Genomic DNA, 144,179 nt, shown 5'->3' with positions numbered 1-144,179 from the left:
ATCAGGAATTTGTAATGTTTATGCTTGGTGTACTGGAAGATGAAGGTATAGATATTGAAAGCCTTTTTGGCCTTTTTTATAAATGGCAACATGATCACTAACATAGACACTGAAAGAGTCATATATTTGACTTTACCTGACTGTGAATCAGTGTCTTTTAACAATCTAATTAGAGGAGCCAGTCAAAACATGGAGTGCAGCCAATGTAAATCAGAAATGTCATCAACATTGTTTATACAAAGATATGGACAGTATATAATTTTAATGCTGCAACGTTGTAGAGCTGATGGAAGAAAATTGGAAACTTTAATTAAAAATGTTGTAGCTGGGCAAGTTTCAATATCAGGAAGAACTTTTGTAGCTATTGGAATTATTTTTCATGATGGACCTTCTACAACATCTGGACATTACACTGTTTATTTAAAATGTCTGAAAGGTTGGATACATTGTAATGATAGTCAATTAGTTTTTAAGCAACGTTTGCCTAAAGAGGTACCAAATTCTTACCTATTTTTAAAGCCAAAAGTTTAAGTTCAAAATTTGCCCTTTTTAGAATTACTGCTGTTACGGTACATTAGTCTGGTGTTGTAGAGTATTTTGTAAGTGAGGGTGAGGAGGTTGAAGGTGACCCTCTTGTTGATATTGAGGCAGTGTACATGTAGTAGGTGGTGACTGATAGGGCTGCAGCAGGGAACATTGATAATCAGTCAGGTGGTGGTCTTTTGGATTTGTTGTAGTTGTTGTGGGTGTTTGGCTGGAATTCATGTGTAGAGTGTTTTGCCACAGTGTAGTCTGCTGCTGATGAGGGACTGTGTTACTGTTCTTCTTCTTTTGGTAAGGATTCACTTGTAAATGTGGCGGAGCATGTGGAGGGTTATGGCACTATGAGGAGATGGTGTAGACTTGCCTACACATGGAGAAGGAGGTGTTTAGGATGAATCCTAGGTTGTGGATATGGTTGGTAGGTTTTGGTAGTGTCCACAGTGTAGTGAGATAGCAGGTGTCTTCCGAGGCTGAGGGGCTGGGTTGAGGATGAGTACTTTCATTTTGTGCGTTTTCATGTTTAGAGAGCTGCTCTTTATGTAGTTGGTGATGTCCTTCATTGTGTCGTGGAGGTTGCTTTTGGTGGTATGTGGATTCTTGGTGAGGAAGAGGATGAGCTTGGTGTCATCGATGTAGGAGATGATGTTGAGGTTGTGATGGCAGGTCACTTGTGTGAGGGTGGCCATGTAGATGTTGAATAGCGTCGGGCTGCGGGATGAGCACTGTGAGACGGAGCAAATGGTGTCGGTGGTTTCGGATCAGAAGGCTGGGAGGCAAACGCTCAGGATTACTATTGAACAATTAGCAAACTAAGAATTTGACGCATACTATTTGGCTGTGTGGAATAGTATGTGAAACCACACAGGGCTTGTTGTTATATATTTTGTCAGCATATATTTGTAAGTAATATTATTTACAGTGTATGAAAATTAATCATAATGTTTTGTTATGTTATGATTGTTTGAGATGTGTCATATTTACGTAAGAAATTGCTCTTGGAGAAAAACATTTAAGATATGTTTTATTTCTATTTTTTAGATTGCTATTGAGAATGTTGAATGTTTTTTTTAAGATAATCTTATTGATTGTCTTTTTTTTTGCCCGCTGGTATATCATGAGTACTATTGAACTCACTGTTTCTAGTGAAATTCAATATTTTCTGAGAACAGCAAAAAAGGCAAATGTAATACTTTACAAATTATTTTGTGTTGTAAAAGATATATTGTAACTGTATTTTTTTGTGTCTTCCACAGATGGTAATTTTATAATATATAATTTCTTTATTATTTAATATGCTTGAGGTAAGTACAAGTAAGTGCTAAAATGGTCGATGGAGTGTGCTTCAAATGAGCTCAAGTAACAATACATGGACGAGAAGGTAAGTGTGAAAAGATGGTTTGTATCTTTTAAGGATATTTCAAAAAATTATATACTGGGTGTACGTGTCAGAACCCCTCATCAATCAGTGGATCTGATAATGACTTATCTAAACCCTAGCTGCTGCAGGAGAGATGAAGAATCCGCAAGGAAACATACTTGGAGTGCTTTAGTGGAACAGAGGAATTCTAAGATGGCCACCTCGAGGAAAGACACAGTGGTGGTCTAGTCATTTAGCACACACCTGTGGGGTATCCTTGGTGAGGTGTGCGCTCCCTAACGAGTGCGCACTTCACCTACGACGTTCCTGAGTTCAGTCCCGTTTTCAATTGCTCAATAGATATTCCTGAAGAGAAAGCACAAATATTTCTGAGAGAGTTAAAGAAGGTTCCCGGTTAAACTTACCTTAGTTATCGTGCCCGCAACTAGAATTCAGTTTCCGAGTTGGAAGAAGCCCGTACATTGCACAGTGGTTGATTTTCCTGTCGCGGCTCCTTCAGGGCAGACGGACTCAGTAGTGTTCAGCACCTGAAGAACAGAGAGAATAAGAAACCATACAAGAAACCTAAGTGATACCTTATAGTTGAGAAAGGTATATTCGTGGAAAATAATCGTATGACAAGTTACTGAGTGACTAAACTTACCTGACAGTATAGAGAATATTGAATATATTCACTCGATGTATTTTCTGTAACCTAAAACGAGAAACGATAAAATTCGTGATGAGCAAGGTCTTAAGGGAAAAGAACACATTAAGTAGGGAATACTAGAAACACTGTTGAATTAAGAAGGAACGTTAGTAAAAAACATAAGATATTCAAGGATTGACAGAATAGATAGCAAGCAACAGCATAAAGAAAGGCTAGTAGAAGAACACAAGGAAATTAAATAATATACAAATTAGACAATAAACTGAGAGGCCTAGGTTAATGAATGTTACGTAATTATAGGTCATAAGCAGTGAGAAAAATAAAGAATGGCAAGCTACAAGGTTGCAGATAAATACTAGAGGAGAGGCTAGTTCGAAAGTTGAAGAGGAAGGTAATTAGTAGGGTTAGACTAAGTTATAGATGAGGAATAGAGATAGAGTAAAGACATGAAGTATTCAAAAAGTAGTGTGATAATGATGTCTAAATATACACATATACACAGGGTTATTCTGGACAATGAATAGTATCTTTTGCATTTTACTAAAACACATTTATTATTTTGGAATGGGTAAGGTGAATAGATATATTCTACGTTTTTTAGTAGTGTATTTTAGTATAATAGCCTGAGTCGTTTCCTATAGTCATAAGGAGTGACTGGTTTCGAAATTTAAGAAAAGCTAAGAATAGGATATTCTTATTAGTAATTATATTTATATAGCTTTGCAAAGGAGTAAAACTCTAGTAATGAAATATTATTAGATAATAGTATTTATATATAGTATTTTTTGTAGGCCAAAATAGGTGAAAATGGTAGTTTTGTTTTATATCTTATGAAAAGTGATAACATTAACTGTTTATATTTTTATAGAAGGAGCAAGAACATAAAGGAAAAATTATGGAAAGAGAACAGGCTCATACTGAGGAGATTTTGGATATTATCTTGAGTATAATTGAAGAATTAATCGTATCTGTCACAGGCAGTGAGAGTGAAGAAGGGGAAATTAGGGCTGGAGAAATGAGGTGTGATTTCGAAGACGAAAGCTTTGATGGAGATTTTCTGGAAGTATTAAATTATGTTGAAATTTTAGAAAAAATTAATTCAGAAACTGCTAACGAGGCAATTTATCTGATTGACATATCTGATGAACTTGTGTTGGAATGTCTGTTCAATTATGAGATGTTACAAAAATGCATTTATTGTTTAAAAATAATAAAGGTTTGAGCACTATCTACTAATGTATTTATTGTACTAAAAGTAAAGCACTTATAGATTCAGTTATATATTCTTTAAGATTGGTTTAGTAAACCGGAGTCTTGGCTCTTTATATAAGGAGCAAAAAAGGACCAGATGTAGGGTACTTTGTCTATCCCTGAAATTACAAGGACAAGGGGGCAGCCTCTCACACCAACCCCCTTGTTTCGGGAATGCAAACAAAAAATGAAGAATCTCCAGCCTAAACCTTGTTAGTAGGAATCGCCATTGCACATTAAGGGTAAATGTTAGATAAAACTGAGGTTGGGGTTTACAGGCATAGGCAATAGCATTGTCAGTAACATTAACTACGGACGGTGGGTTCAGTGATTTCCAATAGTTAGCTTTTATGTCCACCTTATAATTTCCCTCGATTTTTTCCGGATTGTCAAAATAGGAGCCAAGTCCAATCTTATTCAACATATTACAAACATAAGACAACCAGGGAATCTGTTTTGAGTTTTCTAAAGCCATGCAATCAGTAATAATGTCTTTAGTAAGTTGCAGGGCTTCGGATTGCCAAATTTTACCCCATAACAGTAGGGGGGCACAGCGAATTGTATCAGAAACACTGACCATACCAATTTCTTTGTGGCAGAAGGTATTTGAGGAGCTTTTAGGAACTGATAGGACCCTTTTTATAAAGTTATTTTCCACCACCTGTATCACGGATGGCATTTCAGTCCCCCACACCCCTGCCCCATAAGTGGCTACTGATAAACATTTAGAAGTGTAAAGGGTTCTGAGGTGCATAATATGCTTTTGCCACAGTTTGCTACAGAAGCGAAAAATACCCTCTATCGCCCTTGTCATGTTCTGGGCTCGAACCTTCATGACCGGCGTCCAACTTAGTTTGCTATCAAACAAGTTACCAAGGTAATTAAAATTTCCTACTTTCCCAATTATGCGATTGTTTACCACGAACTTCCTAATAGTTGACCCTTTTGGGCCACACGACATTACAAAATATTTCTCAAAGTTCACCTTTAAGTCAAGATCAAGCATGAATGTATTAAAAGCATCTAGACACACTTGCATGCTATTTCCTGTCAATGTCATTAGGACAGTATCGTCTGCATAAGAAAGCATGGGAATGCTTTTACCATTGATTTTTGGGAAGTCACAACCCTGGTTTAGTAGGTACTGTTCTAATCCATTTGTGTAAACCAAGAAGAGAAAAGGCGCCAGGATGCATCCTTGACGCACGCCTTCAGTTGAAAGTATTGTTTCGTTAATTCCACTCCAGAACCAAATCTAATGGACACAGTTGTTACTGCATGTAACCTGCGTAGCAATGTGACTAAAGGTTCCTCAAAGCCCATATCATCCATCATCCGCCACAACTTATGCCTGCAAACAGTGTCAAAAGCACTCGTCAAGTCCATGAACGCAAGATGTATGGTGGAATTTTTTGCCTTCATGTACTTGCCTAAAATTAGTGCCAAATTAAGGCACTGCTCGTTTGTCCCCTTTCCACGTCTAAAACCATACTAAGAGTCAACTATGAGACCTATAGAATCTGCCCAGCTTTCTAATCTCGCCAAGATTACCCTACCCAGAATTTTACATGAGGCATCTATTAAGGAGATCGGGCGGTAGCAACGTGGATCAGACCTATTACCCTTTTTAAAAATCGGCACTAAAGTTGCCTCCTTCCATGTGCCAGGGATACGCCCAACCACAACAGCCTTGAAAACATTCAATAAAATGGGTGCCCACAGACTGACATTGGACTTAAAAAGATCCAGGGGGACAGTATCTGGGCCTGGGGCTTTTAGCAATGCTCCTTTCCCTAGGGCTTCCTCAATCTCAGTCAGTGTAAATGAAGAGCTGGGGGTCAAAGCCGAGGGAAGTGCCACCAGATCCCCTGCCCCTTCAGTACTTGCCGTTATTGAGATCGAATTGGGGTTAAAAATCTTAGTAAAATGTTGAACCCATTGATCAGCGGTAACCTGCATAACTATAGATTCTTTATTATTGCTCTTAAAGAGGGGACGATTTATGACCTCCCAAAAGAGCCTACTATCTTTTAGTTCTGCAGCCTTTTCAAGATCATCCCAGGCACTGACCTTTAAGTCCTGCTTTCTTTTTGTAATAGTATCCCTATAAGCCTTTCTACTAGTCCTTACAAGCTCGTTATTTCTTGGTTGTTGACACAGAGCTAGTTTTAACGATCGGTGTGTAGCAGAACACACAGAGTCAAACCATCTGAAGGCCTTTTGGCCTCCCTTCCCCTTGGGTTTTCTTAAGTGCTTCGCTACTTGGCCACACAACTTCTCAAAGCTTTCAATAACCTGATGGGGGTTAGATCCTGGGGCTAGACATGATTCCATTTCCGTTTCACAGTTTACAACAATATCGTCCTCCAGTCTTGTCACGTTTACCTTCCCCCATTTCAATGTGACGCCCTGATTCTTATTATACTTGATCGGCTGTTCCCAAACCCTCGGTAATTCTTTTGTTGGCACCCACAAAAACAGCATTAAAGGGTTATGATCACTTGCCGGGTTCGCCACCACCTCCAACTTATCAACATACTTGAAAAAGGTGCTGGATACCAGAACGAAATCAATTGTACTCATCACCCCCCTCGTACCCTGAAAGGTTGGTATATGGAGGGTATCTGAGGCAGACCAGGGGTCTACTACACGCAGATCATTCATGATAATAATATTATTCAAGGCATCCCCCTGGGGTGTATGTCTAAAGTGGGTCAGAGGCTGGGCATTCGAATCCTCTAGTCCACACACATTCGAACCTCCAAAGCTGCACAGCGTACAATTAAAATCGCCAAACCAAATGAGAGACGATGAAGGGTGCCTGCTGCGTGCTTTACCCAATGCATCCTCCAAACTTTGGATTATCGAGGTGTCATGTCCATTAAAGATGTTATAATACCAATTGATTAATAGCACTGGTTCTGGGAAGAGATGTTCTAATAACAGCACTTGGTACCAGTTTGTCTCCACCAGTTTCGAGGTTTTAAGCTCCTGTAATTTTGTTGATAATGCTGTCATTATTCCACCTTTTGCCCTCCCCGATGTAGATGGAACAGCCGAAACAGCAAATGATTGAAAACCCTCGATGTCGCAAGTGGTCCTAGACCACGTCTCCTGTAAGCACAGGATTCCATGAGGTTCCACAAAGTCTAACCATGCCTCATCTTCCAATCTGCTTGCTATTCCGGAAATGTTCCAAGATAATAAGGATAATAATGATAATGATGGCCCTTGCATTCCATTGTCGCTTCCCAAGGCATCTCTTGTAGTGGAGGTGTTTTGTTCAGGCAGTAATGACATATTCCTCTCATAACCCATGGAAATGTTTCCCACAGGCGTAACTGAGTCCCTGGCTGCGGGGGTCCAGTCTCCACATTATCGCATTCAAGAGTCACCAGCACTAATTCATCATCGGTGCATGTCCCTAAGTCTTTATTCTTTTCCACATTCAGGGTGGTAGGTGCAATGCCTTCATTCCCGGATGGTAGTCAGTCTACCCCATCCATACCCATTAAAGGGTCAAAGCGATTCCTCAATGGGATATTATTGTTGTTATTTGGGAACCAGCCTAGATAATCTGCGCCCTGGAGCCTTGGTCTTCGTGGGTTGTAAGGGACTTGTGTGAAGTTGCCCATACTTGTTGGCCCCATGAAGCGGACTGTCTCATGCCAAGGGGTACGATAGTTTTGCGAGCCTTGATTCATGTTCAGGTTGTGTGCCCAATCCATGTGATGTTTACCATTTGTGCTATAACCTCGATGATAGGGGTTTTGGTTTGGGGTAGTCTGATAGAGGTTGGGATAAAAGTATTCAAGACCCACACACTGAATGTCACCCACCCTACCAAACCTCGCCTTACTGCAAATGATATCCTTAACCCAGTTGTCTCTGAAGTTAATCAGGATGCAATCACCCTCCAGATCTTTTTTACTAGGCCCAACCCAGGGGACCCTCCGCACACTTAGAATTTTCGTAACAGTGTCCTCAGTTAGAGGCCTATTGGTGTTTAGCCAGAATTTTGTTTTATTTAAAAGGTCCTTGTTTTTCTCGTATTTATTCTCTGGGATTAATGGAACACCTGTCAGGATTGCTGTATACGGGGCAGAATCCGGGGGTATATTTACATAAATCTGTTTGCCTTGTAAGGGGGTTTTGCTAGGGACCAGAAGTTTACTCGCTGGATTTTCTTTCCCTTCGATGTTAGGCAGGGTCGGGGCAGCTGTGTTAACCGGTGTAGTCACCGCAAAAGAGTTGCTAGACTTAGGGCCCGCTGTAGTCACCTGCTTGATTTTGATTAAAGGTGCTGGTACTATACAAGGGATGATACCGTTAGGATCTGTGGGTATTACAGATTTAAATTGCTGTGGATGTATCTGATTGTTCTTAGGGCCCTTTTCCCCTAAACTGGTATTATTACTATTAGTGCGACCACCAGTAGCAACGGGTTGTTTGTTATTTTCTACCAAACTCTCCAATAAAGCGGTGTTCTTAGATGTTAAAAACTCCAATTGATCTAATTTTAGATTTATAATTTGAGTTTTTTCCATCAAGGGATTCAGCAGGCTTTTTGTAAGCTTCTCAAAACTGGCCATGAGATCCTTATCTTCATTATGGGATGGTTTTTTCCCTAAATTTGAAAAGCTTTTTTCCATATTCGATAGCTGGGATCCTACCTGTGATAATCTTTCTTCAAAGGGGTTTAAAAGCTTTTTAAGAGTATCCCATACCACAGACAGAAATTCAACATCTTTCCCATTTATGACGCAGAACGGTGTCTCACTAGTTTCATTCTCTATTACGAGATTATTGTTATCGTGAGTTATCGTCAACGAATCTACGTCAACTTCTGGTTTCAAATCAGAAGGCTGTGTGTTAGTCATTGGGAGCGGGGATGGTAGCTTGGTAGATAGCTGAGACTTCGCAATCTTTACTTTTTTCCTAGCGTACGATGTTAGGTTATTATGCTTCCTTTTAGTATATGGCCCTTGCTGTTTAGAGTCAGAAGTTCCCCCAAACTGCTCTATAGATTTTATTTTTAGCGCCATCACCGGGAAACCTCTATTATGCTCCTCCATTTCCCCTATTGACCCAACCATAGACGTTTTTAAAGAAGAATTAGAGGATACTAATGGTGAATCCTCCTTCAGTATGGATATATTAGGTACTGGTGGCTGGGGAGTATCTGCCATTGTTTCAATCAGGGTAGGAGGCGGGCCAATTAAACGATCAGGAGTCTTTGCGAAGGCTAAGGAACCTAGTGAGGATCTTTTAGCTGCAGCTAACTCCTGTAAGAGCCTCCTTGCAGCATCCAGTTCAATGGAAACTCGACGTTGCATTTTAAGAATCTCTGTGTCTATGGCTGAATGAGTCCTAGTAATAAAATCGTCTAGGGTACCATTTTTCAATTTGGATTTAGCAGCCCTCTCTTTATACTCACGGGATGACATAGTGAATGGTCACAAGGGAGTCCAAGGGTTAGGACCTAGAGGGATGGCCCAGTCCAGTCCACTCAGACCTCGAACGGCCTCAAACGGCCCGCTCTTTGCCCGGTCTTCGCCCCGGTCGCTCCCGCGCAGCGGAAGTTCCGCCCTATGAAAGAGGGCAGGGCAGGGTGCGTGGCCGGCAGGGAGAGCGGCCACAGGTGTTACACGCAGGGACTCCTGGTCAATGGAGTCCCTGCTAGGCTGCTCGCAGCCCTGCCGGTGCACGGGGGGTTGATTGGTCTTCTACTTCCCTCCCGCAGAGACTCCTGGCGCAGCGGGACCCGCGCAGCGGGTCCGGCAAGGTTCAGAGTCCTCCCCTCAGCTCAGGACAGATTGGCGACGACAGGCAGCGATTCCTTGATCCTCCAGGCAGGCAAGCAGCAAACAGGAAGGTTTCCCGCAGTTGGCAGACACAGAGCTGCTTTTACGCTGACGGGGGGCGTGGCCGGCAGGGAGAGCGGCCACAGGTGTTACACGCAGGGACTCCTGGTCAATGGAGTCCCTGCTAGGCTGCTCGCAGCCCTGCCGGTGCACGGGGGGTTGATTGGTCTTCTACTTCCCTCCCGCAGAGACTCCTGGCGCAGCGGGACCCGCGCAGCGGGTCCGGCAAGGTTCAGAGTCCTCCCCTCAGCTCAGGACAGATTGGCGACGACAGGCAGCGATTCCTTGATCCTCCAGGCAGGCAAGCAGCAAACAGGAAGGTTTCCCGCAGTTGGCAGACACAGAGCTGCTTTTACGCTGACGGGGGGCGTGGCCGGCAGGGAGAGCGGCCACAGGTGTTACACGCAGGGACTCCTGGTCAATGGAGTCCCTGCTAGGCTGCTCGCAGCCCTGCCGGTGCACGGGGGGTTGATTGGTCTTCTACTTCCCTCCCGCAGAGACTCCTGGCGCAGCGGGACCCGCGCAGCGGGTCCGGCAAGGTTCAGAGTCCTCCCCTCAGCTCAGGACAGATTGGCGACGACAGGCAGCGATTCCTTGATCCTCCAGGCAGGCAAGCAGCAAACAGGAAGGTTTCCCGCAGTTGGCAGACACAGAGCTGCTTTTACGCTGACGGGGGGCGTGGCCGGCAGGGAGAGCGGCCACAGGTGTTACACGCAGGGACTCCTGGTCAATGGAGTCCCTGCTAGGCTGCTCGCAGCCCTGCCGGTGCACGGGGGGTTGATTGGTCTTCTACTTCCCTCCCGCAGAGACTCCTGGCGCAGCGGGACCCGCGCAGCGGGTCCGGCAAGGTTCAGAGTCCTCCCCTCAGCTCAGGACAGATTGGCGACGACAGGCAGCGATTCCTTGATCCTCCAGGCAGGCAAGCAGCAAACAGGAAGGTTTCCCGCAGTTGGCAGACACAGAGCAGCTTTTACGCTGACGGGGGGCGTGGCCGGAGGGAGAGCGGCCACAGGTGTTACACGCAGGGACTCCTGGTCAATGGAGTCCCTGCTAGGCTGCTCGCAGCCCTGCCGGTGCACGGGGGGTTGATTGGTCTTCTACTTCCCTCCCGCAGAGACTCCTGGCGCAGCGGGACCCGCGCAGCGGGTCCGGCAAGGTTCAGAGTCCTCCCCTCAGCTCAGGACAGATTGGCGACGACAGGCAGCGATTCCTTGATCCTCCAGGCAGGCAAGCAGCAAACAGGAAGGTTGTAGAAATCATTTCAGTGAATTCTAATTTCTTCATTCTTAGTCTCACCTTGAGCCCCTACACTGCCTGAACACCACTGCATGGGAAAGAACCTTTACAACGCAACTTTTACAACCTAACATCCATTATATAGCATGCCTTACAACGCAACCATTACAACGCATGCCACTACAACGCATATCATTACAATGCATATCAATATAATGCAGTTATTACAACGCATATCATTACAATGCATACCATTACCATCCAACACTTACCATACTAATGGTAATGAAATTTCCTCAATTGTATTACACAGCATGGAGACTATTTTGGAATTCAAAGGCCTGGCACACATGCTGCTTTGAAGTTTCTAGCACTAAATATCCTAAGGCCTAATACACTCCATGACTATATGTTTTGCCATATTTTAAAACACACATCTAAGCATATTTTTTTGCCACATTTTTTTAAATGAACTCTAACACACTGTGATCTTAGACACGTGACCGTATGCCTTGGAATTCCATAAAATGATTACTACAGTAAAGGAGAGTCTTGCTGAGAGTGCTATTTCACATTTTAGGACAGTGCAGTGGGGTTGTATGACATTACAACACATACTTTTACAACGCACACCTTTACAACTTATTTTTTACAACGCAACATCCATTATATTCTGAAACAGCACTCCCAGCAAGACTCTCTTTCACTGTAGTAATTATTTTACTGAACTGCAAGGCATACTGTCATGTGTCTAACATCACAGTGTGAGTCAGTATTCATTTCTGAAAAATGTGGCAGAATAACTTGCTTAGTTGATGTCTTTAAAAATATGGGAATACATGTACTCATGAAATTGATACAACTAGTTTTGTATTATCTATTAGTAAAAATAATAAACTGAAGTGTTTATATTTTTCTGCTAGGTACAGCAACATTATAAAATATATTAGGGATCAAAATCAGAAGAACATTGAAGTCACTTTTGAAATTTCTAACACTCTGATAGAGGACTTAAATGTACCTTTTGTGGACAGCAGCAATGAAGAACAACCTATTGGTGCAGGAGATATAACCTGTGATTTTTTGGATGAAAGTTTGGACAATGAATTCATGGATGCATTAGATGATGTTGAGTTTAATGTGTCAAGTTCAGAAGTAGATGAAGATGTTACTGAAATTCCTGATGACATCATGCTAGATGTTCTATTACAATATGAAATGTCACAAGAATAAATTTATGATTAAAAATAAAAATGATTTGAGAGAGTCTTCTTGTACAATTGTTATTTTTGAACTAGTACCCAAGTTATTGTGATATAAACTGAGTCTTACAGCATAGTTTTTATTTCCAGGTGTATATTGTTTGACGTTTAGCAAAGTCTGTGTCATTGCTGATTTCCTATTGTACAGAGGTATTCAAGAGAATGTCTGTTGGTATGCACTGTGCAAAAAATAAGATTATTTGTGATCTTAGACACATGACAGAATGCCTTGCAGTTCAGTAAAATGATTACTACAGTGAAAGAGAGTCTTGCTGGGAGTGCTGTTTCAGGTTTTAGGACAGTGCAGTCGTGTTCATGCAGTGTAGAGGGTCAAGGTGAAACTGAGAATGTAGAAATGAGAATTCACTGAAATGATTACTACACGCTACAGACACAGTTGCTATGCAATTTCAACAGCACACCCAGGATTTTTATGACACAGCATGGAGACTATTTCATTATTCAGAGGTCTGGCACACATGCTGCTTTGGACTTTGTTGCAGTAATTGTCCTAAGGCCTGACTCATTCCATGACTACATGTATTGCCATAATTTAAAAATACATCAACTAAGCAAAATATTCTGCCACATGTTTCTGAAATAAAGTCTAACTCACACGGTGATCTTAGACACATGATAGTATGCCTTCTAATTCAGTAAAATGATTACTACATTGAAAGAAAGTCTTGGTGGGAGTGCTGTTTCAGATTTTAAGACAGTGCAGTTATGTTCAGGCACTATAAGGGGTCAAAGTGAGACAGAGAATGTAGAAATGAGAATTCACTAAAATGATTACTACATGCTACAGAGACATTTGCTATGCAATTTCTACAGCACACCCAGGTTCTTTATTACACAGCATGGAGACTATTTGGGAATTCAGAGGCCTGACACACATGCTGCTTTGGACTTTATAGCACTAAGTGTCCTAAGGAATGACGCACTCCATGACTACATGTATTCCCATAATTTAAAAACACATCAACTAAGCAAATTATTCTGCCACATGTTTCTGAAATAAATTCTGACTCAAACTGTGATCTTAGACACATGACAGTATGCCTTGCAACTTAGTAAAATGATTACTACAGTGAAAAAGGGTTTTTGTAGGTAGTGCTGTTTCAGGGTTTAGGGCAGTGCAGTGGTGTTCAGGCATTGTTCTAAACTCAGAATTATCAGTCCCACCTTGAATCTCTACAGTGTCTGAACACCACTGCACTGTCCTAAACCCTGAAATACCATCCCCAGCAAAACCTGCTAAACTCTTTCAACACTACTGCACTGCTGTAAACCCTGAAAAATAATTTTCACCAAACGCACCTATAATGTTCAAACACTATTGCACTATCCTAAACCCTGAAACAGCACTCCCTGCATGATCTCCTACACTGTCCAAACTCTGCTGCTGTGCCTTAAAATTACTTATGGAGTGAAGCAGACTCAACAACATATAGTGCTTCTAATTGCTATGTAGTATGCTAGTAGTGGTCTACAATTGTAAATAAAATAATTAAATATGTTTTTTTTCCTTTACAACAGATTTTAATTATCTACAGAAAGAAAAAAGAAAATGCCGTCTAAAAATGAGAGAAGAAAAAATTATAAACAGTCTTACATTTCCAAGAAAAAAAAGTACAAGATTTATCTAAAGAGCAATGTCTGGAAAAAACAAAGAAAGCTCCTGGCAAGTCAACAAAGGATTTTATAAGGAAAATAACACAATTTAAAAAAACTGTGGACAATCAGAAAAAAAACTGTAACAACAAAAAAAAGCCAAAAAAAAAGAAAAATGATGGAAAAATAAGTGGGAAAGTTAGACGAAAAAATCAGTTTGTTGAGATTCGGAAGCGAATGTTTTATAACAGAGTTGTTGGAAATTTATTTAAAAATTTAAAGAATTGTAAAAGAAAAACAGCTTTTTATAAGAAGAAAAAACATATCCAGTCAATTGTGGACAAAGCTTTTCAATTAAAAAAAAAACTGTTTGTTTTAGTAATCAGTAGGATTCGAACATTAGATAAGCCAATCAATGTTATGAAGGTCAAAAGTACGTGGAAAAGACTAATTAATAGAACAAATTTTTGTAATGTTTTTTCTGGAGAATGGAAACATAGTTCAAGTTGCGAGCCGTTTTTTAATGAAGAGAGTTACTTTCAGAGTAATGATGTGTTGCATGCAGTTGACACCAGTGGTCACGCTTACGAGGTGAAGAATGGTAGCCCGATCGAAAAAGAGAAAATTGTCCCTAGAAATGAGGAAGAGGTGTTAGCTGATGAAGTTTTCGGGAGACGTCCTAAGGCTCCAGTGTACACTTGGAATTGTAGTAGTATTTGTAGTGTACGACAGGATTCAATTGATTTTTTTCGCATTTTTTTACGTAAGTATACTAAGAAAAGTGTTAAACAGAAGATTAAGATGTTGCAAGAATTTGACCCCTGCAGAGTCAGAAAAAAACGGGTTTGCAAGGTCATTCTTTGGCTTGTCTTTCTAAAAAAGTATGTCAGAGTGTTTTTCACCATTTTAGGATGTTAGCAGTGCATCATACTGAAGTGAGGTAATTAGTGAGAAGGTTGTATTATGCAAAAAGTCAAGCACCTAAGCTAAAACAGTTAAACAGTGCTCTTGTGCATGGATCTTTGTTAGATGTGATCAACATTTGTGAAGAAATTGAGGTTAGTTACTTTGGTCCTGAAGAAGAAAGTGCAGAAACAGATACATTAATAGAAGGAAATGTGGAAGAAAATGTACAGAATTTTAGTACAGAAAATTTTGAGCAAAAAAGGTTTAAGGTCATTTCAGATGAAAAGCCAAACTTTTCTTGTATTCGTTGTAGACGAATTCATTATAAAAATCAGACCAGGTTAGTTGATCTATATTTAAAAAGTGAAAAGGAGAATAATAACAAGTGGATGGAATTTGCAACTTATTTGTTGGTAGAGAATTGTTTTGATTTGGGTTCTGAACAACATATTGGTAAATACTGTTATAATAAATTAGATGAGAATAAGATGCCTGCTAGAGCTGTTCATAATAATCTTGAGTTGGTAAATATTCCTTCTGAACTGATGGATTTAAATACTTATGAGTCTATTCTCATTCAATGTGTGCATCCATTTCAGGCTATTGTTCGCATGGAGCCTAAGACAGGGAAATTGCCTCCTTCAGATTTACAGAGAGGATTAAAGGGAAGAGTTGTATATTTGCCTGTAAATTTAAAGAAAAATATTGAAACAATTGGTGTAGAAAATGTGGAAGAGGAACCTCTAGTTATTCTTGTTAATGGCGTTCCTACGAAGAGTAAGAAAATCTGGCAAGAATTAGTGGATGTTAGGAAAGTGAAAAAGGCAACGTTGTATTTTGTAAAAAATAATCAATACTATAAAAATGTGTATGTAGGAGAAGAGGAAACAACTCTAGAAGAGGAGAGTGATTTGCCAACTGCACAAATTGAAAAAGTGGATGTGTCCAGAACTGAAGAAATTTATGAACATTATAGTGTGCATCCACTTCACTCTAAAGAAGTTATGGGAAATACTATTGAGTTATTTCAAATGAAAGAAGCGAAAGGAAGTCCCATTAGTGTAGGGGAAGAAAGCTTGGAAGCTCGTTGCTTTGCTCAGTTATTTCCAACAGGCAATGGTGGGCGATATGATGAACGACCTGTGCAGATTCCTGCATCTGAATACCGGACTTCAAGATTATATGCCGAAGATCCAAGTTTTCGCCAATGTATTCCATATTTGTTTCATCTTCTGTTTGAGAGTGACTTGGCTTGACTTTCTTATGCAGTGAACCATATACTAAAAAGTGGAGTACATTTGCAAAATGTTTCGGCAAAGGACTTTATGGATAAAGTCCAACAGAAAGATACTGTTTTGGAATCTCACCTAATTAATCTCATGGCATGTCAGCGTGGTACTAATGAGTATTGGTACCATCGTCATGGGGAATTGAAATGTATGCTAAGAAACTTAGGAACTCCTACATGGTTCCTTACTCTAAGCTGTGCAGAGTATGCTTGGGAAGATTTACTTCAATTTCTTCGAGAGGCAAATGCTAACATAGAAAATATAGAATACAAGACACCTGGAGAACTGTGCTCTTTGGATCCAGTTAATGTATGCAGGTATTTCAATCATAGATTTGAAGCTATGATGTCTTTTATCACAAACAAAAAAGATCCTCCTCTTGGAGAGGTTCTGGGTTTCTTTTGGAGAAAGGAGTATCAAGCAAGAGGTGCTCCTCACATACATATGCTGCTATGGATCAAAGATGCCCCAAAATTTGGAACTGATTCAGATGACACAGTGATGAGTTTTATTGAACAATATTCTACATGTGCTGTACCCAGAAGTACAGTAGAAAAGAATTTAAGACATCAAGTCTTACGGTTTCAAACCCATTGTTGTGGAAAATACTGTCGTCGAAAGTACAAATCTAAGGATACATTTCCACGTCCAGTATTATCAAAAGGAAGAGTGAACAACTTTATGTCATCTTTGCGACATACTGTCACAAGAAAATCACCGAAAAATATTTACAACTTAAAAAGAAATGAAGAGTCAAAATACATAAATGACTATAACCCAGTCATTTTGTCCATGTGGAATGCTAACATGGATATTCAATATGTTGCAGACAACTCGATTGCTGTGGCTCGATATGTAACGTCTTCCATTACTAAATCTGAAAAGACGGAACTAAAGGAAATGTGGAAAGAAATTTCTCATGAAAAGAGCCTAAGTAAGAAATTGTACAGCTACAGTTTGAAGATGTTGTCTCATCGAGAAATCGGAGCATATGAATGTTCAGATCGTTTATCATCTGCAAGTCTATACTCCAAATCTAGAACAATCATTTGGGTGAGTTTAGGTCTTGCAAGAACACGAAACCGAGTTTTGAAATCTGTACAAGAAATTGAGTATTTATTAGAGAGAGAACCAGACAGTACAGATATTTTGAAGACAAATATGTTGGATAAGTACTATCCAAATAGAAGTAAACATCTTGAGAACGTTTGTCTCTATGAAGTACTGCAAAGCTATACTTTTAAGAATAATATTACAGAAGATATCAATAAAGGAGTATATGCTGTGATTGGATCTGAAGGATGTTTAGTGAAACAAAGAAAAGGACATTTGATTAATCATCGAAAACTGAGTTGCAAAACTGCTGACAAAAGTGAATTTTACTATTTAGCTCTTTTGCAACTCTTTAAGCCATGGCCAACAGAACTGGAACTACTTGGAGATTTTGGCAGTTATGAAGATTCATTCAACGCAACCAAAAATACTATAGAATGTCCTGTTTTTACTAATTATCTGAAAATGTTGAACGACGAAATGCAGCAAGAAGCTACAATTGCAGCAGAGTTTGCTAGAGACAGTTCTCAAGACAGTCAAAGTTCTCCTTCGTTGAGTCAGGATCCACTAGGAGAACCAATTATTCAAAATGAAGCAGCGACTGCCATGGATGAGGTGGAAACAGCAATGCAACAAGCTCAAGAGGATGTAATAAACTTAGAAGAATTGGAAAAATAACTAAATGTTGAGCAAAAACAAATATACGATCAAGTGACTGAACAGATTGAGCATGGTTTATATCATGAGAAAAAAGAGTGCTCATGTACGTCATTTAAACCTGTCCGACTGTACGTGAGTGGAAAAGCAGGAACTGGAAAAAGTTTTCTAATTAAAGCAATTGCAACTTATTTACAGAAAATAACTGTGTCGTCACTCTCTTGTGTTGTTACTGCTCCAACTGGGTTGGCAGCACATAACATTAAAGGGATTACTTTACATTGTTTATTGATGCTGCCAGTAGAGCATGAAAATAAATTAGAATACCACAAGCTATCTGGAGAAGCTTGTTGTGAAGTTTCTAGAGTCTTGAAAAAAATGAAAATTCTCATTATTGATGAGGTAAGCATGGTATCAAATTTAATGCTTGCCTTTGTGCATTTAAGAATGCAACAAATCCTTAAAACAGGGTATGATGTGTTATTTGGAGGCAAACACGTCATAGTTTTTGGAGCTCTACTACAACTAACTCCTGTGAAAGGACAGCCAGTATTTAAAACAGTTACACGTGAAGACACCAGAAAGTGCCTAGGAAGCCTTTGAAATGTAAATATTTGGTCAAATTTCGAATATTCAGAACTCATTACAAATATGCAACAGGCAAAGGATACTGATTATAAAAGTATTCTTGAATATATAAGAATTGGAAAAGTGAGTGAACACGGCAAAGAAACTTTACAGGCACGATTACTTACACATTTGTTTCCAGCCGAAAAAATACTCTCCCAGAGAAGCAAACTCTGAAAGAATGTTCAATATTCAATGAAAAAATGCTAAAGTTAGAAAATCAAGAAATTATAAAACTGGAAGCTATTGATAGAATAGAGCTTGAAGGAGCTACTATTATTTTGTCTGAAAAGTTGAAGTCAAAATTGGATTCTTCGGAAAATCAATATCTAAAACTGCTGGTTTAGAAAAGAATCTATATGCATGTATAAATTGTCGGATAATTTTATGACGTAATTTGCATGTGGAAAGAGGTTTAGTAAATGGAGCAATGGGTAATGTTGTTGATTTTGTGAATTATCCAAATAGAAATGACATTGAATTTTTGAAAATCAAATTTGATGAAATTGAAGAAGTACAACAATTGAGTCGTTGTTCAGCTCGATGTTTGCTTGTAAAAGATTTATATGTCCGCCGAAAACAGTTTCCTGTTTGTTTGGCATATGCGGTGACTATTCATCAATCTCAAGGTTTAAGTGTAGATAGTGCTTTGGTGAATATTGGAAGTACTGTGTTTAAAGAGGGTATGGCATATGCTGCTTTATCTGGAGTCAGAACTTTATCGGGATTATACCTGATTGATTTTGATGACACAAAGATTAGTGTAGATGTAAATTGTGTAAGAGAGTATAATAAGTTAAGAAGAGAACATGCTCCCAATTTACCTCAATATCCAGTATTTGAAAAGCGTGTGGTAAGTCGAACAAGAAGATATGAGAAAACTTGTAGCAAGGTTGCAGAGAAAAGAAAAAAACAAGATGAACCAGTGATAGTAAGCAAAAAAAAAAAGGATTCTATTGAAGAGGTTGTTGGTTTTCAGTTTGAAAATAGTTCTGGTGTCAACTGCTATGCTACTGTAGTAGTTAATGTTGTTTTTTTTTCTTGAAACTTTACTACAGCAAATTGTTGAAAATCGGGACAAAAGATTTTGTGGTTTGTTGAATTCTGTATTTGAAAAATGTAATAGTGATAACACTAAAATAGAAAGTGTTTCTGATATTCAAAATGTTTTAGACATATGTTCTGGTTTAAATCAATTTTCACAGAATATTCAGCAAGATTGTCAGGAATTTCTAATGTATATGCTTGTTGTATTGCAAGATGAAGGTATAGAAATTGAAAATATTTTTGGCCTTTCTTATAAATGCAGACATGACTGTGACAATTGTTCGTTTTCAAGTAGTACTGAAATCGACACTGAAAGATTTATATATATAACGATGCAGACCTGATGGAAGAAAACTGACAACTTTAATTAAAAAAATTGTGGCTTCTCAACTATCAATATCAGGAAAAACATTTGTAACTGTAGCAATTATTTTCCATGATGGTCCTTCTACAACATCAGGACATTACACAGCTTATTTAAAATGTACGAAAGGCTGGACTCATTGTAATGATACTCAATTGATTTTTAAACAACGTTGCCTTATGACTTACCAAATTCTTACCTAGTGTTTTTACAACCCAAATTTTAGGGAAAATAATTGGCCTGGGAAAATTACTGCTGTTAAGAAAGGGTAGTCTGGTGTTGAAAAGTACTTTGAGAGTGAGGGTGATGAGGTTTTAAAAAATTCTTGTAGTTGACGTAGAGGTAGTGTAAGTGTATCAGATAGTGGGTGATGTGGCTAGCACAGGAGATTTTGATCATCAGTGAGGCAGAGGTGTTTTAGATTTGTTGTAGTTCTTGGAGATGTTGATGACATTTTGTATTCCCTTGTAGAGGTTTCTTTTAATGGTATACAGCTCCTTGGTAAGATAAAGGATGAGCATAGTGTCATCGGCATACCAGATGATGTTGAGATTCTGATAGCATGCTAGTTGTTTAAGGTTCTATGTACATGATAAATAGCATCGGGTGGAAGTATAACCATTGTTAGATGGTACAAAAGATGTTGGTGCTTTTGATTCAGAAGGTTGGGAAACGGACGCTTAAGAATACTATTAAGTAACTTCCAAACTGAGGATTTCACACATACTATTTGACCATGAGGAATGATATGTGAAACAAAAAATGACTATTTCGGGTAAATGTTGTTAGCATATGTTTGTATATAACTTTATTTAGAGTGTATAAGAAAGAAGTAATAATGTTTTGTTACTTTGTGATTGTTGATAATATCCTTTACTTACGTAAAAAATTGCTGTTCGAAAAGGACATTTAAGATATGTTTTTTTCTAATTCTTATATTCTTAATGAAAATGTTGAATGGGTTTTTTAAAGACAATCTTATTGATTGTCTTTTTTTTTGCCCGCTGTTATATGATGAGTACTATTGAACTCACTGTTTTCAGTGAAATTCAATTTATTCTGAGAACAGCAAAATAAATAGAAAATGTATTGTGCATATTATTTTGTATTGCGAAATATATATTATAACTTAATTTTTTCTTCTCTTCCATCCGTCTCGAAGTCTCTTCCTCTGTGTCAGTCACTTTAACTGACTTACTCCCTCACAGTCCCTCACTCTCCCTCTGTTTGTCTCTCTCACTGTCTCCCTCTCTCTCCACCAGTCTTCGTTTTGTTTCCTCTCTCTATCTATAAATCCTTCTCTCCCACTTATTCCTTTTTCCTTTTTCTTAATATGCTTCTTTTTCCAACACTCCCCTTCCCTCATCCTTATATCCCTTCCCTCACTGTCACTGCCCTTCACTCAATCTCAGTCCTCTTCACCCACTTCATGTTCTCCTCTCTCTGCATCACTCCCATTCCCTTTCTCCTGCTCCCATTCCCTCACTCCCCTTCACTATCTTTCGCTCACTTTATCCGTCAATACCCTTCCCTAATTCCCCTTTCCTCATTCCCTTTTGCTAACTCTCATTCCTTTACTCTCTCACTCCCCTTCACTCCATTTCTCTCTCCCTGTCTCCCTCTGTCTCACTCAGTCTAACCACTTCACTCCCTGTCAGTTACTCACTCTCCCTCTCTCTCTCTCTCACCCGTCCTTTCTTTCCCTTTCTGTTTCCTTCATTCCTACTTTCTTTTGTATTATGAAATATATATTATAATTCTTGTCTTCCACAGATACTATATATGTAAAAGAAAAATTCAATTAACTTGTCATTATTTATAAGGTAAGTATAACAGACAAAAAATACTTTTTCATCACTCTCTTACTTCTCTTTCTCTCTTTCCCATTCTTTAATCTCTGTCTTACTACCCTTCCTTTACTCATCTTACTTACCTTCCCTCATTCTCATTACTCCACTTCATTCACCTTTACAGTCCTTCTCTATCTACCAGTACTCTTTCTTCACCCTCACTCACGTTATCCAACTACCTCTTTCCCCTCTCTGTCCCTCACTTTTCTTTCCTATCTTCCTCTATCACTAACTTTGTCTTGCTCTATCCCTCAGTCTCTTCTCACTCCCCCCTTACTCTCTTTCCTTCACATCATCCCTCACTCACCTTCACTCACTCCACTTCTCTCACTCCCTCAGTCCCTTTCGCTCACTCCCCTTCCTTTATTCTCTACCTCATACCCCTTTCCTTCATCCGTCTCTAAGTCTCTTTCTCTGTCTTAGTCAGTATAACTGATTTACTCCTTCACATTTCATCACTCTCGCTCTGTTTGTCTCTCTCACTGTCTCCCTCTCTCTCCACCACTCTTCTTTTTCTTTCCTCTCTCTTTCCATAAATCCTTCTCTCTCACTTACTCCTTTTTCCTTTCTCTTAATATGCTTCCTTTTCCAACACTCCCCTTCCCTCACCCTTATATCCTTTCTCTCACTGTCACTGCCCTTCACTCAATCTGAGTCCTCTTCCCCCACTTTATGTTCTCCTCTCTGTGCATCAGTCCCATTCCCTTTCTCCTGCTCCCATTCCCTCACTCCCCCTCACTCTCTTTCACTCACTCCATCCGTCAATACCTTTCCCTTATTCCCCCTTCCTCATTCACTTTTGCTAACTCTCATTCCTTTAGTCTCTCACTCCCCTTCACTCCAGTTCTCTCTCCCTCTGTCTCGGCCAGTCTAACCACTTTACTCCCTGTCAGTTACTCGTTCTCTCTCTATTTTTCTCCCACTCTCTCCCTCTCTCTCTCTCCCTCACCCTTCCTACCTTTCCCTTTCTGTTTCCTACACTCCTACTTCCTTTTGTATTATGAAATATATATTATACCTCAATTTTTTCTTGTCTTCCACAGATACTATATTTATAAAAAAAATGTACTATTAACTTGTCATTATTTATAAGGTAAATATAACACCTCTCTCTTTCCATAAATCTTTCTCTCTCACTCACTACTTTTTCCTCTCTCTTAATATGGTTCTTTTCCCCTCCCTGTCACTGCCCTTCACTCAATCTCACTCCTCTTCTCCTACTTCATATTCTCATCGCTGTGCATCACTCCTATTCTCTTTCACCTGCTTCTATTCTCTCACTACCCCTTACTCTCTCTGCCTCACTCAGTCAGTCATAATATCTTTATTCGACTTATTTAAAAGCCATACAAAGAGGGGAAAAAGTTAAAAACATTTCATACAAGGTTTTTTTCCTTTTTCTTAGAAAACGGTAAATACAGACAGGCAATTAAAAAGTATTACAGACGGTTAAAAAAGTATTACATTCAAAAATGAGTATAAATAGTAAAACATTTGCTTTAAGGCGAATCTAGGCAGGCAGCTTTCACCCTTGAAGCGGCTACCAGAAAATTAGCAATACAAAAAGTAATGTGGGGATTGGGCAGTAATTGTAAAAAGAGCAGTGCCGGTCTCACTTGAGTGAAGCCAGCCTCTTTAAGAATGGGCAACAAGTATTTTTTCCTTGGCTCTAAATACAACCCACAAAACATGACAAAATGCATTGTATCTTGTACAGAGAACTGGTCGCAGCTACAGGGCGAGGCTAGTTCCGGCTTCTGCCAACTTTTAAAAGAGCCTAAATGAAAATGTAACAAATTAAATCTAAACTTAGTTAAAAGGAACCTATGGAAGGGAATTGTAACAAAACCAAGGTAAGGTGCAAGTGAAAATGAGTTAACAAGTAGGCAATGTTCCCTCACTGACGGTTTCGCCAGTTCACATTCTTCACGGCATGCTTCCTTCCTTCCCATAAAGGACTTTTTTACAAAATCGATGTCATGTACCTTGATGTTCTCGGGGGAGGAAAAAAGCTCCGGACGTCCCAGATCTGAGAATGCCTTAGCCAGATAGGCCAACCAGGGGATCTTATTAGATTTGTCCAGAGACAGAACGTCAGACATGATCTTATGATTTAATGGGAGTTCTTCATTCATCCACGTTTTTAACCAAAAGATCAGAGGGGCCATGCTCAGCATGTCAGACAAGAAATGTAGGCCCACTTCTTTATGGATGGAGTAGGTTGGGGTCGACTGTGGCACAGAAAGCAAGGTTCTGATGAATCTATTCTCTGCTCTCTGGATTGGTTCCAAGTTTACAAACCCCCACAATGCGGAACCATATAGCGCAATGGCCACAGATTTACTCTTATAGATTTTTAACAGAGCTTCCATAGGCCTAGCCCCTAGCCTACCAGCAAAGCCCTCTCTGCCTCACTCCATCCGTCAATCCTCTTCCCTTACTTCACTTTCCTCATCCTCTCTTCTTCTGTCTCACTCAGTCTAATCGCCTCACTCCTTCTCACTCACTTGCTCTCCTTCTCTTTCTCTCTCACTCTCTCTCTCTCTCTCCCTCACCTTTACTGTCTTTCTATTTCTGTTCCCTTCACTCCTACTTCATCAAGCTAGATAAGGGACTGTGGTTGGACACTGAGCTGAGGCTTGGAGCTCTTCACCTCTCCTAGAGTGCACCTTGCACGATGACACCAAGCTGGGAGCAGTAATATATATATATATATATATATATATATATATATATATATATATATATATATATATCTTCTTTCCGTATATACATGGATTGCTCCAAACACGGACACGGACAACAAATCTTTCCACGTGATGAGTGCTATCATAGAGATAAAAAAATCCTTTGTACAGGTTTATAAAGCATTTTATCACCAAGTACTGACATTTTCAATAATCTTAGTTGCAAGACTATTAATGCATCTAAAATCGATGTAATTGAATTAAAACAGTATATAATTCATACTGTGCAGAAATTGCCAATTGTTCTCCGTTAATAAAGAGAATTGAGTTTTTGCTGTCTAAATAACATTTGATATATTATTTATTATCAAACAACAACATTGCTGTCCAATAATGAGGTTACATCCAATGGAATTACCTGGCAATCCTATAAGTATGTATACCTTTCTATGTAAAATGTCTATGTCTACCGTTGGTTATGTGTTTGCTATGGAAGTGAGTAGTGAATAGATAAAACTGTGTGCGATCGATACTGTTTACATAACACCATTCTGTACAGGTTATTTTTTGTTGAACAGAGAATGGTGACAATCTCATTTTGTTTCTTGTAAGGGGGGTCATGTTGACAATTATCCAAATGATGTAAACATTGATTCAATAGATTGCATTGCGGTGTCAATACCTGAATGAATCATGGCTGTGGTAGATGAGCTTATTGGTATCCTATTCGAAGTGTATCTGTGCAAAACATCTCAAGTGCAAATATATAAATATTTAAATAAATAAATAGGTATATATACATATATATATTACCTACTGGCGGTCGCCAATAGGTATATATAGTTAGGATTTTTTTGAATAGGGATTTCTGAAAATTCTATGTTGAATAACTTTGGCGTTGATGGACGGAATTGGCTGAAATTTTCAGGAAAATGGCACATTTTGTTTCTGAGCGTCCCCTGAAAGTTTGGGGGGGTTTAGTCAAGCGGGGGCCGAGAAAAAAGGGGGGTCCCAAAACGTGTTTTTAACATTGAGTTTTCCATAGGGCGGTTGGACTCACTTTTAACTCGAACGGCTGAATGGATTTCCACAAAACTTGGCAAAATAGTAGGGACTGGTAGCCCGATATGCCTTTGCTATGTCCCATATATATGCTCCAGTGGTTTTTACGAAAATTAACTTTGAAAAATATATATTGGGCAACATTGGGCTATATATATGTTAGAGCCCACATGTAGCCCAATGTAGCCCAATGTAGCCCAATGTAGCCCAAAGATGGCCACCAGAGACAAAAAACAACAAATGTAGCCCAAATATCAGCCAGATGTAGCCCAACTATAGCCCAGTGACAGAATGTCCCAGAGTGTTCTAAAGAACAACTAGAGCGCTAACAGTCTTACTTATGACAAAAGTATGGCACACCTGAAGTCATCTTGATTGGAATAAAGTGTTAACACTTAAAACATTTAATTTGCAAAGGAACAAAATGAGGGGGTTCATTTTGCCATAGAAATTATGATTAGTGCTGAAGAAAGAAAAATTAGGGCACATTTTGAGTGACTTCACAAATCCTCTTATATTTCATTAAAAAAATTCTGATATGCAGTCTCCCAAGATGGTCACCAGAGACAAAAGAGCCCAAATGCAGCCCAAATATCAGCCAGATGTAGCCTAACTATAGCCCAATGACAGAATGTCCCAGAGTGTTCTAAAGAACAACTAGAACGCTAACAGTCTTACTTATGACAAAAGTATGGCACACCTGAAGTCATCTTGATTGGAATAAAGTGGTAACACTTAATACATTTAATTTGAAAAGGAACAAAATGAGGGGTTTCATTTTGCCATAGAAATGTTATATATATATATATATATATATATATATATATATATATATATATATATATTACCTACTGGCGGTCGCCAGTAGGTATATATAGTTAGGATTTTTTTGAATAGGGATTTCTGAAAATTCTAAGTTGAATAACTTTGGCGTTGATGGACGGAATTGGCTGAAATGTTCAGGAAAATGGCACATTTTGTTTCTGAGCGTCCCCTGAAAGTTTGGGGGGGTTTCGTCAAGCGGGGGCCGAGAAAAAAGGGGGGTCACAAAACATGTTTTTAACATTGAGTTTTCCATAGGGCGGTTGGACTCACTTTTAGCTCGAACGGCTGAATGGATTTCTATGAAACTTGGCAAAATTGTAGAGACTGTTTGCTCGATGTGCCTTTGCTAGGTCTCAAGATATGTGCTCCAGTGGATTTTGAGAAATTAACGTTCAAAATAATATATATATCTGTGACAGCGTCCCGGTAAGCGCCCCGGTTCGCGTACCAGACGCGTAACGGAACTTCGCGAGGAGAAGCGGATTGGCTCTCCAGTGACTGTCAACATTCTAAACAGTCCGGAGCGGCCGCCATCTTGTCTCTCGTAGGATCGAGAGACAAGAGGTGGAAATAAACGAAGGGGGAAATGAATGAAAGGGAGCAAGGTAGACCCCTCCTGACCCCCTAGGATTGATGTGGGGGCTATTAAATGGCCCCGCGGGGCAAAAAAATAAAATAATTTGTTTTTTAGATTTTTCGCGGTGGAAGCGCTACCTGGTACGCGAACCGGGTAGCTCACCGGTAGCGCAACGGGAGTCCGCCATCTTGTGTTTCGGACGAATTTAGTCACAAGATGGAGGATAAACAATGTTGGGAATGGGTATAAGGGGGCACGGGAGACATATCCTGACCCCCTAGGTTTTCTGAGGGTGGCTGAGGAGGCCCATATATGTAAAAAAAACAACCTTTTTTTTTCAAATTTTCGCACGGTTAGCGCCCGGTCCACGCACCGGGTAGCGTTCCGGAAAGCGTAACAAGGGGAAAACCAAGGGAAATAGTAAAATAATATTTTAGAGTGCTTTGAGGTAGGGTAGCTCTGAATAGAGCTGTTGTGTTGTGTGGGTGATGTAAGTACCAACATGTAGGTACCAATGAAGAGTCTAAAATTCAATGTACACCGTCTCCTCTGTAGATATTTTGTATGTTCTAATATGGGTTATTTAAATGTAAATGTGTGGAAAAGTACTTCATGCTTTAAAGCAATTGTATTATTGAACTGATTGTTCTTTCCTCTTAGTCCTCCTCTTTGGTTTTTTTCCCCCACACTCTTCTTCAGCATGATAGTTGATAAATTTGTTCCCTCAAAAAATTATATACATAAACAAATTATATTAAATACATATAAAATATATTTTTCCTTCAAAAGAAGAATACATTTTACAGCTTTTGATATTTGCTATTAAAAAACCATTGAAATTCACTGAAAAAACCATAGGTTATAGACCATATATAGTTAGGAATTAGCATTTACAAAACCTTATTTTACTCACACAAAACCATTGAAATTCGCATATATAGTTAGTTGCACTAACTATATATCGCGCACCCGCAATCCACTGCTGATCATGTCACATATTACATCATTCATGACATGGTCAGTGACATCACTGATGACATCACTGATGACATCTCAAATGACATCACTGATGACATCACTGATGACAACATCCAGTGACTGTATGTTTCTGTAAAGTTAAAATATGTCTTACATATTGAAGAATGAGTGGATGTATAAGTGTCTGGATGAAGGATTTAGTAGGTGCATGACTGACTGTATGAGTGACTGATTAAATGTGTCTCACTGAGTGCATGGGTTAGTGATTAAACTGTCTTAATTTGTGCATCATTATGTCTGTTGTTCTGTTGGAATCGTGCATCTCCCTAAAGCGATGCGCCACAGGATATGTGTTATCTTGGTTGGTGATGGCGCGTAAATGCTGTAACACCCGCTTGTGGCTTTCAATTTTGTGCTGCCTATGTACTGGAGGCCACAAGGGCATACCAGCACATAGACAGCATATTCTGTCTTGCATGTCATAAGCTTATGAATCATATATTCTTTGCTGCTAAATGGTGTCTTGTATGTATTTGTATTGATACTATGTAGATATGCCTTGCAGGTTTTACATTTAAAAAATCCTTTATTTGTTTGAAAACCAGCTAGTACCGCCAATAATTTCCAGGCTGGTGTTAACCACTGCATATCTCATGGATGGAGCTTTGCTGTACGTGATGGACACCCTCTGCGGTAGCAGGTGTCCTATCACAGAGTCATTAAGATCTAGTGGCCAGTTTTGTTGGATAATTTTACGCAATCTGTTCTATTGTTTGCTGTATCTCATGATCATCCTAAATCCATTGGCCCCCTGATCTTTTTCTACCCTCTTGGCTCCCATAGTTTCTTGTGAATTTAGAGCTTTGTCACTGAGTAGATCCTCCCAGCATCGATTTTGAGATAGCTTTATTTATAACATGTTTAGAAAAACCTCTTTCTTGAAATCTTATGCTACTATTTCCCTGAGCTATTTTTAGATCATTCTCATTGCTGCAAATGTGCCTAAGGCGTAACATCTCACCATTAGGTATACTGTTTATGAGATGTTTGGGATGCGAACAACTCGCATGTAAAGTAGAGTTTCCTGACGTTTCTTTTCTGTATAGACGGGTTTCTATTTTGATGTCCATGACATAGACTTGAGTGTCTAGAAAATTAACTGATACTTTACTGATGGTTGTTGTGAAGTGTAGAATAACTTCATTCTGGTTTATAGCCTTAACAAACTCTCCCGCTTTGTCCTGTGTACCTTGCCACACAACAAACAAATCATCAATATAGCGAAGCCATATTTTATTATTGTTGCTGATGTACTGGCTATGATCATCCATGAGGAACAGCTCCTTCCAACAGCCCATGTGAGTAGCTGGGAGAGAAGCTGGGCCCCATGACTAGACCTCTAGTTTGCTGGTGTAGCAGGTTATTAAACATAAAATTGTTATTGTTCAAACAGAATTCCAACATTTCCATTAACATATTGTTATGATCATTGTGTTGGAAAGGTTTTTGTGCCAGATAATGTTTTACTGCTTTGATTCTATCACAGTGTCTGATACTGGTGTATAAAGATTTTATATCTAATGCAAACTACAGATATTTTTTGTGCCATTCAACATCTTTAATCTTTCTTAGGAAATTACTGGTATCTAGTACGTACAACGGTAGTGCTTTGACATAGTCTTGAAGGAAAAACTCCACAAATTTAGAAGTGTGTTCTAGTGGTCCTTCCCAGCCCGATATTATTAGTCGACCTGGAGTCTTTTTGGGTCCTTGTGTATTTTAGGAATAAAATACAAGGATGGATTCACTGGATTATCTTTTTTCAGAAACTTATATTCCTCTGTGGTGATAAGGTCTTTTATCTTCCATGTCTATAATTTGTTGTAGTATTCTTTGTATACAGCTTTCAGGTTGGATGCATTGTTGCGTATGTAGCATGATCTATCATTAAACAGCTCAAAAGCTTCTTTTTTTAAATCTTCTTGAGGCCATATGACTATGTTGCCTCCCTTCTCACTATTGCTTATGACTAAACTCTTGTCTTCCTTTAATCTTTTGATTCAGTTACTATATTGTTGGTTTTGTTTGTTGAATTTTCTCTGTGTCATTTGTGTGTTCTTGTTTAGTTTTTTCATTTTTTGCCGTGATTGTCTCATGGAAGATGTCGATGGAGTCACGGGGGTAAAGGGATTAAAAGTGGAGACAGGTTTAAACGGTGTCGGTTGTAACAGTACATCTCCGCTTTTTTCCTTTGGGTTGGAATTCTCCCTATTACTGTTGAATGTCCCTTCCTTCTGATGTCTCTTATCTCTCCCATCCCCTAGCTCATCCATCTCTCTGAGGAGAGGTAAGTAATGTTGGGTTACATTTGAAAAATTTGGTAGGTCTGTATTTATTAGTCTTTCTTGGTTATCTTGAGTCTTGGCCAGTATATGATATTTCTCAAGTTTTAATTTCCTGACACTCTTATATAAGTCTAACCTCATGGTTGCATTGTCAAAGTCTGCTCCAGGGAAGTATAACAGTCCCAGGCTAATTATGTTTTCTTCTTGTTTCGATATTTGTATATTCGATAAATTGACAATGGTGTTGTTGGTTGAATTTCTTCTGTCGGTAGCCTCTTTCTCTTTTTTGCTAAAATTGGGTGCGCCGCCTCTTTGCTTTGCACCTTTACCTCTGCTTGAAGTTGCTGTTTGTTCGCCATTGTTCCTCTGTGGTCTTGGTCCTAGATTCTGTCTCCTTTTGTAGCATAAAAAATTCAATTGCTCTCCTGGTGATGGTTTTTGTCATTGTCTTTCCACCCCTGGATCCCTCATGTCAGACTCTGATTTGCTGCCTCCTGTGGAACTTAAATCTCACTGGGATGTTTCAGTTGTTAATTTCCTATTTTAAGTGTTGTTTTGATCCTTCTGCCATTCTGAATTTGGAAACCCTTAATGCATCTTATTTTTTGGAGAAGGTAAATGTTTGCCCTAGCTCACAATCATTACGGTCCCTTTCAAATTGAAGGGTTTTCCTTTCCTTGATTTTATCCTCTTCTTTCTTGAGTCAAAGCATTCTTTTATTCCTTAATTTAGTTTTTTCATCTCCTTGGTCTATTTTTTTTAATTCTTCATTAATTTCATTGATTTTAAAACCAGTCTTTTAGAGGAATCGAGATTGCACTCCACCCATTCATGCATAAATTCAGGATTGGGATTTTCATAACTTGGGTCAGTGAGAACTCTTACGCCCCTTGGTATTCTGCCTACATCAATGTATTTTTGTAAGGATCGCAACTCCCACCACTTGCTCTACTCACTCTTCATTTTTTTTCCAATAATTAAAATTTTTCTTTTACGAAATTGGTATTACTCATGCTGTCTTTTTTTCTCCTTTTCTTTGACACTTGACGATACTGGGAGGTTATCCGAAAACATATTCATTGCTACTGCCTCCCTGTCCCGTACCATGTCGGCCCACATTGTGCAATATTTGTTAATACTTGTTGTTGGCGTAGGTTATGTCTGTTTCAACACAGATAACACTGTTTGTTTTGCACACATCTTCTTCCCAGAATACCCGATATTCCTACCTGGGTTGCTTCTGGTTTCACCGCGTCCTCCGACTCAGCGTCCGCAGAACTTCACCCGGTACCGGCATGCACTCAGGCTCTGGGGGGGTCAAACGCTGTGGATCCTCCTCAGATCCAAGTGCTACCAGGTTAAACTGGAACTGTCGTTTCACCTTGAGCATTGTCCAATTTGGAAAGGGGGTCATGTGAATGACTGAGTGAAACTGTGTCAGCCAAAAATATAACTTCTTTTCGTATACCCATGGATTGCTCCAAACACGGACATGGACCACAAATCTTTGCGCTGAATTTCTTTATCGCTCAGTCGCCATAACGTTTTGGCTCGTCCAAGCCTTGATCACAAGACATGTCAGGATCTGTTTTGGAAACAATTTTAAAGTGACAAGTGCATTCTACCCTTCCAAGTGATTAGTGCTATCATAGACATAGAAAAATCCTTTGTACAACTTTATAAAGTTTTTTATCACCAAGTACTGACATTTTAAATAATCCTATTTGTAATACTGTTAATGCATCTAAAGTCGATGTAATTGAATTAAAACAATATATAATTCATATTGTGCAAACATTTCTAATTGTTCTCCTTTAATAAAGATAATTGAGTTTTTGCCGTCTAAATAACATTTGATATATTATTTGTTATCAAACAACAAAATCGCTGTCCAATAATGCAGCACATACGAGTGAAATGCCAGCCTAACTATAACGTCCTGAAAACAGTGTTTTTTTTGTGAATTTCTATGTTTTTTTAGATGCTAATTCCTATCTATAACGTCCTGAAACCTCTGTATTTTTCAGTGAATTTCTAAGATTTTTTAAATGCTAATTTCTAACTATGCCTACATAGGTAAGACATGTGCAGAACGAGGAAGAAAAATGCAGAAAGAAGCAAGAGAAGTGCAGAAAGAGGCAAGAGAGGTACAGAAAGAAGAAGACGAAAGGTACAGAGAGAAGTAAGAGAAATGCAGAAAGAGTTAACAGAGTTGCAGAAAGAGGCCTTCTTTGACTATACCTCACAAGAGACTCATACAAAGTAGCCTAATCACTAATCCTTCTCCCAAGATGTCTTAACCCTAATTTTTCTCTTGAAGGCCCACTATTAATCAACTGCTCAGAATGTTAGGCCAACCAATTATAAAACAGCAATCTTAAGCATGTCATGTCACTGTTGTAAATCTGACCAAGTTTTTGAAGGTATGCATGCGTGTCTCTGCTTTACCTAGTCCATGTCACATAAAAATAAACATACAAATACTTGATTACCTGTCTTTCAAACAGCATACTCTGTAAATGTCTGTACAAAAAGTTGTATGTATTTCTTTCCGCTCATCATACAGGGCACATGGGTATTCAATAGTGTATTTGAGGGCCTCTGTAACACCTATATATATAAGACATGCCCACCTGTGCAACTGAATGACAGAGCAGAACTGAGAACATTTAACCACCTATAGGAGAAGCTACCCACTTTGTAAGCTGCCATGTTCAGATGCATAACACATGTGAGAATACATATTCAAGTAGACATATACCTCAGTCACAAGAGCACACAGACCTTCAAACTTGACAGTTTGCACTTCCCATTTGAGTACAGAAAAAGGTGAGAGAAGTACAGAAAGAAGCAGGAAAAGTGCATAAAAAACAAGGGAGGTGTGGATAGATTGACAAATGTGCAGAAAGAGGCCAGAGAAATGCAGAAAGAGGCAAGAGTGGTGTAGAAAGAGGTAATACGAGTGAAAAAAGAGGCAACAGGGGTGCAGTAAGACGCAAGAAAGGTGCAACCTAATTTCCCCTGTTCTAGCTGATGGAGTAAAACTGCACAGCCATCCTCGATTATTGTGAATGTTCTCCTGTAGTATGAGGTACAAAACACCAAAACTCGAAAGAGGCAAAAAGTGGATTTTCTTTACTTAGTTTATTGTAACGTTATTTGAAGCACGGAATGTGGACCCTTCTTGCCACCTTCATTTAACCAAGTTGTTCCATCACCACTATCCATGTTTTGGGTGTGGTAGAGACTAAAAGTAAGCGCGGATGACTAGCAACACAAAACATTGGCACCAAGGTAACCCATGTATGCAGACATTCTTGCCCTGAGGTTAGTCACATCTTATATGGGATATCACCAGAGCTTTTCTAGGCTTAGTTTGCTTATGTTGACCCTTCCATGAGCAAGCATGATGCAGGCCCTTAGCCTATGCTCTATACATCGATGGTGTATCTTCTTGAAAGTCTGCTTTATTGTACTTTTTTAACCAAGTTTGAGAACAATAAATACCAGGTTAAATTGCATATTATTTTATGTAGGAATAGACAGAAGCATACAATGTAACTAGCCATCTTCAAACCTCAGATAACAAAGTTCCGTAGTTTCTCGTCTATTTTCAGTTTCCTCTTTGTTCTCTCTGGTCATGGTGTTTTTTTGTTATTGATCAAGGAATCATAACATTTTCCCCAATATACAATAAAAAAGCAAACTGTGTTTCTTAATTTAAAGTATATTCCTTCCATTCTGGCGTGTTTTGTTCATTTGTTTGTCCAACCATTGATGGTTGCAAAGCTGTCTCCATTTCATTTACACATGGTCGATATATTTCGTTCTATGACAACATTTTAAACCCTCAACTTGACTGGAGATCCCTGTACCTTGAGATTAGGTGTTTCATTGAAAAAAGTTAGCTTTTATCCATTAATATTGGTGGGCTAAGCATGAATGATAGTTTGACTGTATCTTTTTTGAACATTTGCAAAACGTGCTTATGATTGCCTTTTTATTAGCACAGTGTTACGAAAGACACTGAATGCAAATTGAATATGAATCCTTTAATGATATTGAGGAGCTGCAGGCAGCATGACCACTGCTCTTAGTAGTAAGAAGTAACTGACCTATCTTGAAAACATACATTCTAAATGACATACGATAATTCTAAATGACATGTAGCAATTCCAAGACACAGATCACGTTACCTAGATACTAATAAAGAATGAGAACACAACACACAGGCCCAATATATATCTGTGGTAGACAAATTTAGATTTTTCAGTTTTGAGGACAATCGATGAAGTCTGTAGCATGTATTATGTTGCATCAGTCTGATATGGAGGTTATCAGAGAATTTGTGATATATGATTAGTATGTGCCCTATTCTGAAGGTGTAATTTGAGAATCAAGAGGCCTGTTCATGAGCTGGTTTGCATCACTCATTCACCATGTAACGTGGTGCAAGAGTGATGCAAACTGTACATACGATTTATGAAGCCACTCAAGGCCACTTTGCGTGGCCCTGAATGGTTCCATAAATCTGGAGTAAAGCAATGCTGCACAAATTCTTGTATTGCCTTACTCTCCCTGAGAAGGCATTCTGTGGGCATAGGGTTTGGTTTCCCATGCAATTACACCAATATATTGAGTACGATCAGTAGTCCGCCTTGGCTCCCACCGCATAATGTTTATTTCATTTGTGGATCTCAAGCTTATGTTTGGCTTCCTAGTGTCGTAATTTGGCAGCAACTGAATTAGCATTTAGCTCAGCTACACAAACTTTTCATCGTTAACTTGACCAAATGAGCGGGGGGCCATTTTGTATTCCTTGGCTTCCATTTTGTATGAACATGCGGCCTCGTGGTCAGCGTGCCCTTTCGTCCTTCCTCCATGCCAATGACCATTTACCTTGCCCAGCAACAGGCTATTTTTAGCCCTGGTCAAGCCCACGCATGCGTACTCGAACATTTGGATTAATGAGCGGTCACCTCTCAGGAATGTTCTCCAAACTGACCAGTGGTACTAAACTCCTCCCACATGTTGGCTGTGTTCCAAAAATGCCCTTATATGTACCTAAAACTGTGAAAAGAGTATACCGCCTACCTTTTTATTACTGTTAAAATTGTATAAAAGAGGTCGCACATCGATGTTCGGTGTGATACTTCTTGCATTGCCGAAGGGTGCTGTAGGAATGTACCACCACCCCATGGGGTCCTAATAAACTTGTCTTTTGCATTTTCCAGTTTCCGTGCCAACTTCTTTTCTATGGTGTTCGAGAGTTTTTGCAGAGTATGTAGACCTGACGAAACCCAATACCACAAATTGGCGACCACGAAGGGACTCATCGGCGACTCGGATGCCCGAAGGAGAGGTCGCGACGAAGGCTTGGAAACTCGCCATGGACGCGTACGCTGCCACTGAGTGACCCGAGTCTTGGCATCCATGGTGTTGTTTCCTTTCCTTCTGACTCGACCTTCCAGGTGGCGCCGGTCCTCGACTGAGATCCTGATCGGTTGGGTTGTCGTGCAGCGCCTGTTTGGCTGATTTGATTGCGGAACTTGGCAGTTGGAACCTGGACGCTTGAGAATATTTGGTAAGCTTGTGATTGGTAAGGTAGTCTACTGACACTTACTGTGGCTTTTTGAATTTGTTTGAGTTAGCTAACGTTTGGACCTATGATTTGAGTTATATGTGGAGTGCACCTCACATAGACAGGCATGTAGAGATATTTCTCTGACTTTGTATTTGTTTGAATGGCACACCGTGTGTAAACATATTTAAGTGCCATTTTATGTAATATCGCGTTTTCGTGATATTTTGACATGCCTGTTCTAAGCACACTTCGAGGAATGTGCTGTTTTGGAAATGGTACCAGTTATCGATTAAATGAATCTCAGCCGGCTCCCCCAGAGGGGACACCTAATGGTGAAATGTACATAAAATTTGGCCTCCCTCCCATTATGTATAGTACATTATGGCACAAATACACAAAAACTGATCGTGAATTGCAATGGCCACTACATTGTCGTGTATTTCTATAGGTTCTGAATCGATCCCCCTATTCCTGACCCTATTCTGGTTAAACTACCTAGCTAGTTAACTAACAGTCAGCCCATGAGGCAAGAAAACCCCCATGATGCAGATACCGTTATCTGACGCAGTCACACTACGGCACAGGAACGTGTTATCTGATTAGGTCATAACGCTTGAGATCTAATTAGACAAGCGACATTCCTCCAGCCCCTGATAAGGCATACGACGTTCTCATAACAAATCAAACCTATGACAACCTGGATAATCCGTGCGGCCATTGTTTTGATTTCACAGAGAACTTTAGTAAAGAATGTGCTAACGAGCAAGTCGTATGACATCTTTATTGACGTACCTATGTCCATCCTTACGTCAATCCCGGCACCTTTAAGGTATAAATATTGCCGACCTTGCCCTATGCAAACACACGCGTGGTGACAAGACGGAGCAGCCATACTTGCCGAAGCCGAGAGCAGAAGCAGACCCCGCAGGCAGCAGCCCCGCCTTCCTGACGCGCTGAGAGACGCGCTGCTATCTCAAGCCGAGAGACCCAGCACCGGCGCTTCTGGGCAGCCCTCGCAGGCAGCCTGGAATATCGAGAGCAGAGAAAGAGATACCATTCCTCATTCATCCTAAATTCCAGGTACAGAACTGAATAACCCCTCACAGAGAATTCTTTAGTTATTCACTTGGCAAAAACAAACTTAACTTAAACTGTAACTTTCTATTCCCGCCCACGCATTAGACTTAGGTCAGGTACACGGGGTAGGCGTATTTAGAAACACCAGTTGAGTACGTTTAGTCAAATGTATATGTGTATGTAAATATATTTTAATCATTTTAAACATCATATGGCTCAGAAACCATATCAATGTTTTTACAGTATTATTTTATACTATTGCTTCTAATGTATGCACTTTACTTAACAATAAGTATTGCAATAATATCGATCCATTTCTCTTGTACGAGAAAAGAGACTGATCAATAAATAACATCTTTTATTGAACATGCCCGTCTCTTCCTTTTCTCTACATTCTTATGAGACTAAGAATGCACGTACTGACTGAGTAAAATAATTGCCTTGTGCTCACACGACACTTGAGATTGACTCTTGATTAGGGGAGAGCAAAGTTGTCATGTTCTATGGTTGTCAGAAACTAAATCCCTTCTTGTCTAATCAGGGGAGTTAATCCTTCCTTGAACATTCGAGAAAGTTTCTAGCGAACTCTGAGCTTAGCTGGCAAACCCAAAAATTAAGTCTAGTATCGACAGTAGTAGACCTAGTTAACGTCTGGCCTAGGCCTTTACTGCTGTAGGTACTATTCCAATGCGCAGAGCCTATTGGGAAGATAGGAGCTACACTACATGGCGCCCAACGCGTTTGGAAAGGGCGATAAAACTAACGTAAGACATTTAGAGTAACTCAGTCGTGCTTTCTCACTCAGACCCCTTTTCCCAAATACTCCAAAGACGTCTGGAGTGGGTGAAAGGTTATTATATCCTCCAAAACCTCGCAGGAGGGAACTCCTATGTATGGTTTTTGGTCTAGTCAACGTTGAAGGATAAAACAGTTCCAGAATATTGTGCATCTAATCTCTGATTCCATAAGAAACCTGATCTGCAAACAAAAATAATACCATCCTGTCAGTAAAATGGGAGACAGTGATGGAGAAAGAGAGGCAATTAGATTAGCTACTGAAATAGCAGATGCTGATGCTACCATGCAAGCAGCAGACGCGGATATAATACTCATTCCGGTAATTAAAAGGAGATCTATAACCTTAAAACTTATAGAAAATGGACTGACACCTAGAGGTGGCACAGTCATATTCGTAATTGAGGCACACGAATATCGGCAGACAGAGGTATACTATACATGGATACATTTTCCAGCAGCAAATGCTGTAACAAAGTACTTCCACTATTACAAAGTAGAGGAACCTCCTGAAACGTACACTCCTTTCGAGGAGGTGGAAGTACCACTCAAATTCCAAGAGCATTTGCTCTTATTTGATGGCGCCCTAAAACATAATAATCACATTACAAGGCTCGGTCCTTTAGGAAGACCAGGAGCAACGTGGCCGGTCTTAGCCGGATACACACCACATCCAGACATCGAAAGAATGCCTGCAGCAGAGCTGTTAATACAGCTAAAACAACTACTAAAAATTCATAGACAATTAGTTCAGTATGTAATGCGGACTTCAACAATTCAGCCAGCGATTAAACTTCCACAGCTGACCCCTCACCAGGGGAACACAAATAAAATTACACCACAGAACATCCAATCCTGCCTAGGTAAAGTTCCAGCTAAACGGGAACAGATACCATTCTGGTTGGCACAGAAAATTACCCAAATAGAGGCGGTGTTTCCTGACACCACCCCGCTGGAAAAACACAGGATTCTGACTATATGTCTCCCAATGGGAATCGCACCACACATTGAGGACTGTGACACTTGGGGTACAGTCTTTGCTTCCATCTACACAAAAACGCACGGTGTTCCATCCATTTCGGTAATACCAGATGTGCTAAAACAAATTCAAGATGAATACGGTCCAGAACCTGCTTTAACTCTTGGTATGAAATTACTGAAAGACTTCAAGCAGGTCTCGGCTATATTATTAGCCAACATAAAAGGTGAAGCAGCAAACGTGGCGATCCGCCAGAGGTTAAAAGAGACAGATATAGCAGACCAACCAGCTGAAATTGCCAGAATCATAGAAAAATCCTATGAAGAACTAGGCAGAGATAGTCTAGGTGGAATACCAGTAAAACCGCAACTGACTACAAGTCCAGAAAAAATATTTTTTAATAATAATAATTCACCAAAAAAGAACTGGGATGGAAACAAACAATCCAATCCTAAAGAAAAGAAATTCCAGTCCAGAGGAAGGTCTCCGAGGCGAAGAGAGAAATCTCCAAACCAAAGACAGAGGTCACCGCAGAGTGACCCCTCTGGGAATAGATATAACCTTAGAAATAGGGATAATATAAAAAAGCCTGATAGATATCAAGACATTGATACACGTCCCTCTCAATCTTTTCAGAATTCCTCGCAGAAATCGGAAAGAAGAGGACGATCAGAAGAGCACGCCAAGTCCAAAGACAAGGAACCTGCTCAGCTAAAAAAGAAATCACAATTTCCAAAAAAGAAGGTAGCCAGTATCAAGGTAGTTAAAAATGCCGAGAATACTGAGGACACAACTGAAAAACGGAGAGTGGGCTCAGACAATGCTAGACAGCGCAGCAGAGGTGAGCATAGCTCGCAAAGTCCTTATGAATCATCTGGAGACAGTGGACACGAATGAATACCTTCAAGTGGAAACTGCAGATACCAGAGTTAGCAAGCCCCACAAAATATACGAGATAACATTACGTATAGAGGGAGATAAGACTAGGAAAATTAGGGGACTATTTTGGGATAACCTCTCCAAAGGCTATGACATCCTTCTAGCTGAAAAAGACTGGCCACCAGAGTTTGTCAGGGAGTGCCCTCATGGCGAAGAAGTAATTATGCCTGCCTTCTCGAATCAAATACCGATTCATAAAAAATATACACTTGCTAGAAAGTGGGCAGTGGCCTTAGCACCTGCTTTATATAAAAATCATGTAGGATGGGATGAGGATTCTCCTCCTCACAAAGTCCAGTTAAAATCACAACCAACTGCACAAAGGCAGTACCCAATTAAGCAAGAAGCTAAAAAACAAGTAAATGAAATAGTAGATCAGCTAGAATACCAGGGGGTGATTGAAACTTGCACCTCACAAATGAACAATCCTTTGTTTCCGGTCGCCAAACCAGACAACTCATATCGTCTAGTTTTGGATTACCGACACCTTAACACATGTTGCAAAACCTTTGCAGTGCAAAACTCACACAGTGCTGCACTAATGAATAACATAGTGCGCAAAAAATACAAAACAACCTTGGACATCTCCAATGGATTCTTTTGTCAAAACATAGCACCAGAGAGCAGATATTTAACAGCTTTCTCAGTAAATGGCACTCAAAAACAATTCTGTCGGTTAGCCCAGGGGTACAAGAACAGCCCGGGGGTATTCTCAGCGAGAGTAACAGAATTACTACAACTATATGATGATGAAGCATTATCTTATGTCGATGACATTTACTTAACAGATGATGACTTGGAGACTCACTTGAAAAGAGTGAACACCATAATACTTGGTTTCGCTGCAGAGGGTTACAAATTCAACTTCAAAAAGTCCAGAATTGCCCATCTGACGGTCCTATTCTTAGGATATGAGTTATCAAGTGAAGGTAAAAGCCTGGCAGACAATTTCCTAGAGAAATGTGCCGTTATCCAAGCTCCTAAAACACTAAAAAACCTACAGTCAATTCTAGGCTTCCTAAATTTCGGAAGAACATATATTGCAAATTACGCAGAAAGGGTCAAACCCCTTTATGATCTAATTAAACCAGACTTTAAAAGATCCAGTTGGACTCAAGCACACACAGAAATTTTGAGATCCTTACAAACAGACATGCTAATTAAAACAAAATTAGAAACCCGTGATAATACACGCAACCTTGTGATCCGAGTCATCCCAGGGAGATGCGGATTCACATACCTAACCTCTAATGAGGGAGAAAAGGTACCAATTGCATTCAAATCACATTTGTACACAAAAGCTGAACAGAGATTCAACAACAAAGGAAAAATTGTTCAAGCAGTTCAAACCGCAATAGCTAGAGAAAAAGACATAGCTGACGGTAGACATATCACAGTCAGAACAGCTGAATCAGCCTTTGAGGCATTAACAACACCGTGTAATTTACCAACAACAACATTGGATCCAGAATGGTTACAATGGGTAAATTCAATCACAACGGACAAAGTATAATACTTCTTTGATCCAGAACTAGAAGAATTAAAAAATCTAAAATATGAAAAAACGTATCCTCTGCCAATCGACATTCTGCCTCTACGACATTACGCCTGTGTAATATATACAGACGGACATGCTCAACCCTCAGTTTGGGGAGAACATGCATACAATCCCACATGTGAGATTACAAAAGAAGTGTGGCGCGGAGGTAAACTAAGACCTCTATTAACAAAGACACACTCAGTAGAAACCAATTCAGAACAACAAACTGAAATATTAGCTTTGAAAATGGCGCTAGATAATGCGGATCGCGAATTACCGACACTTATAGTGTCAGATTCATATTACTGCGTCAAAGCATATAACAAGGATTTGCAGACATGGATTCAGAACGGTTACAAAGATGACACAGATGCACCAATAAAGCAGAGACTGCTCTGGGAACAAGTAGCTCTTTTGAAAAAAGAACTACCAAAGACTCACGTGACACACTCACTGAGTCACCAGCGTGATGGCGTTCACGTTGTAGGGAATTCATTGGCTGAAACAGCCGCAGCGGCAGCCAGTAAACCGGCTCCCGTAGATCGAAAAAAGCGTACATTAAAATACATTGACGGCGAAACATTGCTGGCGGTGAAAACGTCATCAAAAGGCGACTGCTCAGCGTTACCGATCAATTATCCACTCAATTATACATACATAATCGATGCAAACTCCGTCCCTTTTGCTCGAATCCCTGGAGTGGGGGATAGAGTGATTCCAAACATGGACAGGAGAAACTTGTTAATCGCAGACGCACACATGGGCGAGGGTCACAGACACCTTAAATTAAAAGATTCTCTGGAAGAATTACAATCACGGTACTGGTGGCCAGGCATGAGCCTGCACTACACCATGTTTGTAAAAAACTGCCCAAACTGCAACAGAGATCGCAGTGGGGAGAGAAGCAGTTTAATACCTCGTCGTATCAAGGCAGATAATATTACCAACAAAAAGAATGGCTTGCGATTAACATATACAGGCTAGTTTCCACTTATAATGTAGATCACCAGCACTTGGCTGACGTCCGGACTATTATACAAGATTTGCGAGTCTAAATGGCATATACGCTAAGAGCATGCTACGTTCGACCATTTTTTTTTTTTCTCACTCAGGCAATCCAGCCTGGGGGGGGAAAGAATGGCCAAATGAGCACAGCCCAGCGGGAATCTTCTCACTTCCTTCCTGAGGGTATGGGACGGTGTAAAGAAAAAACCAAGGCAGAAAGCAATCTATAATAGAAAGGATATTAGGTTCGGGAGCTGGGTGGGTCAAACATCTAATAAGTGTCCAACGTAGTCTAAATAACTTGCCAAGAAATTCTCTGAAGGGATTCAGTCCGTACGAATTATTATTCGGAACTAGGATGTTGATCTCTGACCTTGATAGTCAGACTTCAGTGGTAATAGAAAAAACCTTTGATGTCAAAGACCGTTTGGCTATTTTGCAGGACTTAAACAAAACAAGAAAAGACCTGAGCAACATACAGTTGAAACAACAGCCAACAACCACTGAAGAATCACCACCTGTCCCAGCAAGACCTGTCTGGATTCCAAAAGTCGGGGATCTAGTCAGGGAGAAGATCGCGGTAAAGAAGGAATTTGGGCCTTCTTACAGAAAAGCAGTTCCTGTCTTGTCTGTCAACGGGACAAGATCAGTTGTACTACCGCCACTTGCTGGAAAAAAGGAGAACCGAGTTGTATCCATCGACCTGGTAAAACCACAACATGTGGCCGATAACAAACAGTAGGCCAAGTGGACTCCCAATAAGTAGCAGAACACCAAGGTTTGCTACCAGTACAGAGGTCCTATCAAAGAGGCTCATCACATTCGAAACGCCTACAGAAGAACAACAAGGACTATGCAACAATGCAATAGAACTAAGACCTCTGAAAACCCAAATAAAGACATTTAGCAGAGAGACACCAATCTATACTGAAGTACCAAGTGAAAATGCAAAAAACAAAAATCCTGAACCAATTGGAACAATTGATAGAACTGCATCTGGTTACTTCATCAACTTCGATGATTCCTCTGACGGCTTCAGTGAACAAAAGACACAGCAATCATCAAAATCCTTTAAAGACAAAGCAAAGGAACTTTTGAAACAACTAAAAGAAAGATATCTGATTTCTCCATGGATTGAATTTTGGGTGGGTTTTGGTGCATTTATCCTCATACTTTGGCTCATCATGGTATTTACCTTGGGACGCTTCATTGAGGGAAAATATGCTAAAATGGACACAGCAAGTCAGAACATCAACTTGGTCCTCAAACCACACACATCTTCACACGTCAAGAAACGAGAACTTTCTTCAGAACTTTCTTCAGCCAACTTCACAGCAATTCCAATACCTGGTGGGGTAGCCTGGGACAACACTGACTATGAAATTTATGGTCCGGTCGAGATCCTGAAATATCCACACCAAATCAAGATCTCCTTGAGTGATTTTGCAAAACCAAACTCATTTGCTGATGATTGGGACTTTGAAAGTATAAATAATATGATGTCTGACTTAGTAATGTCTGCTAAATTTACAAAACATGATTATTTGCAGGGCTCTACAAATTATGATAGTATGTATTGCTATAACCATTATGGTAACCATTTCTTGCATAAATCTGCACAACCTAGAAATGTTTTAAATTATAATCAATGGGAACATTGTGCTACACCTCCAAAAGGGAGCTCTAGAACCGTTTATGACAAATATTCATATTTTTCAGGTTTTAACATAACTAATGCTGAAACATTTTATTACAAATTGTCAAACAAGACAGGGATGAAAACCATGATAACCAACACAAAATTGATTTATTCTGATTCGTTCTTTGAAAAAATGAATACTTTTGGATTTGATTATTGGGACAAAAATGTTGATTTGAAAAGTGTTTGGGGTACAAAAGAATGGCAAGTACAGGGTTAGAAGCTTTGTTTAGAGCCTGCATGATCCCAGAACAAATGATATTTTTAAATGAGACTGTTCAACAAACCACCTGTCTTGGCTTAGCCAAAATCAAAGATTTAAATAACCTGTCTATTCCAAAGCCAACAATGTTTAGCAATAGCTCTGAAACAGATGAAGAAATAGACATAAACCATATACTTAACCAAAACAGAACACATCCTGATTGGAAACAATGGTTGATCTGGCCCACAGATACAAATAACTGTCAAGATAGATTCCTGAATAAAACACAGGGTTTCAAAATGACCAGGCCAGACCCTAGATATCCCCAAAGACATCACCCAGGGATAATAACAACCTACAGTGTGGGCAAATTATGCCTTCAATGGCTACAAACTTCCACACTGCCTGAAATTAAGCAACACCTAACTTTACTTACTGATGGTGCTGACTTGCGTGATTTCATACTGGGACCACGCAAACAGCGTCATAAGCGTTTCATAGCAGCCTCTGTATATGCAGCATACAATGAGGCCTGGAAGGTTACTCAAATTGAGACAGCAGAGAGAATACGTGAAATTGATCGTATTAATTTGGAAAAATCACTTTCTGTAGTGGACAATGGGTTAATGACTCTGTCCTCCAGAATTTTTTCATTGGACAGCATTGTGTCTTCAGCAATCGATATATTATCGCAAGACTTACTGTTATTACAACATGGACAGTCACAATTGCGTTCTATTGTACAGCTTGGCTGGACGTTACAAAATCTGCGTTCAGGCTACGTGCCTTGGCGTTTAATCAACACAACGTCACTATTCCAAATCTTTAACCTTACTGATAGACAAATCGGTATGGCGCAGAAGGGTGCTGATTATACAATCTTGAGCATTGAAAAACTAGAAAGATTACCAATGACAATGTCAGAACGACCTGTCAGTGAATGGATAATCCACGGAATCATAAATATTCCAATCTCAACCTTCAGGTTTCAATACTGCCAAAAATATATACAGGCTGGCATGTACGAGAAATTGGGAAAGGGGTACCTTAAAACAACTTGGAACCTGCCCTATTCACATGCATGTGTCAGTAATAAAGGACAGAAAGTGTTTCTTAGTGGCAACAATTGTGCTATGTCACTAAGCGGCACACTTCAGTGTAACGGTAATAGTTTGCACGGAGCCTGTGAAGGGAATTCATACAACCTTTCATGTCACCAGCAAGGCGCACCTGCAACTGAAATAGAACCATTCTTTCAAAGACTCTATAATGGGAGTTACATTCTTATTGTAGACCGCAGATGTTGTAGTCTTATGCCCGGGACTCCTTATCTCGTCACTACGACGGCGAAGGTCAAGTGCTGTGGACGTTCTTTGTTCCCCAGCTCCTTTCCAGACAGGGAGGCAAGGGCATGGCCCGGTTTGAAAATTACTTCTATTCGAATAGATACTTTAAGCAGAATGAAAACAGTGCTTCTTCAGACGCCTACAAGGCTCACGTCATCTAAAGAAACGTATGATCTACAAGTCGCAAGGACGACTGCAGAGATACATACATTATTATCAACTAATTCCCCCGTACATTTCGCGGAAATCCTGAGCGAAATCTTAAATATTTCTGATACCACTGGGGTCTCAAAGGTATTTAAGACAGTATTTTCGATGGCATTAACACCATTCAAAGCCATACTGGGTATTTTTCCAGATTTCGTCCATTCGATTTTTGGCGGACTTCCCCTGATCCTAGGACTAATTGCAGGAATCCTATTCCTAGTCCTTATTTTCCGTTATGGCAACCCATGTCACAGATCAAACTCTCGCGACAATGGAAGATACGATCCTAGCCATTGGATACCGGGACCGGATATCAAAAATCCTGGGACTCTCCCGGCTTAGAGACCTAAACATGACTTGGTTTCTATCATTTCGACCAATGTGGCAAAGGTGTGTTTTACCTGTACTAAGGTGTCTGCTATGCGGAGAAGAATGCGTGTTAGACACCTGTCTGACGCTACAATCGGATGCGCCGGTGGATGCAGATACACTGTTGGTTCCTACCAAGGTTCACGCACTGTGCTGCCCTCAAAGGCTGCCAATTCTGATGACGGCATTACTGGAATCTTCACCACTGCGATTGAAGAGTAGTGAAGTTCAAGATGAAAGCAGCATCGAACAGGTACGACCTTCTGTCAGCAATGTAAATCAGAATGTCAATGGAGACAATCATGCGCACGAATGCATGGTTACCCCTATTTCCGACTTAGAGGAACTTTCCCATGAAGCTGTTGACAGTTTTTTCGAAAGCCTGAATGATATGATGTTCTCTCCGGAACAGAAATAGAGACTTTTGAGTAAACTCGCACACGGCGTTCCCTGAATTCGGCCTTCAACTTTAAAAATAAAGTCACATGAACAATTACAATCCAGTTCACGGACAGCAACCTTTTTCAGCAAGCCCTTAAAATATTTTTCTATATATTTTTTCCCCGGGACACTGATCTTCTGCTTAAAGTAAGAAACTATTCCTAGAGAACTAAGATTTCTATTTTTAGATACTTTATATAGACTTTAGCTGCCCGCTGGTATGTTCACAAAATATATTATGTGATGAAATGGTTTCGACTTTTCTTTCTGTATAGCCATATTAAGAGCCATTTCATGTGTATTTCTCATATACCAACAAGCAATAATGCATAAAATGCGTGCTTACTTTTGCATTTAATTCATAGCTTAAGTGCATACAATATATGACTGCAATTTTTCAGTATATTTGAAAATTTAAAAATGCATTTATGTATTTTGGGGTGGTAAGGTATACACTATACTCTATAGTATGTTGTACTATGTTATACTATGCATAGATTAGTAGATATGACCATAGTTAGCGTGGAGTGGGTGTCGTGTATTTCTATAGGTTCTGAATCGATCCCCCTATTCCTGACCCTATTCTGGTTAAACTACCTAGCTAGTTAACTAACAGTCAGCCCATGAGGCAAGAAAACCCCCATGATGCAGATACCGTTATCTGACGCAGTCACACTACGGCACAGGAACGTGTTATCTGATTAGGTCATAACGCTTGAGATCTAATTAGACAAGCGACATTCCTCCAGCCCCTGATAAGGCATACGACGTTCTCATAACAAATCAAACCTATGACAACCTGGATAATCCGTGCGGCCATTGTTTTGATTTCACAGAGAACTTTAGTAAAGAATGTGCTAACGAGCAAGTCGTATGACATCTTTATTGACGTACCTATGTCCATCCTTACGTCAATCCCGGCACCTTTAAGGTATAAATATTGCCGACCTTGCCCTATGCAAACACACGCGTGGTGACAAGACGGAGCAGCCATACTTGCCGAAGCCGAGAGCAGAAGCAGACCCCGCAGGCAGCAGCCCCGCCTTCCTGACGCGCTGAGAGACGCGCTGCTATCTCAAGCCGAGAGACCCAGCACCGGCGCTTCTGGGCAGCCCTCGCAGGCAGCCTGGAATATCGAGAGCAGAGAAAGAGATACCATTCCTCATTCATCCTAAATTCCAGGTACAGAACTGAATAACCCCTCACAGAGAATTCTTTAGTTATTCACTTGGCAAAAACAAACTTAACTTAAACTGTAACTTTCTATTCCCGCCCACGCATTAGACTTAGGTCAGGTACACGGGGTAGGCGTATTTAGAAACACCAGTTGAGTACGTTTAGTCAAATGTATATGTGTATGTAAATATATTTTAATCATTTTAAACATCATATGGCTCAGAAACCATATCAATGTTTTTACAGTATTATTTTATACTATTGCTTCTAATGTATGCACTTTACTTAACAATAAGTATTGCAATAATATCGATCCATTTCTCTTGTACGAGAAAAGAGACTGATCAATAAATAACATCTTTTATTGAACACGCCCGTCTCTTCCTTTTCTCTACATTCTGATGAGACTAAGAATGCACGTACTGACTGAGTAAAATAATTGCCTTGTGCTCACACGACTCTTGAGATTGACTCTTGATTAGGGGAGAGCAAAGTTGTCATGTTCTATGGTTGTCAGAAACTAAATCCCTTCTTGTCTAATCAGGGGAGTTAATCCTTCCTTGAACATTCGAGAAAGTTTCTAGCGAACTCTGAGCTTAGCTGGCAAACCCAAAAATTAAGTCTAGTATCGACAGTAGTAGACCTAGTTAACGTCTGGCCTAGGCCTTTACTGCTGTAGGTACTATTCCAATGCGCAGAGCCTATTGGGAAGATAGGAGCTACACTACAACATGGGTCGTTTGATCTGCAAAAGGTTCAGTATGTGGAGCAGTGTTTGTTTCAGCGCAGGTCTAGACAGGATATGTTTGATTGTGTGCGTATGTGGGAGAAAGCGGTGCGTGAACGAATGAAGCGTGAACAAGCCTTGGCGGACAAAGAGCAGCGAAAGGCTGCTCGTGATAAAGCTTTACAGTTGCAGGAAAAAGAATTGCAGGAAAAGAAAGAGAAGGAGATTCGAGAACGTAATTTGCAGGTTAATGGTCAGTTTCCTATTCGACGTCCTCTTTATCCTGTCCTTACTAACGAATCAGATGATTTTTCATTATTAGACCGTTGCCCGCCTCCGTATGTTCCGCCTACGGCCCCGGATGAGGACTCGAGCGAGGAAGATCAGGATAATCAGCGTACCAGGTTAACTGCGGAGCGAACCACGGAATTACGCTCGGTTGCTCGTAAACTTAATACAAATTCTATAACTGTTTCAGAGGTTAATGGTCTTATGAGTACGTGGTCTGATAAGGAACGATTGTATTTTCTAGATCATTTTGCAGATGAAGTTGTTGAATGGTTTAGGAAGCATTCTCCTGAGTTGGAACCTAAAGTTATATCAGTTGGTCGTGAGAATTTCCGTAAAGGTCTTTTTATTCTTGCAGATGTGGATGAGTTTTTCCAGCGTTTGGTTCAACTACGGGATGAGGTGACACGACTGCGAGCGGCGAAAAAGGCATCGGGTTCGCCAGCATCTGGATCAACTGAAGTATCCAACGAGTGCCCTATCTTTGACACAGATAAGAGCGCTGCAGTTAATGTTATGCCTATGCGAGAAGCTGCGCCTTTGTATGTCCCTCCTAAAGGGCAAGGCACAGATGACGATAAGAGGTCTAAAGATGCGAAGGGTTATTTTGTGTATAATTGGGTTTATACGCCATGGAATAAAACGGACGTTATGGTGCTTAAGAATGCTTTACCTAACCCCCGTAAAAACCCAGCAGCTTTTTATGAAGGTGTGGAAGGTGCTATTTCTTCGTGTGTCATGACATTAGTCGATATTGACCTTTTCTTTGGGTTGATATTGCCTCCCGATATGTGGAGGGCGATTCGTAAGTTTGATGATCCAGCGATTCTAGGTGCCAATTGGAAGGAATTAGTCCGAGCTGATTTAGATAGAGAACCTGCATGCAAGCCATGTCAATTGATTTTAGATCTTCCGGCGGCTATTTTGAATAAATTGAAAACGCTTGTTCCTCCTAAGAAAATTGACTGGACGATGCTGGCATCTTGCAAACAGAAGCCGGATGAATCGGTCTCTGATTTCTTTTCACGTTTTGAGGAAGCGTTCCATGATTACAGTGGGCAATCATTAACAGAGGATACGGGCAGGCATTTGTTCGTTGATAAGTACGTGGCTAATCTCCTACCGGAGATTGCAAAACGTTTAAAAACTAGTGAAAGTTCATGGACCACAGCGACCCCTGCTTCTTTATTAACTATGGCTCAGTATTACGAACGGCAGGAATTGGAGGCTAAAGAAAGTAGTGATAAGAAAGCGAAGGATTTAAAGACGAAGGTGATGTTGGCTCAGGTTTATGCGACACAGTCGAGAGGGAACGATAGGGGTAGACGAGGATCGTGTGGTACCTCTTCTACTCGTACTGATATTTCTGAGGATCAGTGTGCATACTGTAAACAGTTTGGACATTGGGCTTTGGATTGTCCGGTGCTTCGTGAACAGCGTACTCAGCGTGGACGAGGGAGTGGAAGGTCACGGAATAGTTATGCAGGACCGAGAGGTGGAGCGAATGATCGTGGTAGGGTTGAGGCAAGGGGTCGTGGTCAGACTGATTATAATACTTTTGATCGACGGAATCAGTATCAGATAGCTGAAGGAGAGTTTACCGAGTCTCAGGATAATAATTATGCATAGGATTGCGTAGGATGGGGTGTGGAATCGGTTGAAGTACCAGTCGATCAAAGGGGTCCATATATATCAGCACATGTTTTGGGTTCTACTGATCAGTTTCTGGTCGATACAGGAGCTACTCGTAGCGCTCTGTCCAAACGCTTGGTTCCAAGGGCTCCCCTGTCTGGCGAAACAATTACTTCAATAGGGTTCGATGGAGCACCTTCACTTAGCCCATTGTCTCAACCCCTTATATTTCACATTGACAAATTTACTGCCCCTTGTCCGTTTTTGTTATCTCCAAACACACCAGATAATATTGTGGGACTTGATATGCTAAAACATTTTCGAGCAACCATACGTTGTGCCCCTGAAGGGGTGCGGGTTATCTTGAATGAGAACTACCCAGAGGTTGAGAGATCGTGCCTCATGCAGGAGGCCGATGCGTTAGCTTCTCTCCCAAGTACTTTATGGGCCACTTCTGATACTGATGTGGGTCAAATGACTATTCCTCCTGTGCGTATTACTGTGAAGGAGGGAGTGTCTTTGCCCCGTGTACCTCAATACAAGATCTCCAGAGAAGGTGAAGTGGCTTTGACACATATTGTCAATGACTTGATTATGGCAGGGGTGGTGGAGGAAGTTCCCTATAATGTTTGCAACAGCCCGATTCTTCCGATCCTAAAGAAAGACACAGACACTAAGATTTATCGTTTCATTATTGATTTGAGGGAAATTAATAAGATAGTTGTACCGCAGTATCCGGTGGTGTCTGATATTACCACCTTACTCACTTTGATTCCACCCACAGCCACTACCTTCACAGTAATCGACTTGAAAAATGCTTTCTTTTCGATTCCCATTCATCCTGATAGTCGATATTTGTTCGGCTTCACATTAAATAACAAATCATATAGATTTTGTCGAGTTCCTCAAGGTTACACAGAAAGCCCTAGTATTTACAGTCAGGCTTTGAAAAGACAGCTTGATTCTTTCAATTTACGGTCTGGGGTGGTTCTTATTCAATATGTCGATGACATTTTGCTTGCCGCAGACACACAGGAACAATGTGAGGAGAGTACTCTCTCCCTCCTTTCTTTTCTTGCTTAACATAATCACAAGGTCTCACGGAAGAAGTTGCAATATTGTGGACCAAAGGTGACCTACCTCGGTCATCTTTTGTCTAAGGAGGGACGTGCATTGACATCAGACCGAATTCAAGCAATTTTAGATACGCCAATCCCTTGCACTCAGAAAGATATTCGTGCTTTCATAGGTTTGACGTCCATTTGTAGGCAATGGATACTAGGATTTTCGCACATTGTAAAACCCTTGTTAGCGTTGTTGTCCAAAGCTACACCAATTCCCCTTGAATGGACAGATGAATGTCAGAATGCTTTTGAGCAATTGAGACAAGCTCTTTGCTCTGCACCAGTGTTAGGTACACCAGATTATACAAAGCTCTTTACATTGTATGTACACGAGAAGGATGGGTGCGCATTGTCAGTCTTAGTGCAAACACACGGAGATAAACAGAGACCTTGCGCATACTTTTCAGCAGTACTCGATCCTGTGGCTCGAGGATTGCCTGGATGTTTTTGAGCAGTTGCAGCAACAGCAGTAGCTATACGACAGAGTGAGGGAATAGTTCTGTCACACAAATTGTTGGTGTTAGTTCCCCATGCGGTAGATGCTTTACTGAATCAAACGAAAACACAGCATCTAACTAGCGCCCGTTTAACAGGATACGAGCTAACACTGTTGGCGCCACACATTACACTGAAGAGGTGCACCACTTTGAACCCTGCTACTTTATTGCCCTATCCTGTTGCTGAGACCCAGAAGGAAGAACATCATGATTGTGTTTTTCTGACCGAAGAACAAACAAAGGGTCGTATTGATTTACAGGATACGCCACTTCCAGATGTAGATGGGGAACTGTGGGTTGATGGATCATGTTTAAAGTTGCCAGATGGTACGACTTCTGCATCCTATGCGATCACGACACTTAAGACAGTGGTAGAAACAGCACGAATACCGCAAAAATCGGCCCAAGCAGCTGAATTGATAGCCTTAACGAAAGCATGCGAGTTAAGTGCTGGATTATGTGTGAATATCTACACTGATAGCCGTTACGCTTTTGGAGTAGTGCACGATTTTGGCCTACTCTGGAAGGAACGAGGGTTTCTGACCTCGCATGGAGTACACATCATGCATGGAGAGCTGGTACGTGACCTCCTGAATGCACTGTTATGTCCAAAAAAGGTAGCGATAATCAAATGTAGTGCACATAAGAAGGTGACAGACAAAATAGGACAAGGAAACGCTTTTGCAGATCGCATAGCAAGAGAGATTGCCATGTTACAAAACACCTCTCCTATGTATGTGGTGAGATCACAAGCTGAGCGATGGCATGATGCTGGAGAGGAAATTTTAGACATACAAAAATCAGCATCTGAAGCAGAACTTGCGACCTGGGCAACAAAGGGAGTGTTGGATGATGAGGGTTGCTGGCGTAGCAAAGACATGGAGAGATGGAAATTGCCTGCCGCTTACTTGCAAGCAATGGTTCAAATGACACATGGGCTGGCACATGTTGGAGCTCTTGCAATTGCTAAATTGCTTACTCAAGTTTGGGAGCATCCTGAGATTGCTAGCACAGCTAAGAGAGTAGTGCAGACCTGTCTGATATGCCTATAGTACAATCCTGCTAAAGGGACTTATACTCCTAAAGGAGGGTTTGTTCCACCTACTGCACCATTCGAAGTACTGCAAATGGATTACATCCAGCTTGAGCGTTGTAATAACCTTAAATATGTCCTAGTGGTGGTGTGCTCCTTCAGCAAATGGGTTGAAGCTTACCCCACGAAGGATAATACAGCATTGACAACAGCTAAGGTGTTACTCAAAGAGTACTTCCCACGCTATGGTGTTTGCAAATTTTTGTGGAATGACAATGGTCCTCATTTTGTTGGGAAAGTAGTGGAGCATGTCCTGAAAGGATTGGGAATTAAACAGAGGTTCCACGCTGTATTCCACCCGCAGTCAGCAGGTCTAGTAGAACGGTATAATGCGACTCTGAAGCTGAAGCTAGCAAAGATCGTGGCATCCATGTCTTTGAAATGGCCGGACGCTTTGCCTTTGGCATTACTGTCTATTAGATCAGTGCCACATTCCCGATCTGGCCTCACACCCTATGAAGTGGTGTTCGGAAGGCCCATGAATATTTGGGGAGTTCCAAAGCCTCGTTTGATAGATGATGTGCCTTGTATAATGATGAACGATTATTTGGCACGATTAACAAATGATTTACTTTCTATTCATCAACAGGTTCGAGAAGCGCTCCCCGACAATTCCATTGGAGAGGCTCACGATCTTCGTCCTGGGGACCGCGTGATGGTCCGCGTGTTTGAGCGAGCCAGCAGTTTGGAGCCGAGGTGGCGTGGCCCTGAACAGGTATGGCTGGCAACTCGGACGGCTGTGCGAGTCACAAACAAGAAGCGGTGGATACATTCAACTCACTGCCGTCGTGTTTCTCCGGATCTGGTGAATCCTTCGGTGCTGTCTGATTATCGAGACATCTTGGATGCAGAGAAGAGCCCAGCTGTTACGCCTCACGAGTCGGAGGAAGCCTTCCCGGACCACGCAGTTTCTGGTGGAGTGAAGTATAATCTACGGCTAAGGAAATAGAGTTTTTTTTTCATTTTTTCAAGACTGGTTGAGTTACCGTTCTGAGGTTTGTGAAAACGGAAGGCGAGAATATCAAGGGGGGGGGGATCAGTTCTGGTTAGTGTAGCGACACCCGTCTTGAATCTCAGAGAAGAAACCAGCGGCTACCTCGGATCTTAGCACTCAATTTTTATTTTTTAGTTTGGTTTTTGAAACTTTGTTCTTTGTACTATGGCACCTACGACAACGAGAAGCAGAAGAATTCTGGGTGCAGTTCTTTTCCTTACGACTATAGTGGTGATAGCAGTAATAGCTTGGACTATAGAACGATTGCTTCCTGCTCGAGAATATTTACTGCCTACCACTCCAATTCCATCTGAACATTTCCATTTTACTCTGCCTTATCATGAAGAGAGACATAGACAGACTTACTTGAATAATAGCTTCATACAAATTCTGCATCATACCCACAACATGACGAACACTTCGAACTGCTGGGTATGTGGAATGTTGCCTGGACATCAAAAGAAAGGAGGAACTCCACTCATTCCTCTTCCGTTCTCACATAATGGTTCTTGTAATGCTTGGTACACTCTTCTTTTTACCCTAAGATGGCCAACAAAAGGTGGACTACTTTTTCGATTAAACAAAGTATGTTACCATGATAGAGATGGTTATCCACAAGCAGAAGGGACTAAATTTGAGTGGGAAGAATATCAACCGGACAATGTATCTACACCTCGTATTTTCACTAATCAAAGACTTATAAATATGTCCAGTTTACATGTGATTATAGTTATTGATACTAAGGCTGATATTTGTGTAAGAAACAAAGGAACAATTCCAGTAGGGAGAAGTGAATGTAATACTACTCTCACATTGGATACATCGAGGGGTATTGCGTTTGTAGCCTCACAAAATACTTATTTTATCTGTGGTAATAAAGGATATCATCGTCTTCCCCTTGGATGGTTAGGAACTTGCTATATATCTTTTGTACTACCCCCTGTATTTATTGCTCCGCCTATGTATCATAATGATTTTGTACTGTATCAGGATTTTATATTAAATAGGGTTAAGAGAACAATAGAGATTGAAAATGTGGACCAAACTGACACCTCCTTACAACAATATGTAGATTTTAATTTAGGCCTGTTCTCCTTTGTTGGTGCTGCCTTAAACAGCAGGAAAATAAGACGGCTAACACGTGTTGTGGAAGCTGTTGCTAATGAAACTGCCTCTGCTTTGGGGAACTTAACTGAGGAGCTCCAAATTACCAGAATTGTAACGCTTCAGAACCGAATGGTTCTTGATGTAGTATTGGCTGATCGTAGGGGTGCATGCCGCATTATCGGAAGTAGTTGTTGTGTTTACGTTCCAGACAATTCGCCTTCTGTGTACGATGCCATTTCCAAATTACACAAAATTGCTGCTGAAATTCACCCTGAAAATGATACATGGACCTTTTCAAATTGGTTCTGGACTTTGCTTAGTACCTGGGGTTGGAAATTACTGACTATTATATGTATGATTATTGGAATACTATTTTTCCTTTGTCTATGTATCCAGTGTGGCCCTACCCTATGCTCTGTATTTATTACGGCTTGTATCCCATCCAGACGAGCTATTGCCAAAAATGAGCAAATGAGTAATATAGAAGTGATGAAGATAATGATGATCAATATTGATGACGAACATCCTGACTGCTTCCATTATGAGGTAGCTTCAGCTAAATGCTAAAAGGGCCGTCTGTCATAATTTGGCAGCAACTGAATAAGCATTTAGCTCAGCTACACGAACTTTTCATCGTTAACTTGACCAAATGAGCGGGGGCCATTTTGTATTCCTTGGCTTCCATTTTGTATGAACATGTGGCCTCGTGGTCAGCGTGCCCTTTCGTCCTTCCTCCATGCCAATGACCATTTACCTTGCCCAGCAACAGGCTATTTTTAGCCCTGGTCAAGCCCACGCATGCGTACTCGAACATTTGGATTAATGAGCGGTCACCTCTCAGGAATGTTCTCCAAACTGACCAGTGGTACTAAACTCCTCCCACATGTTTGCTGTGTTCCAAAAATGCCCTTATATGTACCTAAAACTGTGAAAAGAGTATACCGCCTACCTTTTAATTACTGTTAAAATTGTATAAAAGAGGTCGCACACCGATGTTCGGTGTGATACTTCTTGCATTGCCGAAGGGTGCTGTAGGAATGTACCACCACCCCATGGGGTCGTAATAAACTTGTCTTTTGCATTTTCCAGTTTCCGTGCCAACTTCTATTCTATGGTGTTCGAGAGTTTTTGCAGAGTATGTAGACCTGACGAAACCCAATACCACACTAGGGAATGGCCAGGTACATGTTACCTCTCTTTCCTTCTTCCCCCAGTGTATATAGCACCGTCCAATTACCATAAGCACCATCGATTACAGTGTAGGAGTGAACACCTGCCTCTAGTTAGAAGGGTTATTAACACAGAAGATATAGATCAGACCGATACCACATTGCAACAGTTTACAGATGCCATGAAGGGTATCATACCATTTTGGGGCCCCATGTCAAACAGTCTCAACATTCGTCACCTCATGCGAGTTGTAGAGGGGGTCATTAATCCAACCGCTGGAATTATGACAAATATTGCAGCTGAGCTGCAGGCTATGAGACTCGTTGCTTTACAAAACCGGATGGTGTCAGAGGTCATCCTTGCTGATTGGGGAGGGGTCTGTTGCGTCATTGGCAGTAGCTGCTGCGTATACATCCCAGACCACACTCCTAATGCACACTCTGCCATTCAGAAATTACACAGACTTGCATCTGACATCCACCAAGAGAATGGTACTTGGTCTCTCTCTGAATGGTTCTGGGGTCTGTTTAGGTCCTGGAGTTGGCAGATTCTCATTTTCCTAGCTGTAGTTGCTGGCATAATTTTCACCTATTGCCTGTGCATATATTGTCTCCCTGCTTGCTGTGCGCCTAAACAGTAGGTTTTATTATCTGACAATAAGACAACAGCCATGATGATGCAGGGTATACAAGATCCCATGTCAATAGATGAAGGTATACTTGAGTATTGATAACGCATGCATTACCTTGCAATTGGTAATCCTTTTGTTATGTAGGGAGTTATTTTCTCTAGATAGTAGCAAAATGTGTTAGCGAATGCTAAAAGGAGGATCTGTTGGACTGGAAAAATGCGTTTGCCAAATTCCCCATGCACTGTATGATTAAAGTTAGCATTCGCTGCACCATTTGTGTATTTAGCCGCCATTTTGGGCGGTGATCAAAAATACCTTCTGTCTCACTTTGTATCTGCCTCACCGAAAAGCAACTGCCGATGTGTCCTCTGCATGTGTATTTCTTCAAGGTTGAGCTTTGCTGTGCTAATGAATAGACTGTTCATATTATTGCATACCTTTCTGTCTAGACAGGCCTGCTGCCAGAGCTTAGAGCTGTGAGGGCAGGTAGAGTAACCTTGAATGCAAATAATGTGTACCCAGTCCCAGGATTGTAACTCATCTTTATGTATCTCTTTTGTTCACCAGCTACCAGACTGGAAAATGCCTGTCTGGTCATGTCTTTAGGGGTAATGGAAATGTACTTTATGTCTTACCATGTTGTCTGAGGTCAGTTCCTCTGCAGAAATCAAAGGAGGCTGGTCAGACCGGACTCCCCTCAAGTGTACTTCTAATAAATATTGTTGGCTTGTATTCTCTACTGTCTGACTGACTCTTCATTTGTGAGGAAGGCTGAGTGGTGGTCACGAGTGACCCGGGTGGCCCTAACTGGGTCACTTCCTTCATTTATGACAAGTGAGATATAATTATATTTTCAATTTGGATCTCATGGTTAAGACTGGCAATTCAGTTTCAATACATTGTTAGACATTAGCAAGGACAATAAGGTTAGCACCGACTGTCAGATCTTTGGCTTTTCCAATGCTTGTTTTTTACGGTTTATGCAAAACTGTACTGTTGGGCAAGCAACTTGACCCTTACCAATCTAAAACAATTTTTTGACTAAAAGCTTAAATACATGCATTGCCATATTATTCCCCTATCAGTCAATCATAAAATCTTTGGAACAGATTTACAAGCCCCTTGCGTCATTTTTGCACCGATGTTGCGTCACTTTTTGTGATGCAGCAGCAGCGTGAAAATGCGGCCCATTTACAGCGTGACACATCTAGGGAGATGTGTCACGTTGTAAAGCCCTGCATTACATTATACCTGTCTCAAGTATAATGTACGCAGGCTGGGCATTCAAATGCAAAAAAGCCTTGTAAAAGATTTCACTGCGCCACTTCTAGGAGGCCACTGTGTCAAAACCTTTGTCTGCTTGAAGCAGGCGTAAGAAGCGATGCAGCACAATTAGGATAGGCCTCAACATGCATTGCTGGAGTTGAGTTGTGCTTGAGACACGACTCCAGCAATGTGTGATTGTTGCGCCAACAGATGCGTCAGAATTTATGACCCATCTGTCATTCCTTGCCCAATGGTGTGCCGTATTGTAAATACGGTGCATCCATGGTGGAGTAAGGGTTTCTCAGGGTGGCGCAGGGAAAGTGACCTATCTCTTCAGATGTGTCACTTTCTTGTATATATGCCCCAGAATTTGTTTGACAAAAACAACCAAAAAAGAACACAATACATATAATATAAAATCTCTCAATAGTACTCTTACACAGAAAATACATCTCAGATAAAAACCCATAACAATAAAATGCAGAGCAAGGAAGTATTCCCAATCACAGAAGGGAGGTTTCTTTGTGTGTGGATGTGCAGAAGGACAATTTCTGAAGAGGGCTGACTCATGACCCCATGCTGCTGGGTAGTAGGTGGAAAAAAATGTCTCATTAACATACCAATTGATGAAATTTCGCTGAAAGCCCCCACAAGTATGTATTACATATAACTGTATTCAAATCAAAAGATATAATCTAACACCAGACCTAGAAATTAGTGTGAAAGGTAAAGAGCATGCAAACTTTGTAAAGCAAGACTGAAAATGGCGGTTGCTTTATAGTTTAGTAATGCTAATCACTAAAATCTTCTGATGCTGGTAAATGTGATCCATCTCTAGTAATTAATTGAAAAACGTATTAAAAAACATATTTTAAAAAGATAGAAACAAATTGGCTAACATAGATATCATGTTAGGTGCATGATTGAATAAATACAGGGTGAGGTTGTACACTGAGAACAACGATAATATACACGAATGTAGAGATTCTTTCCTATGTAATCGCTAGACAATAAATGCTTTCCTCTGTTAGCATCAAAAATCCCAGGACAATTGAGATTTTGTTTTTTCATGGTGTGTCTGTCTTCTTTAACCGCCTGTAAAAACTAAACACAACAAAGTGAAAATATCTTCAATTCACAGGTCTTTCAAATCTCCGGTGACCTGTCGTTCATCCCAGCTGGTCTGCCTGCAGAAGTAAGTGCAGTTCTGCAATATTGATTTTATTTGACTATATAAAATGTCATCAGGGAACATATCAGTATTTCTCTGCAAGTTAGTTTATTCCTTTGAGCTAAAAATTGTTTCTTGACAAAAGTATTGCAAGGAGCAATCATAATAAATCGCTTTCAAAATGCGTACTTCACCAGAAAACGTGTGCATAATATCCACACAGTTTGGATTAAGAATGCTATTTGCTAATATGGCCTTTTGACAGTTATGCTATTTTTCAGGTATTTTAGCAATTTTGTTTACACTCACAGTACACGAAGAGTAATACTTTTAAGAAATCTACAACAACATATATCGGGGGTAGAAGAAACAAGACAATGGATAAAAAGGTTTTAGGGTCAAAACGACAAGTATAAGGCGAACTCTGACTCTTAGCTGATACATATATTTTATATAAAGCAGGCTCTATTTGAGGATATTTTTCAAATGGGTTTTCAGTAATTACTTTCGCTGTCCAAAAATGTATGTACGCAGCTAGCATATTTCCTTTTATGTCTACCTAGATACAATATTCAAAGTTTAGAACTTGGTTGCACTAAATAAAACGTTGAAATGTGACTTTATACATTTTTTTAACCAACCTTGACAAAACTGTTTCTTTTTATTTCCCGTGTGGTTTTCACTGTAACTGCCACTTGGCCTTGTGGAACATTTATATTTCATGCGAAAAACTGCTGCTATTCAACAAAAACAACGTGCCAAAAGGAAATCGTGTATCTACTTGAAAGTGTTCGCTTAATGTGTGAGATTCAGTCCAACCTGTGAGAATAAAATGCTCCTGGTTCAAAAATCGATTATCGTGCAAATCCCTTCAGGGGCCAATCGTGTCTGTCTTAATGTTTTTATCCATTTACCAGTCTTCTCTTAAAAGGACAATAGGTGATACTCACCTTAAGTTCCTTTTATACTTAGAATAAATAACTTTATTTTAGGTTCTAAGCCATGAAAGTTGCATGCGATGCCAATTTATCTCATATTATGTTTTAGTATTTTTTTCTCTCATGAAATTCTGTGTTTTTTTGTTTTTTAAACCATAAGGGAAGTCATTTTAAGGCATCCACCGACAGACAATATTGCAGTTTTATGGTAACACACGTGAATATTTTGAAACCTACTATATTAGCAGAGAATCGGGCTACACAATGCACAATGCATTTTTTTAACATAGTGTACCCATATCTTTATATCTCTGCTGTCTTTCAAGTTGTTGAATTTACAGGCAGGTCGGAATACTCCACTGTGTAAATAAAGCACCATAAGAAATCCTGTTCAGCATTGCCCCAGCATGACCAGCACAGGGGCTAGGTTTCATGATGCTCCACGCTGCAAAGCAAGGGCTGAAAGCAATTGGTGGTATGATTGAACTTATCTCAGAGCAGTGGTAAATGTCATTTCAGTCCATCTTTTTTTTTGTTCTGTATGAAATTAAACGCATGAACATGCTTTAATAGCCTGATCAGTGACGTGCAGGAAAAAATAGGCTGAAGTACTATTCTTCGGTCGCAGAGCACAGTGACGGGAGTGCTAATCCATCACAGCGTAAAAGTGATCATGTTAATATTAACGAGGCAGGATTTTGTTAGGGAATCCAACCTAAAGAGCTGCAAATGGAAGGGTGCAGGCCCTTAGTGTAAGCAGATCTCGATTCCTATATCCACATTTATAGACATTAGAGTCTCCGAGGCATGTGTACAAGCTCCTATCACCGCGGGAACGTCACTTTTAGCCTTGCCTTATGTACAAGGCAGAATTAAGCCACTTAAAGTGGCTTAACGCTGCCTTGTACATAAGGCACCCTTTCACGCACGGTCGGTGGTGGGAGTAGATGCTGGGCGGTGACATGGAAAGGGGGTGGGGCAGGGTGGGCGGTAGTAATATATGGATTACGGAGGATTACAGGTAAGTAAACATATAAATAAATAAAACAAATTTTGTTGCGCGCACTGCATCCCCAAATGCGATGCAGTGCACACAATGAAATTCATTTTACTTATTTATATGTTTACTTACCTGTAATTCTCTGTAATCCATGGAGCACTACCCCCCACCCTGCCCCTCCCACTCCCCAATTCACCGCGCGGCAGCTACTCCCACCACCGACCGCTACTGCGTTCACGCTATGTTTAGCGTGAAAGGGGCGTGCAGTGGGTGTTGTGGTGGGCTTTCCACCGCAACACCCATTGTTTTGATGCTGCCCCCTATGTACAAGGTTGGCGTACATAGGAGGCAGCGCCAAATTTAAGACCAGGAAAATCCTGGTCTCAAGTTGGTGAAACGAGGAGAAATGCATTATTTCTTCACATTTTTGCGTTTTCCATGTGTGCTGTATTTGTACAGCACACATGGAAAAAGCAAAATGCCATGGTTTGTTAGTGTACAGGAATGTGTACCTTCCTGTACATAAACAAACCTATTAAAAAAATCCCATTTTGTAACTTTATGTGTGCTGCATGAAGCAGCACACATGAAAGTTACAAAATGGCATTTTAGGATTGATTGTTTATGTGCAGGAAGGGACACCTTCCAACACATAACCACACATAACCACATAACCAATCCTCCCCTGCACACAGACACCCTTGCACTCTGGTGCAAGGGTGCCTGTGGTAGGTCTAAGTTGTTAAACTTAGCGCCATCGCAGGGGGAAATGCAAGACTGCACCAAATTCTTGTAAATATGGTGCAGTCTTGCTTTTCCGAAGTGGCGGAGCGTGTAGTTTAAGCCCAGGAGGCTGAGGACACTTCATTTCTGCATATCCCCCTCGTCCCTTAAATATTCAGGCGCTGCAGTACAAAAAAAAGAAATCTAGCAAAATACAATGGACAATTGAGGTGTGGATGGAGTACGTAGCAGACCCTTGAAACAGTTTCTTCAGGACATAAACTGACATAAACTGACATTCGTAAAGTGGAAGATATCTGTCATCTACTGCTTCCACTCTGCGAATTCAAATATTTGTTTAGTGTAAAGGACAGAATATCCACTCACCTACAATCTGCAAAGTTGAAATGTGTGTTTTATGAGTCACAAAAACATGGGTGCCTTCTACTCTACCTTTTGTATATTGTGAACCAGGTTCACGTTTGTGACTTGAACGCTTTGCAATCACAAAAAGCTGTAAGTCACTAGAGCCATTAGCCCGCTGCAATTGATCCAAACTTTCCTTTGTCATTTATTTTCACTTGCGTCCTTCCTTCCTCTATCATTTCACCAGCCTCAATTAACCTATCAAATATAATTAACATTTTACATGAAATGATTGATGTGTGCCTCCTATTTCCTAATGTCTCCAACACCGTTTAAGGGCGGTGTCCTCAAATCTCAAACCTCAATTCTGGAAAACCGTTTAGAATCGATTAAACGTGGAATTGTCCGTAAATTCAGGTGATTCATGGTTCAAGAGCACGTCGGTCAATCCGAACTGCGGAAAAGGAAACAACATATTTGGCAAAAGCCATGATGTGTAATTATTGAACAGTCTATCAAAAGTGAATAATAGCTCATTCCAGTTTGATGTATTGAATGACAAAGAAGTGTGACTTCCCAGAAATAGGCTAGTGCTTAGCCGCTCCTTTGCATTACTTTAGGGAAACTTTCCAGGACAAAACAAGGGGAAACTAAATACCAACACAACGCTTTGCTCTTTAACCTTCCAGCACAAAGCTATGTTTGACATCGCACACACTATTGCACACTGGTGAATTGGTATGTGCATTGGAACAAGGTAGCCTACAGTCTACCAGCTCTGGGGGAGAAAGGCTCAGCACTATATCTTATTCCATATGGTGCTCTTCATATGCACTCTGTTCACGCAGAGTAGTATCTTTGGTTGTTGCACTGCGTTGTATGAAAACTTAGGGGCATATTTACAATAAGTGGCGCATCCCTGCATATCAGCAGGGATGCGCTACTTATTGTGCGCCATGCCTCCGCCACCATGGATGTGCTGCATTTACAATGCGGCGCACCATGGGGTAAAAGTGACGCATTATTGGAGTTTCGTCGCAGGCGCAACGCAGCTCCAGCAATGCCCTGGGGGGCCCTATCTTGTTAATGCTGCGTCAATCCTTACACCTGCTTCAAGCAGGCGCATGGTTTTGACGCAGCATGGGCCCCAAAGTGACTGGGAGAAATCTTGCAGATTTCACTCAGCCACTTTTAGAAGGCGTTCCTGCGCCGGAACGCCCCTCCCTGCGCAGGAACGCCTCCTTCTGGCGTAGGGCTTTACAACGTGACGCATCTCCCAGATGCGTCACATTGTAAATACCCCGCACCATGATGCATCTTTTGCGCCGCCGCTGCGTCACAAAAGTGACGCAACGGCTGCGTAAAAGACGCGCAAGGGGCTTGTACATCTGCCCCTTAATGTATCTGCTCCAAGATGTCATCGGTGTTGGTTTTAAAGGTGGTAAAGCACGATTAAAAAGAACCAGCAAACTCAGAATTATTTTCTGTAACATACAATAACATACGATAACATAACAAATATTGTTAATATTTGTATAATCATATAAAAGTATGCATTTACGTACTTTTAGGACTATTTACTGTGAATGTTTTGCAGCTCTCAGATAATCAAGACTTCTGACCTACAACCATCCCACAAAACTAAAGAATGAAAAAAGTACATCTTACAGCCATTTCTAAAAATACAATGCATTTTCCACGTTTGTTTTGCTGGCGATGTGTAAAGATTTTTTTTTACTAGCAATGTTTTAGAAAGTTGCCGAAGTTTCCCCTCCACAATATTCATGAAATTTCCAAGTTTATCTTCAACCAAGCTTTTTTCCCATTCACAAGCTAATTTGCACCATGTAAGAAGACTATGTTGACTCTAGTCAAACGAAGCCGGTCAGGGAGATGTATGCAGAATTTGGCTATGTAAGTATTGCTAAGCTTTTCTACTGACACTAGCAGGTGTTTAAAGATTTTCCCCACAGAAATTAAGATATTGCATTAATATTCTAACCACAATGGCATTGCGCTGGAAAAATCACTAATACTTCGTTCTAAAATTGATGCAAATCCAACTTTTGTTACGAACTTCTGTATTTGCCTAGATCAAGATTCTTAGTTGTTGTAAAATGCTCCTACTGCAAGTGCTTGCCCTAAATTCGAAGTCTGTTTTCAAACCACAATTGCATTGCGCTGGAAAAATCACTATTACCTCGTTCTAAAATTGACACTTGTCCAACTTTTGGTACGAATTTCTAGATTTGCCTAGATCAAGTTTCTTAGTTGTTGTAAAATGCTCCTACTGCAAGTGCTTGCAGTAGGAGCAAATTCCACATCTTGAGAGGATTTGGAATGATGCTGTAAATGTGTATTCACTAATTACACTAATCCTGCAGATAATAACAGGATGTTTGCAATTCATTAATGTGTAATATTCAGAGTGACATCTAAACATTAGTAAATCTGTTCTAAAGCTTGTAATATGAATTGATTTCCAATTGGTATAGACATTCTTTTGCACACCCTTTAGTTATGTTATGTTAAGGTCTCTTTTATAGCGCACGGCTACCCCGGGGGGTGTCCCGGCGCTTTGGCAAAGAGAACTGAGGCGAAGAACACAACACAGCGGCTCACGGAGGTCTAAAGAGAAAATCATACTGAAAAGAGCCACGTTTTCAGCTCCTTTCTGAAAGAGAGGAGGCTGTTTGACTTTCTTAAGGAGACAGGTAACTCATTCCAGCAGCGCGGAACCAAGTATCGGAAGGAACGCTCTCCGATCTGGGCAAGTTTAACCGAGGGAACCACGGCTTTGGCCAACAAGGCCGACCGAAGAGTCCTCCTCGGAACATAAAAAGCCAGGCGCTTCCCCATATACTTGGGACCAATCGAATGGAGGGCCTTAAAAGCCAGGGTCAAAACCTTAAAGGTGATTCTTTTAGCAATAGGCAACCAATGCAGTCTGTTTAGTAATTCCGAGGCTTTTGCCCTGCGTGGGAGACCAAAAATGGCTCTTGCAGCCGAGTTCTGCACAATCTGCAAGCGGGCCAACAGGTATTTAGGCAGCCCGAGATACAGGGTTTTCGCATAGTCCAGTCGCGAGCCAATTAGAGACTGCACGATGATTTGTTTGTGTTGCAGAGACAGCAAAGGAAGAAATTTCCGGAGCATTTTCAAAATGCCAAAGCATTTCCCGGACAGACCGATGATTTGGGGTCCCAAAGAGAGGCCGTCATCATATTGCACACCAAGGTTTTTGACCTTCACAGAGGCCACATCCGGCGGAAACATGTCCTGGGGCCACCAGGTCTTCCAACTGGGATCCGGGGGACATCCGAAAAAAAGCAACTCAGACTTGAAAAAGGAGCTGGGTGTCATCAGCATAGGATATGATCCGGGCACCAAAGGACTCCGCTACCGCCGCCAGAGGGGCCATATAGATATTGAAAAGGGTGGGGCTCAGGATAGACCCCTGAGGAACCCCCACCTCTAGCGGCGGCATTTCCGCGGAGAACGGTGGTGCCCAGACTACTTGTCAACGGCCGGTCAAGAAGGATTTAAATCAGTTCCACACCGTCCCACGAACGCCGATCTCCCAGAGTCTAGAAAGGAGACCGACATGGGGGACGGTGTCAAACGCCGCCGACAAGTCCAGCAAAACCAAAATGGCCGCCCCCCCCAGATCAAGCGTCTCTCTGATGGCATCAGTGATCTCGAGCAGAGCTGTCTCCGTGCTATAATTAGCACGGAAGCCCGATTGAGAATCATGTAAGATGTTATTGCTCTCTATAAAGTTGGAAATAGAGAACTGTACATGTTTCTCGATCACCTTTGCCGGAGCAGGGAGAAGGGAGATCGGCCTGTAGTTAGCGTGGACAAGAGGATCCAAAGTGGGCTTTTTGAGTAGCGGCAAGATCAGAGCATGTTTGCAAGCCGAAGGAACTTCGCCCGTAGTCAGGGAAAGATTAAGCAGCGATTAAGCAAGCTGTTAATTGCAGGCGCTACTTTTCCTAGACATTTCGCTGGGCAAGGATCCAACGGCGAGCCAGATTGAAGCCGGGAGAGAAGGTCAAGGGATGAAGTGACAGATAGGGAAGGGAAGTCCGAGAGGACTGTACTCCTCTCTTCAGATGGCGAGTGGAGGATGGCCTGTTGACTAGCAGATAAATCGGGGCCGGCGCCAGAAAAGGTGTCCTGAATGGACTTAATTTTATTTATAAAAAAGTCCCCAAGCTGGCTGATCCAGACTTCGGAATGAGAGTGGGAGGGCGAACTCGAGGAGGGGCAAATGAACTCCTTTACTATCCTAAAGAGTTCTTTGCTCCTATTTTCCGCCTCGTCGATTCTGCGCTCCAAGTAAACTTTTTTTCCCTCGGAGATATACTTATGATAGCTCCTAATCGCATCCCGATATTTAGATTTGTCATCCGGGTCATACTTGCGCCGCCACGTTCTCACAGCTTTCTTGCAATCCTGGCGCATTTTCCCAAGAAAAGGGGTAAACCATGGGGCTGAGACATGTCTGGCCACAGATTTAACTGGTTATCATAAGGCAAGTTCTATGTGGGGAAAACGTAGACACAAGGGGTGGGGTGCACTCAAAATCCTTAAAAAAAAATCAATCCATAAAACAACTGATGCAATAGTTTCCACTTTACAGATACATTTTTAGACATTAAGCATACAATAAAATACATTACTGGCCAGCGCAAAATCAATTAAGTTACTGGCCAAGTTGGATGCAGAAGTAAATATGTCACCATTAGATTGGTGAACCCACCAAATACCTATTTTAGAAGATAGGTTTTCACTTACAATGCACGTTGCTTTTGATTTTTTGATGTTGTTCTTTAAACCCATGGATTTCATGTAATCAACAGAGCGATTTGCTAGAAGCTAGAGTATGTGCCCTGTTTTGGCATCCAGAAGTGGGATCACCCTCTGGAAATGTTTTCAGGTAAATCATGATAAGTCTTCTACAACTCACATTCTAAATGATTAATGTAAGGTTTAAAGAATATGTATGCTAAGATGAAATGATTTCTTAGAGAATGCCATTCGAAAGCTAAACAGTAAACGTCCCTCAAGGGCCAAACCTATGACTGCTTAAATATTTTAACCAGCGAGTGTAATAAGCATATTAGCATGATCAAGGGGCATATGTATCATCCTTTTTTTTTGTCGCAAACGCTGCAATTCGCAAAAAAGCAGCGTTTGCGACAAAAAAACAAAAATGTGCTGTATGATGAAAATCGCATCGCAAAATTAAGGAATCACAAAATTTGCGATTCCTTAATTTTGCGTCAGCATTTAAGGAATCACAAATTGCGATTCCTTAAATGCTATGTATGAAGAACCCAAGTTGTGCCGTTTCTCATTAAGAAATCGCAAATGTGGTAATTTGAGATTTCTTTCACAAACGCACTTTTTTGCATTTGTAAAGGTGCCATGTGCCGCACATACATGTCCTAAGGGCATGTATGTGCGCCATATGCGCACACATGTTAATTTCAGGGGTGCATCAAAGTGTCCTTATGACACTCTTGCACCCTTGAAATTATTCTCAATTTGCGATTCTCAATTTGCGAATTGCAAATTGAGAATAACTACCCATTCATTCCTATGGGCCTCGTGGCCCATAGAAATGAATGGGAAAGTATTCCTTAATTGCGATTCGCAATTTGCTAATCGCAATTAAGGAATATTAAGAAATCGCTAAAAAATTGCGATTTTTTACATAATCACTATTTGCAATTCCCAAATAGCGATTTCTAAAACATCGCTATTTGAGAATCGCAAAGAGGGATTTTCATACATATGCCCCTAAGTGTTGATGATAGATACATAAAGACAAAAACATATAGATACCTACTTTAAAAATGTGTACTCTGAGGCGATAAACTAAAGGAGCAATAATAGGTCTTTGTAACCAAGTGTCACAACCTTTGTAGGCTCACATTCTATATAGCGAGCGCAATTCCACCTTTTCCCCTTATAGGTTAACTTGACTTCTTTATAGCTACTACAAGGCAGTGAAGAAGAGTTAGAGATGATAGCGAAAGAGAGAGAACCCTCTTGCCAGCAGGGTGGAGAGTAGAAGATCTGGATGGAACTCATAGGACTACAGGAGGCTGCACCACACATACAAGAACCAGTTGTTGGCAAAAACACAGAGGAAGATGAGATAGATATTTCATCAGATTAAAAGGGATCAGATACAATAATAAGGATACAAGAAGTAAAGGCCTACCCAGTGACCTGAGGAGTTTCACTGTAGATATCCTCCCGGCAAACTTGAAAAATTGTTCTCACAATCAGAAGAGCAAGAGAAACCTGCCCAGTGGCATTCTCCCTAGTTCACTGTTGTGACACAAAAAGGCAACTGGGCAACATAGTTAAAAGGAAAGACAAATGGCAGAAGATGGGTAGGGTCCAGAAAGAATACTAGTTTCTGGTTCTGCCTGGGTATCCAAAGATATTGCAAATACACGCCTCACTCGCTTTATGGTGACATGTTTCATCATTGGCGCCTATCCAGTCCTTGGTAGAATGGTCCCACCAGGGCTGACTCAACCAAAAAGATGGGAGTTCTTAGATAAATTCTTGCTGGATAAGCAGGAATCCAGGTTGGAATAAAGAATCTAAAAATATCTCTTAGGTAAATCCAAATAATTATTTTATTGGCAGGGTACTTGGGGTACAGGTTATAAATGTATACTGAAAACATAGCTGGACGACATGTAGAATGATGGCTAGGGTACAACATGATACATAGAGTCCTCCTTAAGTTGTATTTCTAACAGGGAAAAAATATGTATGTCTTAGGAGGCCAAGAGGAATTTGGGTCTATACTTCCTATGGTACATTGTGTCACATCATGAATTCAACATGGCAGACCACAAGAGAGGATATTTCCAATGAGTACAATTTTGTCCCCACTAAGCTAAAATATAATGTCATCCTTGACACCCAAGGAAGGTACTGTTTCTTGAAACTGACCCTTGACTTTCTCTCCAGACAATAACTGATTAGCGCAGACAATATTCTGGAAGACTTATACACTCATAAACTGGACAGTGGACCAATTTAGCTGCAATAAGCACCACTCTCAGAAAATAAACCAATAATTAACCAAACAGATAATTTCATATTGAGTCAAATCAAATTAAATCAAATCAAATCAAGCTTTATTCGATCAAATACATATAATCTTAAAAGCAGACATCAAATTCTTAAAAATAAATAAGTCACAGTATAAAGGTACAGGTCGAAAAAGGATGATAAAACAATGCATTTTAAAATATTTATACAAATAAATTTAAAAGGAGAAAAAACCCATCAGGGTTCAAAAGACACTTTTCCTCAGCCACACAGCTTTCTTCAGGAAACTAGAAACCCTCAAAGCCACTAATGCATTCTCTAGGTATTGCAGTCGCACGAGAGCTGGAGGGCATTGCCTTAGGCCAAAGAATCTTAAAATGGGAAGTATCCAAAATGTCCTTAGTTCAATAAAAAACTTACAAAACAAAAGTAAGTGGATGATAGACTGTTCCGATGTGAAGTCACACAAACACTGAGGGAGTTCTCTTGACTAATCATTCATTAACGGAATAGCAAAATTCTATGGACTATTCCTAGACGAAATCTTGTTAATAACATTCTATCATGGCCTTTAGGAACAAAATTTAGTTATGGTTCCATGGCAAAGGTTGTAAGCCTTAGCTGATGATAAATGACTGTTGGTTTGGGGACTTCAACCGCCAATATAGCAGATCCCAGTATATCCAAACAGTCTTTCTTCAGAGATTTCCTTGATATTTGGGTCATTATATTCGGGTTTAAATAATACTCAGGATGACCAAGGTCTTTAACAAACTGAAATATATACCTGAGCCAAGGAATTTTCAATGCTCCATCTATCTTCATGCAATCATGCAGGATGTCACGATTTAATTGGGTCTGTTCGCTAACCCAAATTCTGTGCCAGAGAATTATGGGCTCAAGTTTAATAAGATCTGTACTATACGAAAGGCCCAACTCCTCATGGCAAACAAAAGAAGGCGTACCAGGTGGAAGATGAGGGATGAAAATGCCCCAGACCCCAGGCCCATATACCGCAGCAGAAATACACTGTGCCTTGTATATATGTATAAGTTCATTGGGGGGCTTCCTCCCTAATCTCTTAGTAAAGGTAGCCAAGGCACTGGTAGACCCATTAAAAGACAATTTTTTTGGGGCGATTGCTTGGGTCCAAGTATCGTTATAACTGAAAAGGACACCAAGATATGAGAAGGTCCTTGTGGTAGCTAGCTTACTTCCTTTCTAAAAATATGTCTCGACCAGTGGTGCTCCGGGACCCAGAAACACAGTTCATTGTGAAGTTATCGGAGAGATTTATTTTTAATCCCAGGTCTCCCATAAAAAAAGCACTAAATCTGGTCAGGGCTTTTTGTAGACCATTACCTGTTCACGCCATAAGAACCCTACCGTCGGCATAAAGGAGAGCAGGAATTCCTCTCCCACCAACTTGCGGAAAATCCGAGCCACCCTTAAGAAGTGCGTCAGCCATACCATTTATATATAAATTAAAAAGAAAAGGGGCCAACACACAGCCCTGGCGGACCCCTCTTCTGACAGGAAATCCCGAAGTACATTGCCCCTTTACCCCACTAGCTGAAGCTCTCTCATAGAAGCGATGCAGGAAAGCGATTGAGTCCATATTGAAGAAATAGATGTGATTCTTTAGATGCTTATTATTTTGCTTTACAATTAAGCCAAAGCCGACGCATTTCGTTCTGCAATTCAGAACTTCTTCAGGGATGTAAAGTTAAAACATATATAAACATATTTAAAAATACATGTAAAGCTTACATATACAGTACAAAACAAATCATTAAAAAACTAACCTTGGGCAGTGAACTACGCTCAGGTTGCGGAGTTTGCGACTTCGCACTTCGCAGTGAATGCGAAGTTGTAGAATACTTCGCAATCTACAGTGTAGCGTAGTTGTTTTCTTCCTCACGCGCTCAATAGCGTTCTCGCATGTGCAGTAACAACTTACCGTGGTTCTGTGTTCACCTTCTCGATTTTCTCTCCCGGTCGCGTGCGCCACGAGGTTTGGAATCCGGCCACACAATCCTGCGAGACTGTGCGAACGCGATCACGTCATTTGGATGCGCGATCACGTCATTAGGACGCGTGATCTTCTTTCCGGCGCAGTGTTGGTAAGATCGTGTTTCCGAACATGCAGAAACTACAATCTGGCACAGAATATCTCTAGAGCATGATAAAACCTTCTCGAAAATTATCATTTTGCTCAGAAAAAACCCTCAGATTGTGGTTTGGCTGTAGTCTTTTGTGCAAGGAGCCCTCTTTTTTTCTACTCTTTTTTTCAAGAGTAGGGAAGTTCCCCTGAGTCTCCAACTTCCTCTTCCTGTCCAGCAGGCTCCTCCCAGTGCTTTGTCCATGTGCTGTTCACTTTCATTTGGTTTTGGACCTGGAAGGATCACGTTTTGTGTATGTCTGCAGCATCATATCATTGGATTGGATTTATTGAGGACTTTTGGATTTGAAATTTTATTTTACAAGTAAGTTGGAGAATTGATGTAGATGTTTGTTTGATTTAGGCTTTTTTTTTACCTACAGTTTTCTGGGATTTTCAATCCTTGTTAAACATTATTGTTGAGGGAGGCCTGTACTTTCATGAGGGGCCAAGCTCTATTTCTTTGAAATTTCATCCAGTAGGCCCAGAGGTACCTATGGGTCCAACTATGTTTCTGTGGTGTCTGTTGAATTTCAAGTTTTTAAACATCATGGATGGCATTGGATTCAATTGCAAACTGTGTTTTTTGGAGTGGAATTTCAGTTTTTGTGTGTGTGCTAATTAAATATTGGCTTTTCAGCCAATAGGTAACCTAGGAGTTCATATAGTTAGTGTAGGCCTTCTTGAGTTCACTGTATGTACTTTCTGTGGGTGGCCATGTGGTGGTGGCCATTTTGTGGGACCACCCACTGTGCGTTTGCCATAGGCCACCAAGCTTGTGGCCTACTCTGCCAGTAGGTCCAGAGGTACTACTCGAGTTATCATGGGTGCATAAAAGTTAATCAACTGTTTTTGTGGTGTTTGTTTAATCTGTAACATCATGTATGGCATGGATGGCTTTGGATTGATTAGCAAAATGTGGTTTTTGGGGTGGAATTTCAGGTTTTGGGTGTGTTTTGAATAATATGGCTTTTTCTGCCAGTAGGTAACCCTAGGAATTCAGTTTGCATTGTTTTGGTAACTTTGCACAGTGCGACAACCCGACCTTACAGCTTTTGTCTTCTTCGCGCGCTCAATCTGCGTGCTCGCGCACGCGATAATGACTTTTTGTACAGTTTGCGCTGCTGAACGCAATGAATTTGCAATCTCGCAAGCAATATGTCTCGAGTTGCATAAAACCTTCTCGAAAATGATGACTTTGTTCATTTTGCTAAAAAAACTCCTCAGGTTGTCATTTGGTTGTAGTTTTTGGAGCATGGAGTCACTTTTCTGTTCATTTCTTTTTTTTAAAAGAGGAAGGAAGTTCCCCAGAGACCTCAACTTCCTGTTCCTGTTCTTTGTATGTACTTTGTTGTTTGAGGGTGGGCTAACCATGTGGTGGCGGCCATTTTGTGTGGCATTCCACTGTGCTTTTGCCATTGGCCTCCAAACTTGTGGCCTATTCTGTCAGTAGGCCTAGAGTCCCAGAGGTAGTCATCGGGGGTGCTTGATGTAGCTGTTTCTATGTTGTCTGTTGAATTTAACATCATTTAGGGCATGGATGGCATTGTATTGAATTCCCAAATGTGGTGTTTGGAGGTGTGTTAATAAATGTCTTTGTTGTATGTGTTGTTGTGTAACTTTCCAACCTTTTTAGCCATGGGGATAATCTTTTTTGCATTAAGTTGTGATGTGCAACAGGCATCCTCTTTTGTATGGCTATTTAGGGATATAGGCCTGCTTGAGTTTATTGTTTTCTGGGCTTTACCCATGTGCCTGTGATGAGTGACCATGTGGCTGGGGGCCGTGGTGGTGGTGGTAGTAGTAGTGTGCTGTTTTCTTTTTGCCACATAGGCCTGTGTGTCTTTCCATTGTTCCTGTTGGCTTATTGTTGTCATCCCCATTGCTATCTGCTGCAGGTCACTGATGCTGCTGCATCCATCTGACTTGATGCACAAAATTAAAGATAAACAAGTTCCATTTCCACTGCATTTGTATTTTAGTTCTTTGCTATTCTTACTCTTACTGAGTGTACTAACATTACTAGTAATTAAAATTAAAGCTCAACAAATTCCACATTTGACTGATGTTCTTCTGTCTTCTTTTGTTGCGTATGAATTTAGGACCCTAGTGTAATTTTCCCGATGTATGCCCAAATATAGGTATAAATCACCCTATCCTTATATAGGCATAGAAATCATAACCATATTTAGACTTAGCCTATGCAGTCCAAATACGGCATGGCTACTTCCACTAGTTCTGAAAATCCACAACGATTTCTTGGAAAAACCCGCCTTCAGCAGTCAGGGACTTCCACTCGCTTGAATATTGATTTATCCAAGAACTCATGGAGTTTTCAAAGAACTGAGTCTTTGATGACGTTATTATGTCCAACCTTACGTCAAACTAGGCACCTTCAAGGTATAATTATGCCCACACTTGCCCAGGCAAACACACGGTGGTTAGGAGCAGTTCGACTATCTACCTCCACGACACAGCTCGCCGAAGCAAGTGCCGAAGGAAGCCGACCCTCCTGCAGATGCACTGAGAGAGACGCTGTCTTATCTCTTGCCGAGAAATCCAGCTCCAGTGTTTCCAAGCTACCCTTGCGGGTTGTTGGGAAATCGAGTCCTGAGAGAGAGATTCCAGACCTCCTTCATTCTAAAGCCAAGGTACGGACCTGATTAGACCCTTAGAGAATTCTTGGATATGTTCTTGGCAAAAGAATACTGAAACTAAGCTACACCTCACTTACTTCTTGCCTTGTACTAGACCTAGGTTAGGTACACTGGGGTAGGCGTATTTTAGAAGCACCAGTTGAGTACTTTTTAGTCTTTATTTATTAATGTATGTATTATATATATTTTATGGCTTAGAAACCATATCATGCTTTTACAGTATTATTTTATAATTCTCTTCATACTGTACGCATTGTACTTTACAACCAGTATTACGATTGTAGCAGTTCATTTCCTCTGCATGAGCAAGAATACTGTTCAATAAATACTTTTACTGAAAACGACCGTCTCTCTATTTCTCTGCACTTCTGGTGAAATGAAGCATGCACGATTGACTGAGTGAAATAACTATCTATTGTTTCTGTGACTCTAGAGATACATTTCTTATTCTTGGGAAACAAAGTTGTCATGTTTATGCGCTTGTCAGAAACTAATCCCTTCTTGTTCATTCGAGAAAGTTTCTTGTGACCTCTGAGCTAGCTGGCATTCACAATTAAGTCTAATATATTCGATAGAGACCTAGTAGACCTCAGCCCTATGTAAATTCTATAGTATATATTATTCCAATGTGCAGAGCCTATTGGAATATAGGAACTACACTACATGGCGCACAACGTTTGGTAAGGCCATAATTTAATGCTAGATACTAGAGTAACTCAGTGGTGCTTTTCACACCGACCCCTTTTTCCTGTAAAATACTCCAATAGACGTCTGGAGTGGATAAAAGGATATAATATCCGCCATAACCGAGTAGGACGAAAATCCTATGTATACATTTTTGGTTTATTCAACGTTGAAGAATACAGTGTTCCGAAAATATTGTACACCTTATCTTTGTATCCTTGGAACTTGCTCTGCAAACTTTCAGTCAACAAAATGTCAGAGAATGACGACGAAAGGGAGAGAGCTGCAGCAGCAGCTCAGGCAGTCTTAGATGACACAAGTCTCCAACAAAATGACCCGGACGCTATACTCATCCCGGTAAATATAAGGAAAACAATCACTATAAAGCTTATAAATAATGGAGTATCATCAAGAGGTGGTAAAGTAATCTTTGTTATAGAGGCACATGAATATCGGCAGACAGAGGTATTCTATTAATGGATTCTGTTCCCTGCAGCAAATCCAGTAACTCACGAGTTCCACTACTACAAAGTAGAGGAACCTCCAGCAGAATACGTTCCTTTCGAGGACGTTGAAATTCCACTAACTTACCAAGAGCATTAGCTCTGGTTTAAAGGTGCCCTAAAACATCAAAATCACATTACCAGGCTCGTTTCACTAGGTAGACCAGTAGCTACATGGCCGGTATTAGCCAGCTATACACCACATCCTGACATTGAAAGAATGACAGGTCCAGAACTGTTAGCTCAACTAAAACAGTTAATTAAAATACATAGACAATTGGTTCAATATGTCATGTAGACTTTAACAGTCCAACCTGCTATAAAGATTCCACAGCACAATCCTCATCAGGGGAACACAAACAAAATTACACCACATACTATACAATCAGTCATTAGTAAATTGCCCGTAAAAAGGGAACAAACTCCGTTCTGGTTAGCTAAAAAATACTAAAATAGAGGCAGTATTTCCCGATAGTACACCTCATGAGAAACACAGGATTCTGACAATCTGTTTACCAATGGGGATTGCACCATACGTAGAGGATTGCGACACTTGGGGTACAGTCTTTGCTTCAATCTACACAAAAACACATGGTGTTCCGTCTATGGCGGTAATATCAGACATCCTAACACAGATTCAAAATGAATACGGACCAGACCTGCCTTAAATCTTGGTATGAAGTTACTAAAAGATTTCAAACAGGTCTCGGCTATACTATTAGCTAACATCAAAGGTGAAGCAGCATCCGTGGCAATCTGCCAAAAACTAAAAGAAACTGACATAACAGAGCAACCATATGAACTTGCAAGAATTATTGAAAAATCCTATGAAGAACTAGGAAGAGATAGTTTGGGGGGGAACCAGTAAAACCCGAATTAACAGAAAAGCCTGAAATGGTTTTTATTAAAAATAATCTCACTACTCCTAAAAAAAAGTGGGAAAATAGCAAACAGACGCTTCCTAATGAGAAGCGCTCCCAGTCCAGAAGTAGGTCTCCTCAAAAGGAGCCCTCTGAAAAGAGGTATAACCTCAGAAATAGGGATAATTTGAGAAAACCTGATAGATGTCAAGATATTGATACACGTTCCTCTCGTACATTTCAGACTTCCTCGCAGAAATCCGAAAGAAGAGGACGATCAGAACAAAAGGAAGAACGCGTAAATTCCAAAGATGATCAGCACGTTCAGAAAAAAAAGAAAACCTAATTCACCAAAAAGAAGGTAGCAAGTCTAAAAATCAGACATGCCGAGGATCTTGAGGACACAACTCAAGAACGGGGAGTGGGCCCAGACAATGCTGGACAGTGCAGCGGAAATTACCATAGCTCGCAGGATCCTGAAGGATCATATGGAGACAGTGGACTTGAAGGAATGCATTCAGGTAGAAACAGCCGACACCAGGGTTAGTGTACCCCATAAGTTATATGGAGTAATGCTCCGGATGGAGGGGGACATACCCAGGACAATAAAAGCGCTCTTTTGGGAGAACCTCTCTAAGGGTTATAACATTCTTCTAGCTGAAAAAGACTGGTCACCTGAATTTGTCAGGGAGTGCCCACATGGTGAAGAGATAATTATGCCAGCCTTCTCTAATTACATCCCAATTCATAAAAAATTCACCTATGTCAGAAAATGAGCTGTAGCCCAGGCTCCAGCATTATACAAAAATCACGTAGGATGGGATGAGGACTCTCCTCATCATAAAATCCAGTTAAAAAATCAACCTACTGCACAGAGGCAGTATCCAGTTAAGCAAGAAGCTAAAAAACAGTTCAGGGAGATCAACTTGAATACCAAGGGGTGATTGAAACATGCACCTCATCTATGAACAATCCTTTGTGTCCTGTCTCCAAACCAGACAATTCATATTGTCAACTTTTGGACTACAGACACCTAAACTTTTGTTGCAAAACTTTTGCAGTACAAAATGCACACAGTGCAGCACTGATGAATAACATTGTGGGGAAAAAATATAAAACCACATTAGATATTTCTAACGGTTTCTTCTGTCAAAACATTGCACCAGAAAGCAGGAACTTGACGGCTTTCTAGTCAGTCAGTCAAGTCAAGCAAGCTTTATTGGACGATTGTCATAAAAGCTTATTCCACATATAAAATACATGCATAAAATGAATAAAACCAAGTTAAAATTCCAGATTATAAAATTCATAAAATACATACAATACAAGCAATTTATTACCAATACAGGTATGGACGATACTATTGCACAATGGTAGCAAAAATACTTGGCCTACATAGATCCGATTATTCTTTCAACAATCGGCTTCTAATTGACCATGCCCATCCTAAAAATTTCGCCACCGCTATATACACAGTCGTGGTTGGGCAGGTACGAATAATCCTAATTGCAACTAATCCACTACTAGTGCCCAATAGCCTACACATCGGGCGTAGCCTCTTCCGGCAAGGCGCCGCGTACACTGGGCACTCAAACAGGAGGTGGCCAATGGTTTCAGGAATACCCAGAAAAGTTGGACAAACAACCTTACCCCCACTAGTCCACCTATTAGAAAACGCCCTTACTGGTAAGCTTCCTACTCTTAATTGGAAGTAGAGCTTGCGGTCAAGGGGCTTCGTGATGGTATCCCAAAATTCCTCAAGTTTAGGCCGCTCTTTAATTTCCAAGAACAAACCAGTGAGAGAGTGGGAAAGAGTGCCACTAAAGGCTTTTAAGGCCACATGGTTCCAGTACAAGTTCTTGAGTACCTTCTTTAGTGGGAACCTGACATTTGATGGATCTTCCCACAGTTCTCCTAGGCATAAATCAAAAAGAACACTCTGAATATGTCCTAGTCACTTGATTTTCCGGTAACCGTCACTTTTAATTACATCCATCAACCCCCTGGTGTACGTATCCAGTTCAGGCGTAGTCCAAATCCGCCTCCAATATAAAATTGGGCGCAAGGATGCAATGATGCAATTAGAGCTATTGGCGATAGGCCCAGATCATGAAATAGGGGGCTCTGCGGGGTGCTCTGGGGTAGTTTTAATAATTTCCTGAGAAATTAATTTTCTGAAGCTGATATCCCCCTTAAATTCTCATTTCCCCACAATTCTACACCATACAAAGTGGAACTAACTACTTTGCCATTATAAACCGATAGCACTGGAGTTATCGGCTTAGTCAAAGACCTGGAGTGTTCTAGGCTCAAAGCTCCGGAGAGCTGGCGATGCTTCAAGGAAGCCAGCTCAGTCTGCTGCCTCCAGGATAAATCCTGTTGGATGCAGACACCCAGGTAGCTAAATGCCTGTACCTTCTCCAGAGGACCATTGCTCATTCGTATAATACCCGTATATGTGTTAGGTGCATTAAAAGACATGTACTTTGATTTAAGAACATTAACCTCCAGACCGCGGGCAACGAAGAAATCTTCAAAAATTAACAAAGCCTTCTGCAACCCGCTCGGGGTTTTTGATACTACAAGACAATCGTCGGCAAACATTAAAATAGGGATTTTGGATCCTGCGAGGATAGGTGCATCAACATTGGAATCAATTAAAATTTTTGCAACATCATTTATATACAGAGAAAATAGTGTTGGCGCCAGGACGCAACCTTGGCGAACACCTGTTTCTACTGGGAACTGGGGTGTGACATTGCCAGGGCTGCCCCACCTAATCTGAGCAAAATTCTCCTTGTCGAGCTTTTTGATTAATGACAAAATGTCCCCTGGCATATCCATATCATTAAGCACTTTCCACAGAGTTGGGCGCGGGACCAGATCAAATGCTGCTCTTAAATCTATGAATGCAGCATATAGGCTGCCACGTCCAATTAACACAGTCTTCCAGTATAGCATTGCAAAATGCAAAACCTGGCCGACCGTGCTAATGGTAGTTCTAAAACCAGCCTGCAAGTGAGACAAAATGCTATGGTCCCGTTCCCAGGCCTGAACCTTATTTAAAATCAGCCTACCAATGATTTTCTTGGTGGTATCGATCAAGCTGATAGGACGATAGTTTCCAGGCTGGGATTTATCCCCTTTCTTATAAACTGGGATAATTTCGTCCCCCTTCCATGAATGGGGAGGGGGCGCTCCCCTAGCAACCGCGTTTGCCAAGAGTAGTATTTAGGGGCCCCCGGAGGCTTTGTCTTGTAAAAATAAGTCCGCTGGAATCCCGTCAATTCCTGGCGCTCTACCAGGAACAACGGCATCTAAAGCCAGCCGAACATCCCCCAAAGTGAAGGGATCTTCCAAAAAGGGGATAGAGGGCGCCTCCATGGATGGGTCTTGGTCGTCACTTGACGCAAACTGTGGTTTAAAATGGGATACCCATTTATTCTGCGGGACCCAGTTCTGCGGCTTACCAGAACTACCATCCGCACCCCATTTGTAGACATTCCAGAACTTTCTCTGGTCTTTGTGGCGTCCTGCTTCTATCAGGTCCAGCCACCTCTGTTAGTCCCATAAACGCTTGGATTTAAAGACGGCAGATTTATACGCCGCCCTTGCAATGCGCGTATTCACACTTGAGCCACTTTTGATGGCTCTACCCAAATTCAAGCGTGCCTGCCTACATTCCCCTGAGTACCAGCGTGGCGGGTGGGGAATACAAGTGCCACTTTGCTTACATGGCTTAACAAATAAAGTTCTCAGTTCCTCAAAAAAAACTTCATGAATCCTGGTTCCACTTTTTATGTTGTCAATAGGACAATCCTCGCACAGTAAGCCCTTCAAGTCATTTCTTGCTTGGGCAAGCTTGCTAGCTATAAAATCAATATTCCCTTGAATGGCTGAGACTTTAGACCAGCGAATGTGTCGCATGTCATTAGAAATGACAATGTCCACTGGGGAATTGGTATCCACCTCCCTTCCCTGGGGGTCTGGTGTTTTCCAATATGTGATTTTTGCCGATAGGGGATTATGATCGCTCTCTACTCTGTCAACAATCTTCATGTCCTGAAGGTGTCTCCACAAACCCAAGCTAACTAGGATGTAGTCTATTCTGCTCTGCCGGGGACCGCTCTTAAATGTATTAGCCCCATGCTAGTCCCCTACTGTTCTACCATTGGCAGATCTAACACCTTTATATAGACAGAGTGAGTTAAGCTGTAATGCTATTTGCGTCCACCTTGTGATGGGGACAAGGTCCAGTTTGGGAACCCTCCATTCCCTATCTTCTTCATCTGTTAAGTTCCAATTGTCATTCAAGAGAGGTTCGAAAGTTACGTTAAAATCTCCACCTATAATTATGTTAGCGTGGAGAAGATTATTTTCTAACTGATCTTCCAGAAGTGTTAAGATTTCCAAGCTCTTCCCCCCGGTGCTTCTGGCATATACATTATATATATAAATGGGCTCTCGATTTACAAACTCTATTTTAAGGGACTGGAGATCCCTGTGGTTAGTGGATATAGTTTTTACCTTTACAGCAAGATCCTGCTTGATCCAGATTGTCAGGCCACCTGATGGTCGACCTTTCCCTGTCTTTTCGGCTGAAATACTATAATTTAAATACTCCGGGAAATACAACTGTTCTAAGGACCAAGTTTCCTAGAATAAACATATTTCGTGCTGCCTGATAAAAGAAGTCCATTCCGGGGAGTCCATTTTGGATCTCAGGCCAGCAATATTCCATGAGAGAACTGATCCAATTTTGCTAGTAAGTGAGGTGCATTCTACAGCTTGTAGTTCCTCCTGGGTACCGTCTGGTACACTATTCTGTGAGGGCAATAGCCTTGGGATGGATAGAATTACGTTGGTGGTGGGGCCCATGGGGCTAGTTGTTCCATGATCAAGGACCTCATCACTACACACTTCCCTAGATGTTACTTGGACTATCTGAGATTGTAGTCAGTCATTATTATCCAATCCAGAATAGGCCATATCTAAGCTCTTCACAGGGTTTTCTCTAATTAACAACCTATTCCGATGGGGAGTTGATCTTATTTGAATACTTGAATTATCCGGGGAGCAGGTTCTAAATTCCAAGGCCAGCAGATCTTGTGCTATTCTTGGATTTTTTAGAAGCAGCTCGATACAATCGCATGGGTCACCTGGTGTTGTGAACCTTACTGCTTTAAGGATATCCTCCCTGATGACAGACCTGCACCCCCTAACGTGCCAAATCCAATGGATTGCTTTATTTGTTAGGGAGTCAGGTGACTCATAACCTCGACCTATAGGTGCTTTGAGAATGTTCACCATATACACTGCCTGCGGTTTACTTTGAAGACTGTTTCGGTGAGGGACATGTGTGTTAGAGGGGACAGATCTAATGTCTTGCCGGCTACTAGCAGTTTTCATCTCATCCGGTCTAGATCTAGCTACAGGCATACCCACTTGTTTCAGAGATGCTCCTTCAGATGTAATTACAGGAGTTATCGCCTTTGCATCAGCGTTGGCTCTGGGTTGGGGTACCCCCCTTTCTTTCCTCACTATCTGGATGAATGTCATTCGAGTGGTTGGGGGAAACGTCGCTGGGGCGGGTGGCACAGGTACTTTCCCTTTGCTTCCTACCGAAATTGGGGTCATTGGGCCTGGCAAATTTGATTTTTATAGAATTTGATATACAATGCCCTGAGTTACTCCTTAAGTCATTAACTGTGGTAATCAAAAAATCGATTTTAACTTGTAATGACTCAACCAACCCACACAATTGCTTTATGGTTTCCCACGGGGAATTATCTCTTAGTTCTGGAGACCTAATAGCGTCCTGGGTTCCAGACAATGGGAACGGACTATCAGCAGGGGGTGGAATATGCGTGATGCCTTCAAGCCTCGGTTCTAGATGGCAATTCTCCATTTGGGCAAGGACAGAGAACCTATTATTACTAAGTAGGGGTGCTAGGTCATCAGGATTTAGATTAGATGCTAGGGGAGGGTCAGTCTGATCAATACTTAGTTCTCTCCCTTTGGGTGACACAATGTTTGGTCCTGCCCCCGCAGCTGGTTAGCTTAGAAACATATCCGGGATGACCACTACCCCCTTCTCCTGCCTTTTGCCCGTGTTATTACCCAAATTTACAATACCATCCTGGGTTTGCTCAGCGGGTTTATAAGCTTCAGTCAATATATCCCCACAGTCACGCACCAGTTCATCTATTCGGTCCATAACACAGTTTGCTCCTGCGTGCGGCAAACGCTTGCTAGATGACTTTGCTTTAGATTTTCTAGCCTTTTTCCCAGCCTTAGACACCACCACTACGATTTCGCTAGAATCCTCTGTAGTTTTGCGTTTTCCCATACTTTCATCTGAATAATCCAAACAGATAACTGTCAATAGTCTCACAATGTACCTTGATACCGAATGGAAGGGGGGTGGCCCAGCCCTGCCCCCTCCTGTCCCGGACTGTCACAGACTGTCCCGCCCGCCCAGGACACTCCCGTGCGTGACTCGCGGGGCGAGTGGTGCTCCCCCTGCTTTAAGTGCCACCGGGCGCGTTGGTGGCGTGGGCGGAATGCGCGGCCCCCAAGGCTGCTGGGAAATTTAGTCTACTGGCGGTGATGACTGCCATTCCCCTCACGGCGTGACCGGACCTTCTCTCGCCACGATACAGGTAGGACCTGCCGTTGCCCTCACGGCTTGTGTCCCGGTCTCTTGTGCTGACCCCCGGGGCTCCAGGCACTTCCCCTGCTTTAAGCACCTCCGGGCGCATTGGTGGCGTGGGCGGAATGCGCGGCCCCCAAGGCTGCTGGGAAATGTAGTCTACTGGCGGTGATGACTGCCGTTCCCCTAACGGTGTGACAGGACCTTCTCTCGCCACAATACAGGTAGGAACTGCCGTTGCCCTCACGGCTTGTGTCCCGGTCTCTTGTGCTGACCCCCGGGGCTCCAGGTGCTCCCTCTGCTTTAAGCACCTCCGGCGCGTTGGTGGCGTGGGTGGAATGCGCGGCCCCCAAGGCTGCTGGGAAATGTAGTCTACTGGCGGTGATGACTGCCGTTCCCCTCACAGCGTAACCGCACCTTCTCTCGCCACGATACAAGTAGGAACTGCCATTGCCCTCACGGCTTGTGTCCCGGTCTCTTGTGCTGACCCCTTTCTCAATTATGGGGACACAGCAACAATTTTGCCGTCTCCCCCAGGGATTCAAGAATAGTCCAGGGTTATTTTCAGCCAGAGTAACAGAGTTGCTACAAACGTATGATGATGAGGCATTATCTTATGTCGACAACATCTATCTTACAGACAATGATTTGGACGTGCACTTGAAAAGAGTAAACACCATAATACTTAGGTTTGCTTCTGAAGGGTACAAATTCAATTTTAAGAAATTACGAATTGCCCACCTCAACGTCCTATTCTTAGTCTACGAGTAATCAAGTGAAGGCAAAAGCCTGACAGCCAAGTTGCTAGAGAAATGTGCACTGCTCCAACCTCCAAAAATGCTGAAAAACTTACAGTCAATTCTAGGTTTCCTGAATTTTGGAAGAACGTATGTTCTAAATTACGCAGAAAGGGTTAAACCTCTCTACGAACTAATAAAACCTGATTTCAAATCAACTAATTGGACTCAAAAACATACAGAAATTTTGCGTTCAGTGCAAACAGACATGTTAGCAAAAAACACAGTTACAGACACGCGACAACGTGCGCAACCTTGTGATTTGAATCATCCCAGTGAGATCCGGATTCACATACCTAACCTTTAATGAAGGTGAAAAGGTACCAATAGCATACAAATCACACTTGTACAAACAAGATGAAATGAAATTCACTTCTACAGAAAAGATTCTGACAGCGGTTCACGCAGCAGTAGCAAAAGAAAGAGCTCTCGCACAGGGTAAACCCATAATGATCGTTACACCTGTACCTGCCTTAGAGGCAGTAACAAAAGCGAGCATTCCAAATGCTAAGGCTTTACATCCGAGATGGATACAATGGGTTAATTCTCTTGCTGCAACAGACGTTGAATACGTTTTTGACCCCTACTTAAAGACACAAGAATTTCTACAGTACGAACACGAATGTTCTGCCAACCGAGATTCTGCCTCTAGAACATTACGGATGTATAATCTATACAAACGGATCAGCCCAGCCTGCAATTGGGGGTAAACAAGCTTATAGTGCTGCGTGCGTGATTATTAAAGGTCGCTGGCGCGAAGCTAAATTTAGACCAATGGTCACTAAAACTGAATCACTCGGAGACTGTACAGCTCAGCGAGCTGAACTACAGGCTTTCAAGATGGCGCTTGAAAATACCGATCGCGAATTCCCCACACTCATAGTGTGCAATTCGTATTACTGCGTCCAGTCTTCCAATGAATATCTGCAGAACTGGGCTCAAACGGTTTCGAAGACGCAAAAGGTGGCACAATTAAGCATAAACTGCGTTGGGAACAAGTAGTTCTATTACAGAAAGAACTACAAAAGACTCACATGATCCATACACTGAGTCATCAGCGTGATGGCGCTCACGTTGCAGGGACTTCATTGGCAGATGATGCCGCGAAGGCAGCTGTGCAAACGGCTTCCGTAACTGCAATCACTCGTTCAAAAATAGACGGTGAAACAATGCTAGCGGTAAATGCCTCAATGAAAGGCAGCTATGCAGCGTTACCTCTAAATTATTCACTTGGATATACATACATAATTGATGCAAACTCCGTTCCTTATGCTCGAATCCCTGGAGTGGGGGATAGAGTAATTCCAAACAGGAACCGGAGAGGTGCTTTGGTTCATGAAGCACATATGGGAAAGGGTCTGACACATCAGGAGATCTTAAAATCTGTAATAGAATTAGAAGAGATGTACTGATGGCCGGGAATGAGCGTCCAAGTTTACGAATTCGGAATTAATTGCGATGTCTGTTACAGAGATCATAGCTTTGACAACTATCAGATACCTGAATACAGTGTAGCCAGCCAAGTTCAGACACTATTGTTAGACAGCATTAGACTATCTACGCGCAAACGTCACAATGGACGAATGCGGTCCCAAAACTATTAGGACAAGATTCATTTGGATGTGGCCTCAGCGCTCGGCTTGCGCCTGAACTGTTATAAAACATTTGCGAGTCTTTATCGGCACATACGCAATCGGCACCCTGCACTCTGATCAGGTTCCTGCCTTTAGCTCTAGAGCTTACAAGGATGCCATGGCTAGTTTGGGTGTTGCATTGCGGTACTCAAGTCCATTCCATCCTGAGGGAAATACGGTAGTGGAGAGAAAAAAACGGGCCATAAAGCAATCTATAACAGCTAGGGTATTAGGTTAGGGTGACGGATGGGCCAAACATCTAATAAGTGTTCAACATAGTCTTAATAATCTGCCAAGAAATTCTCTGGGTGGAATAACTCCATATGAATTACTATTTGGTACTAGAATGATCATCCAGGATCTTGATCATCAAACTTCAGTGGTGGAACAAAAACCCTTTGATATCAAAAACGGTTTGGTTGTTTTACAGGACTTAAATGAAACAAGAAGTCTGAGCAACATAACACAGAAGCCAGCGACCACTGAAGAGAAACCACGCGCCACAGCAAGGCCGGTCTGGATTCCAAAGATTGGGGATCCAGTCATAGAAAAGATCCTGGATAAGAAGGAATTTGGGCCTTCTTACAAAAATCCAGTACCTGTGCTAGCAATCCATGGATCAAGAACAGTGTTGCTGCTGCCCCTTGCTAGAAGAAAGGAGAACAGGTCCGTATCCATCGACCTGGTAAAACCACATCATGTGGCCGATAATAAGTAGTAGGCCCAGTGGACTCCCGAGATGTAGCAGACGACCAAATCGTGCTACACTACAAGAGGTTCAAACTGAAATACTTATCACCTTTGATAAACCTGCAGTAAGAAAAGAAGAACTATGCTACAAAGCAATGGAACTTGTGCCTCTTGAGACCCAAACAGTTTGTCAGGAAAATCCTGTCTACAATGATATAGCCTCTGACTATACAAATATGACAAAGGAAGAAGCAGCTCCAACGATTCCAAACACTCCTGATGCAATTCCAGCAATTGACAGAACTGCCTCTGGCTATTTCATCAACTTTGATACATTTTCTGAGGATCCCAGTGAACCTGAAACTACGCCAGCTAATAAACCTTTCAAAGAAAAAATAACAGAACTCTTACATCAACTTGAAAAAACATACCTGGTTTCACGATGGGTTGAATTTTGCATTGTGTTAGGTGTACTTTTTCTCCTACTTTGGCTCATTCTTATTTTAAGTTTTGGAAAGATGATAGATGGAAAATACAGTACAATAGACACAGCAAGTAGGAACATCAACTTGCTCCCAAAACCTCATAAATCATCTCATCGTGAGCGAAGAGACCTGTCATTAGTGAACATCACAGCCTTTTCTATACCTGGTGGTATAGCATGAGACTCAACTGATTATGACATTTATGGCCTGGTGGAACTGTTGAAGATTCCACACCAATTTAAGGTTTCTTTGAGTGACTTTGTCTCACCCAGCACGTTTTCTGATGATTGGGACTTTGAAACTGTTAATAACATGATGACAGATTTAGAAATGTCAGCTAAATTCACAAAACATGAATACTTAGAAGGTTCATCAGATTATGAACTTCTCAGGCTTTAATGTCACAAATCCAGAAACCTTTTATTTAAAAAATGTGAATAAGACAGGAATGAAAAACATGCTGACCAATACTAACACATTTATTCTGCAAACTTTTATGCTCAGCTGTCTACATTAGGTTTTAACTTTTGGAAAGACAACATTGAGACAAAAACTGTCTGGGGCACCAAAGACTGGCAGATGCAAGGTTTAGAAGCCTTATTCAGAGCCTGCATTATTCCAGAACAAATAATGTTTTTAAATGACACTGTTTAACAAACATCTTGTCTTGGCTTGGCTAAGATAAAAGATTTAAACATACCGTCTATACCTAAGCCCACAACTGACAGTAATAGCACTGCAGATGAGGCGGTAGACGTAAAACAGATTTTGCAACAGAACAGAACTAATCCTGATCCCACCCATTTGAATCATTTCTCTTTGACTTTCACTGAAGAACCATCTCTTTTCTGAAGCTCCTGTGTTTTAGAAGACAACTTTAATATGGCTGCACGTCAGGAAGAAGATACTTCTGAACACTCTTCAGAAGAAGAATTTCTGGCTGAGGATGTACAGCCAAAAAGAAAAGAAGCTTTAATCCGGAAATGTAGAAAAGAAGGTGAATGCTGCCAAGGTCACCTGCAAGGTGTGTGGGACCACACTTTCTAAAGGAGATGCGACCAAAAAATATTCATTTGGAACCGCCAGCATGGTTTGACACGTGAAGACTCTTCATCCTCGCAATTATACGAGAGCTTCATGTTAAAAGCTGCGGGATGACCCTCCACCAGCTGTCGCCAGCACTTCATCATCACCATCCAGTTCACATCCGGACATCAGTCCCGATTTTGGAGACCTGATGATTCTTTGTAAATTTTGTAAAGAAACATTGTGCTATGGGGAATTATCAATTAATTTGAGTTGCAGGCGCAAACAGGAGCACCATTGCTCCCTGCCGTTCATTTTTTTTTATTTGTTTGTTTCCATTGGAGACCTTGTTGTTTGCACAGTTTCTTTTTTCCTTTAAAAAAACAACTAAAAAAATTAAAAACTGTTAAAAAAATACCAAAAAAGTTAAAAACTACAAAAATGACCAAAGAAAAGTTATTTCAAGAACTAACTTCACTGGTCAAAAAAAGAGCTACATTAGTATAATATTGTGTAAAAGTTTTTTTGAATGAATGTGTAGTGCATAAATGAATGAAAGAATACATTAGTAGTGTATGATGAATGTGAAAGTGCAGAACTATATGGAAGTGCTACGGCATAAGTCTATAAGGTGTTTACTTACAGTATACTGTAGTACTTCCGAAGCATTTGAATGTAACATATGTACATAAATATGTTACAAGTCTATGCTACCCTTTGCACTGCTGGTGAAACTGCCTGGGTGAATTTGTAAGTTTTAGGGGCAGATTTACAATCCCCTTGCATTTCTTTTACGCCGCTGTTGCGTCACTTTTGTGACGCAGCGGCGGTGCAAAAGATGCGCCATGGTGTGGGGCATTTACAACGTGACGCATCTGGGGGATGCGTCACATTGTACAGCCCTGCGCCAGAAGGAGGCGTTTGTGCGCAGGGGGGGGCGTCCTGGCGCAGGAACGCCTCCTAAAAGTGGCTGAGTGAAATCTACAAGATTTCACTCAGTCACTTTTGGGCCCATGCTGCGTCAAAACCCTGCGCCTGCTTGAAGCAGGTTTAAGGGTTGACACAGCATTATGAGCATAGAGCCCCCAGAGCATTGCTGGAGCTGCGTTGCGCCTTTACGGCACAGATGCGTCACGCATCTGTGCCGTTTTTGCCCCAAGGTTGCGCCGCATTGTAAATGTGGCGCATCCATGGTGGCGGTGGCATGGTGCACAATAACTAACATATCCCTGGGGATGTGCCAGTTATTGTAAATCTGCCCCTTAGTGTTTTAATGCAGTGAATGGATTACTACACACTGATAAGTGAATCACTACAACAGTGCAACAGCAGTGACAGAGTGCTTGGTGAAAGTGTAAGGATACAGACTGGGGAATGGAAGGTGTGAAACACAAGTGATCAGGTGGATACAAGACTGCATGCATAGTGCATAGAGGTTTGAAGCAGTGCATGTCCTAAGGTGTACTTTCCTGCATCAGTACTTGCATACTGAGTGAATGATTACAGTTCTGCAAGGAGAGTGGCTGAGTGAATTTATAAGTGCTTCACTTTTAGCACAGTGAATGGATAAGCAGATACTGCTGAAAGGGTCGCTACAATACTGAAACAGCAGTGATAGAGATTTTGGTGGAAGTGGAAGGATACAGACTGGGGAATTGAAGGTATAAAAGACAAGTGTGGAGGTGGATAGAAGACTACATGCATAGTGTATGGGAGTTTGAAGCAGTAGTTCTTGCCCTAAGGCTCCTTTGCTGCATGAGTACTTGGGTACTGACTGAATGATTACAGTTCTGCAAGGAGAGTGCCTGACTGAATTTATAACTGCTTCACTTTTAGCACAGTGCATAGATAAGAACATACTGCTGAATGGCTCACAATACTGAAACAGCAGTAGCAGACTGCTTGGTGGAAGTGGAAGGATACAGACTGGGGAATTGTAGGTATAAAAGCCAAGTTTGCAGGTGCATAGAAGACTGCATGCATAGTGCATAGAGGTTTGAAGCAGTGCATGTCCTAAGGCGTACTTTCCTGCAGCAGTACTTGCGTACTGAGTGAATGATTTCAGTTCTGCAAGGAGAGTCCCTGATTGAATTTATAAATGCTTCACTTTTAGCACAGTGAAAGCACATACTGCTGAAAGGGTCTCTACACTACTGAAACAGCAGTGACAGAGTGTTTGGTGGAAGTGTAAGGATACAGAATGGGGAATTGAAAGTATAAAAGACAGGTTTGCAGGTGCATAGAAGACTACATGCATAGTGTATAGGGGTTTGAAGCAGTCCATGCCCTAAGGCCTACTTTGCTGCATGAGTACTTGGGTACTGACTGAATGATTACAGTTCTGCAAGGAGAGTACCTGACTGAATTTATAACTGCTTCAGTTTTATCACAGTGCACAGATATGCACAGACTGCGGAATGGCTCACTACAATACTGAAACAGCGGTGACAGAGTGTTTGGTGGAAGGATACAGACTGGGGAATTGGAGGTATAAAAGACAAGTTTGCAGGTACACAAAAGACTGCTTGCATAGTGTATAGGGGTTTGAAGCAGTCCATGCCCTAAGACCTACTTTGCTGCATGAGTACTTGGGTACTGACTGAATAAGTACAGTTCTGCAAGGAGAGTGCCTGGCTGAATTTATACCTGCTTCAGTTTTAGCACAGTGCATAGATAAGCACACACTGCTGAATGGCTCACTACAATACTGAAACAGCAGTGACAGAGTGTTTGGTGGAAGTGTATGGATACTGACTTGGGAATTGAAGGTATAAAAGACAAGTTTGCAGGTGCATAGAAGACTGCATGCATAGTGTATAGGGGTTTGAAGCAGTCCATGCCCTAAGGCCTACTTTGTTGCATGAGTATTTCGGTACTGCCTGAATGATTACAGTTCTGCAAGGAGAGTGCCTCACTGAATTTAAAACTACTTCAGTTTTACCACAATGCATAGATAAGCCCATACTGCTGAATGGCTCACTACAATACTGAAACAGCAGTGACAGAGTGTTTGGTGGAAGTGTAAGGATACAGACTAGGAAATTGAAGGTATAAAAGACAAGTTTGCCGGTGCATAGAAGGCTGCATACATAGTGTATAGGGGTTTGAAGCAGTCCATGCCCTAAGGTCTACTTTACTGTATGGGTACTTGGGTACTGAGTGAATGATTACAGTTCTGCAAGGAGAGTGCCGGACTGAATGTATAAGTGCTTCAATTTTAGCACAGTGAATAGATAAGCACATACTGCTGAATGGCTCACTACAATACTGAAGCAGCAGTGACAGAGTGTTGGTGGAAGCGGAAGGATACAGTCTGGGGCATTGATGGTATAAAAGACAAGTTTGCAGGTGCATAGAAGACTACATGCATAGTTTATAGGGGTTTGAAGCAGTCCATGCCCTAAGGCCTACTTTGCTTTATGAGTACTTGGGTACTGACTGAATGATTGCAGTTCTGCAAGGAGAGTGCCTCACTGAATTTATAACTGATTCAGTTTTACCACAGTGCATAGATAAGCACATACTGCTGAATGGCTCACTACAATACTGAAACAGCAGTGACAGAGTGTTTGGTGGAAGTGTAAGGATACAGACTGGGGAATTGAAGGTATAAAAAACAAGTTTGCAGGTGCATAGAAGACTGCATGCATAGTGTATAGGGATTTGAAGCAGTCCATGCCCTAAGGCCTACTTTGCTGCATGAGTACTTGGGTACTGACTGAATGATTACAGATCTGCAAGGAGAGTACCTGACTGAATTTATAACTGCTTCAGTTTTAGCACAGTGCATAGATAAGCACATACTGCTGATTGGCTCACTACATTACTGAAACAGCAGTGACAGAGTGTTTTTGGTGGTAGTGGAAGGATACAGACTGGGGAATTGAAGGTATAAAAGACAAGTTTGCAGGTGCATGGAATACTGCATGCATAGTTTAAAGGGGTGTGAAGTAGTCCATACCCTAAGGTCTACTTTGCTGCATGAGTACTTGGGTACTGACTGAATGATCACAGTTCTACAAGGAGAGTGCCTGGCTGAATTTATAAGTGTTTCACTTTTAGCACAGTTAAATGATAACCATATACTGCTGAAAAGGTCACTACAATACTGAAACAGCAGTGACAGAGTGTTTGGTGGAAGCGTAAGGATACAGACTGGGGAATTGAAGGTAAAAAAGACAAGTTTGCAGGTGCATAGAAGACTGCATGCATAGTGTATAGGGGTTTGAAGCAGTCCATGCCCTAAGGTCTATTTTGCTGCATGAGTACTTGAGTACTGACTGAATGATTACAGTCCCGCAAGGAGAGTGCCTGACTGAATTTATAACTGCGTCATTATTAGCATTGTGCATAGATAAGCACATACTGCTGAATGGCTCACTACAATATGGAAACAGCAGTGACCGAGTGTTTGGTAGACGTTTAAGGATACAGGCTGGGGAATTGAAGGTATAAAAGACAAGGTTGCAGGTGCATAGAATACTGCATGCATAGTGTATAGGGGTTTGAAGCAGTCCATGCCCTAAGGCCTACTTTGCAGCATGAGTTCTTGGGTACTGACTGAATGATTACAGTTCTACAAGGAGAGTGCCAGACTGACTTTATAAGTGCTTCACTTTTAGCACAGTGAATGGATAACCACAAACTGCTGAAAGGGTCACTACAATACTGAAACAGCAGTGACAGAGTGTTTGGTGGAAGTGTAAGGATACAGACTGGGGAATTGAAGGTATAAAAGACAAGTGTGCAGGTGCACAGAAGACTGCATGCATAGTGTATAGGGGTTTGAAGCAGTCCATGCCCTAAGGTCTACTTTGCTGTATGAGTACTTGGGTACTGAGTGCCTGACTGAATTTATAACTGCGTCAGTGTTAGCATAGTGCATAGATAAGCACATACTGCTGAATGGCTCACTACAATACTGAAACAGCAGTGACAGAGTGTTTGGTGGAAGTTTAAGGATACAGGCTGTGGAATTGAAGGTATAAAAGACAAGGTTGCAGGTGCATAGAAGACTGCAAGCATGGTGTATATGGGTTTGAAGCAGTCCATGCCCTAAGGCCTACTTTGCTGCATTAGTACTTGGGTACTGACTGAATGATTACAGTTCTGCAAGGAGAGTGCCTGACTGAATTTATAACTGCATCATTTTTAACAGTGAATAGATAAGCCCATACTGCTGAATGGCTCACTACAATACTGAAACAGCAGTGACAGAGTGTTTGGTGGAAGTGTAAGTATACAGAGTGCCTAACTGAATTTATAAGTGGTTTAGTTTTAGCACAATGAATGGATAAGCACTAACCCTGGGCGTAGTGGGCGTAGTGGGGCTCCGCGGAGCTACGCGGAGAGGGCGAGAAGCTACGCCCACTCCCGCACTCCGCGTAGCCCCACTACGCACCACCCTCCCGCTCTCCCCACATACATTATTTAAGCAATTACCCTGATTAAAACAATATTAAAGCACTTACCTTGTCCGGGGCTCGTCCGGGGCTCCCTCTTGAATAGCGTCCTTTTCCTGGATACCAATGCGCATGTGCGGCCGCCCGCGCATGCGCATTGGTATCCAGGACGCTATTCAAAGAGGGAGCCCCGGACGAGCCCCGGACAAGGTAAGTGCTTTAAAATGGTTTTAATCAGGGTAATTGCTTAAATAATGTATCTAGGGGAGGGCGGGAGGGAGACGGGTGGCGGCCGACTCGGCTACGCACACGGAGTGGGCGTAGTGTTGCCGGCTACGCTGTCGTAGAAGGCAACACTACGCCTACTCCGTGGGCGTAGCCGAATCGGGCGCCCAGGGTTAATAAGCACATAATACTAAATGGGTTACTACAATAGTGCAACAGCGGTCACAGTGTGTTTGGTGGAAGTGTAAAGAGACAGACTGGTGAATTGAAGGTATAAAAAACAAGTGTGCAAGTACATACAAGAGTGCATGCATAGTGCAAAGGAGTTTGAAGCAGTCCATACCGTAAGGCCTAGTATATATCTAACTACTTCATTTTGCTATACAACTCTAACTCATTTGGCAAATACATAAGCAATTTGCTGCACTATTTGCACCAACATTAGATCAAAATAGTGACACAATACAACCACAAATAGGCACAAGGTGCTTGTACATCTGCCCAGAGAGTTTACAGCAGTGTATGTATAGTGAGTAGGGAATTGTAAATTTGAAACACAAGTCTGATTATAGACAAGCAACACTATAAATTACTCTTGAAGGGCTAACATGGCTGCACACATTCCAGAAATATAAATACTGCATTTTCCTGTACAACCATGAGTCATTTTGCAAATACAAAAGCAATAATTAGTTTCTGATTCTATCAAAACTTGAAAATAAGGATAGATTTTTAAGCACTTATGTGTCTGCAAACACAAAACATACAAAAATGCTTCGCTCAGAATAATTCCTAAATGCACACAGACACACAGTGTGATTCTAGACAAAAAATATTAGACCTTGCATTTTATCAAAACACATTTACTAGTCTAGAAACGGTAAAGTGACTAAACACATTCTATATATATATATATATATATGACTGCTGCATTTTACTATACAATCCTGATTCATTTTGCAAATACATAAGCAATAAACTGCATTATTGACGTAAACAATACATCAAAAAAGTGACATAATAGAACAACGAAGAGGCACAAGGGGCTTGTAAATCTGCCCACAGTGCATGCAGCAGTGTATATATGCTGACTGGGAAATTGTAGATTTGAAACACAAGTCTGATTCTAGACAAGCAACACTATAAATGACTCTTGAAGGGCTAATATGACTGCACACATTCCAGAAATATAAATACTGCATTTGACTGTACAACCATGAGTCATTTTGCAAATACAAAAGCAATAACTAGTTTCCAATTCTACCAAAACTTGAAAAAAGGGTAGATTTTTAAGCACTTATGTGTCTGCAAACACACAACATACAAAAATGCTTCACTCAGAATAATTCGTAAATGTACACAGACCCACAGTGTGATTCTAGACAAAATATATTAGACCTGGCATTTTATTAAAACACATTTACTAGTCTAGAAGTGGTAAAGTGACTAAACACAATCTAAATATATGACTGCTGCATTTTACTATACAATCCTGATTCATTTTGCAAATACATAAGCAATTTACTGCATTATTGGTCCCAACATTACATCAAAAAAGTGACACAATACAACCACAAAGAGGCAGAAGGGGCTTGTAAATCTGCCCCTGAGTGTATGCAGCAGTGTATATATGCTGACTGGGAAATTGTAGATTTGAAACACAAGTCTGATTCTAGACAAGCAACACTATAAATTACTCTTGAAGAGCTAATATGACTGCACACATTCTAGAAATATAAATACTGCATTTTACTGTACAACCATGAGTCATTTTGCAAATACAAAAGCAATAACTAGTTTCTAATTCTATCAAAACTTGAAAAAAAATAGATTTATAAGCACTTATGTGTCTGCAAACACAAAACATACAAAAATGCTCCACTCAGAATAATTCCTAAATGCACACAGATGCACAGTGTGATTTTAGACAAAAAATATTAGACCTTGTATTTTACCAAAACACATTTACTAATCTAGAAACGGTAAAGTGACTGCACACATTCTATGTATATAACTACTACATTTCAGTGCACAACCCTGACTCATTTTGCAAATACATAAGCAATTGGCTGCATTATTTGTGCCAACATTGCATCAAACAAGTGATGCAATGGCAGCACAAAGACGTGCAAGAGGCTTGTGAATCTGCCCCAGAGAGTTTGCAGTAGTGTATGTATACTGACTGGAAAATTGTAGATTTGAAACATAAGCCAATTCTAAACAAGCAACACTATTAACTACTCTAGAACTGAAAAAGTGACTGCACACATTATACATTTTTTACTACTGCACTTTACTGCACAAAGCTGACTCACCAAACACATTAACTTACCAAATGCTTTTATCACAATGGTCATCCAAATGCAGATAAACTCACAATGTGATTCTAACACTTTAGAAGGATAAACACATTACTCTTCCTAAAAACAAAATGCACCACATACATTCCCTTACAAGTTATCAACTCACCTTTCAAATTAATTTGTAGATTAACCCCTTGCATGCTGCCGCGATTCTGCGCCTGTGTGGCACTTTTAAAGAGTGGGCGGGTTCATGACGGCCCCCAGCCATCATCAGCACATACGCGCCGTAGAGCAAGCATACAAGGGGTTAAAAAGAATGCCATTCACACAGCAGATATTTTTATACAGAATCTCTCTACTTCAGTGTTCTTCGCAAAACCAGAAAATGGCACACTTTCCCTCTCAATTTACACATATATACATGTTAATAACAAATCAAATTGCTTCCCACATTAATTCAAAATCAAACACACATTTCTATTGGTTGAACATTTGAACACTTTCCAACTGACATAACTTTGAACCCTACACCCAATTTGTTTTGTGCTGTTACCATACTAACAGATCATACAAAATTCAACTGACCACAGAGGTCAAAAGTTCAGCACACTGTAAAACACTCCTCCTCAACAAGTTTACACTCTGCATAGGAATTTACGTATAAGTACCAATAAAAAGAAAGGCTCTTGTTAGAACCACCAACATCTAAACAACGAAGCTTGATAGGTATCTTCAAAATATTTTTTTCTCTTTTTTTTCTTGCTAAGTTACGCGTACGGGACGTGTTACAAACCTCATAGCATAATTGGTAAAGCAGTGCTCGGTACGCGCACCCTAATTTAACCATTAAAAAAATAGCTCCTATCACTAATTTTTATTATCCTTCCCCCGGGGCTCATATAAAACGTTGGGGACCGTGGGGGGAGTCCCAATTCCCCCACGGTCCCAGCCGGCTCCCCGCATCCTTCGGGAGCCGGTATTCCTTTTCTGCATAGGGAGCAGCTAACATGCTGCTCCCCATGTACAAAAGCAATCGGCTTTGGTTTTTGGAAGAGAGAGCAGGTTTCCTGCTCTCTCTTCCAAAAACCAAAGCAGTTTGCTATGATAGAAAATATCAGTTTGCTATGCCACCATAGAAAACTACAGTGTCCCGGGGTGGGCCCCCCGGGACACTGCAGGAGTTGGCCCTGTGGGGTGACGGTCCCCTTGGCCACTACAAGGCTCCAGGAGGGGGACCACGTGGCCCCCCCTCCCAAAATTTAAAAGCCCCGGGGGTGGTAGTCCCCAGGGCTGGGGGTTCCGTCACGGACACCCCATTTTAAAAATGTAATACCCCGGGGAGGTGGCGGTCCCCGGGGCATGTGGGGGGCTTGACCCCCCACACACCTTTCTTTTTTTTTAAAAAGAAGAAGCCTCAGGGGGTGGCAGTCCCCAGGGCTGCAGGGGGGCCGTGAGCCCCCGCATACATAATGTGAAAGCCCCACGGGCCCCCCATTACTAATTACCATGAAAGTGACCTTCGGGTTTCAGGAAGGTCTATGGCAAATAACATTTCTATTGTTTAAACATTTGAACCCTTTCCAACTGACTAAACTTTCAACCCTACCCCCATTCTGCCTTTTGCCTGTTACCATTGAAACACTTCAGGGAACACTTAACTGAGCACACAGGTCAAATGTTCATCAAACAATGTTGCAAATCAAAACAGCAAGTGTGCTCGACTTTTCAATATACCAGCTTATCCTAAGTAATGTTTTTTTCTATCAGTTTTTCTTAACCAATAAATATCAGGCTTGTAAAAAGCAGAAAATTGCACCCTAGTTTTCTGTGTAAAATGTTTTCAAACAACCAATCATTTATTTTCTTTTTTCAAAACTGCATCTTATCCACCGTTTTAGAAAAATCTTACTTTTCAAACTGCCATTTCATTTACAGAGACCATCTGAGTGCATCTAGACCTCTCTTCAAGGTGCTTAGAGTGTGGATTGTGGGACACATCTATATTTTCTGGAGCCAAAGGTACACAGAACAGAAAGGAACTCACAAAGACCTAGGTTTATCAAATGTAGACATTAAATGGATTGGACAGAGAGGGTTAAAGTGGCACCAATTGTTGCATTGGTGAAATCCTTTTCACATCTCCAACATCCTGACCTCATAATTGTGCACTGTGGTGGCAATGACCTAGGCACTTTGACTGGGATGCGTCTGGAAACGTTTATGAAGGACACTTTTACAGAACTGATGTCACTTTTCTCCCAAACTGCCTTTGTGTATTCTAACATATGCCAGAGACAGAAATGGAACTGGTCCAATCAATTTTGTCCATAGATTGAGAAACCCAGGAAACATGTGAATAAATCTGTTTCTGCTTTTCTCCGAAACTATAGAATGGGGTCCATTTACAACAACAATCTGCGTTTCAATATGCATGGCATCTAAAGGAGAGATGGTGTACATTTTACAGATGAAGGGAACGGAGTCTTCCAAAATCTCCCAAAAAACATAAGGGCTCTTTTTAGAGCCACCCAACATCTAAACACATAAACTTGATAAATATCTGAAAAACATTTTTTCTTTTTCTTGCTTAGGTACGCGTACAGGACGCTTTAGGAATCAGGCATCATACGTTGTATGGTACTGTACCGAACGTGTACACACCAGAAGTTATACAAATATGGGGATGGGACGCGAGACCCCCCTCCCGAGCCACTTCTGGCCCCGGGGACCCCATCCCCCAGGGCCAGCCTACCTCCTTTTTTTTTAATTGAAAAAAATAAATACATAATTATTCGAGGATTGGGGCCGTGTGGCCCCCCTCCTGGGCCACTTCTTGCCCCGGGGCTGGCCCTCTCCGTTGGGGACCGTGGGGAGGTCACCAATCCCCCCACGGTCCCTGCCGGCTCCCCGCATCCTTCTAGAGCCGGGATTGCTTTTCTGCATGGGGAGCGCGCCTCCCATCTGAAAATTTAAAAGCCCCAGGGGGTGGTGGTCCCCAGGGCTGTGGGGGTCCATCACGGATGCCCCATTTTAAAAATGTAATACCCGGGGAGGTTGCGGTCCCCGGGGCGTGTGGGGGGGGCTTGACCCCCTAGACAACTTTTTTTATTAAAAAAAAAGAAGTCCCGCGGGTGGCAGTTCCCGGGGCTGGGGGGCCCCTCTGGGCTCCCTTTATTATTTAAAAAAAGCCCCAGGGGGGTAGTGGTCCCCGGGGCTCAGGGCCCCCTCTGGCCCCCCCTCCAATAAACTCACGGAACTTGGCCCCCCCGGGGGGCCAATTAACAATAAAGCGGGCTTTGTGTTTTTTTATATTTTTTGCGCGGTACGCGTACCGTACGCGTATAGCACGATTTAAAAAACATATATATATATTATTTCTTGGGGACCTTGGGGGTCCTTTTGGGACCCCCTGAGCAGGCCTAGTGGGTCACAGTGTTTCAACCCTGCCCCCTTTCAGTCTTTAGCGCACTTGTTTTTCAGTTTTCTTGTACCTCGGTTCTACCGAGACACAAGATGGCTGCCAACACTTCCTGGTTTGGAGTGTCGACAGATAGTTGACAGCCAATTAATTATCATGCAGCTCGTGCCCGTAATGGTACGCCCACAGTCCTCGGACGGTATGCGTACCGTACGCGTACGGTACTTCGTCTATAGATATATCTATGATTTTACTTTTGATTTTCTCAGGAACTACTGCACGGATTTACACCATTTACCAAAAAGCGTAATCTGCCAACCAAACTCTACCTTTTTGCAATTTTTTTTATAATTCCGTTCAGAAGTTCGGGCTGTAGCCTCACTTAAAGGTCCCTACGGAAAATTGCATGGGGAAAACACAATTTGAGCTCCCACCTTTTTTCTCTGCCCCGCTTCACAAATCACCCCGGAACTTTCAGGATAGGAGCGGAGCGGTGCGGCGCGCCCCATCTTCTTGGGGAATTTCCCGAAGATTCATCAACCGGCGCCAAAGTTGTTACAAATAGACTGTTGCGGATTTCCAATGGAAACTAGGTCCTAACTATAACTACCTACTGGCGACCGGAAGTAGGTAATATATATATATTTATTTTTTTTCAAAACGGCAGTAGGGTGAAACGTCGGAAGACGCTATCCAGGCAACCTGCGACGAGCTCGGTGAGTGAAGTGGCTGCGTGTTTAAAGATTATATTGTGTTCAACCTCTGTCCCGTACTGGTACCGTAAAAATATTACAAACCCCGCAAGAGTGAGAGGTCACCACCCCAATAAGTTGATAACAACAAGCTTTTTTATGTTTGAAAGCTTTATTGACAGAATTAATATGAAAGTACAATATGTCATCAGTAGGGAAAAAGATAAATACATAAAATAAAATGCAATTATGAAATAGAGCGAAGAAAAAAACAAGAAAAAAAACAAAGGCATACTGATGGCAATACAAAGAAACCAAGCATTTTCTGGGTGTTTTAGAAGGAAAGGTAGAGGGGGAGGAAAGGGGAAAAATAATAATAATAATAATAAAACTGTGTTAAACCAGAATCATATAATACATCAAAATTATCGGCCAATAATAAGAATGCACTACAAGTATGGAAAAAGTACATAGTATCTGAAATGTATCATATGGGAAACCAAACTGTGAACAGGTAATAAATAAAACAAGGAGGAGAGAGTAGAAGTTTTTCAGGGAGGCTTAAAATTTTCTGCGGAAAGGAAAGTGTACCTTTGTTGGGTTGAACAATCTAAATATGTGATGAGGGGCAACCAAAAAAGTTCTACATTACTGGAAGGTGTACAGGAGGAGGCAAATGCAACATCAAGTCTATGGAAGTGACATACAGAATTCCACCAACAACGTAAGGAGACTTTGGTGAGGGATTTCCAATTAGAGGTAATATGTTGAAATGCGAGAGCAAGCATAAGGTCAAAAAGACCCAGCGAATGGGAAGGGATATGTAAAGAATCCGAGAGACTTCCCAAGAATACAAGGGCAGTGAAATATGGAACAGAAAGTGAAAAAATGGGAGAAAGTGAAGACCAGACTTGCTTCCAGAATATAGCTACAGAGGGACAGAAAAAGAAAAGATGAAGAAGATCAGCATCAGGTGTATCACATGTCCAGCAATTAGAGTTGGAGGAGGAAATAAAGCGTGAAAGGGAAAGAGGAGAAAGATAGAGTCTATGATAGAGATAGAGCAAAGATTGAGTAAGGGAAGGAGAACGAGAAATCTTCAGGATTTTAAACCAGAGTTTATCCCAGAGAGTAATGGGCCAAGAGCAACCTAATCTTTTTCCCAAGCAATCTCCAATTTAGTTTTGGGACATTCCGGATTAGGAGCGGAGAAGAAGCGATAAATAAGGGAAGCCTTGGGGATAGTGGCAAGTATCTTGAGGAGAGGAGAAGGAGGGGGAGGCGAAGGCAGATAAGGAAGTGAATAATAACGATCAAGAATAATTTCCATGAGAATATTATATTTCTGTGAAAAAGAACGAGGGCATAAAAATCGCGCTTGAAATAGGGGAAAAGAACAAGGCGAAATACCATCAAAGAGCTGATTAACCCAAATAATGTTCTTTGATCTCCAAGAAGTTCAGGCAATAGGTCTATTATTCAACAGGATAAGTGAGTTGTACCAAATTGGCAAGAGTAGGAAAGACTCACGAGAAACAGATAACGGGGAAAGCAAAGATTTCAGGAGAGAAGAGGTGTGTTTAAATAAAGGAGGAGTGGTATAAGGGGATTTAGTGTTGAAACGAGAGACGTCTTGAAAGGAAAAGGGTAATAGTAAGGATTGCTCAATGTGAAGCCAGAGTGGGGAAAGAGGAGATTGTTCTGATGAAAGCCATCTGGAAGCTTGACGTAAAGAAAAGGACTTGTGATATAACCGGAAATCGGGGAAGTTGACACCTCCATTCGATTTGGCCTTGCGGAGAGCTAATAAAGAAATCCTAGCTTTTTTGTGTTTCCAAAGAAATTTCGATAAAACTGAATCAATACGTTTGAACTAAAAAGCAGGAATATGAACAGGAAGCATGGAAAGGAAATAGATAAGAATAGGGGCAATCATCATTTTAATAGAATCAAGACGACCCCACCAAGAAAGAAAAAGAGGATTCCAGGATGAAAACAATTGCTCTATCCGAGAAATAACAGCAGACATATTCAATTTAATGGAAGATGAAATAGAATTAGCAAACAAAACACCAAGATATTTAATTTTGTGACTATTCCAGGCAAAACCAGTAGAAGAAAAGAAATGAGGGAGACAGAACTTGGTTAAGGGGAGAATTTCTGTTTTATCAGAATTGATTTTATAACCAGAAACAAGAGAAAACGCTTCAAATTCAGCCAATAAAGAAGGGACAGAGAGCTCTGGATTTGAAATAAATAAAAGAATATCATCAGCATACGCTGAGAGTTTTAGCTGATTATCACCATAGGGAAAACCAGTTATTGAAGAAATATTACGGAGAGAGGTAAGGAAGGGTTCAAGGGCCAATATAAAAAGAAGAGGGGAGAGAGGACAGCCCTGACGAACCCCAGGCTGAAGGGTAAAGGAAGAGGAAAGCTGACCATTGACAAGAACCGAAGCTTTGGGCATATAATATAACAAGGAAATAAAGGAGATAAACTTAGGGCCCAAACCATGCCACTTTAGGGAAGCAAATAAAAAGGACCAATCAACCCTATCCAAGGACTTTTCAGCATCAACAGAAATAGCTGCCAGAGGAATGGAAAGAGAAGAAGCTTTATTTAAAACATTTAAAAAGAGTCTAGAATTATCAGAAGTGAGACGACCCTTGACAAAACCGCATTATTCCTTACCAATGAGATGAGGTAAGAAGGGATCTAAGCGAAGTGCGAGTAATTTGGCGAAGAGTTTATAATCTACATTGACTAATGAAATTGGGCGGTAATTTTTACAAAATTTGGGGTCACTGCCTTCTTTGGGAATAAGACAAATGGTAGCGTCCTGGAAAAATCCTTCGGCTACACCAGAAGAACAGAATGATTGGAAGAGAGAAAGAAGTTTAGGTAATAAAAGATCAGAAAAGTGTAAGTAGAACTCGACCGGAAAACCATCAGGTCCTGGAGTTTTACCTTTGGTAAGGGAGGATAGAGCAGTGGAGAGTTCATGAAGAGAAAGATCAACTATAAGATCCGGAAAATTGAGCTGGGAAGTATACGGTTTGGGTAATTTATCAAAATAAGATTGAAGAAGAGAGGGCGTAGGTGGAGCTTCAGGAGTATACAAAGTTTGATAAAACGATTGGAATTGTTCAAGAATGTCCTTATCTGTATGAAAAAGAATGTTAGCGGGGGAATAAATGGATTCAATAGAAGTACATTCTTTACGGGTTTTAAGGTAGTTGGCTAAAAGTTTGCCTGATTTATTACGGCCGCCGTAATAACGCGCACTACTGCGAAGAAGAAACGAGGAAGCGTTATCAGTAGTGAGTTTATTGAAGGCAATCTTGGCACGAAGAAGCTCAGGTGACATGTGTTTGGCAGAGGAGGTATAAAATTGATGTTCCAAATTCTTTATATGAGCCAAAGCAACTTTACGTTTCTGTGCGAATTGTTTCTTTTTCTTAGAAACAAAGTCAATGATAAAGCAAAGCGCCGTAGCTTTAAAAGAGTCCCAAAGGACGTGGGGAGAGATATGTGGATCAGAGTTGAGTTGAAAAAACTCAGTAGTAAAGGAACGAAAAGAAGAAGTGAAATTAGGATCAGTAAGAAGTGAACAATTAAAACGCCAGCGAGAAGACTTAGGAAGAGGTGGAAGTATATCAAAATCTGTAAGAATAGGAGCTTGATCCGAAATAAAAATAGGTTCAATAGAGGAAGACAATAAGTTTTGAGACAGGGATGAGGAGAGAAAGATGTAGTCTAAACGAGAAAAAGAAGCATGAGGAGGAGAGAAAAAGGAAAAGTCCAAGGTATCTAGATGAGTAAGTCTCCAAGAGAGATGCGTCTGTGAGATAGTGTCTAAAAATTGTTTATGGGGTTTGTGAGGGATGAAACGGACAGAGGATTTACGATCTAAAAAAGGATCGACTATCTGATTGAAATCGCCTCCTAAAAGGAAAAAATCATCTTTATACTGTATACATTTGCTGGTGATTAATGGCCAAAAGGAAGAGTCAGGATGAGTAGGACCATAAACATTAAATACAGTAAGAGGGACTGCATCAATAAGCAACTTAACCAAAATCCATCAACCATCATAATCTTTTTCTTCCAATAAAACTTTACATTTTAACTTTTTATGAATTAACACAGCAACACCATTTTTCTTATTGAACGTAGGAGAAAATAAAACTGTACCAACCCAATTTCTCTTTAATTTTAAAGACTCAAGGTCAGAGAGATGGGTTTCTTGTAAAAGGACAATATCGGTGTTATAAGAGGATAAATGAGAGAGAACTCTCTGTCGTTTAATAGGATTATTAAAACCTTTCACATTCCAGGAAACAACTTTAAATGTCTAAACAAAACAAACATAATGACTTCAAAAAGTGCATAAGAACAAGCAAATAATAACAAGCCGAAAAATGAGATAAATGAGAGGTGAGGGAAGGAAGAACAAGAAACACAAGCGCAAGAAAAATAAGATAGGGAAAAAAAAGAAAGAGAACTTAGAAAGAAAGAAGGGGAAGGATAGACTGAGAAGACAGCACAAATCCAAAAGGATGACTGCAAAAAACATACCTGAGAAGAAAATACAAAAGGAGGGTGGGGAAATGGCAACACTTAACAAGATGGGCCAGCCAAAGAGCAGGGACATAACCGCACCGGGACAGCATAGACCACAGGAAGGAAATCACAGGAGGGAGGGAACAAAGAAGACAAACCTGTGGGAGGAAAGAAAAATGGCCAAAACAGAGATTATAGCAATAAAAATATATCATGAATTCAATAGCAATCCATAACGTCAGAAAAAGCAGGCAATAATGAACATAGAACAAGTCGGGAACACAACTCGAACATAGAGCATAAAAGAACCTGTACAAAACAATGCAAACAGTTATAAAAACATCAAAAAGCACCCAAAAGGTGCTCAACCATTAGAAGAGGATGAGGTATCCATGCTACTGTTGGTTTGTAAAAGGATGAAATTCTTAAGTTCACCAGGGTCCTGGAAGGTCCAAGTTTTGTTTTGGTGCGTGACTTTGAAAATGCAAGGGTGGAAGAGGCCATAACGTGCTCCCATGGAGCGTAAAGAGGGGCGAAGAGAGAGGAACTCCTTCCTTCTTGAAGCAGTAGCATTAGAAACATCTTGAGCCAGGAATACACGTTGACCCAATGGGGAAACTTGACGTTTGGCTCTAGCTGCAGAGAGGACCGAGAGGAGGTCAGTGAATTTCAAAAAAAGGATGATAACTCCACGAGGTTTTGGAGAAGCTGCTGAGCGTGGGCCAAGTCTATGGGCTCTTTGAATACTGATGGAAGTGGATGGTGACATGTTGAAAAAGCTTTGGAAGAAAGGAGGTGAATAACGTCACCGGGTCATCCCCTTCAATGGATTCTGGCAGGCCATAAATACGGAGGTTATTCCGTCTGTTTCTATTTTCCAAGTCTTCCGTATGTTGCTGGAGGGCAAGAACAGATTTTTCCAAAGTGGAAATACGGTGAGAATTTGAATGTATTTCAGGAAGTTGCTGTTCAACTGAGGTGATTCGTGTATCCATAACCGACCATTTTTCCTTCAATAGTTGCATGTCTTTATTAGTTTCTTGAATAAATGGGTGCAATGCGCGTATTTCCTCCAGAATCAATTCCATGGAGATGGCAGATGGCGACTTGTCAGGGGAAGGCGGGTCGTGCTTAAGGCGTTTGGAAGAAGTTGCAGGAGGTGAAGTTTTATTGGAGGTAGCTTGCGCCACAGAGGAACGATGAGGTGCGGAGCCAGCCATCGTTGAGAATTAATTAGGAGAACGCAGCTCTGCAGAAGGAGACGCCAGAACACTCTTGGAAGGAACAAAAATAAATGTTGGCGTGCGCAGCTTGACCATATGAATAATGAATGTTCAAAATGTTCAAATAATTTGTCTGAAAAATAGAGCTTGAGGCGTCTGGATGGTAATGAAGAAATCCTATGAAGGCCAATCAGAAGGACCCGCGCACCAGTGTCAGAATAGTGAACTCCTAAACAGATTCCATACAAAACAAGTCAATGATGTATGAGGTACAATGTATATAGGTCAAACCATTCCATTGTGAGGGGAGAAGAGAAAAACAGCTGTATCTGGACCAACATAGAAGGAGGATTGAAGTACAAGATCAACATCAGCTTGAAGAGGTGGATGAGAACAGGAGGCAGCGTGAAGAAACAGGTTCAGCGCAAATAAACATCAGGTATGCAGAGAAAATTAGTGGTCATGAAGTAAATAAATACCGAAGTAGAAGAGTTATGCAGGAGAAACAACAATGGGAAGCGCTGGACTCGATATAAATAAATGTGGTGGGAAAATAGCTAGAAACAGGTGAAGAATCGTCATAACCCACTATAATTATGCCACAATGCGCAGAAGTATATGCTCACCAGTATGTGTGACAGTCTTGGGCAGCGATGAAATGCAGCAGGCAAGTGAGCGTGTGAAGTTACAGCAGCCCGGTTAGTTATGAGGTGAAACAGGTCATTCTGGAATCCATAATGTAGAACACGGTGCAGAGGCAGTTGTGATGAGGGGGTTCAGGGAAAAGAAAATGCCAAATTTAAATTGCTGCTGTATGAAGGAGAGGCTCACCCATTGCGCTTATAAGTTGAGGCAGCGGCAGGAGGGAGCAGTCGGCAAGCTGGAGAAGAGCACTCAAAATGGCGGCGGTCCGCTCCGTGATGAGGAGAACGGGTCGCGGCCAAAAAGAACAGCGCTAGCCGGCACCAGAGCTGTGGAAAGGAATCAGCAGGACCTCCTCACGTTCCGGCGGCGTCCCCCGACATCCGAAGTCAATGAGGAGGGCAATGTGCGGACAATTCAGGGAAAGGCTGTCCCGTCGCGGCGGAGTCCCCACATTAGGCGGCCATCCTGTCGGCGCGGAAGCCACGCCCTCGATAACAACAAGCTTTGAACATACAAATATACAGCCATGTCAAACGCGGATGAGCTCAGAGAGTAAAGGGAGTCTGCCGCTAATCTCATCTTTAAATCGGCAAAAGAGAAATCCGCTAGAACGGATAGTGTAACGACATCAACAATGCCTATGAGCAATTTAAAAATCTTGTACCAAAGACTGGAAAAGTTGCAAGAAAGGGAGGTGAGAAAGTGGTGGCAGGCAAATTCCCTCCAACGTTATGTAGACTGTAACAGGATTCAAAGAGGGTTGCGCATCTTCACGGTACCGTCCTACAAGAAACCGAACCCAGCCCTACTCAAAGAATGGGCGAAGTGTACGGCAGAACCAGCGAAGGGAATGGTACGCATGCTTATAAAATATGCATGGATAGACCGTGAAGACTGACTGAAAGAGATAGCTGACCTGGAGGAACTGATTACAAAAGAGAAAGACACAAAAACAAGTGAAGATCTCAGAAAAACAATGATGAAAAGAGTGAAGGAATATGAATTGGGAATCAGAAAAAGGAAGCAAACAAAATTTCAACGCGACGAGCAAGACTATATGTCGGGTAGAATCCTAACTTTTGTGCATAAATTTGATGCTACCAGGAAACATCTCGCACAAGGCTTCGCTGGCCCCAGTAACGCTGAAACCTCAAAATCAGAGGTGGAGATGTCTGATGAAGAGCGAATGGGACCACAAATGAGTAAAGAACAGCCAAAAGAAACACCTTTTTTCGACGATTATCAAGTTATCAAGGAGACACGACAGAGGCCACAACAACGAAGTCACCCCCCCCAGCCAAGCCAAAGAGGAAACGAGGAGGGGCAAGAGGGGGAAATGTGGCAACCGCTTCAGCAATGGTAACAAGGAGCGTATTGAGACGCAAGAAGTGGTAAAGAACATAGAAGACAATAACATCATAAACCTCTCAAAAAGAACTCTAACAGAGGATGAAGTTAAGGTCCTGAAGAAAGGATTGAGCTTCTGTCCATCAAGTGACTTTGATCTTGTAAATACAAGAATTGATTTATTTAGATATATTCGAAAACTAAAGTTTCAAAAAATCTTTGCACAACAGTCCAAAAATCTGCCAAGCTGTGAAAATGTGAACAACACGGCGGAAAATGCAGCAGAAACAATGGAAGAGTTTCCTGACACACCCCCCAATATTGAAGCTCTAACACGAGACAATTCGGGGTGGAGCACAAATGAATCACAAGCCGAGAGTGTCGTCATCACACAGGCTCGTGACCCGAGCAATATGAAAAACAAATCAAGGAAGCTACCCAATGCTCCAAACAACGCGATTGATGTTTTTAATGATGCGATCCAAATGGACTTGGAGAAACTAGCAAAAGAAAAAATGGACATGAGAGATTCGAACATCACAAGAAAAGAATGGGAAGCCATCAAATCCCTCAGGAACGACACCTCCATAGAAATAAAACCGTCCGATAAAGGAGGTAATATCGTGATCTTTTCAAAAGAATATTACGAACAAGAAGCCCTAAGACAACTAAAGGATCCAGACTGCTATACTATCGTCAAGAGAGCAGAATATTTGAAAAGCACTATAGACTTCCAACAAATGCTGGAAGAATGGAAACGAGAAGGGATGCTTAATATGGATGAATTTCTATTCCTGCAGTGTGAGGCACCAGTCCTGCCAACGTTTTACCATCTACCAAAAGTCCATAAGAATGCCAAACGACCACCAGGGCGACCAATAGTGTTGTCTATCGGGAGTTTGCTAGAAAATACGTCACGCTTCATTGATCACTTTCTTGCACCAATTGTGAAAGACTTACCCTCCTATGTGAGGGATACACAGGACTTCCTGAGACAAATAGACAACATCAACTGGGAACCCAACATGCTCTTGATAACACTGGACGTTGTAAATCTTTACAGTTGTATTGCCCATGAGAACGACCTAGCAGCAGTAAAGTGGTTTCTGGATAGGAAACCAGAAAAGTATTGTCAACATAATTCCATGCTGCTGGAGATGATGACATTTTGTTTGTATCATAACATTTTTCTTTTTTCAGGGCAACTATACAAACAGACGAGGGGCACCTCGATGGGCTCGTGCTTCTCCCCTAGCTACGCGAACTTGTTCGTGGGCTGGTATGAGAGGCACGAGGCATGGGGCGAGGCCAACGACCACTGGACTGAGAAAATTCTTTTATGGACAAGGTATATAGATGACCTCTTTGTGGTTTGGCGCGGGGATCAGGCATCAGCTGAGGAATACATCTCCGCGTTAAATGACAATGATTGGAATCTAAGATTCACGAGCACAATCAGTGATATTAGTGTTTGTTACTTGGACTTGGAGGTCTACATAGAGAACGATAGAATTCAAACGAGACTCTATAGTAAACCAACGGTGGTTAACGACGTGTAACACGCGGAGAGCCACCACCCAAAGAGTCTAATACAGAGTGTTCCCTATGGCGAACTCATACGCCTAAAACGCAACTTCTCGGCGATAGAAGAATTCACACTAGCTAAAAATGAGGCCAAGAAAAGATTCCAAGTCAGGGGGTATGCGAATAGCAAATTAAAACAAGCTGAAGAAAAAGCCACCAAAATAAATAGAAGAGATATTTTAGTAATCAAACCAACACTAAAACTGGAAGAATCAACAAGAATGATCACCAATTTTAGCACAAAAGCAGGAAAAATAGTGCAAATCTTTAAAAAGAATTGGCACATCCTGACCACTGATCATGTGCTTAAAAGAGTTCTTTCAGAGAGACCGTTGATATCTTATCGCCGTAGTCAGTCCCTGGCAGATTACCTCGTCCATAGCCACTTCTCTTCTAAACCACCGTCAATCAAACTCTCCAAAGCCAAGGGGTTCTTCCCATGTTTACGGTTTAAAGCCTGTAAAGGTAGCAAAAAGGTTTTAGACTACCCAGGAAGAACTAATGACAATAGACCGAATAGAGAGACCAAAAAGCTTTTGAATTGTAACTCAGAGTAGCCCATTTATTGATTAGAATGTCCCTGCGGAAAACGCTACATTGGGAGTACCATTAATCCCACAAAGTTAAGAATTCTAGAACACACGCGTGCCATAACAAAAAATAGTAAATCGTATCCAGTGGCACGCCACTTTGCAGAATTACATCAAAGCAACAGGGATCTGTTAAGCTTTTACTGCATTGATCAAGTGGACTGCTCAGAAAGAGGGGGTGACAGAGTGAAGGCTCTACGTACTCTGGAATCAAAATATATAATTGATCTTAAAACAAAAGGCACCATGGGGGCTCAATTACGATGAAGAAATGTGGGTCCATCTGTAAGCTTGAATCTATAATCATGAGAGAACCCGAGTAATAGGCTATTGAGAGAGAAGTCCAAATAAGAAGAATAGGCACCCTCTTTACCTATGAATTAACTCTAAAAAGCGAAATGCAGCCTGTAATGATAGAGACTGAAGAAAGATTAAGGCCCATTCAGGGCAGTAATACGTATTTTGAAAAAAGGTTATAAAAAAGGATAAGCCCATTCAGGGCCACAAAAACATCCTGAAAAGATCAAGGGATTAGTAATGTATTAACCCACATTATGTGAGAATGAAAAATAGGAATAACCTATTAAATGTAAACTAATACTATGCATTATGTTTATGTGAATTATCCCTTGATTTGTTCAAAGTCAGTATTTACTGTGAAAACTTTCATTCTGTTGTCACATGTTTTTAAATGACCAGCACTAGAGCACTTTATCTGAGATACGCCTTAATAACCACATGAATGACATTAGTAGTAACACACTATAAGATGACCGCTGCAAATGTAATCTTGGCACTGAGAACCATTTTTTATGTTGATGAATGTACAACATACTGTGGCTTTAAATGACAGCACTGTGTGCACACAAACTGACACTGACAAACCTTTTTAGCGAAACGCGTCTGTTATGGGTGAGGGGTTTGTAATAAACCAACTCGGAAAACAGATACCTATGTGAGAGTGAGAGATTGGAAGAGTTCCTGGATAAATAAGTATGTGTTTCTATAAGTGATTGTTTAAGAGAGTAAGTATGTGTATGTTTCTGTAGAAGTAAGTGTAGTGGTGTGTGTATAGCTGTATATGCAAGTAAATGGATGTTTGATAGTTTATTTGCATGTGTGAGTATGTGTGTAAGTAACTCTATGGATGAGTATCGGTGTGTAACAGGATGTATAGGTGTATGAGTACATATGATGAGTGAGTACATGTATGAGTGACTATATATAACTGTTGGTGAATGAGTGGATGTGTATGTAGATGTTGGAATTACTGAATAGGTTGTTGTAACTGGTATTGGTATCTACATTTTTTTGAAAATTTTAGTTTCTATTTTTGAATGTGTGTATCAAAGGTTATATTAGGGTGAGAGGAGGTCTGCCACTCTTTCACTAGGATGATGTCACCAGTGATGTCATTTGAGATGTCATCAGTGATGTCATGAGGGATGTCACTGACCATGTCATGAGTGATGTAATATGTGACGTCATCAGCAGTGCATTGCGGGTGCGCGAGTTATAGTTAGCTGAACTAATTATAACGGGGGAATTTCAATGGTTTTGTATGAGTGAAATGTCCAGCTAACTATAACATGTGTGAAACCTATGGTTTTTTCAGTGAATTTCTAAGGTTTTTTAAATGCTAATTCCTAACTATAACGTGGCTGAAACCTGTGTTTTTTTCAGTGAATTTCTATGGTTTTTTAAATGCTAATTCCTAACTATAACGTGGCTGAAACCTATGGTTTTTTCAGTGAATTTCAAAGGTTTTGTAAATGATAATTTTTAAATGTATTAATTGTTATATTTTTTATGCTGAGTTACTACATTGTTTTAAAGTATTTATTTTTAGATATTTTATTTTTTAAATTACATTAAATATTTTTTATATGAATTGAATTTTTTTTTAAAAAAAATATTGAAATTGTATTATTTCTTTTTTTACATATTTTTTAATTTATATATATTTTATATAGCATATTTTTTAATTTATATATATTTTATATAGCAGGCAATGATATCCTATGGAAGGAAATTCATGTTACTGGTAAGTACAGTTAAAATTACTTTTCAGGATCAGTACTGGGCTGAAAGATGCAGCACTGAGGTCTCTCCTGCTAACAGGTGATTAAACTGGAATTCGAAGTTCGGCTGATTTTAGAGGAATATTTGCAAGTTTCAAACATAGACACTTTGAAACTTTTCTAGTGTAAACCACACAATAGATTCCTATGGAAGGAAATACAAGTTACTGTTAAGTACGCTTAGATTTACTTTTCAGGGTCCGTACTGGGCTCAAAGATACAGCACTGACGTCTCTCGTGATAAAAGGTGAGTACATCGGAATTCGTAGTTCGGCTGATTTTAGAGGAATAATTTGCTCAATAGTGAAGGAAGGTGGCGGGGCCTGATGTGACATGTGTGCAAACACGCCCTGTGGTGTGATTTAGGTTGGGGAATTAATTCCTCTTCAATCCTGAGGTGGCCTGTGAGCCAACTAGCCCACCAGGTACCTTCAGTATGCGCCAGGGAGCTGTGTTGCAGATAGGTGTTCAGTGGGCACTACCCCTTTTTACAACACTCTGCAACGCAGCTCCGTGGCGCTTACTGGAGGTACATGTTGGACTAGTTGGCCCCTAGGGGACCTCTGGATTGAAGAGGAATTAATTCCCCAATATAAAACGCACGAAAGGGCATGTTTGCACTCATATCACCTCAAGCCCCATCCCCTACCTTCGCCACCTTCGTATGGACCAGCACCCTGGACCGTACTGGAGGCTCCTGGTGGGCTAGTTGGCCCCCAGGGACCCCCAGTATGCAAGGGGAATTACTTCAAGCATGGGCGGATTTTGCGAATTGGCAATCCGCGAAATTGCGTATTTACGGATTTGCAATCCGCAAAATCAGCGAACTCTCGCGAATTTTGCGGATTCCTTTTCTTTTTGTGTGTTCGCAAGTGTTTCTGCCATTTCGCAAGGGTTTTTTACCAGTTCGCAAATGCGAACTTACTTGTCGGGTAGCAACTGTCGCGAACATGTTGTTTCTACGTCTGGTTCATCACAGCACCCTCTGTTTCACCACTGCCACCCTCTGTTTCACCACTGCCACCCTCTGGCTCACCCATGCCACCCTCTGGCTCACCCATGCCACCCTCTAGTTCATCACTGTAGATTATGGGGGGAAAAGCACACTTGCCCTGCCTCAACTGACATGAATGAATTAGGGGCTGATTAATGTGTCACTGAATTTGAACTTCCAGGCTGGCACCTGCTTCCTTATCTGTAATTGCTTTCTGTTGCAGTGTAATTTTTTTAACAGGACCTTTGTTGTATTCTTGTAGCTATTCTCTGAGCCTGCTTTGAGGGTCAGAGCAGGGTCATAGAATAGTTGCAAGTAGGCAACTGAACTCTGAAGGGGCCCCTCAGGAAGCACTACAGGGAATGGTTACTAATGATAAGATTGAACTTTTGCACCTGCTGAGTGCTTTCAGTTTTGCAAAAATCCAAATATCCAGCAGCATCCACAAAAAGTAATCCTTCCAAGCACTACAGGGAATGGTTACTAATGATAAGATTGAACTTTTGCACCTGCTGAGTGCTTTCAGTTTTGCAAAAATCCAAATATCCAGCAGCATCCACAAAAAGTAATCCTTCCAGGCACTACAGGGAATGGTTACTAATGATAAGATTGAACTTTTGCACCTGCTGAGTGCTTTCAGTTTTGCAAAAATCCAAATATCCAGCAGCATCCACAAAAAGTAATCCTTCCAGGACAAGATCTAAATCAAAGTGACCAGCACATGAAGAAAGCACTGGGAGGAGCCTGCTGGACTGGAACAGGAAGTTGGAGACTGTAGGGCACTTCCTTCTTCCCACTCCCCCCCCCCCAAAATGGACTCCTTGCAAAAAAAAAGTGCAGGCAAATGTCAACCTGAGGAGTTATTCTGATAAAAATCATAATTTTCAAGGTTTATGCTGCCTGCTGGTGGATTTCTTGTGCGAAATTGCAAATTTTGCAACCTCGCAATTGCGAGATTGTCGCTGCCTGCCGCATCTACGTGTTCGCAAGTGTGTACTCCCGCGAAATTGTATAGTATTCTAGTTGGCAAGTGCGACCAAGCAAAAAATCCGCTTCGCACGGATTTACGAATTTTCGGCAAGTTCGCGAGAGTTCGCGGATTGCGAATTTGCCGAAAATCCGCGTGCGGAACGGATTTTACGCCCATGCTTAAATTACTTCCTCCTCTGCAAATGCGCCAAGTGGCACGTTTGCAGAGAGGTGCAGGGAGGGGGTGTGGTGTCCTCCCGATCCCGTTTTTAAAATAACTTTACTTTTAAGAAGGGGGGCTTTGTAGCCCCCTTCTTTTTCTTTTTTTTTTGGCCCTGGGGGACCCCATCCCCCAGGGCCTCACCCCAATTCTTATATTTTTTTAATTTTTACGGGAAAGGGGCTCCAGTGGCCAACTTTTATATTATTTTTGAGGAGGCGGCTGCATAGCCCCACTCCTATGCCCACTTAAGGTCCCGGGGACCCCATCCCCGGAGCCTGCCAATCTTTTATTTTTTTTTTAATCTTTAATGGTGGAGGGCGGCCGCGTGGCCACCCTCCTGGGCCACTTATTGCCCCAGGGACCCCGTCCCCGTGGCCTGCCCTCTCCGTTGGGGACCGTGGGGGGGTTCCCAAGCCCCCCACGGTCCCTGCCGGCTCCCTGCATCCTGCGGGAGCTGGCATTGCTTTCTGCATGGGAAGCAGCTAACATGCTGCTCCCCATGCAGAAAAGCTATCGGCTTTGGTTTTTGAAAGAGAGAGTAGGTTTCCTGCTCTCTCTTTCAAAAACCAGAGCAGTTTGCTATGGTAGGGCGGGAGCCATAGCAAACAGCAGTGTCCAGGGGGTAGGAACCCGGGAGACTGCAGGAGCCGGCCCTGGGGGGTGGCGGTCCCCAGGGCCATCAAGGGATCCGGGAGGGGGGCTGCGCGGCCACCCTCCCACCAGTTAAAAGCCCCGGGGGTGGTACTCACCGGGGGCTGGGGGGTCCATCACGGACCCCCCTATTTTACATATTAGTGCCCCGGGGAGGTGGCGGCCTCGGGGTGTGTGGTAGGGGCTTGAGCTCCCCACACAGGTTTTTTTTTATTTTAAAGTAGCCCCAGGGGGTGGTGGTCCCCAGGGCTGTGGGGGGCCATGAGCCCCCCGCATACATAATATTAAAGTCCCTACGCATATCCCGCGTTTAAAAAAAAACAATTGGGCCTTGGGGGTCTATGTGGGTCCCCCTGAGCAGGCCTAGGGGGTCAGGGTGTTTCTACCCGGCCCCCTTTGCGTGTTTTTCATGCTTCTTTCGCTGCTTTCTTTTGCCTCGGTTCTACCGAGGCACAAGATGGCTGCCAACACTTCCTGGTTTGGAGTGTTGACAGCCAATTAGCATGCAGCTCGTGCTCGGGAGGGTACGCGTATAATGCTCGGACGTAACGCGTATGGTACAACTTCGCAAGCATATCTATGATTTTACTTTTGAATTTCTAAGGAACTATTGCACAGATTTACACCGTTTAACAAAAAGCGTAATCTGCGAACCAAACTCTACCTTTTTGCCAAATTTGGTGTAATTACGGTCAGCAGTTCAGGCTGTAGCCTCACTTAAAGGTCCCTATGGAAAATTGCATGGGGAAAACACTTTTTGGGGCTCCCCTTTTTGACAAATCAACTCGAAACTTTCAGGGAAGGAGCAGAGCAGAGCAGGCCATCTTCTTTGAGAATTTCGCGAGGATTCGTCGACCGGCGCCAAAGTTATTCCAAATAGAATGTTGTGGATTTTCTTTGGAAGCTAGGTCCTAACTATAACTACCTATATATGCGCATTTCTCTCACGAGAAATGCGCATGCGCAGGCAGCTGCGCATGCGCATTACTATCTAAGACGGCGGCGCGAATCGCGCGATGACGAGAGGGAGCCCCGGGGACGTGGCGGACAAGGTAAGTGGTTTTTAATCATTTTCTAAAATGTTATTTAAGTATTTAGGGAGGGCGGGAGGGACGCAGGTGGCGCGTAGTGGGGCTACGCGAAGTGCGTAGGTGGACGTAGTGTCTCGCCCGCTTCGCGTAGCTTCGCGAAGCCCCACTACGCCCACTACACCCAGGGTTATTACTTACTTAATTTGTAGCCTCCGATTTCAAATCCCTTTTTATTTACAGAACCTTTCAGCATTTTAATTTACATTTTGCTTCTTTATTTATATTTATATACACTAGTAAATTATTAATAATATTTAATGTCCTAAGCAGTCAAGGACATTTTGAGACTGCTTTATAGGATTCCTCAGACCAAAGGTTAAGAACCACTGCTCTAGGTGCTTAGCTGTTTTGCCGCCTAATAAAGGTGCAAAAAAAATATGTGCAAAGGATTGCTGTTCAGACATAGCACTTAGGAATAAGGACACATTGTACAAGTCGATAACTTTTCCTGATGGCAAAATGGAGTTAAAATATATCAAAACGTTGTGACTCATCAAAAAGGTCTTTCTTGAAAGCTCTGGGTGTGGGCTTTCATGCTCCTATTTCTTTGTGCAGCCTCTTTTCTGCTCAGCCATTTTAGATTTTATGGTGCGCTTCCAAGTGCGCTATTGAAGAAAGCAAGCAATTAAATTTACCTCTGCCTCTTCATGTCATTTAGGGTGCCATTGTACTGAAAGTTATAAGGCCTCTCTGTCTACAACCTATTTCAGGGCAAAGCAGCGGCATAACCTTCAACAATACTTCTGATGTACACCCATTACATTTAGGCAAAGACAGATGCCTCTGTTGGCCTGTGGGCCCACATGACACAAAATGATGACTTAGTGCTAAAACTTTAGTTGAGGAGGGAATTGTAAAAGAATGTGTAGAATTGATGGCCATTTGTGGCCTCTGGAAGCAAAGTTGCAGTGTTCCAAAGCCAGGATGACCTAACAAGATGGATGTTAGAAAGAGAGTAGTGGAATTTCAAAAAGGGGAGGCTCAAAAACAATCATTTTTATTTATTTATTTATTTTATAGTTTTATAGAGTGCGAACCAGACCCGTGAGGGAATCAATGCGCTATACAGGATTAGGGGGTAGTATACAAGCGTAGGGACGGGGGGATGAATTGGAACAGGTAGGGGATGCATTATACAAGAAAAGCACACTGCACGTTTAAAGTTCAGGTTACATGATATGAAAATTAATACAAGTCGATACAATATACAAGAAGGTATGCAGTCTCAAGTCTAGGTGGGATGTCCAGGAGTGCAGAAAAGGGATCCTCCGTCTAAGCCAGGGATATTGCCGAGGTGGAGAGTTGTGTAAGTCACTGTGGTAATTGTAAAGTATTTGCTAGGCAAGGTATTTTCTCATTAAAAAGGTTTTGGTTTCCTTCTTAAAGTGTGCCAAGGACAGAAGTATTCTGATGGAGGGTGGGAGAGAGCTCCAGATTCTTGGGGCGGCCCCAGAAAAGGCCCCATTGTAGGTTTTGTTCTTCCAGAAGCGTGCTGGTTGCAGCAACATGTCTTTGGCAGATCGAGAGTTTCTGGTTCCTCTGGATAACACGAGTTGTGTGCATGAAATGAAGGGGAATTGGAGAAAAGGGCTTCGTGAGTAATGCAAGCCAGTTTAAATTGGATTCTTGCCTCTAGGGGAAGCCAGTGCAGGGCTTTGAGGTGGGGGGAGATGTGGTCGAATTTCCTTGAGCCAGTAAGGAGTCTGGCGGCAGTGTTGAGGCAGGCTTTCAAAGGTAGAGTAGAGCATCCATATTCTAGTCTACAAATGACTAGTGCCTGAGTTGCTGTTTTAAGGTCAGCCACATCGAGGAAGAGTTTCAGGTTTCTTAGGTAACTCAAATGGAATCTGGCTGTTTTGGCCATCGAGTTGATATGGCTGCGCATGTTCAGGCTGACGTCAAGGGTTATTCCAAGAGATTTAGCTGAGTCAACAATAGTTGGAGGGCAGTTTAGCGCTGAGATGGTCTTGATGCATTCCTGGGTATCTGGATTGGGTTTGGGTGGGGAGATCAGGAGAAATTCTGTTTTACTTACGTTTAGTTTTAGCTGGTTGGCGGTGAGCCAGTGGACTGTTTGCTTCAGGGCCTCGTTCAGGGAGAGAATGTCCTCAAGGGAAGAGATTTTCATGTAGATCTGAGTATCGTCAGCGTACATACGGTACGAGATGTTGGCGGCACGTAGCACCTCAGTGAGAGGTTCAAGGTAAAGGTTGAATAGGGTAGGGGAGAGGGTTGATCCATGGGGAACTCCAACTGTAACCGGCGAGGGGGTGGATAAATTACCGTTGATGAGGACTCTCGGTGAGCAGTTCTGGTTGAAGGATCTAAACCATCTAAGGACCGTGCCATCCAACCCCATCCTAAGTTTGAGACGTTCTCAGAGAATTTTGTGGTTAACCGTATCAAAGGCAGAGGACAGGTCTAAGAGGATTAGGAGACAAGATTTGCCTTGGTCGAGGGCTTGGAGGGCGTCATCCACTATGTGGAGGAGGGTGGTTTCCATACTGTGACCAGGTCTGAACCCTGATTGGAAGTCATCAAGCAGGTGAAATTCGTTGATGTGTAGGCTTAGCTGCTGTTGCACACTTTTTTCCAGAACTTTGGCAAGGCGAGGGATGTTGGATATGGGCCTATTGTTCTCGGCAGAGGCAGGGTCCAGTGTTGTTTTTTTTAGGATGTGGATGACTTGGCCAGCTTTGAGCGGGTCGGGAATTGAGCCCTGTAGGAGAGAGGCATTGATTATTGAGGTCCAGGAAGGGATGATGGCCTGAGAGGCGGCAGCTAGGCAGTTAGAGGGGTCAATAGAGAGAAGTTTGACCGCTGATTCCTTAGCAATGATCCATTCTAGAGTGGCGCCTTTTGAATGAGTAGGGAGGAAGCAGGCTTGGGTAAGGGCTTGATCGGCGAAGAAGTCTCTGATGGCATTGACCTGAGGATCCTTAGGATCGTTCCAATGTAGGTTAAAGTCGCCAAGGAAAATGACATTAGAGTTTGGAGAAACCTTGGCTGTGATGATTTCCATGAGGAGGTCCGTAAAGGAGTCATTCTTGCCTAGGGGGTGGTAAAAGATGTGAAGTTTGCACAGCTGAGACTTGTTGTTGGAGATAGAGAGCGCGAGGTATTCAGAGGAGTCTGTGGGGTCCACTGGCAGTTCCGTAACAATGAGGTTGGAGCGGTGGATACAGGCAATGCCACCCCCTTTGTTCTTTGGGTGCCTATCCAACCTTACGATGTTATAGTTGGGCGGGACTAAGAGGTCTAGGTAGGGTGATGAGGAATCCTTGAGCCAGGATTCATTCAAGATCGCTAGGTCCGAATTATGACTCAGAATGAGGTCGGCTACATCAGATGCATGCTTTACAGCCAATCAGCAGTTTATTAGGAGGCCGGCTAGAGAGGGGTACGAGTGATTGTCAAGGGTAGCAGCGGCGGTGGGAATTTTAGTTAGGTTGCTGTTGACCACCCCTCTGGTGCGGATGGTAGCAGATCTGTTAGGGTTATTTGTAACCGTACAGATAGGGTGTTCTTCCCTCAGGTGTAAGGGGCGTGGGGTTGTCAAGGCAGAGTCGTAACTAGTGAGGAGGTCAGTCACTTCTTCCTCCGTGAGTTTCAGAGGGATTGGTCGTGCCAGGGGTGGGTTTGTAGGTGTGGAGGAGAGCAAGAATTTCCTTCTCCGAGAGGTGACAAGGTTGTTTGCGTGGGCGCAGGTATCTCAGGGATAGGGGTATAGGGTGAAGGATGGGCTTCATGAAGGGAATGTGGGTCGTATTCTGTGAGAGCCTGAGATTTGAAAAGGAGAGTTCGGTGATGTGAAGGAGGTGCTTTAGGTCCAGAATGGATTTGTGGATGCTCTGTGTTAATTCGGAGGATCTGCGGTGCAAATTATCAGTATCTTTTAGAGAGGTATGAAGGCGATTACATCTGATTGGTTTTGCAACCTGGGTTTGGGGCTTAGTCGATCAGTGTGCTGGGCCATGTTAGGTTTTTGCATACTTGTGTTGTAGGCTCCAGTGGGAGTGTCAGTAGCCCGGCGAGTGGAGTGATTTAAGTGGGCAGGATGTTAAGGGTTTCAGGACGCCTCTGGTGGTATGTGCTGGATGTGTGATATCGGGATGTGTGATACTGCAGCTGGGTTGACATGAGAGGTAGGCCCTGGGGGTGGTTTCGGAGGACGACGGAGAAGGGTTTGCTAGGATCGATTGTATGGGCATGCAGTGATTGGCATGCGCAAGTGGCAAGGTGACAGGGCCGTGTAGCCCGCTGCTGTTGTCACTGGCAAGATTGTTAGGGGAGAGGCGAGGAACACTTGGCGGGATGGGCAAGAGGTGAGTCGGTGGGAGCAAGGACTGAGACGGGTTGTGAACATGGTTTTTAAGGCGGGTGAAGATGTCACGGCTGCTATTCCTCAGGGTCGGAACGATGCTCAAATGGGGTCCACCTCCTGACGTCCCCGCACTCTGACTGTTTAACGTCCAGAGTGTAAAGTCAATCAGGCGAGGGAAAACAGGGTAGGGATAGGAACAGCAGGGATAGGGACCTGGAATGACAAGAAGGGACACGTTAGCCCACAACACTCTAAATCCCTTGATCATATCATAAGGGCTATTATTGACCCTCACCTGATAAGACTCAGGAAAAAACGACCCTTCCCTCTGTTGTGTTCTTTCTCAGGCTGAGGAGAATAAATACACGTTATAACCTTTCTACAACCTACTTGTGTCATGTGAAACATTCACCCGCCTTCACAACCCGCATTCACTCACCAGTTGCCAAAAGAAGGGGAACTGAAAAGGAATCCTTAAGAAGCGTCTGGTAGATCAATGTCTCTCCCAGGACCTTATCGTAAGATAAGACAGCAACCACTGTTCTTTATAAAGAAAAAGAAACGAAACCCAAAAGTAGCCAGACGGCTCTTCCTGCTCAAAGGGGAGGAATGGCACAAGGTCGATAGCTAACAACAGGAGGGTGCAATCCTGCGTCTCCTGTACAATGTTCTCAGCCGAGAACACCGTCTAAGTCTTGGTGTGCGTGGAGGGGGAAATCCAAGCGTCTCCAACGAACACACAAAAGAAAAGTCTAAAGAAAATCAAAAGCGCGGAGGGTGAAATCCAGCGTCTCCCACGCCACCTATGAGTCACAGCACCAGCCGGTGTCTGCAGCGCGGATGAGAGCCGCGTCCCGTGAGTGACAGCGAGGGGGAAATCCAAGCGTCTCCTGTTCACTCCCCATTCAGGATAAAACTGTACCACAAGAATGCGGAGGGAGCAATCCAAGCATCTCACGCGCCTTGCGAGAAGAAACACTAGACAGTACCAGCCGGTAACTGTCTTTACTCGGTAGAACACAGTTTGCTCCACAGCCACAGAGCAAAACGAACCACACCTCCCCAGCAGCTCCGCGGGGACAGGGCGTCCGCAAACATCAGCTCCAAATGGACAAATCACAAGCACCAATAGCAGGCATCCATGGGAAGATATGCCTTCTGAGGCCATCCCCCTTCATGCTAGGCATTCTGGGAGATGTAGTTTTTCACCTAGGTAGGCACCTTAGTCAGACCCTGACAGTACGCCCCCCTGCCCTGTGCCTCCTAGCGCCCGGCTTCCTCGGGTTGAGGGCAAAGAAGGAGCGGACCAGGCGCGGGGCGTGGACGCCATGGCTAGGCTCTCACGAGTCGTCCTCAGAGCCATAGCCCTTCCAGGAAACGAGAAACCACAGCTTCCCCTGCCGGAACTTCGAGTCCACGATACGTCGGACCTCGAACTCCAATTGTCCATCCCTCAGAACCGGCGGTGCGGCCTTGCGTCGCATTGAACCAGCCGGCTTCAACAAACTGCTGTGAAACACCGGGTGTATCCTCATAGACATAGGCAGCTTCAGTTTGTACGCCACCGGGTTGATTTTATTGATGATGGCATAAGGACCGATAAAGCGGGGATGGAAAATGCTGCGGTATCTGAACCGAATGTTTCTGGTGGACAACCAGACCTTGTCCCCTATCTCGTACACAGGACTCTCCTGTCGATGTTTGTCTGCCCATTTCTTGTACGAGCCTTTTGCATGAACAAGGGTCTTTTGAATCCGCTGATGTGTTTCCAACAGAGCCTTCACATGCGCAGCCACGTTGGGTTGATTCTGGACTTCACCGGGTATGGTCAAAGGCAAGGTGTTGGCGTGGAAGCCTGTATTGGCCTTGAACGGAGATTCTCCTATGGCACTATGCCATGCATTATTGTACGAAAGCTCCGCCAACCAGAGAAGAGAGACCCATGAGCGACTAGCTTCTTCCGAATAACACCTCAGATATTGTTTGAGCGTTTGATTTAGCCGCTCTGTCTGCCCATCTGTCTGAGGGTGAAAACTGGTGGACAGAGCATCTTCCACCCTCAGTGCCTTACACCACATGTGCCAGAACCTGGCCACGAACTGCGGCCCCCTGTCAGAGACAATCACCCGCGGAAGGCCATGAATCCGTACCACTTGTGTTAAGAGCAATTGAGCGGTTTGGCTGGCAGTAGGAAGATTCTTGCACGGTATGAAGTGCCCCATTTTTGTCAAGCTGTCCACTACTACCATTATCGCGTTGTACCCTTGGTCCATGGGCAAACCTACGATAAAATCCAGGCTGATTGTGTGCCAAGGACGAGATGGAGTGGGCAACGGTCTGAGCTTCCCACGACTCATGGAATGATCCCCCTTCGCTCTCGCACAGGTGTCACAGTGTCCTATCCATCTCTCTACGTCTTTTGCCAGAGTGTCCCACCAGAAATGGCGTCTCACGAGATGGACAGTTTTTCTCACCCCAGGATGTCCTGCCAAGGCTTCCCCATGGCACCAGTTGAACGCCTGGAGACGCAGATCATGGGAGGGTAAAAACAACTTCCCACCATGTAAGGGTACTCCATGGTGGATGGTTCGGAGACTGTTCTGGCTTGCCCAATTCCGCCATTGGACCTGATCTCTGTCTTTCTGTACTTGTTCGATGAAACGATCAGCTGTTATTAGACACACCACATTTTCTGGGTCGATTATTGCTCTAATTTGCTCCTTTGCCGGCACCATGTCTCCCCCTTGTCTAGAGAGGGAATCCGCTTTCTTATTTTCTGATCCGGGACGGAACGTGACGATGAAATTGTATTCCACGAAAAACAGCATCCACCTCATTTGTCGTTGAGACAGGTGGCGAGCAGTTTTCATAAACAGCAAATTTCTATGGTCGGAGTACACAGTTATAGGATGTTGTGATCCCCACAGGTAATGTCTCCATTCTTGAAATGCTTGTTTTATGGCCAGCAGTTCCTTTTCTGATATAGTATAGTTGGCCTCGGCAGAGTTCAATTTCCTGGATAGAAAGGCAACTGGATGCATTTGACCTGTCTCCCTGTCTCTTTGTGATAGAACAGCCCCCACTGCTGAATCTGAGGCATCCGTCTCTACTATGAAGGGCAGGTCCAATTGAGGATGTTTCAGGATTGGGGCAGTAACAAACGCTTCCTTCAGTGACTCAAAGGCCTCCATGGCTTCCGTATTCCACTGGAATGGAACCCCTTTTCTCAGCAGTTTAGTGATGGGGGAGGCCAACAAGGAGAACTGGGAGATAAACCGTCTATAGTAGTTGGCGAAGCCAAGGAAGCACTGCACCTCTTTCACACAGGTTGGCACTGGCCAGGCACGCACCGCATCGATCTTTCTCTCCGCCATGTGAAATCCTCTCGGTGTCAGGATAACCCCCAGGAATTCCACCTCCTCCACACTGAACTCACATTTGCTGAGTTTACAGTAGAGCCGGTACTCCAGCAACTTCTGTAAAACCAGGAGGACATGACTGGCGTGTTGTTTTCGTGTGTCAGAGTAGACCAGTATGTCATCGATATACACGATGACAAACTGATCCAGGTACTCTTTCAGTACATCATTAAGAAAGTACTGGAATGCCGCCGGGGCATTACAAAGCCCGAACGGCATTACCAGATACTCAAAAAGGCCATATCTGGTTTTGAAGGCCGTCTTCCACTCATCACCGCTGCGAATTCTGACCAAGTGATAGGCACCACGGAGATCCAACCGTGTATAGATCACAGCCTCCCTCACCTGGTCCAACAGCACTGGGATGAGTGGAAGAGGGTACCGGTTCCGTATAGTCTGTTTGTTTAGCTGGCGATAGTCAATGAGGGTGCGCAGCTCCCCATTGGCCTTCGACGTACAAAACAGAGGGGACGCTGCTGGGGACCTGGAGGGCCTGATGAAGCCTATAGCACTGAAATGTTCCAGATATTCTTGCAAGTGTTTGGATTCGGGTTCGGACAAAGCGTACACTCTACAAGATGGAACAACGGCTCCTTCCACCAGATCTATTTGGCAGTCGTACTCCCGATGTGGTGGCAGTACCTCGGCCTGACTTTCACTGAAAACCTCACTGTACTTGTGATACTCTCTAGGCAAGATGGTTACCTTTTCCACCGCAGTAGCTATGTACATTGTCTGAGTCAGAGCTACAGTGTGTGATGTGGATGTATGTAAGCATACGCTCCGACACTCATCAGAACGAAAGGCTAAAGTTTTCTCCCTCCAGTCGATAGAAGGGTTGTGCTTTTCCAACCATGGGATACCCAATATTAGCTCATATTGTGGAGCCTCTATTATATTCAGTACTATGCTCTCAACGTGGGTTATGGTACTGTTCTCCAACACCACCACCAATTCCTCCGTACGCTCAATGATGGGACCGGATTTGAGAGGAGTACCATCCACAGCCAACACGGTTTCTGGGTTGGCGATGGACACCCTTCCCAACCCTAGACGACGCACCAAGCCCTCGTCCACAAAATTCCCCGTTGCCCCCGAATCCACCATGCTCCACACGGCATGTACTTTGCCCTGAGACTGTAGAGAAGTGGGCAAGGCAACGTGCGTAACAGGGGCTTCACCCTCAACCGAAGCCAACGATGTCAGCCTCCATTCCTTCGTTTCCAGCCCTTTACTGGAAGAAATGCTTTCAGCGTTTCTTTCGGGATCGGCAGCGGTGAGAGCCACTTTCTTTCCCGAGAAAAAGGTCTTGGATCTTTTGGGTTTGGAGGGACACTCCTTGACATAGTGTCCCTTCTTCCCACAATACATACAAAGCCCCTGTGTGCGACGGGTTTCTCTTTCTGCTCTGGTAAGGGGGGACCTGATGGCTCCAACATCCATTGGTTCAGGAGTACTATCACTGGTCCGTGGACTGGACGGAAGTACTAGTCCCATGGTTCCAGAAGGCCCGTCATGTTTTCTAGGATCGCCTCCTCGCTCTCCCAGACGATGGTCCAAGCAGAGCGTGAGGTTAATCAAATCAACACAGGTTGCGGGTTGTGGGTCAATCTGAGCTATTACATCTTTCAACTCATCCGACAGGCCTTGGTAATACAACGCCATCCTTTTTTCTTCGGGCCATGCTGTTTCGGCCACAAGACGATTAAAAGTGGTCATGTAAGAAACCAAATCTTTCCTCCCTTGTCGGAGTCCCAGCAACTCCCTGTCTGCGCTCAGTGTTGTTGCTCTCCGGTCGAACACCCGTTCAAACTCTCGGCGGAAAGCTGTCCAGTCATTCAAAATGGGATCGTCACTTCTGACAAAGGGAACTGCCCAGTTCGCCGCATCCCCTGATAGATAGGAGATGGCGAACGCTACTCGGGACATATTGTTAGGGAACGACGCTGGCCTACACGAAAAATGAAGGGTGATTTGGGTCAGAAAAGCTTGAATCTTCTGAGGGTCGCCTGAATATCTCTCTGGGCTAGCTAACGGTATCGGTGGAGGAACGGTTACTTGGATAGCTCGGCCACCTGTTGCAGCGTCAAAAGGATTGGCCTGTTGCCGATCCAGCCTTTCCTTTAAAGCAGTGGTCTCTGCTTTAGAAGCTGCAAGTTCCCGTTGAACTAACACCAGGGCCTGAAGCATGTCATCCATAGATGCCATGGTTTGAGCCTCTTTCCGACCAGGAGGAGTATATACGTGGGCTTGTGATTCTGTCATGGCTGCTATTCCTCAGGGTCGGAACGATGCTCAAATGGGGTCCACCTCCTGACGTCCCCGCACTCTGACTGTTTAACGTCCAGAGTGTAAAGGCAATCAGGCGAGGGAAAACAGGGTAGGGATAGGAACAGCAGGGATAGGGACCTGGAATGACAAGAAGGGACACGTTAGCCCACAACACTCTAAATCCCTTGATCATATCATAAGGGCTATTATGGACCCTCACCTGATAAGACTCAGGAAAAAATGACCCTTCCCTCTGTTGTGTTCTTTCTCAGGCTGAGGAGAATAAATACACGTTATAACCTTTCTACAACCTACTTGTGTCATGTGAAACATTCACCCGCCTTCACAACCCGCATTCACTCACCAGTTGCCAAAAGAAGGGGATCTGAAAAGGAATCCTTAAGAAGCGTCTGGTAGATCAATGTCTCTCCCAGGACCTTATCGTAAGATAAGACAGCAACCACTATTCTTTATAAAGAAAAAGAAACGAAACCCAAAAGTAGCCAGACGGCTCTCCCTGCTCAAAGGGGAGGAATGGCACAAGGTCGATAGCTAACAACAGGAGGGTGCAATCCTGCGTCTCCTGTACAATGTTCTCAGCCGAGAACACCGTCTAAGTCTTGGTGTGCGTGGAGGGGGAAATCCAAGCGTCTCCAACGAACACACAAAAGAAAAGTCTAAAGAAAATCAAAAGCGCGGAGGGTGAAATCCAGCGTCTCCCACGCCACCTATGAGTCACATATTTACAACAAGGGGTGGTGAGGAACAGAGTCTCTGAATTAAGCAGAATACTCTCACCCAGTCAAAAGATCAGGGCTAGATCCAACACCGTTTTTGAGCTCATTGCACCATCCCAGTTTCAGAACCTGGCTGTATGCAAATTAGTCTGTTCCTGTCCCAGTGCATGATGGGAACAGGGCAAACCAAACTACAAAAGCCAATTCTTACACTGGGAAGGAAACAAGCTACCTATGAGTCACAGCACCAGCCGGTGTCTGCAGCGCGGATGAGAGCCGCGTCCCGTGAGTGACAGCGAGGGGGAAATCCAAGCGTCTCCTGTTCACTCACCATTCAGGATAAAACTGTACCACAAGAACGCGAAGGGAGCAATCCAAGCGTCTCACGCGCCTTGCGAGAAGAAACACTAGACAGTACCAGCCGGTAACTGTCTTTACTCGGTAGAACACAGCTTGCTCCACAGCCACAGAGCAAAACGAACCACACCTCCCCAGCAGCTCCGCGGGGACAGGGTGTCCGCAAACATCAGCTCCAAATGGACAAATCACAAGCACCAATAGCAGGCATCCATGGGAAGATATCCCTTCTGAGGCCATCCCCCTTCATGCTAGGCATTCTGGGAGATGTCGTTTTTCACCTAGGTAGGCACCTTAGTCAGACCCTGACAGAAGAGGTCTGCAAATTTGATGAGGTTTTTGGGGGGCCCTTGAATCAGGATAATGCCACTGTTGTATAAGGTGATGGTAAGGTTAGCACGTACGTTTGCCGATGGAGTGATTGTGAGCTTTTTTCCGTGGGGGATGTTCCTTCTTCTTGTACTTTGAGGAGGTTCAAGAAGGCATTGCGCCAGAGAGACGTTTTCCTGATGTGGAAGATAAGATCATTGATGACAGTACCCTGGTTTGTGCAGAGACGATGGTCAGATATCAGGGTCTCAGGATGACTTTTCAGGATGGAGAGTTTAAGGGCTTTGGAGGCAGATTTGGAGAGAGTAGGAGGATAGATAATGGTGTAGTAATTGTCTCCCGTTGAGGTCAAGCTGGGCTTAGCCATGTTGGGAGGGAGTGATGAGGCTACTGCCCTAGTGGCTGGTTTGCATTTTGAGAGGTATCCCCAGGACTGCACTACCATCAAGGTTTGTTTTACGGAAAAGCTGCTGCGCCAGGATGGCCTGACTTAAATGAAGCAGCGAAAGCAAAGTGCAGGGCTGTTAGTCATATTCCCATGCCAGGGTGGGGGTTTACCTGGTCTTTTCAGTGAACTAGGTTGAGAAGGCAGTGGTAGACAGGCCCATAACAGGATGGCTACTGTGGAGGTCCTCTTTCTCCTATATGTAGGTAACTACAACTCAGTATTCTTGCTATTAGTGTGTAGGCATGGATTAGTTATCTATCAGTTACTATGTATAGGCAATTTAAGATAAGCCTGCTTTAATTTGTTGAGAATAGGGCACAGGAAATGATTCAGTGCCTGTAAGTAGGACGGGCTGTAGGAAAAGAACCCATGCCAAGATGGCCACTCTGGAAGTCCTCTTTCTGCTTTGTAAGTATTTCAGGCTCAGTCCGTTTTCAGTTGTTCTGAGGTCATTGACCAGTCCTCTATCACTTTCTATGCAGGGGGCAGATCAGTCCACTTTCGCTTGCTGTGATTCGCTTGCTATGAGGGCAGCTTCTGTTGTGTGTGCAAACAGCATCAAAATGGATGAACCCAAAAGCAGCTTCAGTGTAAGTATGTATATACAGAATGTGTCCCACTCGTTGTCGACTCAGCATATGTGTCCCCCAAGTGGCCAGTTCTGCACATGTAAATTGCTGCACCAATAAGAGTATGGTTGTTGGCGTGGCGCTCACCATTTATTCGGCCTGGCAGGTAGTCAACTCGTAGATGCGCAACCCGTTAGTCTGCGCCTTCAGGCGGATCAGTGGCCGATCTGTGCACCAGTAGGCCCTTCACTGGGGCGCCGTCCGGGGAAAAAGAAGAAGAAGGCATCCAGTGCGGGCGGAGGCGGCCACAACCCGGCATGCAGCACCAACCAAGGCGGGCACCAGCAACAGTAGACAACCCTGGGCTCCACTCGGTATCAGAGGCGGGTGGCCTGCGGGCTCAATGCTGGCTTCAGAGGCGGGCGGTGGCGGAGATGCGGGCAAAGCACCGGAGCCGCACCGGCCACATTGCAGTTACCAATGCGGTCCTGGCAGCAGCATCCGCTCTCGTAATCAGAGGCGGGCGGCATGCGGGTTCAATGCTGGCTGCAGAGGCGGAGATGCGGGCAGAAGCACCGGAGCCACACCGGCCGCCCTTCAGTTACCAGTGCGGTCCCGGCAGCAGCATCCACTCCACCCCAAGAGTCCGATCTAGGCACTACTGGCTGATCCCTGGATGGCCAACAACAGGGACCCTCTGCACTCATCTTCTCGAGGTGCGGGCAAGATGGTCAGCGTCAGAGGGAGTGCAGCGACCTTCCCCCTGAGATCGTCGGCGCAGGCAAGTCAAATTTCCCTAAAACTTGTTCATCAGCGATAGCACCTGCAGCATTGCATGCTTGACGGACTCCAGAGCAGGGAGCGTGGGCCTCATCCAAGGGACAGTGCAGGGCAATACAACGAACGTAATGGCCTCGAGGATGTTGGAAGCTATGGGCGTCGAGTCAGAGACGGGCGAGCGCATCAAGTCAGGTAGGCGACTCCAATCACATATTCCGGGTCAAGGATAAGTCCGCAGTACAATGCAATGTTGATGTGTGGTGGATGGCTGGGTTAGCGAGGGATATCCACCGATAAGGTATTCCCCAACCCGGGAGCTGTGAAGCTGAACTCCTACCAGGCGGCCATCATTGTACTGTACTTTTTACTATGAGCAAAAATGTAGATTTAAACACATGTCAGTGCCCTCCCACAAATCAAACTCTGATGAAAGATCAAACTGTATACTTCTGTGTAGGCACAAACATGGTTGCAGTTTTAGAATACTTACACACGAAGGGGTAAATTCACAAGAACATGTCCTAAACATCACCAAAAAATGTTAACGCACCTTTACAAATCGCAGCCGATCGCGGGAAAATAACCCTGTGTTAACAGGGAATTCACAACAAGGTGGTACCATGCGATAGTCTGCCAAAACAGCGGCCAATGTCCGTGATACAACGACCTTGACGGACATAAAAGCACAAACCTCAATGCAAAAAAAATGCAATGGGCCAAAGCGCGAAGAGGAAATCAGAAATAAGCAGCGCCAGTTCTGCAATACACACATGGCAGACGGGAAAAATCACTATAAAAGTTAAAAAAACACCCAAACACAAACTAACCAACACCCAAGCACCATGGAGGCAGCCAGAGCAGGTGCAGAGGACACGCGCAACCCCACAAGCACCCCAGATGACCAGCCTTGGATCTCGGGGATAGGGAAGGGCAAGAAGAAGAGGAAGACGAAGTTCAGTCCGCAGGAAAACAGGATCCTGATTGCGGAGGTGATAGAACACCATTAACAACTGTTCGTCACTTTCAACGTGCCATTGGGAACCAAAAATGGGATACGGCGGGACATCGTGGACAAGGTGAATGCCGTCAGGGAGCACAAGTAGTCAATGGACGAGACCAAGAGGCGATAGATTGACATCGAGCGAAAGACCAAGGAGAAACTCGCAGCTAACCAGAAGGCAGCAAAGCAGGCTGGAGGTGGGAGCCCAGCACCACAGCTCATGCTGAATGTCATGGAGGAGCTGGTGTCGACTGTTATCAGTGTGGAGACTGTGGCCAGAGTTGGGGGACCGGACACTGCTCGACAGGCACAGCACAACTGCAACAGAGTGAGTGACCACCAGTTACTGGGGGGACGGTGGAGAGGGCCACAATGCCAAACATACACATTCAAGCAGAGCACAGTGCACACCCAAAATGACTCTGGGTCATAGCCCTGATCTACACACTGTAAAGTGTGGCTCACTGGTTAGAGGAGGCAGACCCTGAAGCAGAGGTCAGACCCGGGACCAGGGTTCAATTCCCGACGCGGCAGGGTCTTGAGCCCAAATATCCACGGACTCGATAATTCTCGTTTCGGTGCCTACTCGAATCAAGGGTTCGCACTCTGCAGCTCTGGGCATTAGCTTGCTTAATCTCCACTACGGCCCCCCCGCGGCGGGATGCCTTGCTTCCACCTTGGGGATGCCTATTACAGGTATCTCACAGGGAAAAAGCCAGGACGGGTTTCCAAGGCAAGCGCCGAGATGCCTGCGGGTAATCGAGCGCTATACAAGAACGCATAATAATAATAATAATAATAATGTACCATGCCATGCTATCTGTATGTCAACATGTACCATGCGGCTACATACATATAGACACATTGTAATACACCATCTCCCCTTCTCATTGCAGAGGAACTGTCAATACCTCCTGCACAGCAGTCCCAGCCACTCTTCACTGATGATGAGTAGGACACCCCCAGCATCGACACCCAAGACCTCCAACACATCATGGACATCGTCCGCAACTCACCTCCAGGATCAGGGCAGCCAAGCTGCATCGAGGAGACCTCACCCACTACTCAAACCTCCCAACAGGAGGCAACCACAGCCCCGGCAGTCTCCCAAGACCCCCAGGAACAAACCATGGCATTACAACGCCATGTGCTGGAGGGCCAGAGGGAGACGGCTGAGCAGGTGCAGGTGGGTTCGGCCTCATGGTTACCAAACTGGACGCCATCCATGGGTGTTTAGGTCCCATCAGGGACCAGCTCGAGTCCCTAACGGACACCCACGGGCCACTCCATGGTCTCCAAAGACCCCTGACTTGACATTGCTGGAGTCATGATGAGGAGAGAAGAACACCTGTCAACTCAGACTGGCTCCAGCGATTCCAGCCGTGAGCTGGCACACATGCGCAGGTTCATGGAGGACATGGTGCAGATGGAGGCGGAAAGGATAACAGCCAACACTGCACATCAGCAAAATGTAGCTGGGATCTACCATGGCCTGCAGATCCACATCAGGGCATTGCTGCCACAAGGTGTGGCGCTGATAAATGCTGCTGCCACCACACCGTCCACATCTCCGCCCCCTTGTGTGTCAGTGCCTCACAGTACTGTAGGCGAATCCACTCCGGCACCTGATGTGTCACTGCCACACAGTGTGGCCGACAATCCTCCTCCAGCCCCTGAGGTGTCAGTGGCACACAGTGCCGCAGCCGGTACTGCAACACCCACAGGTGGGGCAGAGCACACTTACGAGGATGAGGACATGAATGGGATTGTTGTCAGAAGAACGCACTAGCATTCATTTTCGCTACCTCGCCTGTTTCTGCTTTATGCGCACATGGCCTCATGACCTCCCACTGACCCCCGATACACTCCGCTGCACTCACCTTGGACCACGACATGGACTGCCATATCCTGTTTGATGTCCAATGACACGGCGACCAGACTGCGGACTGTAGCCTTCCTGTTCCCCAGTACCTGTCATCCCCTGATGGACTCTGGCTGGCCCTCCACGGGCATATATTGTGTGGTGTGCTTGGCATGGCCCTGTACCACTCAGCTGCAAAACTCCACTGCTGTGTCATGTCTTTCATCATTCATTTATGAATGTGGGGATGAAAGTAGGGACATTGATTTCCCTTACGTCAATGATGCTCATCTAGTGGGATTCCGGTCACTATGTGCTACATTGCCTATTGTGTTCTGAGTGCCGTGGACACTACAACAGGGACACACACGTTAGTCACTTCCTTGTCCTGACATGGACTGACCCACACCCAGAGCCCCCGAGTCACTGTTGCAAGCCCTGACATACGCCAGGCCAGACCACTCCGCTTACGCTACCTGTCGCAGGTGTATTCGCTGGTGGTGTGCAGGTCACTGGTCTAGCTATCAGCATGTCACAGCCACTCCCTGTGAGCAGGTTTGCACACACACCACACCCATCCGGCACAGGCGTCACAGGGCAAGTGACCCTGCAAAGATAAGGGGTCAACAACATCACATTCCCCTCTGCCAGTGGTGACTGGTTGATGAACGCTCCACGGTGCTCAATCATAATGGGCCCATGAGTTGTGCACACAGGGTTAGTGGCACCCAAAGCCTTGCGGCCATCATGGGCCTACCACCACTTGGCACTAACTGGCGTTGCACAGGGTTATTGGCACCCGTAATAGCTGAGCAGGTGTTCAGCCTGTGGTGATGACGTGTGCACAGATGTGGTCTCGGCCATTGATAACTCAGGACTCAGCATCATGTGTGGGACCTGCTGGGCCACGGGGTGGGCCTGCATGATGTGGACCATCCCATGGTGGCGTGACCGGGGCCTGGAGCTTGCACTGGCATGTGGTATGCCTACTGATGGACACACCGGTGGCAGCAGGTGAACAGTGGGGCCTGTGTGCACAGGGGCGGCGGTATCTCTCTCTCTCTCCCTTCCTTTCCTTCTTTCTCTCTCTCTCTCTCTCACTCTCTCCTCTCTCCCTTCGCTTTCTCTCTCTCTCCCTTTGTGGCAAGGGTCTCTGAACCCAGCACAAACCAGTCATGTCCTCGTTGGGGGCAGCATGACCACGGGAGGCGAAGACAGCATTGTGAAAAGGAGACACAGCCTATTCGGGTGCAAGCAAAACTCTTCCCACCAATCTAAATGCAGACCAGGCCTATTCAGACCAGCAATGAATCACCCAGACAAGTCAGGGCACACCTCAACCCTCCCCCCCGTGACTGTCTAGAGTGGCTTCACATTCTCAGCTCCTGTCACTCAAACACCAGACACTGAATCCACAACCAGCCAGAGGCACAACAGACATTAAAGTAAGTAAAGGCTCACTTTCTAAAAGTGGCATTTTCAATCACAGAATTTAAAAACCACCTTTACCAAAGGGTGTGGTAATAAATTCCGAGTTCAGAGAGCCTAAACTTCCTTTTTCCATCTTGTCCCTATGGAAAGTTATACTTGTAAAATCTTACAAAGCAACTCCCATGTTAGCCTATGGGGCAGATAGCCTTTGAATAGTGAAAAACAAAATACACAGTATTTCCCTATCAGGACATGTCACACACACCAGTACATGTCCTACCTTTCACATACTCTGCGCCTTGCCCATGGGGGTACCTTGGGCCTACCTTAGCGGTGCCTTACATGTAAGGAAAGGGAAGGTTCTGGCCTGGCAAGTGGGTGCTCTTGTCAGGGCAACATGGCAGTTTACAACTGCACGCGCAGACACTACAGTTACAGGTCTGAGATACATTTGCAGGGCTACTCGTGTGGGTGGGACAACCAGTGCTGCAAGACCATTGGTAGCATTTGATTTACAGGCTCTCGCACACTCAGTGCACTTTACTAGGGACTTGCCATTAAATCCAATATGCGAATCATAGATAACCAATCATATCCCAATTTATGCAGCAAGCATATGCACTTTAGCACTGATCAGCAGTGGTAAAGTGCCCAGAATCCTATAGCCAACAAAAACATGGTCAGAAAAATAGGAAGCAAAAGGTAAAACAATCGAGGATAATCCTGTCAAAAGGGCCAAGTTATTTTTTATATTTCATTATTAGATAGTAAAATTTAAGTTTAATTGCCCGTGACCCACTCCATGCCGGTTGAGAATGGGGAGGGTATGCTTCATGACAAAACTTCAAATTAAATTCCATATCATTACGTTTTCCTGGTATTAAAGATGTTCATATCTGATCTGACGTTTATGACAAAAGCCTCTACTGTCTTGCTCTGTGCCCCTTTCCTGTCTGGTAGTGAGTGTCATGGCAAGCCATACCATGCCTGCTGCTGCATGCATCCAACTCATGCACTCCTCTATACTAGAGTGTGCACCCCATATATGCTGGTTCCTCCAGCAAGTCGTGCCTATAGATATGCATAGAGCTAGTGGTCATCGCAGGGCATGCCAGCACTGTCCTTGCAATGTGTCAGATTATCAACTTTAGCAAAAGAGACCTCTTGCTATAGGGAAGACGGTGTACAGGCTTCCATATCATCAGACCCCCCAGTTGTGACATTTAAACTGTAGATAGGAAGAAATATTTTGACAGCTGCTTCTTTAACTCTTCAGGATATCCAGTTTGAAAAGCAGAGAGCTTAATTACTGACAGTTTTATGTCGGTTTGATATCAAACAAATAATACATTTTGCCCAAGGATATAGATATAAAATTAATTTACTTTGAGAGCTCAGATTGAAAAGATGCAGCATTTCCCATTTCAAAATTTAGTGAGTGGAATTCCCACACGTTTGCTTTTTTTAAATATTTATAGGGACTACGGGGCATATTATCAAGGGGGTTTATCTCCGCTTTTTTGGCTTTAAAAGCCAAGAAAGCGGAGATAAAATTATCTCCCTATTACCTAGCTGTCTATAACACCAGTTAGCGACAGCTAGTAGGAGATAGCGACCATCTTGTGCCCCACTTTGCATGTCAGTGATATTTATCACTAATGACATGCAAAGTGGGCGTGCCAAGATGTTAGCGACTGGAAACAGTCGCTAACATCGCTATCTCCTATTACCAACTTTTGGAGATATTCGCGCTAAGCGCGAATATCTCCAAAAACTAACACCTGCCTCGAGCAGTTCTTAGCCATGTTATCCAATGGGAGGTGGATAACATGGCTAAGAGCATTAGCTCAGTAATGCATGAATATCGCTGACTTTTCAGCGATATTCATGCATTGCGGTCGTTTTTTATCGCATTTGCGATAAACCTTGATAATAGCAAGGTTTATCTGCGATAATTTCTGACGTCGCTTAGCATTAAAAAATTCGTTGCTAAGCATCGTTAGCGATAAATATCGCTTAACGTTGGTAATATGCCCCTACATTTTTTATAACCGTCATTTTTGGGAAATGTTGAAACCAGTTTGCGACTGCAGCAAATTTAATTTACCACTCTAACCGGTACAAGGGATAAGGAATAATCGCCCCACTAACTGCTTGTATTAATCAAATGCTTATGCCACAAGTGCACCACTATTGTCTGGAATCTGAAAAGGAAGCTTTTGAAATACCTTTGGCTATCATTACATGTAAATGGTGTAATCATTATTGTGTTTTGTTCCTCTGTGGCACAACAAAGACATTTGGGAACATCAGAGGGAAAATGGCAACAGCTGCTGGCATCAACAACACACTGCATACAGCATGTTGCACGAGTCACATAGAAAAGAATGACACTGATAATCAGAGGGGAATGAATTTTGCATTTCGTTTGGCTTGCACACTGTTATTTAGATGCCACAATTGGCTGGTTAATTGGTGCTCGTAGAAACATGAATTTATGTAAGCAAAAGGGTATTTGGGACATTACTTTCTAGGCATCTTGAAAAAAAACATTACTGAAATGTTTTAATAAAAGTATTCATTAAGAAAACATTTCCTGGTTATGGTACAAATATCAACATTTCTTTAAATAGGTTTATTTGTTGTTTCCTCCTTCATTTAGCATTCTCCTCAATGCCATAATTAGAATTACTAGTCCTACCAGCGTAGGAATGGGGTATTTTACCATATTCACTATGACTTTTTAACGTTGAGGAATACATTTTGTGTGCACACAGTCACTCGTAATACACGACCTAAACTCAAGAAGGTAACACAGGGCCTCATTTATGGCATTTTAGTGTAGGGCAGCACAGCAAGGCACCTGGCTGCACTGCCCTATGCCAAAGTGCAATGGCAGGAATGCACCGTATTCAAACAATATGATGCATTCCTGTCATTTCTGCCCTGCTGGTGCCTTTTCGGCAACCTAGTGCCGAAGTAGGTACCCTTGCACCATGGCTCAAGGGTGCGTCCACTGCAGAAGGATTGTTTTTCTGCAGGAATTGGCACGTTCCTGCACAAATAAAATGCTAAGAGGCTTTTTACTCTTTTTAATTGTGCTGCAGAATGTACCACACATGGAAAGAAGAAAAAACGAGGAGAAATTAACAGCCTGATTCATGTAGGTAAATTGCACTCGCAAAGGGCCAGATTCTGAGAATCTGGCCCTTTGCGAGTGCGATTTTTGCATTTGGTATTCATGATACCAAATGCAAAAATCGCTATGTAAGAATTCGCATATTTGCGTGGAATGGCATTTAAGGAATCTCTAATAGAGATTCCTCAAATGCTATTCATGACACAAAACAAAATAGCGATTTTGGACTTTTGGGGCCGCTATTTACCGACAGGTCAGACCTGTCGGTAAATAGCAAAAACTCAGAAAAATGCTTTTAAAAGCATTTTTCAAAGTTGCATGTAGCACACACACATGTCCTTTGGACATGTGTGTGCGCAACACCTGTCCAAAAGTGCATTTTAGGGGTGCTACAGGGCGTCCTTTGGACACCCCTGGCACCCTTAAAATCGCTATCTTAGTTGCGAGTAGCAAATTGCTACTCGCAAATCCCCATTCATTCCTATGGGCCTCTTGGCCCATAGGAATGAATGGGGAGTATTTGCGAGTAGCAAATTGCTACTCGCAAATAAAGAACATGTAGGAATCGCTATTTAAGTAGCAATTCCTACATGAATGCCGTTTTGCGTGTCCTCAATAGCGAATCGCTATGATTCGCTATTAGGGACACGCAAAACGGCATGTACATGAATCAGGCTGAAAGTTATTTCTCCTTGTTATGCCTCACCTCGGGAGGCATACAGATTTGTCCCTTCCCTGGTTTTACATGTTTTTGTAAATCTGGCCCTGCGTTAAATTCCTGGGGCCTCATTTATGAAAAGTGACGCATCGCTGCGTGAAAACAGCGATGCGTCACATTTCACTGCGCACTCCTCGCGAGACCAATGATGCGTCATATTTACAGTATGACGCATCATGGCACAAGGAGCTACAGATACGTCAGTATTTCTGACGTATCTGTAAGCGCAAAAGTGACGCATTGCTGGAGTGTGTCACAAAAGTGACGCAACTCCAGCAATGCATCCTTTCACATAGGAAAAGCCCCACGTGAAAGGGCTTGCGTCAGTCTTACGCCTGCTGTGAGGCAGGCACAAGATTTTGACGCAACCGCATCCTAAAAGTGACGCAGTGAAATCTCATAGATTTCACTGCGTCACTATTACGAGGCTTTTTGCAGGGCAACGCCCCCTCTGCATACATTATACCTGACGCAGGTATAATGTGGCGCAGGGGTTTAAAAAGTGACGCATCTACCTAGATGCGTCACTTTTTAAATATGGCGCAACAAGGCGCATGTTTTACGCCGCCGATGCGTCACAAAAAGTGACGCATCAGCAGCGCGAAACTGACGCAAGGCCTCATAAATGAGGCCCCATGGGTGTTGTATTGGAAAGTCCACTGCATTGCCCATGGAATGCCTCCAGGGCGCAGAGCATGGCAATGGACGATTTGTCCTGCATCACCTAACTCCTGATTTATGAGGCCACTCAAAGACATGCAGAGTGGCTTTGGGTGGCTCCATAACTCTTTATGACAGCCCTGCCTCACGCTTGTACCACTTTACGTGGTGCAAAAGTGATGCAGGGTTCTCATAAATAAAGCCCTCAGTGTAAAATGTACTGTGATTCTTTTTGAAAACCTCTTCCCTTCTAACATAACACCCTGTAGCGGTACCTAAACTGTACCGTATTTCCCAATTGATGCAGCACAAAGCCAATTAGATTGGCAATGAACCTCTCTGCACCCTGAAAACCTCACCCCAGCCTCAACAGCTCAGTCATTATGCCCAGTTCACCGCATACTGAAGCCAACATCCAAATATGAAGGGAATTTACTGAAATTAAGCCCTAGAGGCACAGCCGTTCCCTGTTACTCTGCCACTTCATAGCCCATGCTTCTCCATATTCCACACATGCCTAATACTTTATTCTGGCTATAGCTCTATTTCACTTTTATAATTATTATTCTAGTTCACATTTTCCATTAACATTTAAATAATGACAATGTAACCCAATGCATGTTTCCCCACTGCGTCTTTTCTTCCCTTGTCTCCCCAGTTGGCATCTGGGATGCAATAGCCTACGCAATGCACACATTACTACACTGGATACATTTATCTCTCTAAAAGGCCAGCCCATAAATATCGCGATACTTAGATGTCAGCGTCTGACACGCTGGTCGCAGAAGCTATCAATGCATGCACTTCCTCTTTTTCATATTCTGATTATCTTTGTCTTCCAGGTGGAGGCGTTGGACCATGTTAGCAGCACCCTCAATGGATTCTTTTTTCTTCATCTATCCTTGTCCTTTAATTTAATCTTTTGAATTGCAATTGTTGTTTTTTTAGTAAAACGTTGCCGTTGTCTATACAAATGATCTGCAGTGAGCGGACTCTCCTCTTCTGTTTTTTGATGCTCTTCAATGTATACTCTCGTGTATTCCAGATACATCTTTGCTAATTCATCTTGGAAAATTTAGTTTTCATTTTACTGCTAATTGCAGTACCCTCGAGGCTGTCCAGCTTGACACTTAATGCAGCGTACAGAGACATCGGAGCGAGCACTGAACACTAATGTTAACAGTTTTGCTTCCAGCATTTGTCTTTCGTCTATCCAAGCTGGTAAACCCTTTACGAGCAGGTGGGCGCCCCTTCTTTTTAAATAAAACTAAAAAGCCATGAAATAAAGTCAGTGCGTCAAATACAACATCCTTTGTTTTAAAACTCATGAGAAACAAAATCATGTTTGGAAAAGGGGCGACCACTCGGTCCCCCCGAAAATATGGTTGGGTGCCCCGAACCCCCCGGGAAACCATTTTTGGGCGGGGGGCGTGGCCCGGCTGGTATGCCCGAAGTGGCGTAGCAGGGGCGCCAGGAGGGGTTGTCCTAGACACCTCCACAGAAGACCACGCCCCGGAGGCGTACAGGAGGAGGGTACACGCCCTCCCGCAGAAGAATAAATAGAGCGGGAATCCAAAGAAGCGACCTCTTGTTCCTCGGCTCGGAAGGCTGCACCCACTCGTTGCTCGTGAGCCCTCGACGGAACAAGCAGCCATTTTTGAGAACTTGTAATCTTGTCTTTTCTCTTTCAGTTAGCCGGAGTTCGTAGATTTCAGGACCTCGTAGATCGTCCAAAGGCGGAATACTCGAAACCATGGCCGGCAAGAAAGCAGGAAAGGGTTCCGAGACGGATAAGGTGTTACGTCTATTGTCGAACCGGATGGCTTGCATGGACCGAAAACTCGGACAAGTCCAATCGATCGGTAGAGGTTTGGCGGAGGTAAAGAAACAATTGGCCGCACTGAGCGACCCGGGCCATCCGAAAAAGGTAATAGGCCCGGCCTTGCCCGGAGTCGTCCCCGGGGGTAGAGGGAAACGGGTTAAGCAGAGGGCGGTTTCGGGGGAAGTCCCGGTTCCAGAGGTACCCCCAGTCACCCCCCTCTTGCCAGCAGACAACCCGGCACGAAACCCTGATTTAGGCCAGCCGATTCCGGTGGTGATAACTCCTGCCGAGGATGATGAAATGCCTCCGGAATTGGCCACCCAGTTGGCAGCATGGCTGAGGAAAAAAGCGGGGGGCACAGTGGCCCCGGGAGATACGGCCGAAGAGGCTAGAATATTAATCAAGCAGTTGTGGCAGTCGAGAGATGTTGCAAAGGCGAGTGTTCCACTTGTTTCCCCACAGGTGGCGCCGGTAGGACCAGCAGTTGGTCAGGAGAAGACGGCGGGAGCAATGGCCGACCCGGGTAAGCTCGCATTGCCAATGGCAGGGGAGGGCTCAATACCCTCGAGGTGGGAAAAGGTTGCACAGCACATTCCCATGGCCACAAAAGAGTTGATATGGGGGGACAAGTATGTCAACATGTTTTCTTTGTTAACTGACCATCGCGAGATGGAATATGCGAAAACGCAGAAGGATTTGTGGCACCCTAGCGTCTGGCGGGCCAAGATGGCGGAGTTTAGGGTGGATGAGACAGTTACAAACTGGGTTAAGGCCTTCTCTATATTTACTGCAGTTATGGGGGAACGTAAACCCGAGGTAATGACTGAGTTGACTTGCTATCAGAATCGCATTATGGATTTTTATTCAATGTATGATGGGGAGGAATGGAAAGGTTATGACATGAAATTCCGTAAAGCTAAGGAATATGATGCCACGTTGACTTGGGATTGTCTGGACTCAGTGTCATGGCACAAGCAGCTCCTGCCAGGGGCGGCAGGTACGTCCTCGCCAGGCGGGAGCGGGTCAGGAGTTGTCCGCCAAAAGCCCACGGTGCCCTTTCTAGCGGGCACCGGTGGGGATTACCAGCCGAAGACCGGCGGGAATGGCGGAAAAAGGGGGGTCTGTTGGGGCTTCAATCGAGGCAACTGTAACAGACCGCAGGGAACATGTAGGTTTAAGCATGTGTGTGCCGGCTGTGGGAATTCCTCACACCCGGAAAGTTCATGTAGATCTAAGAATAGCGGGACGGGAGGAAAAGGAGGGTCTAAGCAGGAGTAAGGTGGACCATTGTAACCGATTGCCTACACCCGTTGATCTCATGGCTATGACTCCTTGGTTAAGCAAATACCCTGATTATGTCTCCGCTGGGGTGTGGAGGAAGGGATTCTTGCATGGCTTCCACATCCCGGCGGGGGATTATCGGGGGACTCCTTTTTGTAGAAACCAGTTATCGGTACTGGGCAACCCAGGGGTGGCAGAGACGAAAATAGCAAAAGAAGTCAGTTTGGGGCGTGTAGCAGGGCCTTTTCATCACCCGCCGGTGGCGGAGTTCATCTGTTCCCCGTTGGGGGTTGTCCCGAAAAAGGACCCAGGGGAGTTTAGACTCATACATAACCTCTCTGCTCCGAGGGGTTTCTCGGTGAATGATGCCATTGACCCGGAAGTTTGTACAGTACGGTATGCATCGTTTGACGATGCCGTGACCATGTTAAACCACCTAGGCCCCGGGGCGCTGATGGCGAAAACAGATATCGAATCGGCGTTCCGGTTGCTTCCGGTGCACCCACAGGATCAGCGCTTGCTAGGTTTTGCATTTCAGGGAAGTTATTACATGGATAAATGCATGCCTATGGGTTGCTCCATTTCTTGTGCTTATTTTGAAATGTTTAGCTGTTTTTTAGAATGGGCATTCACCAAGGCTACAGGGCATAGGCATGTTATGCATTATCTGGATGACTTCCTGTTCTTGGGGACAGCCGGCAGTACGAACTGTGCGCAGGCGCTGTACGACTTCTGCATCCTCATGAGAGAGCTTGGAGTCCCGTTGGCACCAGGTAAGACGGTGGGGCCATCTACTTCACTGGAGTTTCTGGGAATTGAGCTCGATTCTGTGGAGGGGTGCTTCCGTTTACCGATGGCAAAGGTGACCAAGTTTAGGGCTTACTTGACGGAATGCCTTGGCAAGGAGAAAGTGACCCTGCACCAGCTACAGCAAATAGTGGGTCAGCTTAATTTTGCTTTGAGGGTGATGCCTATGGCCCGCCCCTTCTCGCGCTCTATCGCACAAGCTATGGTTGGTCTCAAGGAGGGTCACCACCGTACGAGACTGTCGGCTGAGGTTCGCCAGGACATGCGCATTTGGTTGCCATTCCTGGCGGACTTCAACGGTCGAGTCATGTGGAACTCTCCGCCAGTGTCTTCAGATGAACTAGGTCTATGGACTGACGCAGCGGGGAGCAAGGGATTTGGCGCCATCTTAGGTAACCGATGGTCGGCGCAAACATGGCCGGCGTGGTGGCACTCCAACGGTCTCACAGGTAACATTGGGTTCTTGGAGTTATTCCCCATTTGGGTCGCTCTGATGGCATGGCCTGGCGACTTCATGGACCGCTCAGTGGTGTTTTGGTCTGATAATATGACTGTTGTCGACTGTATTAACCAACAGGCAGCACGCTGCAGATGGATCTTGAGAGTGTTGAAAGAAATTGTACTACTTTGCATGAGATTGAATGTACAGTTCAGGGCGAAACATGTGCCAGGTGTACTGAATCATGCGGCTGACGCACTCTCTCGTTCACATATGCAGGCATTTAGGGGTTATCTACCCACAGCGGACCTAGAGGCAGCCCCATTCCCCGAAGCACTATGGCTCATCGGTGCCCAGGATTGCAGGACTTTGTGGCAGCAAGCTTAGCCCCCAGGACAAGGAAGGCATACGAAGGAGCGTTTCGTTCCTATTGCACGTTTTTGGGTCCCACAGGGAGTCAGAACTGGGGTCAGGAGGAATCCTTCCTGGGGTTCCTGGTAGCGCTGCACAGGGAGGGCCGATCAACGGCAACGGCCTATAGGCATAGGGCAGCCATTTCATTCATGGCTCAGGTGCATGGCATAAAAAACCCGACGGGTTCGTGTTTGGTTAAGAGAGCCCTTCGCGGCTGGCAGCGCCTTGAGGGTCGCAAGCAAGACACAAGGCGCCCGATTGGCTTAGACAGGCTGTCTCTGCTTTTAGCAAAGCTGGATGAGATGTGTTCCTCCCATTTTGAAGGGGTCTTGTTCCGGGCAGCTTTCGCAGTGGCATTCCATGGGGCTATGCGGGTGAGAGAACTGGTCGCAAGGAACAAGAAAGATCTGGAGGGAGGCTTGTGCAGGGATCACGTCCAAATAAGGGGTGATTCAATGGTGATCTCGATAGCCAGGTCCAAGACTGACCAGGGAGCTATGGGAAATAGTGTGATCGTGCAGCGCGCACGAGGGTCCCCCATCTGCCCGTTGAAGTGCATAGAAGACTATTTGGCGCTACGGTCAGCTGCATGGGGGGGAGTTTGCTTCGGCACAGGGATGGCACCTCACTGACGAGATTTCAGTTTCAGAGGGTGCTGGCACTATCAATCGTTGCCGCGGGCATGGACCCGTGCGATTTTGGGACCCACTCCTTTCGGATAGGGGCTGCTACTGAGGCTACAGCCAGGGGTCAGAGTGCGGAGGAAGTGAAACAGTTGGGCCGTTGGTCCTCGAATTGCTTCAAAAGGTATGTGCGATTGCACATGTTGTAGAGATCAATTGACATGCACTTACGCTTCTTGTCTTTTGTTTTCTTGCAGTTTCGGGAGCCTGTCACGCGGGGCGGAACTTGAAGTCGACCCACCATGGCGAGGCCAGCGGTCAAGGACCACCGACTGGAGAGAGGATGGTATGGGTCGTGGGCCACTCATACGTGAGGCGTGCGGGGGACGTATTCAGGACAGGTGACGCGATTCACGCACTTGGGGAATACGGGGGCAGAGTGGCCTTCCATGGGAAGGGCGGGCTCTGTTTTGACCAATTCGAGTCATTTTTTGAGTGTTTATTAGGGCGGCATAGGTCACCGCCATCTGTAGTCATAGTACACCTGGGGGGCAACGACTTGGTGACACTGGGGAGACGGGTGTTATTGGAACACATTTTGTCGGCTGTTAGCTGGTTGGCTAAAAGAGTCCCGGGGTGCACGATTGCCTGGTCCCACATGATTCCAAGGAAGGTATGGCGGGGGGGCCTTTCGGTGTCAGCACTGAACCATTCAGTGAAACGAGTCAATAATAAGGTTGGTAAGTTGTTCCGCTCTGCGCAGCTGCATAGCATTCCTCATGGCTGTATTCGGGGTGATCAAATGTATCTGAGCGATGGGGTTCACCTGTCCAAGGAGGGGAATGACTTACTCATAGGAGACTTCGTAGCATGGCTAAGGGGTTTGAGGAAGCATGACCTTTAGGAGGATTTGGGGGGACCGGATAGTCGGTCAACTATCCGGTCTGTGGCGGTAAGGTCATGATCGGTGAGCAGTAATTTCAAGGTCCCTAGAAGGGGGCGCCACCCAGAATGGATGGGAGCGCCCGAGGGGAGGCGGCCATTGGCCCCTCCCACGGGGAGGCGGCACCCACTAAGGATGGGTCGCCTAAGGGGAGGCGGCCAGAGGCCCCTCCCAAGGGGGGAGGTGGTTAGATGCCCCTCCTACTAATTTCCCGGGGGCCGGATATCCGCGACGGCGGATAGAGAATGTGGGGATGGGGGGGAGTCCACGCTGTCCTTCCTACAGATACCTCACATGGGAACTCGGACGACCTTTAAGATGGCGTCGAGTAGAAAGAGGGCCCCCACCATGACAAGGGAAGTTACAGTTGGCGATGAGGGTAGAGTCCTCTGCGCATGCGCTCACACCGTGAGG

Source organism: Lissotriton helveticus, chromosome 10 (genome assembly GCF_964261635.1).
Source record: "Lissotriton helveticus chromosome 10, aLisHel1.1, whole genome shotgun sequence".
Taxonomy (NCBI): domain Eukaryota; kingdom Metazoa; phylum Chordata; class Amphibia; order Caudata; family Salamandridae; genus Lissotriton; species Lissotriton helveticus.
The sequence above is the reverse complement of the archived record's forward strand: the minus strand, read 5'-3'. Positions refer to the sequence as shown.